Raw genomic sequence first — 130,286 nt, forward strand, 5'->3', positions numbered from 1 at the left:
TTTTGAAGGCCTCATATAACCAAGTAGTACGGTCATCATTTTAATGGATTACTGAAGGAAACTCAATTTCCCTTTCTGGTTTTTTTTTTTTTGTTTGTTTGTTTGGTTGGTTTGGTTTTTTGTGGGTTTTTTTTGGCCAGACTAACTCTAGTGAAGCCAGTCTGGGAAAACAAATGCATAACACAGTTACAAATAACTACTGTTATTTTTGTGCTTTCTCCAGCTCCAGACAGGGAAAAAAAAAATACACTTTTGTCTTAATCTATCCCAAAGTTATGTATGAAATCCTGTTTCTCATTTAGAACTATAGAGTGAGGGAACACAGATCCACTATCATCCACTTTTATTTCCTGTCATTTGAATATAGGAGGATTCATCTGGAAACTCAAGACGAACATGCAACATTTTGGCTATAATGACTGTCTACAGTCATTCCTAAAGTAGGAGTTAAGCCTTTTGCAGCATATGAATACAGAAGCAACATATAGATAGATGCATACCTGCCTTTGATTTTTACAAGAAAAATTCTTAAGATTGTTTTTGAAAACTTTGACAATTACAGCATGAAATACTGAAGAGTGATCTTGCAGGGGCACTTATTAAGAACAAAACCAACACAACACAACAGCAAGTCATGTTGTACAAACCCAAAAAAACACCTTTTGTTCTAAATGCACTTACTACAGATTCCTACCCACAAGAGCTGAAAAATTTAGCGTGACTCATCCATCAGAAATACAACAGAGACTGTTTAAGTGCCCTCAAAAAGCTTGAAGGAAAAAAAAGTAACTAACTGGGAATTTTAGTAGTAGTGATGCTCAAACCAATACTATTGAAAGCCAAAGGTCACAAAAACATTATCTTAAAGCTGTGCACACTATACTTCAGTTCAGAGATTTGTTGTTCGGAACTCGGCAAGCACAGCAGCACATCTCCACATTTCTGTAGGTTTGTTGAGTAGGTTCTTTAGTAGAAGCGCGTAACGCCAAGAGGACGTATGGCCTCTAGGTTAAGTACAGGGACTCTCTATCAGACCAACAGAGACATCCACTTTATGGGTGTTATTTACGAGCAAACACAAACCGCTGAGGGTGGCGTAATTCAGCGTGCTCTGATTTGTAGAAACCCAGTAATAAGTGTCAGTCTTGTTTTAAAAGAGCTTATTTTTTGTCATAAGTCACAGGACATCCTTCATCTTTATCACTACTAGTATAACAGGCCGTGCTGTAGTGAGGCACTTTCTAAGCCAGTACAAGAATTTCCCCACCAAAACTGGTAACTCAAAGCATGAAGGAACTAAATGTTTTTTGCCTGCTCTTGCATGCGGGACGCAGCTGTGCCCAGCATCCATCCTACAACCTGGAGGGAAGCTGCTGCTCTCAGGATTGACCTAACCACTGCCTCAGGCTCCCAGTAGTGTGACGAGTATTACTGCCCCAAAGGCTGGGTTTAGTCTGAAGCACTGACCCGGGAATTGGTCCTCTCTGGGATACACACTGTTACGTGATGCTTAACTGTGGAGAGGCAGAAACCAGAACAAATCTCCTGGTCCAAGTCCAGTTCTCAGACTTCATAAGCCCAGCACTGCATCACTTTTAAGAAAATTCTCTGACTGTTCATATACCATACACTGACACATTTCCTCAGCCATCAGACCAAGTCACAAGCTTTGAATTTGCTTTTGGGACTGTGAAGCAATAGGTTTTCATCTGGGCTACCTCTGGCTTTGTCTAGTGCTTGAAGTCCTACAGAGAAGCTCAGAGAGAAGCGCAGGTTATTAAAGCTATGCTTCTAACTGCTGACCAAGGCGGGAGCATCTGACACACTCATTACACTACAGACTGGTAACATGCTGTGGTTCCATAACATCAGTTTTGCCTCTTCTGCAGAAAGGAAATGCAAACCTGTGCCGCTTCTCTGCGGTCTAACCTGGACAGTGTCCAGATAAATAATGACACAAGAAAACAGTACTTTTGACTGGTTTCCTACCTCCAGCTGAGATGGCGACCAGTTTCTTCTCAAGAATTAAAAGCATTTAGACACCTCAAACCTAGCGCTATTTGCATAAGCTTTAATTGAAGAGAAATTGAAAAATGGTAACTTCATGGCAGCTGTGCTAAACTTGCTTCCATATCAATTGCAAGAAGCACTGGGTTAACAACTGACAGCTCTGGGTTTACCCATTTGACTCCTTTGGAAGTATTTTGAGCATATTCATGGTTATATGGAAACAAGAATCAATATCCATGTGCATGTTTCCCCTCACACATTCGATCCAAGATATAAATTTGACAATTTGCCTTGGAACAGAATAAGCACTGACCTTATTAATTTTTCTATAGATTGGGGGTCTTTGGACTGCAAAGGTTGAGATTTTAAATATCTACTATGTATAACTGCTCTTTAGAGGGGACTCTTCAATACACGTATTACTTAGGATGCTATGGATTCACAGAACAGTGAAACACTCCTAACCAGTACACGAAAGCTTTACTGTTCCCAGAAAGGGCCATTTAACGTTCCAGAAAACTGAACGGGTCTACCCTTACTGTCTAATCCGGGCAACGGGGCACCTGGCTGCCTTCTGGAGCTGCAGCACAACCAAGTAATTCACAGTAGTTGTAACAGCAGAGGCATTTTCTTTCTTGAGAAATCTCCTCCCCTCCCAGCTCGCTACAGAGCTCCAGGCCGGCTCAAGTGGAAGCCCCCTCACCCAGGGGGTTACAGAAGAAAATGGCACTAGCAGCAGCAACTGATTTCCCTGTGACCCTGCAGCCTTGACTCACCATGGACGACGTCCTTAGGACCCTCGCACAAAGGTGGTGGGAGCTGTGCTGATTGGCACCTTCTGCTGTCAAGCCAAAGGAAGAGCTCGGATCACGCTGGCACAACAGCCACCCTGCTTGCCACTGCTCAGTGCATGAGCTGCGCGGCAGCAGCAGCATTATGGACACTTAAAGCTCCAACTGTCTATAGCACTTCGGTTTGACAAAGCCTGAATATCAACCTTACTGCAGTCACACAAAGTATGCTTCCACTCATCCCTTCAGATTATGTAAACAAAGATGTTGCCCTTCCTAACAAGGGCCTCTTCCCAAAACATGATTTATAGCAGTCTAATGTGCTCCAAAACACACCAATAACTATATAATTAGAGAATGACTGTACGGAACTCATGGTCGTGTCAAGCAGTCTCAATTAGCGCTTTCAAAGAGAAGTCTCAAGTTACTTAAAAAACTCACGGACTGGAGCCTAAGCCTCTGTACTCTACTCATGTATTTATGTAGGCATTTGACATACTCTGACCATCCATTTCCTCCCCAGACCTATTCCCTTGTCAGCATGCCCCGCTCTAAGTAAGGGTGGCACAACAATGAAGTCAGATGGACGCAAAGTGCTCAAGCAGCCCGTTTGCTTTGGAGTCGGTCATTTCTCCCCTATTTCCTTTCAGGCACATCCGAACTCTCTTGCTACTGCAAGACTTGCTCCATTATGAAGTTACTCTTACAGATATTGTTAACAATAACATAGTTTACAGACAATGCAGCTTGACTGGGATTTCTGTGTAATGAGAAAGCAGTTCCAAGAAACGGGAACTATTATAGGGCCTTCCAGCATTCACTGAAAAGCTTCAGGAAATTAAAGACTAAGTTCTCCTTTGTTTAATGAGGAGGCCCTGAACTCAAGACACAAAACTGCCTTATTTGCAGGAAGAAAGAAACAATTCCCTTGCATAGCAGGATCCTGACTGCATGCTGTTGGATCAGTGGGCCGGACAGGTAGGTAAAAGATTCAGGTACCATTATATTTTGCTTCAGTTTTCCTTTCTCCCATCTGGCTGAGTATCTTTCACTTCAAACGTAAGATCTCTAGGACAGGAACTGCCTTACTCAAAGGTGACCTTCAGCACCTGCCCAGGGAGCTCTGATTTTAGGCAGAGCTGGTCGGATGATATCTTTATGACAACCCTGCACATAGGCATTCGAAAAAATTATAGTTCTTCATGAAATATGCTGTGCTTTAGGCATGCCTAATTAAGAATAGAACAGGAGAGAAAGGACCTTGTTAAATCAAACCACAGTCTCTCCAGAAGCTCTGATTTAAAGATAAACATACTACATTGAATTTCCACTCTAGCATCAAATTTGTAGCATCTCCTTTGAGAAAAGGTTTCAAAGGGTACACTTGTGAAAGAAAAATGGGGGTTTCAAAGGCTGACTGGTCTGAGCTATTAAAAAATCCAAACAATAAAAAGAAAATACATTGAAAAAAATAATTAAAAAACTGCTTTATCTGCTTCCATCACAATATTCCTCACTGAAAATCTATGGGTTTTGTCTGGTTTAATTATACTAGATAACAGAGCTTGTACTACTTCACTTGGAAAATCATTCAAGAAGGCAGATTTTCCTGCCAGTAAGTTATCCATGACAACATATTGACACTTCTAATCAGATTTTGCACAGAAACAACCATTTCATCTGACTACATGAAACAACCATTTTCCTCCTGCAGTGGAAGATGTAGAAGGCATCACATCTCTGAGTTAGTGAGATGCAAGTACTTCAAGAGCAGCAAAGAACCCTAGGCCAGAACTCGTAGCAGAACACATAATCGTTTGCTGGACTATCTGAGAATCGGCAGGTAACTAGCGAAACCTGAAGATCTCACAAGTCCATCCCTTTCACAGCAGACAGAATATCCTCGTTACTCTCCAGAACCTCCTGTGACCCATTTCTTGGCCCTAAATAATTTGCTGGCCCCCGCTTCAATTTCTTCTTGCAGACCAGTTTCCCCAAACAGCTTGCGATCTGAGTGTGCAGGCTCCCAGCGTCAGGTCCCGGCTGCCAGGGGAGTGCCAGTGCCGCAAGGTGAGGTGACAGTGGCAGGACTGGCCCACTGGCATGGCACGGAAGCTGCCCTGAGGCCACTATGCTCAAACACCCTTTTCTCCCAAGAGCTGCAGGAAAGAAACACCCTTAGAGCAAGAAAAGCTAGGAGAGACCACGTTACAATCCTATTCACCCTCAAGAAAGAGCACGCTGTGACAGTGTTTTTTCTTGTCCAGAGACTTGCTGTAACACGCTAGGAGAAATCGATCCCATACTAGGCTTGCTTTCTTAGATGTTAATGGAAGTTTTATGAAAGCATGTGTCACTAGACTGCTCTTTTAACAGTGACATCCCCAGGGTGACTCTCACTTCTGCCTTGAGGCCCTGAAGGTGAGAAAGGTTTCTTTATTGCCTGCGAGTACTTGAGCAAGGAGGGGAATGGGGGAAATCAGGAAGAACCAATTACTTTATTCTTGAACACTGAGATATCAGTGCAGCACCCAAATGGCATGAACCGCTTCATTCAAAAAACAACAGTTGTCTAGATATAAATATCCTGGATGCCATTAAAATTAATCAGAAGCTCTCTAAAAGCTGCACTGAATGGTTCAAGTATGACAACGTGCCCACAGGACATGAACAGTTAACTTTTAATGTATTATATTAGTCAGTTTGGGTTTGGGTTTTTTTTGTTATTTTCTTGGAATGTTCCAGTCTGGATACAAATGTGGGAGGTTCATAGTCACATTCTTTACAGAGGTCATTTATATTTATAGTGTCACATGTCACCAAATTACATTTCAAAAAATATATATTAATTTTCTAACCAACATCACTTAGCTTGCACTTGTAAAATACCGGCCCCAAATGTCTTTTCAATGCTTGTGTTAAATACAATTGCCACAAGAAACATTACCTCTTTTATGAATTTAATTAAATCAATGTCAGTCATGAAGCCATTTCAAACTTCTGACTAATGGCACCTAAATTTACTCTTGGGAAAACACTCCTAATATGCCCCTGGTGACAGAACTGCTCGCACACAACAGCTAGCAGACAAGGAGAGAGAGGGGAAAACTTCTTTCTTTAATAGAGACAGATCTCTTCTAATAAGGAACTGCAGTTCCTCACACCTTCTAGTGGAAGCAGAAAGGTGCGGACATAAAGGGATGCGCGCTTGACCCATTTACACTAAGGCCAAAAGATACCAGTGATTCAAAAGGCCTTAGTAAACAAGGTCCCTACACACTGTTGACACAGGACGAGAAGATCTAGCAATAAGAATTAAACCTCTAAGATCTAGAGATCTGCCACACAGTAGGAAAACCAGAACAGGAATATGGCCCGTGTGATGACAAGTGGGGAAACAAAGAAAGCACACTGCACGGCCTGCACGCCACACGAACAGTCACCTAACATCGGAGTTACCAAGAAGAGCTTTGGCCTGCTTTTCTTATATGAAATACTAACTACTGCTGCAGCAGCTCACAGTGGAGATCTGTACACACATTTCTCTGAGTACACAAGCAATTACCAGTTATTAGCAACTGGCAAAACCCAATGGTATTCCAGAAAAATACCACAAATGCTTGCTCGTAACTCAAGCTGTGTTCGAAACGTCAGTGTCACCAAAATCTATGCATTCAAATCATCTAGAAGTTAATCAAGAAATTAGACTTTATACTCTAGGCAGGTTTAAAGGTAGGACTTAACAGCAATGAAAAAACATTGCCTTTTAAAGCAAGGAGAATAGCTAGATGTAGCCTGCATCAGGAAAGAAATACCAGAACATTGCAACTTATAACTGGCTAAGATTTAGCCAAAGAAGGTGACAAGTCAGAGGCACTAACAAGCTCTGTTAGGCGAGATACGGAAGCCCTTTCACAATGGTGGTGTTAGATGTTCTCGCAGGGCCAAACAACAGATGGCAACCGAGTCGGGCTCCTACTACCTCATGAAGACAGGCTGAGGTAACTTGGCTTGTTGGGCCTGGCAAAGAGGCAGGTAAGAGATGATCTAAAACGTCTGTAACTTCCCTTCGAATAATTGCAAAGATAACAGAGCCAACTTCTTCTTGGTAGACCAATCTGTACCGTTATTGGGCAGTGGCCACAAATTAGGAAACTCAACCTAGATGGTAAGAAAATCGTTTTCCACCAGGAGTCCAGACACAGCTGACTTGATCCAGCGTTGGTAATAGACCTGCTTTAAGCAGAAGTTTGAACTACAGACCTCCAGAGAACTGTTTTCACCAACACTTCTCAAACTCTTTGAAATCCAACAGAGCGCAGAAGCATGTCCTGGCGGAGGAAAACAGCAGCAGCAGAGCACCACAAAGCTTGTGTAAGTCAGCAGGGGCTTGAGTCCACTTCTCAGGCATAGGCCAGTGACATCGCAGGGTGTCCACAGGGCTCCAGGTCCTGGCTCAGAAATACACTTGTCTCCTACCTGTCCCATGTCTTGTCTGCTACCTCCGTGGAGACATTTCAGGTCATCACCAATAGTGTATAGCACTGAAGACTTCTATGTTTAAGTAATTACATATCTCCACCAGTTAGAACTAGGTAAATGTCACATCACATGTACTGACTTTCCTGTTGGCCATTTCATCATAGAATAGATCCAGAGGATTGTTTAAAGCAGTGTGGGGTCATCAAACACTTTGTGACTGCAGATTCAATCCACCAGAAAAAAAAAAAAAAAAAAACAAACCACAAATAAACCAACCACCAAACCAGAAGACTTGACATTAAAAGTGTAAAAAAACATGTTTTGATTCCAGTACTTCGATGTAGACTACTTATCAAGAGTTACACAAGCCATCCTAGATGGGATGGGTGCAATCAAATTATTTGGTGAAGAATTTGTTCAATTTTGCCCCTCTTCCCACTTACAAAACATCAGTCTCCTGCTAACAGGATACAGACTGCTCACTATCCTATATGATTTCCTTGCTAAAATTAATTTTTTTGAAACAGATACTCTACTTGTCACACAAGTTCTGCATTCAGAGGCTTTCACTGTCCTTTACAAGGCAGTAGTGTAACTCTGCATCCACTCCGAGTCCTGACTCAAAGCCCTCTAAATATCACTTTAAAAATTAATAAAAAATATCCACAAACAGACTTTGGATCAAGCATACGTATTTCATTTCCAAGAAGCTCTTAGGTATATTTGTCAGGGAGCCAATTTTAAGCATAGTTTAATCTCCCACTTAAAAGAGAATTTTAAAAGGTATAAATGGGAGTTAGATTCCCCACTTTGCCTGTGTGGATTCTGAAGAAAAATCAAGTCTCCACCACATACTGTGAATTTAAAAACTAACGGACCTTTGGGTTTTCCCCCCCCTCTCAGAGTCACAAGTTTTGCCTTTGCTGTCATTTAGCCGGGTTTCACACAAAGCTGGGATAACTTGGAACCCAATTCATCAAAACACAAACTTTCAGCTAAGACTATCTCTTTAAAGCTTTGGGGTTTGGGTTGTTGTTGTTTTTTTTTTATTATTATTTTTATTAAGGCTTAAACAGGTCTCATCATGCAGATCATTTTACAAAGCTTAATACTGCATCCAGGTGTGGCTGCTTAGGAAAGTAGCAGGCAAGCTGCACGTAACATCACACATTGCTGTGTCTCAGTGCTGAATTAAGTTTTTTTACATTTGTAAATGCTTACTTAGCTCAAGCAACTGTAAGCCATTGCCTATTAACCTGCTAATGTTAAACCATTGGAGGGTTTGCCGGGAGAAAATGCAGGAAGGACACAACTCTGCAGCTTTACTCTATTCAAAATACAAATACCAATGAGATGGCCTCCTACTTTTCTCTCTTTCCATCCCCTACCCCTATAGCCTGATCATTTTAACAGTTGCTTGTATTTTATTTTGATATTTTTCAGGTAGAAATAATGTCATTTCTGTAGCATTACATAATCTGAAATACCTCTCTTATCTCTGAGTTAAAGAATCAACTTTTCTTGATAAAAACATCCTTTTGCAAATGACTCTGGATACAGCCTCCAGCCCACCTGAATTAAATTCATTCATGAGATACAGAGACCCACCGAAAATGCGAACATTGGCTGTCAGGGGAATACATCATGCAGGATTAATGAAAGAAAGATTACTGATAGCCTAAAAAGGGCACAGAAAGCTTTACTGAGGGAGCACACGTGGAACTGAGATGGCCAGTCTTTCCATGTGTCTTCTCCACTAGGAGGCTGAGGTGATGAATCCAATTATCAAAAACCTCTTTCCCAGAAATAGAATATGAGTGCTCTGGTTCAGAGGGAACAGAGCGTAGTAGGCTCAGCAAGTATTTGTGGCGCCGAGTATTTTATCTGTAGCAGTATTTCCCCTGAGCAGCAACTCACATTTCTCTGAGAACCCTGGTTCAGCACCCTTGGGTCTACCAGAAGAATTCCACATGGAATGAAACCAATGTCCTTCTTGATCCAAAACCAGATAGAGTGCTCCCCAGAAGGGGACTCAATTAAATAAACTCACTTCTCCACAATGAGTCCAGAAAGGTTCCAAGTTGGCAGAAACATATCAACTCACAAGAAACATTTTGCCTTTTCCTTTCCAGTTGCAGCTTTTTGCCCTACCCTTAGCAGCACGGGGCAGAGTCCTCAGCGCAATGCACCACAGATCCGTCGATGTCAGCAAAAAACACTCCTGTGGCATCTTAGTCCTGCTCTGGTCTGGCCTTCTGCACCCAGGCCAATCATAAACACAAGCAGCTTCAGAGATTTTTCTACCCAGGAGCTGCCTTTAGGTTGCATCGCAGCACCCACATCTTACAGGCGCATGTTCCTTCTCTCCCTCACCCAGTTCAACCCCCAGACACAGAGGCCAGGAGAAGCACAGTGGTTACTCACTGGCCAAGGGGGCTCCAGATAGAACACGGGCCCAGAATCAGCTCCTACAGAGCAGACTGGGGGAAAAAAAAAAAGCTTAAGGATCATTTTAGCATTAGAACCAGGGACAGGGAAGTTTACTGGAACAGCCTGTATTCAACAGAGAAGAAACGCTGGAGACCCCATATGTGACAAGAGGCTTCCCCCTGCCATTTTGCAAGGGCTCCTTGCAAGGCATTGCACACTTCAGTTCTTCCTGAAGTCTCTTTCAGCAGTTGGTGCTCACTGCTCCCCCATTCCTGACCCCACACTTCTTGAGAAATAAATGGAACATTTGCAAATTTGCCAAAGCCCTACAATATAGTTATTTACATTGGTTCTAGCCAGATGTCCTCTAACCCCCAAAAGTTCCTTTCACTTTTGTTAAAAAGTAACATTACTTACACAAAATACACTTTCACATGGATTGCTCATTGAGAAGAGGAAATAAAGCACCAGGAGAAAAGAACAGCGTTTGTTGTCATAGACACATTGTAAAATCACGGGTTAGGAAAGGAACGTGCTTCTCCATTTACATGGACTTGATGCACAGAAAGATATCAATTAAGAGGATATAGATACCTAACAGTGTTTCAAGCCAACTTTCCAGATGGTATAAACCAGTGTGGCCCCACTGACTTTAGCAAAGACAAGCCTGGTGCTACTGAAGCACAGTTGCTTCACGGAGAAAGGATTATGGTTCAAAGTACAAAGACAGAAGGGAGTGGCCAGTCAAAGTCTTGAAGCAAATGGGCTACTGCCCAGTTGGTATGGACTGGTGCAGCTGCACTGGCTTCAGTCAGCAGAGTGCTACATGATGTGGCCTATAGACCACACAGAGTTATGAAAAACGAATGGTTTCACTCTCCCTGTTGCTTCAAATAGCTAGTGTTAAAAAAGTTATGCCCAACACTGGTTAGTGGCCTGTTACCAGAGCCCCAGTGTTAAAGTTGTATGTTTTATGCATGCGAGAGGGTAGCTACAGCAGGAACAGTAAACACAGGCAGTGTTGTCGCTTGCAGAGTGGAGTGCAAGCTTTCCTCTCCGCGCTGCATGTACCAGGAGATGGCCCTTTCACCTTTCCCTCCACTTCCCTCCTAGCATGGCCCATTTCCCCAGTGTGTACAGAGGTTTGCAGCTGTTCCAAGGAGCTGGAAGTTAGTGGTTGCAGCTGAGAACCTCACAGAGAGAAAATACAACAATAATAGGCCAGATTATTACTTTTTTTCCTGAGGGAAGAAAACATAGCCAAGTGCCCTCTCCTCTTGGAGGGCATGCAGCCGTCCAAGACAGCTCTCCTTTACCTAAGGTTGTGTGACTTGAGCTGCAGTGAGCAGCTCAGCCCCGTTGCTGCAGTTAATGCCTTTACTGGCTTTCTTCTGGGGCTCTACTCTTCTCTGGGTCTCTGCTTCAATTCCCAGGAGAGCTGGACCTGCTGCAGTACAGGCTGAGCAAATAGCTCCAGTTGTGCCACACAGACTCCTGCTCTGGGGTGGAGGGACGTCCAGCAGCCAAGCACAAGCAAGCAAGATGCCTGTGGGCTGAGCCAGGTCTGGACAACTTCAACTCCAAGCTGGGGACTTGCTTTCTACCCTTGCGCCCCCCCCGCCCGCGCCGCAGCCGCACTGCTAGGAGAGGGGCAAGGGGAGAGCTGCAGCTTTGCCAAGCGCCCGGGCGGCCCCTGCGCACAGCTTCCCCCCGTCCGGAGGGGACACCGCTGCCGGGCTGGAGGGCCGGGGGGCGCAGGGAGAGGACAGGCGGGGCAGAGGAGCGGAGCAGGCTGCGGCAGGGGCAGCTCCGCCAAGGGAAGAAGGGAGCGCCGGCTGCCCGGCAGCGGCGGCCGGAGCCCCCGGGGGTGGGTGGGGGCTTCTCCCCGAGCCCTGACGTAAAAACGAAGCGGGGCTGCCCGCTCCGGCTTCTTAAGGAGCGCGGCGGCGGGCGCGGAGATCCCTGCCCTGCCCGGAGCGCCGAGGTGAGTAAGGGCTGCGGCGGGGGGGCCGGGGGCGCCGGGACCGGGCCGGACGGGGCGGGAGCGGGGTCGGTCGGGGAGCCCGGGGCTGGCGGAGCCCCCACGGACGCTCCTCTCGGGCAAACGCTTTGCTAAAACCGCTCGCCACCGAGGCGGGCACCCGCCCCTGCGCCCCGAGACCGGCTTTGGCATCTTTACGGTGTAGGGTCGAGTAACTAGTCGTAACCGATAGCTCCAACCAGGTAAAGCGGGGATAACGAGTGAGCTAATTAACTTTTAAATTATTGTTATTGTAAGGCACTATTCATGACAGGGAGTGGAAACTACGAGCAAGACAGGGAGGGGGGAAAAAAAAAACCCAAACAAAAAAATATTCAGAGCCAGGAGGAGTAAATAGCACAAACATACAAACTTAATTTTATGGACAGAAAAACCTAAAGATTGGAGGGCGAGGAGTGGGGGGGGAACTGCATGGAATCATTCACCACAAGCATAGGTAAGAAATTAATGAAAACTGACATTTCTTGAGCATCTCCCTCAACTCTCAGACATCTTAAAAAAAAAAAACCAAAACAATAATAATCCTGAACCTTGTAAAAGACTAATGTCAAAATGCTGCCCGCGTTTGACCAGACCATAGGACTAGTGCTCTTGGCTACTGGCCCTGGCCAACGCCATTCACACCACACCTTAAATGGCACTCACTCTCCTATTAATGTCCTGCCAGCTCCCTGCCCACCGCAGTCCCTTTGCTCACACCTCTGACAAATCCAGAACCCTTGTCCTTGTCTTACCCAGTTTTGTAACCTAGAAAGCTTCCAAAAGGGCAGGGGGGCAGAGAAAGCAAAGCAACCAATTCAGTTGTTAACCAGTGTAAACCAGACGGCTTCTGTCCAAGTGACAGAACCACCCTTAAAAGCCAATTTTAGTATTACTCCTTTGTTTGAACTATCTGTTGTTGGTGGGTTTTGTTTGGGTTGTTTCTTTTTTCCTCTCCCTATGGCCAAATCTGACATTGCTAAGTGTTTATCAAGTTTCTAGTTTTCAATAAAAAAAGTTAATTATGTCCCTTGAAAAAGTCTCAGTAAACAGATAAATATGTGCATATTGCACAGCATATATGCACAGGTGTCTGCTGCTCAGTGGAAAGGCTCTGATGCACAAACAAGAATTAAGTAGTGACTCACAGGATGTCTTCAGGTTTGCTTCTGAGAAAGCAATCAAAACCTGCAGTAGGGTACAGAAGAATGATGCTTCTGGAGATCTTTGGAGCAGCATGAGGACAACCCTATTACTACCACCACTGCCATAAGTGACATCCCACTGGGCAGAGCTGTGTGGGAAGAGCGTGCTGTTCCTCTTCTATTCCTTAAATGCAAGTTGCAGATTCAAGGCTGTCAAGCCAATTCTCATGAGATCCCAACTCAGATTAAAAAGTTGGAGAGTAAAGTCTGAATAGCACCAAAGTGTTCCAAAAACCTGACCAGACAGCCAGATAAGGGGCTAGGTAAGAATATGACCGCCAGGACTGAAATCTCTGAAGAGTCCTTTAGCTCTACAATGAGATGTGTTCCACACAGCAGCCCAACCTTCCCTGGGCTTTCACACTGGCTGTGGCTGGGCGACTTTTGACACACAATCTGTCTGCACATGCTTATCCTGCCTTTGACATTTTTCTTCACATAGCGGAGAAACATTGCTCATGCTCCAGATGAACACTGATGGAAGAGGCTTTCTACTAAAAATCCAGTTGATTATTAAGTTAAGCTTATTAACAGGGGTAGCTTCTCCCCCTCCAAAATAAAAGTATGAATACTCAACAGATCAGCACACACGTTTAACAGTATTGTTTGTCCTTTAGTCCTTTAGCTGATCTCAGATGTTGCAGATTTCTAAAATGGGAGGTTCCCAGGAGCTACACTAAAGACAACCCCCAAATCTGTTACACATTAGAAATGTGTATCAGGAATGGAATAGTAGAAATACTAGAAGCATGTTAGAAAATGCACAATAGAAACATGTACTAGAAATTAAATCTGATGGAGACAGCTGGGCCTTTCTGTCCCCCAAGGGTATATCATTCTCAGGATTTCTCCCACTATAGCTGCTACAGAACAAGTTATACAATTTTAACATAACAGACAATTGTTACAGTGATCTGCAATAAGCATCTGTACTTCCTGTATTGAGATATATATATTTTAGAAAAACATGGATCTGTTAGAGCAGGTCCAGAGGAGGGCCACAAAAATTATCAGAGAGCTGGAGCACCTCTCCTGTGAGGACCGGCTGAGAGAGTTGGGGTTGTTCAGCCTGGGGAAGAGAAGGCTCTGGGGAGACCTTATAGTGGCCTTCCAGTACCTAAAGGGGGCCTACAGGAAAGATGGGCACAGAATTTTTAGTAGGGCCTGTTGCAATACGACCAACAGTTATGGTTTTAAACTAAAAGAGGGTAGATTTAGGCTAGATATAAGGAAGAAATTTTTTACAATGAGGGTGGTGAAACACTGGCACAGGTTGCCCAGGGAGGTGGCAGATGCCCCATCCCTGGCAACATTCAAGGTCAGGTTGGACGGGGCTCTGAACAACCCGATCGAGTTGACGATGTCCCTAGTCATTGCAGGGGGTTTCGACTAGATGACCTTTAAAGGTGCCTTCCAACCCAGACTATTCTATGTTTCTATATGCATGTATACATGTTGTGCAATACAGCTGCTGTGCTGCGGCTTTGCTATACCCTCTTTTCAGAGCTGTTCTGCATTTTGGCAGATAAAACACTCCTGTTCAATGGATGATTTTGCAACATACCATTAATTCATTGGAACACACTTTCAACAAATAGTTTTCCACCTGCTGCCCACAGTTTCCTGTGAGTACAGACTATTTTAAAGGGCTCACAAAATTTTGAGAAGAATAAAATTTTGAGGAAAGCAATACTGCCTAAAGACTTTAAAAATCTGTAAAAAAGAATGGATTTTTACTGAAGAAGGTTAGGGATCTGTAAATCAAGAAAGGCCAAAGAATTTCAATATGAAGAAGTTCCAGACAAGAGATCATCATATGGATTTGAAGATTATTAACAAATTTTAACACACTTCTAACACTGCACAGAGTAATGCAACTCCACTAGTATTTATATTTACAGATCTTTAAAGAACAGCAAAACAATTATCAACATCTGAACTGCCTTCTACATAACGTAAGATATCAGAGCTTTGTTACTGCATCTAACAGTGAAAAGTTTTTCAGCTTCTTTTGGTTTTGTTATATTTCAGTGATACAATGGACCCTGGGAGCAGAGGAAGAATTCACTGCAACATGAGACTCACCTGCTCTCTGCTCATCATGGGAGCATTCTGTGTGACACCTTTCCTCTGCCATAGCCAAATTGATCCACTAGCTCTTGGGCGAGCAGACCCCCAGTGTTGGGAATCCTCCTCAGCTGTCTTACTGGAGATGAGGAAGCCTCGCATTTCTGACTCGGTCAGCGGCTTTTGGGACTTCATGATCTTCCTGAAATCATCAGAGAACTTGAAACATGGGGCTCTGTTTTGGGACCTGGCTCAGCTCTTCTGGGATATCTATGTGGACTGTGTGCTCTCCAGAACCCATGGTCTAGGGAGAAGGCAGCTAGCAGAAGCTGAACAGAAGATCTCTACTCTACGTTCTCAGTTCACAGGGAGAAACCAAGGTTACTACTCCTTTAATACACGTCTCACGGGCAATAGGCAATAACTAGAGTCTAGTAGGAAAGAAAAGAGATACAGGCTTATTGCACTATGTGGTAATAGTACAGAAACAGAGGACAGTGCTGCACAACTGCTCCCCACTCTCCCCAATCCAGTACAGAGATATGTTTATGTTAAAAATGATCTCAGTAAAAATTTGACCTCCACAAAAGCGCTGCCATTAGAGTTCAGGTTAAGTTTCAGTTTGGTGTGGGAGGAGGGACAGCAGAAAGTGAAACATAGGAGGATTCAAACAAACAAGGCAGCTCAGCAATTGAACATACAAATATATTCTTCCACACCAGCATTTTTACCACTATTGTACCATGGACAGGCTAGTTCCGAATTTCTCATTCCAAGAGGAGTGTCGCCCCAGGAATGCATCATACTGGTGCTGCTGGGGAGAGTGGCAGTCGTATCACAAGAGTAAGGATACGTTTACTTGCCATCCAGTTGTTAACCACTAGGTACTTCCTATTTCCATACTGGTAACTTTGCCCAACACACAATGGAAACAGACCTAGGGCTCAGATGCATGCAGGCTTTCAGACACAGCTACAGCTTCAGGAAGAAAAGCACTACCCTATAACACTAAATGATCCCATTCCCAATCTCCAGGTTCCCAGCCCCAGAGCAGATTCCCCAGGCTCAAAGTCTCCATAAGCAGCGAGAGCTAGCACCTCACAAGATCTGCAAAAGGTAGCATGTTGCTTAGCCTCCCCATTCCCAGCAGGAAGATACATCATAACTTTTCCTAAATCTCAGTCCCTTCCAAGGCTTCATTTCTGATCCTGCTACCAAGAGATGCATCCTTCCCTTGAGAATGTCCACTTTCAGAAAGGGGCAGGTGCCGTATTTTGATGGAGGGCTAGAAGTACTGTTGCCATCACCAACAGTGTAGCACATCGGGCCCACAGGGAGAAGGCAGAACTGCCTTTCCACTTGAATAGATTCAGACCCTTATCTTCACTTACTGCATCAGTGTCTTAGTTATTAAGATGTTTGTGGGGAGTGTCCATGGAACAATGAAGAACCTCGCTGCACAATGACCCATTAGAATGTCTTTAAAAGACGGACTTGAACTCAGAATTCTTCCACCCTAGGGCCACTATACCACTGGACAGTCCAGCTCTTGTTCACAAACCTTAAAACATTTTGTGTACTTAAAGATAGGATTTGAGATGGGAAGGATCAAGAGGTCTTTACCCCCATTACTTACAGAGTATCCTAGCCATTAAGACAGTTGTGTTTGAATTGATCCCCTCAGACTGAAGAACTCCTCAACCACACAGGGCCAGTTTCTATGCTCCGAGCCAAACAACCACTATCAGCATTTTAAAAGCAAGGATTGGATCCTACCCTGCTCTGCAAAGAATCTGAGCTATCATGTAGCTCTGAGATGATCTTTACTGTGTTAAGATACACTGATGGCAGGCAGCACAGAATTCCCTCTGTTTCCCAAGTGGCCTTAGACATCACAAAGGCAACGAGTTGCTCAGTCCTGACCGGACTGATGCACTTTTGGGTGCAAACAGAATGCAGCTTTAGACACATGAGGCATCAGTACTATCAAAAACTGAGATGAATTTTTGTTTTCAGGATTGCAGCTTTGAATATCACTCTCTGAATTTCCCCTTAGCCTTTTGTTTACATCTGGCTCTTTATGTCTATACCACACCGTGATTTTCTTAAGCAAAGAGCTTTTGTTCCAGTCAATATTAAGAGTAACAGTCTGATGTATTTTGAAGAATCAAATAATGGGTTCTGTGATTAATAGTGACTTTCATTTACTCCCATGCAGAGAGATTTTAAGCACTACTAAGCAGTCACACTTTAAGACAAACAAGGATTCCTCTCCTTCTCTATCCTTTTACCTCTTTGTTTTGTGAATTGTAAGCAGTTAATCTGGTTTCTCTGTACAATTGATTAGCATCAGTCAGTAGCGGGGAGCTTATAGCAGTAACAGCCTAAATTTTGTTTTTTGGAGGAGCTATCTAACCTCTCATCCAAGTATCCCAGTTTCCTAACAAAGCCAACTGTTTTAATCTTTGTAACCCTTGACCCTGCTGCCTTGTTTCGTCAGTGAAAGCAAAAATCAATTGTTAATAATTGCAGATAGAAATCACACCTTAGCAAATGATGAGGACTAGAATTACTGCTTCTTATGCGTAAAGAGATGTACAAGCCTGTTTTCTTAGCCCAAAGAGTAGCACCAACGGCATTTGAATGACCTTATGTACTTCACCCCACGTCTACATGGGCAGGTATGAATAGCTTTCAGTAGGCTTGTTCTAAGAGTCGAACAATAAAGATTTTTTTGCTTTATACTGTTACTTTTGTAACTGTTGATAATATCCTTTTTGCTCCATACTGAAGTTTTCCCATCTTATTCCTCTTAAATATTCACAATTTTAGTTTAGTTTTTTAATTGCAAACAGGATCATAAATCAGGAGCAATCTGTAAGCTGCATTCACTGAAGTTCCTTAAACATATAATTGAATTGGAGAAACAAGACAGAGATCCAGACTTGGCACAGAAATGCTGATGTTAAGGTGTTACTATTCTAGCGTCAGAGCTACTAGATTTCAGAACTAAAGGATAAATCCCATGAGGTCATTGTGAAAATTGAGTATCAGGAACTGAGCTTTTCTAAGAAAAAAAACAGAAAAGTCCTCCAAGCCAAAAAACCTAGTTAAGTCCTTGGTAAAAGCTTCTCAGTAGTACTGAGCAGAACTACCTTGTTACATCTAAGAAGCGCTTCCACAGTTCCACATGCCTTGCGCTCCTGGGAAACAAGTCTGTCCAAGTGTATACCAAGTCAGTGATAGAAGTAGCCCAGGTCCAAACTTACAGGTTCAAACACTGTTTTCTGAACTGATCTAGTCCTGCCAGGCTCCTGATTGTAGTTACTAACAAGTCTAAAAATACTCTTCAAACTCCATACAATGCATGAAAAACACAACAAAATCAGAACAGCTATATATGAGTTATCTAACAAACTGCCTCCATCCAGCTAACAACCTACTTAACCCAGCAGCATTTCAACTTCCCTAGATACCCTAGGGTTAGTTTGCTTTAAACTGAGACAAATAGGGAGAGTCCTTGAGAGCTACCTGGCCAAGGTATCTTCAGCAACTCCCCCTTTTCCCCTAACAAAACCCGAACACTATGAAAAAGGAGGTTTCATAAAAACATTTCCAATATATAACAACACTGAAGTTCGATGCAACAACTTTTAATTAGCCAAAATAAGACTTAAGAACCACAAGGAAAACACAGCTTTTGTACTTACAGCAAATCTTCCTGAAGAGCAGTCGTACAAAAAGACCCTCCTCAAGAAGCTACATAGCACATGCCCAGTATAAACTTTTGAAGAATACCACAACAAAAACCTCTCTACCTATTTTCTCCTCTTTCAGCAGTCCCCCTGATACCCGTCACTCAGAGTGGTCACAGCTGTGCCCACCTCCCTCACAGGTGCAGGTAATTGGGCTCAGATCAGCCCTTGCACCTGGCCCAAGACAGACACAACTTGCTGTCCCAACTCTGCCGGGCTGCAGGGTGCCAGGGAGGGCAGTGGGGCAAAGGCTGCTGTATTACGCATTTGAGATCTACTAACATAAACAGGTACTGTGTTAACCAGTTATTTTTTCAGAAGACAAATGTGTCTAAAAGAAATAAGGCCAATCTAATGGCTTTTGGATATCATTGCAAAGAAAATGCTCCATTAGTTCCTCAAGAAAATAAAAAACATACTACTAAACAGTGTGAGAGATCTCATCCACTGTGCAAGGAGGTTGATGACAAGCCAGTGAGTCAGTAAGACTGTGAGCAGACTCAAGTGCTTTCACTCTGCTAATTACAAGCGGAAGTGTTTTATAGGAAGACTGATCTTTTCCCCCAGCATGGACCTTTTTCTTCAAAGTAACTTGTCACTGAAAACGGAGGGATGTGACCATTGCCAAAACAAGAGGGTTGGGGGCAATGCAGATGAAATGGGGACCAGTAGCAGCTAAAGATGGAGCAAACATGGATGTGGGAAACTGAGTATTCAGCTCCTTTTTGCTGTTTGAAAATTGATTACTTATATGCATTTTCATATCACTTTTCAGGGATATTTTCTCATATTCAGAGGTTGCCAGAGAAGAAAGACTCATTTGAAGATTTAATAAGTATCCACATGCATAAGAGCAGATCTACATTACTTGGAAGAATCTTTGGAGAGCTCGGGAAAAAGAGGAAATGACACATTTAGTCCAAGATCTTGATTTGTAGATATTTTTTAACTACTTCTCTTTAATTTTTGCATTTTATTCCTCATTGATGTTAATTTACATTGTGGAAGAAGGCCTATAACTATGAGCACTGTATCTCTGATTAACTTGGGACTTGTGTTTTTTTTTTAATTACCTATGAATTCAAGTCTCCTTAATAAACTGCATGGTTTATAAGCAGTTGCCTACTTTAATCTGTATGTATGTGTCATGGTTTGGGCTGGGCTGGCAACTAAAACAAACGACAGATGCTCCCCTTCAGAGTAGGGAGTGCATCTCCCTTCAGAGGAGAGAAAATGAGAGAGAGACCCTCTGCAGTAGGGAATGGAAAACCTGGTCACCCAGGATATGGAGAAGGCTGAGGTGCTCGATGACTTTTTTGCCTTGGTCTTCACCAGTGAGTGTGCTAGCCATGCTGCCCAAGTTGCAGAAGGCAAAGGCAGGGACTGGGAGAATGAGGTATAGCCCACTGTAGGAGAAGATCAGGTTAGTGACCATCTGAGGAACCTGAAGGTGCACAAGTCCATGGGACCTGATGAGCTACATCCATACTTCCTGAGTGAATTGGCAGATGAAGTTGCTAAGCCACTAGCCATCATATTTGAGAAGTCGTGGCAGTCTGGTGAAGTTCCCCCTGACTGGAAAAAGGGAACCATAACACCCATTTTTAAAAAGGGAAAAAAGGAAGACCCAAGGAACTACAGGCCAGTCGGTCTCACCTCTGTGCCTGGCAAGATCATGGAGCAGATCTTCCTGGAAACTATACTAAGGCACATGGAAAATACAGAGGTGATCAATGACAGACAACATGGCTTCACTAAAGGCAAATCATGCCTGACAAATTTGGTGGCCTTCTATAATGAGGTTACAGCGTTGGTGGATAAGGGAAGAGCATCTGGCATCATCTAGCTGAACTTGTGCAAAGCATTTGATACTGTCCTGCACAACATCCTTGTCTCTAAACTGGAGAGACACGGATTTGATGGGCGGACCACTTGGTGGATAAGGAATTGGCTGGATGGTTGCCCTCAAAGAGTTATGGTCAATGGCTCAACGTCCAAGTAGAGACCAGTGATGAGCAGTGTTCCTCAGGGGTCAGTACTGGGACCAGTGCTGTTTAACATCTTTGTTGGTGACACGGACAGTGGGATTGAGTGCACCCTCAGCAAGTTTGCCAATGACATCAAGCTGTGTGGTGCAGTCGACACACTCAAGGGAATGGATGGCATCCAGAGGGACCTGGACAGGCTTGAGAGGTGTGCCCATGCAAACCTCATGAAGTTCAACAAGGCCAAGGGCAAGGTCCTGCACGTGGGTCGGGGGAATCCCAAACACAAATACAGGCTGGGCAGAGAATGGATTGAGAGCAGCCCTTGAGAAGAAGGACTTTGGGGTACTGGTGGGTGAAAAGCTGGACATAAGCAGACAATGTGTGCTTGCAGCCCTGAAAGCCAACTACATCCTGGGCTACATCAAGTGTGGCCAGCAAGTTGAGGGAGGTGATTCTGCCCCTCTAGTCCGCTCTTGTGAGAGCCCACCTGGAGTACTGCATCCAGCTCTGGAACCCTCAGCACAGGAAGGACATGGACCTGTTAGAGCTAATCCAGCGGAGGGCCATGAAGATGATGAGAGGGCTGGAGCACCTCTGCTATGAAGACAGGCTGAGAGAGTTGGGGTTGTTCAGCCTGGAGAAGAGAAGGCTCTGGAGAGATTTTTGTGGCCTTCCAGCACTTAAAGAGGGCCTAGAGGAAAGATGTGGAGAGACTCTTTATCAGGGAGTGTGGTGATAGGATGAGGGTAATGGTTTTAAACTGAAAGAGGGGAGATTTACATTACATATTAGAGAGAAATTCTTTACTGTCAGGGTGGTGAGACACTGGAATGGAACAGGTTGCCCAGAGAAGTTGTTAAGGGCTGGATGCCTCAGCCGAGTATGATTGGTACGGTAGTAGACTGGATGTTACCTGGTCCCATATGTTTTCAAGCTTTAGAAAATGTAAAACCAGACAGATTATCTGAATAGCTAATGCTCTTCCACAAGGCCCCTTGGGAAGATGCTATTGTTTCCACTGCAGATATGTCCAACCTATAACAATAGGATCCCCTAGGAAAGGGCTGCTGGCAACTTTCTTCCTCCCTTCAGATAGCAACAGAAATGGTGAAACACCACTATGGGCTGAGCTGCTGTTTAGCTTAAATAAATTGGCAATACTTCTCTGCTTCAGCAAGCTTCTTACTTAACAGGCCATAGCATTATTTAGCCCTTGAAGAAATGGGCAGGAAGGGATTAGTATGTGGAGGAAAGACTGAGAAAACAGACGAATCTCTAGAAGAGGTAACACTATGGAAAACATTTGAAAATTGCTGATGTAAAGGAGACAATCTCTGTTATTAATTGTGCTGAAATAAAACAGGGGATGCAATTAATTACATGTAAGCCTGCAAGTGATAAAGTTCCTGAAGAAACTCCTACTTCAGTCGATTTCTTCTCTCTGAAAGTGTCAGAATTTAGGTCTTGCTTGCTTTTATCTAGCTCTCAAAAATTTGGCATGAAAACATAATCAGATAATGCTGATGTTTGCTATTGATTCACTCACTATCAACTGGGGCCTTCTAGGGTGACTGTGTTAAGAAAAAGCAAGTGCTGTGAGTATGAGATGCGAGCAGATTAGCTGTACAGGAATAATTTAAAATGTTCCTGTGGTTAAAGACAGAATATTGCCTCCTACTACTCCACTCTATAAACTTCATGGTAGATCTTGGTGTGAGCTAGGATTGTTTTTGCAAATACTGTTCCTGGCTTACTGTTTCTCAGTCTGAGCATGTCAGAAGAAGTATGGGATGAACATGTCTGACTGAGGTTGCTTCGTTGTCAACTGAACTGACTAACAACAAAATAAAGGCCTTGGGATTTTGTCCCTTTCATCATGTAGGGACTTGGCAGCTAAACAACTGCTTAGTAGTATGGAAAAACACTCCATTGACTCTTTATGTGCTAACATGAAGTAAGAGTTCATGGTGGTTCAGGAATATCTATTTGTACAAATTTGTGCTCCAGACCTGTTCCATGTTGCGTCGGACCAAACCAGTATTTGTCAGCTGTCACTGTTTCCAATCAATTTTAATTCAGATCCACTCACTCTAAAGGAGACTGAAAGTCTCATCAGAAGCTGATAGGTATCTTCCCGTAATCAGCTTGTATGTTGGCACTGGTATATTGCAAAAGCTACTAAGCACCTATCTCACACTATATTCTGTTTATGTGATAATATGGCTGTATCCCCTTTCTAGTGACCCCATCGCTATTTGTTTTCTGGGGTCTTCTTCCTTCAATTAGTTTCTTTATTTTTCACCCTATTCACCTTCCTTTGCTAGAGACAAAATGCTTGTTGGCTTCCAGTTGAATACCAGTTTGTTGCTGTAATTCTTGAATGTTTGCAGTATGTGTAATTAAGGCCTCCAGTACAAAAACTAGCAGAAAGAACCAGGAACGTTCATTACTATGACTACCACAGTCTAAGGTCTTTCAAGAAAGTGGCTAAGGTGCTACCAACAGAAAATAAGATTTCTAGACATTTTAATGAGTCAGACAGTCCCTTTATCTTGGTGATTATAATTCATTCTGAAAAATACAAGAACAGGAAAATCTATATGGAAAATTAAGCGTTCTGCTGAGCAGCTTTTCTTAAGCACTACACTTTTCATTGGCCTTTTCAATCACATCAGCCTAAACTTCGTTTAATTATACATGAAACAAAGCTTCAGAATATGTAATTTACCTAACTTTTCTCCCAAAGCTTCCAAAAATACTTTGCTTTCACCCAAACCAAATTAATTTTCTTAATAATCACAGAAAAATTCCTGTAAATACTAGGAGTATTTCCTCTCTTGGAAAGCTGGTATAGTTCCAGTGATTCAACTAAAATTCTTAAAAGTATGCAAATTTACTTGAACCGTAACTGATTTTGAGCCTGCATGCACATACTCTTTCACTATTTTTTATGCACCTCCTTCAGAACAGTAATAGTGAGTCGTTGAATCTATAATCTTTATCGCTGAAGTGGTACTGAATAATTTCCATTTCTCAGATCTTTAAAATACTTCTGTGCATTATCAGAAAAAAATGTTTTCCTTTCTGCTGTCATCAACAAGAGATACAGCACAATTCCAAGGAGGTAAATTGACCATGGCATATAAACAGCTAAAGAGAAAGTATTGGGCAATCATTTGCACTGCTGAGGAATTGCACTTGGTATATTTGCCATTAGTTCACGTTGTCACTTAACAAATAGTTAACAATACAAAGCACAACATCTGATAATAACATGCAAATCACTAACATGCCATATCTTAACCCATTATCTCAACCTTCAGAACTGCTATCGCTAAAACAACACGCACTTGATGACACTATCACCACAGCCTATACTGATGTATCTCAGTGAGTTGCACTGCTGTAAGAAACATGTAGGAAACAAGAAGCAATCAAAGGAAAGCAGTGAGCAGCTATTATTTTTCTTCTAAGAATGATCTAAATTCTAAGGCCTTCACTTATTCATTATTCTAAGAAATGAAGCTAGACCGTAGTATGAATGGATCAAAGTAGTAGGCAATGTTTCCTTTGTGTGATATCTTCCTTTCTCTTAAAACCCCAGCCTCTTTCCCTGCTGATGCCTAATAGATGCTTTGTAATCAACTTCAGCAAGTACAACCCGCTACCTACAGCCAATCACCTATCTGTTTACAAACTTCTGTGCAGCTTATATGTTTACTTACATGCATATATATGCCTGTATGTGAGTGTGTACAGACTTGACAAATATTTTTAGTACTCTGGGAGTTTTAGATATGTTCCATCAAATACAAAGTACTAGCAACCAAGGAAAAAATTACTTTTCTCACATTTTAGATGCTGCAGGTAAAATTACATTCTTATTAACCATTCTATACTAATATATAGGTAATCAATAGAAATCTATAGAAAGGCTCTTCTAAAGCAATCAATCAAATTCCTTTAAATGTTCAAAGCATCTTTTCCTATAGATACGAATTCAGTAGTTTGGAAAAATACGAATATGTAAGTATCAAGTATTGATTAATCTGACAGTTATGAACTTATTCCTTCCTTTAGTCTAATAAACATACAATAATACAAACATACAGTAACAGAAAATACATCACTGAAACCTGTTGACTCAAGCCAATTCTCCTATTAACAATAAATGTTCCCAAAACACAAGCCATTACATATTACATAGCAGTGAGAAGGGAGGACAGGGCAGGACAGTTGTGAAAGCCAGTGTGACATTAATGAAGACATGCTGATTTTTATCAGCTGGGCCAACATCTACTGCACAAGAGCTGAAAACCACCAATAGAAAAGATACATTGCTCTTTAACACTATTTAAGGTTCCTGTTGAAATCAGTAAATGCAGAAATCTGGGTTATTACAATGCAACATCTGAGACACTTTAAAGAGTCTGACGTGTCATCAATTACCTTCAACAGTTCAGTGAAGCTGTAAGGTGAATAGTAGTTTCCATCATTTACAAGGTGGTGAAGTTACTTGGTTGATGAGGTCAGAAAAGGATCTGCAAACATGTTCAGCTGTAGAGAAGAACTCCTGCTGCAAAGCAGACTGTTGAGCTGAAAAGTAGAACAGATTTTGAGTCTTTCAGGACATTTGGATGCTGCCCTGAAAATCTCTTTATAAATCTCTAATTAAAGATAACTGTAGAAACAGCAGCTTTTTCCGTCACTCTCCTCATTACATCCTCATTATCAAAAGTGAGGCATCCTAAGTGTTGAACACAGCTCTGCTGTGTAAGAGCACTGATTACAAAGGGATTTTGTACTGCTGGAAGTCTGCCTGGGACTAGTCATAGTTACAGTGTGACATAAGTGGAAACAGAAAAGGCCTCCAGTGCCCTCACCAGTATAAGTTTGCTCCTTAATTGACTGCTGAGACTGATTTCCTCTTATGCGCTTTGACTCATCCTGTTTCAAATCAGTCCAACATTAGGGGTTATATTCCACATTACAGGAATATGCTCTACCTTACAGGACGGAGCTGGAGTACTTCTGCAATGGCAAAGGCAAGATTCTGAGTTTCCTTTGAGGGTTAAATGATTATGAACGATATTATAGAGTAAACTGGAGGAAGGCGAGAAGACAGCGTCAAGATAACTGGGAGAATTTATACCTGGTTGGGCTTGGAGAGACAACGCATCCTTCAGTTTCATCACTAGCTGCTGCAGTTCCACTTCCTCACTGACATCCTTCTCATCAGGTGGTATCTGCACTGCAGTGGGAGTAAGAACTGTATTCTTCACCATGCCACTGAGGGAGTTTTCTGTCAATTCAGGCAGATATGCTTGATTCTCCTTTGCTCTTTTATACTGTCCCATAAAGCGTTTGTCGCTCTGCAGGGACACAGACTCCAGAGGCTCTTCTGAGAATACAAAGTCCGCTGCAGTGGGAACCTCAGGTGTCTGTAAAAACTGCATTCTATTTGCAGAGTTGGGGGAATTCAAAGATTTCCAGTCTGCACATGTTCTGGAAGTAGGCCTTAATTGGGCAGGATTTAATCCACCGGGCATTCTCCTTTCCAGCAGTACATGTGGATTTCTTGCCATTATATTCTGACACTGTGCAAAAGGATACTCTGATGACTGTAACATTGCCTACAATAGACAAAACACATAAACTACATTTTGAGAACAACTGATATTTTGGTTTGCTAGTAGTACTAAAATAGGTAAGAAAATAATTTGGGGTCAGAATAATAATATTTTTTTAATTTCTGGTGAACTAAACCAATTCTTTTTGCAAATAAAAGATTTTCCTGCAATAAAATAAAACTGTGATTGAGTTTGGACAAATTTATGTCCACAATTACAATCTGAAGACATTATATGTTTTAATGTCATTGAAAAGTAGGAATAATAATGTTCCAAGAGTACATTTGCAGGAAAATTGTTCTAAAAGAATTAAACAAAGGGAAAAATAGATGTGTATATTAAACACATATCAAACACCTCACACTTGTTAACATTTGAAATTCCAAACTAGGTAAGTTGTCAGTGCCACAATTGTACTTGGAATATTCTAGACAGAACTATGATGGCAAATACCATTCACTGCATGAACGCCGAGTCTGATGTAACTGGGATGCACTGAGCTGACTGTGCATGCACTGAACACTTAACTGTATGTGTGCAGCCACTCCTGCATGTTGTGACAGGCTAGCATCACAGCATACACACAGGATGGTAGGACATGCCAGGTCTCACTGGTCTCCATGTGCAAGTGATACAAAGCTGACCAAGTGTGCACTGCAGATATGTCTGGCTTTTCTCTATGTTTGACCATGCCTGAAAAATAGTCTAAGAAGAGCAGCACTACAGAAAATGCTACCTGAATGCTGTAGGTGGCAAATATATATGCATTCCCTGTGAAACAAGGGCCTTTTTAGAACCTCAGAGATACTTTACATGAACAAGAGTCAATACAATTGAAAAGAGATAAAATACTTTCTGTAAGAGGTCTGTATTACATCTCACTTCAAGACAGCAACTAGGAATGACAAAAGATTATTTTATTTATGCAATACCAACACAGGATTCTTCTTTAAAGAAAAGACTGCAATGAAGTATCTATCACTTCTGTTTGTTGGAAACCATTTTCTCACTCTTATTGGAATACCCTCTCATTGTTTTCATTGCAGATATAAACATCCCAGACATGGACATCTGTGCCAGATGCTAAATGACAAGAAAATCTCTGCTGCAAAGAGCCTATCTGCTTTCTCTGAAGACAGCAACCTTAAATGACTAAGCAGACAAGCCAAAGGTGCACCAAATAGTATCAAGAGCACTGGTCTGTAGGAAAAGGAGTAGTTAGTATCCAGAAATTGCCCACAGCTGTGAAGATTCTTGGTATATTTATCACTATACCTTTACTTCTTGCTTCATTTGCTGCAGCTTCATTTGCAGGTTTTCATGGCTTGTTCTCAGGCTCTGGAGCTTTGCCTCTATTTTGCAGTTTTTGTCTTCCTGGCAGTTGTGAAGAAATTGCATTTTGTCCTTCCACTTGTTGAACTGCTTCTTCATGTACCTGCCAGGGAAACAGAAGAGTGGAAATTTTGCTACATCACACACACGCAAATATATGCAGTTATGGAAAAGAGCAAATACTGTAGCACAAACTTTCTCCTCTTTGTCAGTTCAGGAAATTCTTGGCAGCTTTGGGGTTAGAGGCCAGTATTTCAGGAACTGGGCAGTATACATGGAATTATCAAGAACAGGAGTGTTCTCGATGAGGAAAGAGGTGAGCTGAGTGGAACTGTGGCAAAGACTGAGCCTTACATTTTGGGGTTTTACCTTTCCTGCAAACATGGCTGCGACAGGAAAAACATTATAGCAGTCCCTCTGTCTAGAAGCAAACTACTTATGGCAACTCCCTGACCTGCAAAAGATTCCCATCATTCTCCCCTGGGCAACAAAGGAGTAAAAAAAGCCTCTCCCCTTTTGATTTAGTTCCTTCTTGCTCCTGGTATTCTATGCAGCTTGTTTGGTGACACCGGCAGTTTCTGCACAGGCTACTTGTCCTTGAAAAGATACTGTGATTTTTGCAATAAGTGCCACCCTCCCATGCAGACCAGAAAAAGTTTAGAAATTACCTACTCAGAGCACAGTATGACAAAAATACCACCCATATCTCTGTTCTAGAGTTGAGATTTCTCTAAGAAGTCAGGGTAGATATACAGTTTTGTCTTCCCCGCAGCTGAGGTGGAGACGGACAGAAAAACTTGTTAACACTACAGTAATAAATCAACTGCTGCTTATCACACATTAAATAGTTATCTGCCTTGCTTAGTTACATCCAGAAGTTCATCTGATTCACTTTCCTGTGGGTATGCATTGGTTCACAGACAAGAGCCCCATCAGTTTCACTGGAATTATGCAAGAATGGGACAGCAAGTCAGACTGTTAAATTAAAATTAATATTAATATTACAGTGGTCCCTTGTAACAACATTTAATGGGTGTTTACTGTAAAATGCTGTAAAAAACTAGCTCCAAGCCCAGTTCTGTGAACTGGCAGATAAATGCTGGAAGTTGGTCCACAAATAAGAACAAAGAGCTTCCCATGAGTAATATGATTCACTCACCCAGTTATATGATAAGCTTTGTGTCAGAGGGTGATGCAGTATTTCAGGAGCAGGCTTCGCAGATATCCTCTCAGCTATTGCTAATCTAAACGAAAGCTGAAGATCTTTGCCATATCTCTTTATTTTCCCATGTAAGAACAGAGAGTGAGGTAAGGACACAGACTTACAATAAAACTGCAATTGCTTTGCTCTAGTCTTGGAGTGCCCTTGTGTGAATTTGGAGCAGCAGTTATACGTTGACTTGTATGAATGAAACAAAACAGGAACAGAGGGAAATGAACATACTGAAGGAAATAAAGGGAGTAGATTCAGGATCAAATTCTACACTTAGCTGTAATTCCATTGGTTTCAGTGGTCATAAACATGATTATATCTACAGCACATTCATCCATAACTACAAAAATGAAGGAGGGAAAAGCAAAAGTGAAAGGAAGAAGTAAGCGTGTCTGCCCATACACCGATATTCCCTCCTCCAACAAACAAACCACCCAAGAAATTTGTAGTTTAGGAATTAATATTTTATTGTGTCAAAGATTTGAATATCAGAAAGGACTTCTGTGATAATCTAACTTGTGGAATTTTTATGAATAGTTACTGTATTAAGCTTGTAATCTCTATTTGACTTATAGCATATTTTTTAGCAAGATATCCTACTTTGATTTAAACACTTAATGTGAATGATGAAATTTGTTTTGATTAAGCCTTACTCAGAGAAAAATTTGAAAAAGTATGCTATTCTGACATTGTTATGTGAATGATCACTTTTTTCCCTTAAAAATGCCTTTTAGGAATGTAAACTAACAATTGCAAAAATGCTGATGAAAGCAAACCAAAATGTTTTGCTTTGCCAGAAATTGTTATTCCAGTGATCTCCATTTAGAATTTTTGTTGCTGAGTTTTTATCATTCATCACCATTTGATAGGATTTTTTTTAAAATCTCAAAATCTCTAAAGTATGGAAAAATCACTTTAGCTCTTCCCACCATTCAGTCCCATACAGTAATTATACCACTGCATTTACCAACCTGCTCTCATTGCGAATGCTTTTGATGGATTCGTGCATTTTTAACACATCTGCTTCAAAAGAGCCTATTGCCTATAATAAAAAAGAGAAAACTATCTGTTTATAATTTTATCAGCAATAACATTTCATTTTCTATGCAAATTTTGCTATAAGAGGGCATGATAAATTTGGGATTTAGTCTGTTTTACAGATTTACTAATTAAAGTTTTTATTTAACTGATTGCAAACAACTGATGCATTAAAGTATTTCTAATGGCTATTAGAATGGACTGGAAAATTTACTCTATAGAACAAATTCTTTGTCCTATATAAAATTGTAAGTGTATGAGAATTTCTTTTGTTTTAAATTAGAACAAAACCCTCATTCCCTGGAGTTTCTGCAAAATGGAATATTCTGATTTGGGAACAGTCTCTCCCAAGTCCCACAACTGGTTTGGGCCAAGGAGACGAAGGGAGAGACTGGATGTAGCAGAAAGAAGAGAAAGTCAAGTCTTTGGTCTTTGGATGGAAGTAGCAGTCTCTTGGGCCATGCAGGGGACAGTAGTCCAGAAGTCAGGGAGACAAACACTTTCCAGGTAAGCTGTTTTAGAGGCATGGTATAAGCTGGGCTGGAAACAGGGATGCCAAGAAATTATGAGACTAAGAGCTGGGTCCCTAGGACCTCCAAGCTCATGGACTCTATTAAGAACTTTCATTAGACTTACAGTCTGCGTGCTTTTAAGCAACACGGAAATAATCTGCACTATAGCATGTTGGAAATCAGTATAAAACTGCTCAAAAAGAATTCTCAGCCTAGAGAGAAAATGAACAAGAGACCAATGCATGTGACAGGATCCTACTACAGGGATGCAAGTTCTGTCTCAGTGTCTTCTAGAACAACAAATGCCAGCCAGCAAAATTACATGCTTAAGAAATGTCTGCCCACAACTTCTCCCGCAGGTATGTGCTGGCTGGCACTATATCTCAAGCTGGGCAGTAGTGTCCTAAAAGACAGATCTTCCAGAGGGCAGTACAGGAGTAGCAGCCAAAGGAGAGACCTGACACGCACAGACTAGTTCTCAGTTACTGAACCCTTGGCTTCCGGGAAGAACAAGATGAGTGGATGACACAAACTGGTTTGAACACTACCCAGTGTTCCCTATATTCCGAGTATGTGCAGGGCTACCAACCTCTCAAATAAATATAGAAAGAAAAAACTGTTATGTAATTATTTTTATCTACACCGTCCTACCCACTCCTCTAGCATCATTTCTATGAGGCAACCTGGAAATGGATTAGCAGAGAGCTTTTATGCATGAGCTATTTTAGTTGGAGTGGACACTACTCTGGGTTTATCCTTAAGAAGGGCCCATTCTGTCCTCTTGCTATTGCCATGGTGACAAAAATGGCCTGAGCCTAATAAGAATTAAGGCATCCTTCCTTGACATTTGCTTGCAGTAGGAGGACACGATGGCATTTTTTACTGTCAGAACACAGAGAGAGGAATCCAGTCTCAGTCAGTCTTTAACATGCTACTCTAAGACAACTTGAAAAGAAAAAGAGTAACAGAGAAAATATTCTTAGAAATACTTCTGAAGGTCATGGAAGTCAAGGAGTTAGTCCCTAATCTTGAGAAGGTATCAAATTCAAGCTTCACTAAGTTTTCAGTTTAGACATTTTTTTCCACAAGTGAGAAACTAACAAAAAGGTGAAGCTGCCCATTACATTTATTTTTCATTGGTAATTATTCAGAAGGCAATTAGATATTAACTTGGTAGGTCTTCCTCACAGCTTTAGCACTATTACAGCTTCATGTTTTGCTCACCTGAGCTTTTGTCTTGCCTTGCTCCAGTGTCTTGCTGTTATTCTCGCTCTTCTGTATTGCAGTTCTGTTTTCAGATACGAACTTGGGTGACTCCAGGACAGGTCTGTCCACTGGGAAAGACAGGTTTTCAGGCCCATGAAGTGGGGAAGCGCTGAGTTCTGCAGGGGGACTGTATACCAACAGCGAAATAATGAGTAGAGAAAGGATCAAGCCTTATATGGTTTCAGTACCCAAAAAGATAAAATTAATGCCCTATAAGTAGAGAGACAGCTGTGCTATTGGCTAAGCAAGAAGTACGGTTTAGCTATGCTTGCTGGTACATTTTGGCTAAAAGAATTAAATTCCTTAAAACAAATTCCATTCTTTCAACAGAACCTCAACAGGTTCTTCTTTCCACCCATTTAGTATCAGAGCAATTTGACACCTCTTGTTTTTGCTTCCTTTAGCCAAGAGCTAAACATCTTGGGAAATTCAACTACAACAAGACAGCTAAACATCTTGGGAAATTCAACTACAACAAGACAGCAAAGGGCCAGATATCCTGCTGTTCAGTCCATTCTATGCTAGGAAAAGCCCAGAAAACTATCAGCCCCACGGTGATGCCTGTAATGGCAACCTCAAATTCTTCTTTCTCTCATTGCTACCCAAGCATTAGGTAAGCAAATCCCCATAGAATTACAGAGAAACCGTGATTGCTCACAGAAGGATTAAATGACATTCAAAATGAAGAAAGACTTTTTGTTGCTGAATACAAGTGGGGAGAAATCAGCAATGGAAAATGTTTTGCATTTCACATTCTAAAAAACAAACACTGAAATAATATTTTCTGAGAGAATTACTGTAGCTATCATCCATTGGTCTTACTGTATATAAAAATTGGTTTCTAATAGCAGTGTACTTACCTAGCAGTGTAGCACAATCAAGTTTTATAAACAGATTTTTCTCCTCCTTTGCACAAGGATGAAATAAATTCTTTTAGAGAGGAGTGACCAATTTTTTCTATTTCAGCCTCACCGCAGCCTCATTTGAAGAACACACATGAGATGCAAGAGAGTTGCTAGGTCTTTGTACTACTAGGAAGGAATCTCACCCTTCATATGTTTGGAGTGCTTACCTTGTATAATCATTCCTTCAATTCCTACACCTAAATATCAACCAAAACCTCAGAGCAAGGAAGGAGCAACTATAGGGAAAACCACAACACAACCTCCAATGCCTATTATTCACAACTGTGATCAATGGAAACACAGTAATGAATTTTCTTGTTAACTAAAAGCACACAAAACTGAACTGATCTGAAAGAACTGGAATAGTGAGATCAGCTACTCACTATTGTGAGTAATCCCACAGAGCTGCAATTCAGTGGGACTTGAGTAGAATGACTATCAGTGAACACACTGTGGGTCACATGTGGAAAGCATTCACAGTTAATTTCCAGTGAATTTGTCACAGAGGAGGTGCTTAAAAATGCATGCAATTGTGACAAGTACTAAATATTGGCAATGCTTCACCCTAGACTAAGCATAAGAAATGGCATGGAAAGACATGACATAGGGAAGGAGGGAATGAAAACACAAGTACGCTATATTTTACCAGACAACTGGTCATTAGGTTGTCAGCATGGTAATCATGGTTAAGCTACACAACAATGAGCAGCAATTTTCCATTTATGCTTTCTCTTTTTAATGGAAAAATCATGACATGGTGTCTGTCATAACAAAATCACTTACTCAAAGGACACAATCAAGCAGCCTGACATATTATTCAGAGATTATGAACTCATCGGAAACAGAAACTCACAAAGTCTTTTTGTGAGTAGGGAAGGGCCTTTCCTCCATTATTTCCAGAGCCCTCCTTCTCTGAGCCTCCTTTCTTCTGCAGCGCTCTTGAAACACGTTGTTCCTGATGGTGCGGAGAAAGTGCTTTAAATTCGCCTTTGCTGACATCTATTAGAATGAGAGATAATAAAGAAGGCAGTGAATTTTCAAACAGGTGCTGCCCAGAAGTAGACACAGTCCAAGGCAAAGGCAAGACATAAGAAAGCAAAGGTACACCTGTTCAACAATTGAAGGGGTTAATGGCTCCTGTCAGCCCTAGAAGGGAAGCTGAGGTGGATGATGATGCAGGACCACAGGCAAGAGCGGCTCCAATTCTGCTAGGTAAGCAAAACACTGCCTGGGCCAAATTCAGGCAGCCTGGAAATGCTTAACGCAGGATTTTGGCAGTTACAATGATTAAATTCACAGTCACAATGATAATTCTGCCCAACTAGTGTCTAAGTTTCCTTTTGATCAATGGGAAGAAGTACTTCTATACCTGTATGAAGTATTAATCGATACAGCCTTCTGTGCCTCACATCCTCCTCTTGTACAATACATTAAAAACCACACTTCCATTTGTCACAGCAGTGTCAGGCTCAGGCACAACAACTAAGCTCAGTATTATTGGAGGACACAAATCAATTCTGCCCCAGGAAGTGATTGCTGCAGAACATGGGGTGAGCCCTGACTGACTGAACAGGAAAATAAAAAGAAAACATACAGCATGCCTCCCAGTCATTTCTCAACATGGTAATAAAATTACCACAAGGTGTCAGCACAGTAAGGAATAAAAAAAGTGCTGATATTTCAAATCCCCACTCAGCAGCCTATTTCTGATAAAGACAATGTGAATACTCACCCAGCCAAGGACAGCATCTGATAAGAGTGGAAGGTATAGGAAAATCCTTTTATGTCTCACACAAAGGATATAAAAATGGTATCTGTCACATTGAGTAGCTTATGTTTCTAATTTTGGTATAGATTTTAGCCACAAAAGTAATATTTACAGGGTTAGTGTTAGAGTAGGGCTTCATAAAGGAAACCTAAGTTCAGTGATCCAGTTGCAATATTGCAGCAACAATGTAGGAAAGCTCAATGTCAGACAATATAGGAGAGGAAGGGGACTTCATTTTAAAACAAAACTGATTTCACTCACTCATACTCACTCACTCACAATCTCTAACATACATGTGTCCAAGTAGCCTTGCCAGCATTCACACACCAAGGTGTATGTATACACATGGTAGGGCCATGATGACTTACAGTGACATGGAGAACAAGAGATGTCAGTTCTCCTTAAGCCTCCTGGGTTCCTCTTAGCATGACTGTGTGCTGGTTTTTGGCTGTGCCTTTAGCTCCTTTAGGAGCTAGCAGTGATTGTGATCTTTTTTCTCCTTATTTGGGTGTTTTATGTCTAGTTCTTTACTTTCACATCATCACCTCTTGTGATGGCATCTTCAAATGGCACTTTGTCCTTTGTTTCACGCTACCTTTTGTTTTCCTGATTTGATTGTCCTGAGAAGCTGTGCATGGAAGTGCTGTGATCCTGCTGACCAGCTAATCTAGATTGCATCATCTCCTACCTTGTTATATCCCTCTTGCCCTTCCTTCTGGTGCTTCCAAATCCACACACTCCCATTCACTCTCCATGCACACTGATTTTAATGTCTCTATTAGTAATCTCTACATGAGGAGATCAGTTGCCATTTGATTCTCCTACTTCCTCACACATGGAGGACGAGGAAGACTATTTGGAGGAATGAACATCTATCTGTTATTTTTAATGCAGATATTGAGCATTCAGATATAGTTCCTCACAGTGTTAGCAACAGGGTTTGGTTTACAGAAAGAGAGCAATGAAGTGGTGACAGTTTCATGTTCCTCCAGACAAAGGGTGACTGCAAGAGCAGTCTAACATTCTTTAGTTTTGGTGCAGACGCTGGCTACCCAGGTATCTTTCATGTTAAGTGCAGCGTTTCAGGAAGGAGACCATGAAGTACAGCTTACAAGGGAAACTTTCATGGGTGCTTTTTAGCTCATTTACCGGAACAGAAGAAAATATTGTTATATAGATCCATAAAAAAACCTGCCTGCCACTATGTGCAAGATCTGGAATCTCCTGCTCAAAGGAGAAGCTGATCTTTCATGCACAAATTCCCAGTGTTGAACTTTGCCATTAGTGTGATGAAAGCACAAGTTACACCTGTAATGGAGCTCAAGTAGGTGAGTTTAGTTGGGCCCATTCTGCCTCTTTGTGCTGCATCCCTAACTGACAGAGACAAATGAGTCCAAAAGGTTTACAATAAAGTGAAAAAGCTCTGAAATAAAAGAAATTTCATGCAGGAGTTTGTATAACTTTAGGATGAATTAATTTCTGAATAAGTTGGCATTGGGACTGGGAGGAAGGAGCACTGGGAGACACTGAGGGCCTTTTCCAGAGGTTTAAGGACAATCTGCAAATGGCAAACTTGCCATAAAACTCCTTGGGAGGAGGACTTGCACTATGACATTTGATGGCTCTAGTCAGTTATTTCAGAACAAAACACTCCTAAAGTTAGAAGCCCTCTTTTTCCTTTCACTGAGTCACTGTTCCCAGATTAATAATGCTAATATGTCATGACCATTATGGCTGACACACAATTTCATAATCAATGTCGTTCAAAAGCCTACTGCCTACTTGCCTACATGAAGAACCTGAACAGGGAAATGAATCAGTACAATGGGACTCTACCTGCACACAGTGTTCCATAACAGGATGTGACCTCTTATGTGGTTTGCTGAGACGGCCAGTGAAAAAGCAGGCTTGGCAAAGGTCAAAATTGAGGCACTTCAGACAGCGATATCTGTGAGAGAAAACAGAGGGATTAAGTTACTTCCCCACAAGTAAGAAATTGGCGAACATGAGCGTGATTACTGGAAATCCTGATCCCTGGGTTCTGAAATGCAGAGAAGCACTTTTGTCAGAATAACGACTTTCCTCAGCATTTTCTGAATGCAAGAGTTATTTTGTCCAAATGACGCTGGACTATTCTCCAGAACCCACTAATTATTTTGCTATTCTTTATTTGCAGCATCAAAATTCAGTCCAAGGAAGAAACAGTAGTTCTAGTACCATTTTTGAGAATGCAGTTCCATCTTCGTATTCTTCTTATGCACCAGGTTATCTCTATTTGCTGCTCTCATGGAACAAGTAGTATGACTATATTGTTGATATAGGATTTGCAACTTTGCAAAAAAGTAAACCTGCAAAAAAATAAACCTGAAAGCTTACTATTAGTGAGAAGAGAGTAACAGAAAATGCTTTTCTGAGCATTCTGGTCAGTAGGTAATGGATAGTGTTGTTTTTATACCGTTAAGCCATTTTATAATTCATTTACTTAAATGAATACGATGCTAAAATGGATAACTTAACTAGCCAGTTAATTGATTATGGGACAAAGAACTAAGAAATGAGATACATGGGTTTAATTGGCTTTACCACCGAACTTCCAGTTTACTTTCAGTAAGTGTCCATAATCATGTCTGTGCTAGTGAACTGAAGAGAAGCAGGATGCAGGCTTGAGCACTAGCCTGTGATGGTTCTCTCTTTCCCTATCTTACTTGTTAAACTGGATTATGTCCAAAGTTTGTTGCTTAACAGCAGTAAGAGCCTGTAAGGTATGCAAACAATGGTAATAACTATTTATGTGGATGCTATAGACTACAGTAATTATTGACGCACCTGAGGCCTGTAATGGGGAAAATTTTGCAGACTCTGCATCTAGCTCGGTGAGAAACCATTTCTGTGGCTGATAATCTGTAACACGTAGGGAGCCACAGGAGAACAGCAGGCTCCGATCTCAGCCAAGAGAGGAATTTTTCTTCAACAATTGCTGAATTCAGAACCTTGAAAAAATACATGTCTCAAGTTCAGTCGTTTACTTGAAAAGAACCGGTGTCTCATCTACAATTACTAATAAAAGCTCTGATGTCGGACTCTTCTAGCATAGATTTTCCATTCATGTAAAATGGTACAGGGTTACAAAGGTGTTGGAATAAATGCAGGAGTCTTCAGTAGTATCTTATTGAGCAGCTTTTCTATAGATATAAATTCTGCTATACTGTGAGACTGACAAACAGTCCCTCCTCTTAAAAGTAGATACTGGTGGGTGTTATATGGTGATACACTTTCAATTTTAATCGACCAGCAACATTCAAAATCATTTCCCAGGACATCATAATTTCACTCACCCCATGGAAACAGCTGTGAGTCGCCATCTCCACACAAGACAGAGTGCAGCTTTCTCCCACAATGGCTGGGATCTGCATCAAGAACATAGGCTTAGAAACACCTCAATAAAAAACAGATGTTCCCATCATACTCTGCTGATATGGTGACAGCACACAGATGGTGAAGCATCTATAGAAATGCCATTGTACATACTGTTCTGAAGAGAACCTGTTCATATTCATACCATCACTATGCAATTTCGTAGTTCAGTATGTGTCAGAATTATTTGCTTCCAGCTCACTTATTGAAACAGATCAACATACTATGTTGCCATACTAGAATTCTGAAAGACACTGGGTTTGAACCTCAGGGGTCATTTTCAGATAGCATTTTCAGTGCCAGTTCAGCTGGAAATACCTGTATGCTAAGCCATTTTTCCACAATTGCAAGCTATTCTAGTGAGTACAGACATCCGAAGTTTGGAGTTTCTTTAGGAAGAGCTGTATGCAGCTGTTCTCAGGACCTGTAAGCTCAGGCAAAATGAATGCACACAGGCACTGATGAGAAGGCTTAGTTTGACTGAGAAAAGCTACAGAATTTGATTCCTTTGCCTATTTTGCATGGTAGCTCCCTATATCCACTGAGTGCCCTACTGACTACAGTCCCACAATGTAATAAAACATAAAATATATCAACTGTGTATTTTTTTCTCCTAGATTAGGATAGTCCTACAAGATCTGTTGTGTAACAGCACTGCAGTGGTATTACCTGATTTAAGTCTGTTAGTAGGCTTCTCAGGGCACTACGGGTAATCAAGGCCGCATTCCCATCAGGGACAGCATAAAACTGGAAGAAAGCTGAAAACAACCAGAGGAAAGAAACTGGAATCCTGGGCAGAGCCTGAAGTGTCTTCTAACTACTTATTCTCAAACTGTCTGCATGATGATTGCAGCTTACCAAATAAACCCCTCAAGAAAGTTCCCCTTAATTGTCTACCTGACAGGCACTCAGTGACTGCTGTGACAATACTTTCTTCCTACAGGCAGGGGAAAGAGAAAAACAAAGAAATTATGGCAATTCCTTATTCCTGGCAGTTAAGACAGGTAAGGATGAAGGAAACAATGAGCTCATTTTCATGTCTGTAAGAAAAATATTTAAATATGTTTACACAAGATATGACCTATTTAAATTGTGAATTGTTAATTCCAAATTGTAATTTGGAAGGAAATACACAATATGCAGTGGGAAAGTATGAGGCCAACTGCCACTTGTGGTCCATTTGTTCTCCATTTTGAGCATTTAATTCAGGCAGAAATCTTTGTGCTGCACATTGCACTGGGGTACCTTTATCTGTCATACTTAGTTTTTTAAGCATTTTTGCCTAATGTTAAAAGGTTCTAAAAGTTTACTGGACCAAATATATAAAATTGCTTTCTAACTTGAACTAGGGTTTTCTGTTCTTTTCTGCTAGGCAAATAGAACTTGGCCTTCACTTTTAAGGTCTACTTATCTTAAACTTTACTATGACTTGTTCTGAGACTCTTTAGGCAAAGATGGCTACGGACATTGATGGAAAAATTCTTCCACATCAGCCTTTCTCTACAACTAAGCAGTCAACATAATTTACTTTTTCCATAGCAGAACTGTATTTTCTTTTCAACTAAAAAAATTACAATGGAGATTTTTCTCAACGTCCAGTATTTCAGGCAGTGTATAAAATCATATATTTCCCACCTCTGTATTTAGCCAGTAGAGTGTCTCCTGAAAGGGCAATTAGGGCAGCTGCAGCAGATCTAGTTTTGATATAACCTGTTCCAGATCTAGAAAAATAAAATAAGTTACACCATATTCACTGAGAATATAAAAACTGAAATCTCTAAAGAAAAATATATTGCTCTGTTGGAAGACAACTTCAAAACTGATATTCTTTCATATGTATATAGCTGATGTTGCATTTTAGTGGTATTTTGTATTTAGGACCCTTTGTCACTGAACAGAGTTAACTGTTAAAGATAGCATGCAATATAAAACAAAAAGACAGCATCTCCTTCAAAGACCTCACATTCCAAATAAAATATAATTTTACATTTACAGTATGTGCCCTAAACAAATTCTGCTCTTCATTTGTGGAAAGCCTTCCCAAACATGAAAGAGAAAGCAGGATTACAAACTGATTTTTGTATTATATCATCAGGCATCTTCACTGTGGCCCCAGATCTGCAGTAAGCTTCTCTTGTAGGGAAGGAAGTAAAGGAACTTTATTTCCTTTACTTCCTCTTGTAAAGGAAGTAAAGCTTCCTTTAATTTCACTGCAACTCAAATTAATGAAAAGGGTATCTGCAGGAGCAGGACTTTAGTTTTGATCATTAGATCATAAAGAATGTAGCCTAATTTAGAACTCAAGTTTGCGACATAGGCACCTAATGAAAAAACTTTTCTCTATGTGAAGCCAAAGCAAACATGAATTGGAAACCATAAATCAGGAAATCCTGGAATATATTTAAGATACCACTTTTGCAAAGCAGTGCTGCACTTCAGAATATCACTACATAAAGTTGCCTTCAAGAATCTTTAGATAAATGGCATTTTTACAGAGCATACTGCATAAAGCTACAATATAGTCTCTAAAGTATGAGCTGCATGGGAAATTGTTGGTCAAAAGTTTCTAGAATGTATATATGTAGTTTTTCCAGAACTTTCAGAGAAAAAGTCTAAAATTAAAGCTAAGGTATACAATCAAAACCCCTTATGATGGTTTATGTAAGCTTATTAAGTAAGCTGCCACACAAAAATGCTCTTGCCATTAAATACTTTCCAGTGTTGATAGTGGAGAACAGCACCCTATAGAGAAAACAGGATTGGAAGAAAATTGTAAGAAGCTTTTTATATACTACATACATGGCAAGAAACTTGTGAAAATTTTTTTCAGATGCAATTACAGCAAAACCAACATGATACACTGTCCTAAGAAAACAGAAAAAAAAGGTCAAGATAGTCCTGTTAAGAATCATTCTTCTAAATGATTTCCACACAGTGCACACAAATTACAAAATATTCTTGATGTTTCTAGTTTTGTTTCATATTACAACATTTTATTCTTAGCCTTAATTGATTTTTTGAAGTACAAAAAAATTCATAACATGGGACCTTAAGCAGCAGTGATCATATTATTAATAGTGATTCAAGAAAAAGTCCTGCAGACCATTTACATCTCACTTTCAGTAAAAAACTTTGCTCTGATGTAGAAGGGAATACATTTCACCTGTAGTGAATAAATTATACAATGAACTTAGCCTTTTTCTTTTAAATCTGATACAATCACAAACCAATCCTGCATTTACTGAATGAATTTATTATTCCCAAACAATACATGAGAAAAATATGCTCTGTGAGCTCCTTCCTTATTATTCCCAGAAACTATTTGCTATTCACAGGAGCTAGCTGATCAGCTTAGTTTAAGACAGTAGTTTTGTTTCATAATTGGTTGATGAACTTTCTAAGCTGGAGAAAAATTAATAATGAAAAGTGACTGGCCAATTCTTGACCTGTGCATGGGTACTGTCATTCAAAGGCAAATACAAGTTCTTTTCCAGGAGCGTATCAAGATATCTTGGCAGTTAAAAGAAAAGCTACTCTCTGTAAAGCTGTTCACAGAAAAAGTTAGCATGGACTAGCAGACATCTGGACTTCCAGATAATTTTGGAAACATTTAACCACCGTTTCTCTGATAAAGCTTTGCGCCACATATTCCTACAGCTGAACTACTCCCATTGTGTATACCAAACAAAATACCATCAAAATGGGAGAGTTTCATATAGAAATGGTTTAAGAGTGGTAGAAACAGACTTAGTCTAGCAGTACGTCATGATGGATTTACATTTGTGCTTCCTCTCACCTGTCATACATGGCAACTAGCAGGCTCAATGTGAATTCAGCGGCTCTTGGATCTACCTGGCCTGGTTTTTCTAATCTCACCCTCTGGAACAGTTTCATCAGCATTCCAGAGATCTGCTGCACTTTCAGAGAAATCTGCTTTTCCCTCTGGCTCCGTTCACTTGGTAGGATGTGCTGAATCAGAGAAACATCAATCAAATGCACTGTGGGAAAATTAAAGGAGAAATGAATGAGAATCCCCTTTCCTTCCATGAATGGAAGCTTGACATTTTTTTATTACAAGTGCCTAGCCAAGACAAGTCTGTAAAATGAAGTCTAAAACAGTATGCAACATAAGGAAATAATCTGGGAAAGGTCTTGCTAGGTTTATGTATGTAGTAAAACTTTTGAGGCTACAAAGACAGAACAGCTCCACTGAACTTCCCTGGATGCGATTTTGGGATAAATAAGAAGGGAAAAAAGTAGCAGAACTAACTGCATTCAAATTATACAGGAAAATAGCATTATTAACTGCATACAAATTATAGACCTAACTTTAATTCCACTTACAGATAGCATAAAACTATGCATCATTCACTAGTTCAGAAAAAAGCTCGCCTGGGACTGTGAAAACAACTTGTGCTTTGATGTAAGCTTTCTCCTCAGGCACAAATACGAAGAGAGGGGGGCACTATGGCCAAGAAAGGGGCAAACAGGTTGTATTATAAATGTGCCATGGAATAACTAATATCCAGTGGGAAGAGAGAGCTAGGGCTTCTTAAAAGTCACATTCAGTACTGCAGAAGCATGATCAATTAGAATTAACATTGGAAGAGAAAGATTGTAGTAGACTGAAAGGTTGTAGATTGCTGAAGAAGCAGAGAACCTACAATATGTCATCTATGGTCTTTCCAGCACAGATGGGAAAATATCAGCATGAGACACTGGTGAATCTCAATCTGGAAACCCATGTGCAATTCGTATCACCAGTGTTCAAGGAGGAGTAGTGTAACTGGGATAGACACTATGAGTGCCTAGAGGAGACATGGAGGATTAGGCAACAGAGCTAATATCTGTCTGAGTTGGTATGTCCATGTTGTGACACATAACACCAGGCAGATCTGCCAAATCAGGGCTGAGATCAGACTAAATACATTCATAGAAGAGCGTGCCCAAATGAAAAAACATGGCCAAGGCCAACAAACTTGTCATCTTTTCTGTGCTACCATGAAGACTTCACTTGCAATGTTGTGCATTTTCGGCAACAGACTGTTTCAGGTGGAAAATTCAAGATTTCCATGCATTTTAGCTCAATATGGAATTTACATGCAGTAAATAGCCAGGGGTTTTCTCGTCTATCATATTTTATTTTGTTCTCATTAATACTTATAGTATCAATTATAATGCCTGTCAATGCATTTTTGATGATCCACGATTATTTGCAATAAATCAACTCCTAATAAACATGAGAATTCGACATTTAACGAAAATAATATACAGATAAAGATGCATAATTGCCAGTGATATCTACATAGCAGTGTTGCAGATTGTAATAATAATTTGATTCTCCCATGCCTTTAGAATTTTACTAATGTATTTCCACTGACATTCAAAAAGGGAAAAAAAATCAATTTGTATATGATGTACTATCTAGCTCTTAAGCGTTCGTAATGCATTCTGAGATTCTCAGGTGGAAAATAAGAGAGGAAAGCAGCATAATAACTCATTGTGACAGCAACACAAATTTTTTACAGATTCTTCTCCCTGTTAAAGCAGAGGGTTCTCTTCAGCTACTAACACTGGCACAGACTTTGTACAGAGCGTAGTTTTAGGGCTGTTCTGTAGACAGAGCTCTGAACATCATTGAAGGCCTCTGTGAAAGAAAACAAACACACGTTACAATAGAGTGGTTCATTTAAAAAAAAGGAAAGAAAGAAAAACAAATCGTTTAACCAAAACTAAAACTAACCACATTTGGACTTGATCAAACCCGACAATATTCTGAAGGAAAATTTTGAAAAAATGAAAAAAAATTAAAACATTTTCTTTTTTTCCCAATAGCTTTGTGGCGAAAATGGTCTTTCTATGACCAGTGACATCACAAGTCATAAAAACATTATTCAACATAGACAGCACTCCAGTTTCTTTGGGAATCAAGTCTATCCACAGACCAGAAAAAAGGATATGCATATTTTTAGCCAAGATCATAATAAAATAATATTTCTTCAGGCAAAACAGTTTCTTGATCAGAGATGCTCTTCGACAAGGAACAGTTTGTCAGTCTGCACAGCAGGGTTATTGTTTTGGATACATATTGTTTCAAGTATTAAACAAATTTTCTGTCAAGATGTACATCTGGGACTCTCACAGAAGAAGATAAGCAATTTACCAGAGCAACTGGCTTTTGACATGTCTACTTAGTAATTCCACCCAAGCTGCTTGACTAAATCCTATACCCTTACATGATTTCAGCTCGTTCCTTTCACATCACTGAAGGATGGGTGGGAATTAAAGGCTTCTGAACATGACCCATACCTGATACTTTGCACACATACCTAGAACTTCAAGAGAAAAAAAGGTTTGTTAACAAAGCTTTAGAAACTAGAAAGGGATTTATCAGTTATCCTACTGTTCTCAGAGACTCTTTTGCCCTGTACTTCAGAGAGGAAGAGTTATTCACAGCTGATAAAGGTCACAGATAAGCAACAAATATGCGTAACTGAGAAAAAATAACTCACAAAACTCTCTACCTGTTTAGTCTGGCAATCAACTGTGTGCAACGGTTTCCCACAAATGTACCAGACCAACATGAACAGTCAGCAAATTACGGGCTCTGCTGGTTCCCAGATGCTGCCTATGATATAGAAATAAGCCAATATCTGCTATACCATCTGTTTAGTCCTGCTCTTGTCATACTATGTTTTGTGATATTACTTGAAGATGTATTGTAGCATGTCATACAATGTGAAAAATGAGTTTTGATTTCCATGCATCATCAGTTCTTTTTCTTCAGTAAACTGATCCAAAGCTCTTCTGAAAGTAACAGAAAGGCTCACACAGTTTTCAGTAGGCTACGGATTAAATTCCAAATGCTTATTTTCAAATACAAATGCTAGAAACGTACACATGATCCAACTCAAACACCTTCCATGTGCAAGATGACTTTCTAAGTGGAGGCAATCTGTTTTAGTAGCCATCTGCTACTCACTTCAAGTCCATCCTTACAGACAAAATGTGACCTCAAAGTAGGGCATTCTGTGCCTGTCAAGCAACAGTTCCAGAATTAACATGCAAGAGCACACGAGTAAAACAGCAGGCAAAGGAAAAAAAGCCCCCCCAAAATACAAAATATTTTAGGATTATTATTTATGAGAGGCTATTTAGGGGCACGAAACTCTTTCATTTCTCATAGGAATGGAGCTTCCCCTTTGGACAGAAAACCAGCATGTAATCATTCTGCACAGGGTCAAATTTCACCTCAACTCATAAATGTCCTTTCTTGAGAAGCTGACAAAGGAATTCCTACACATATAGAAAAGAGTGCATTGTTTCCTGACATCTCTAGCTGGTTACCTGCTAGGCCTGCATTTTGCGCTACTTGTTATGTAGCAGATGAAGTATCCACTAAGATTTTGCACTCAGAAAGGCAGCGTATGGCCATCCTTCATGCCTATTCTAGAATACGTCAAAAAAACTTTATTCTATATTATAAATTAGGGAACACGGCCCTGTGCACCTGACCATTCCATGCGCCAAGGTGATAATGGTCAGGGAAGGTGCCAGGACAGATCCAAAAATAAAGGTAGAACAGCACAGCTGTGTAATTTGTCATTTATGTGTTTCAGCACGGAGATTCTGAAAGTGGCGTGACTTCACTACAATTCATTAGTTTCTGTCCAAACAGACACAGAAATGCCTCTTGAGAAAAGTTGGAAAAAAATTAGAAAAATCCTTACCCTGCAAGTCTGGATCCATTTAAAATGAACAGATGGCATTAGGCGTTCTATAATGAAACAAACCAAAGTGTAAACCCACATTTTTTAGACAGAGACATATCGAACCACTCATATCAAACCTTTTAATCTGAACAATTTACTGGATGCATTTCAGAGATGAAATTAAACAGAATTACACAAACCAACATAATAGTTTTGGTGCCACATATAGAGAAACTCCAGAAAATTGCATGCTCTGTATGCTCTCTGCTCAGGATAAAGTAGGAGTAATTCTAGTAACTGCAAAATTGTATCAGGGTGAAAACAGTCCCCAAAACAATTTTAAGTACAGGAAATGGTATCTTTCAGTATTGGAAGAGTCCAGTGTTTACATACACGATTATACAGTCCATAGTGTATAATTTCAGGTCAGAGAGGGCTTACTTCTATACCAGACTCTTCCCAAGATTCACTGATTGCAATGGCTCATGAGTCCATTTTCTAAAATTTTCAAACTGAACTAAAGTTTTCAGCTAAGCTGACCATATATCTTTTGAGCTGAGAAGGAAGGGAAAAAGGAAGCATAACCATGAATCTACTTCTTTATACAACCCTGAAAGCAAAAGTTAATTATGTCCCCGACAATAATAGAAACTGAATGTCTCTCCTGAGGATTTATTTAATGAATCATAGAATGGTTTGGGTTGGACGGGACCTTAAAGATCATCTAGTTCCAATCCCCCTGCCCTGGGCAGGGACACCTCCCACTAGACCAGGCTGCTCAAAGCCCCATCCAGCCTGGCCTTGAACACTTCCAGGGATGGGGCATCCACAACAACTCTGTGCAACCTGTTCCAGTGCCTCACCACACTCACAGTAAAGAATTTCTTCCTAATATCTAATCTAAATCTACCCTCTTTTGGTTTAAAACTGTTACCCTCCTTGTCCTATCACTACACCCCCTGATAGAGTCCCTCCCCATCTTTTCTGTAGGCCCCCTTTAAGTGCTGGAAGGTCGCTATAAGGTCTCCCCAGAGCCTTCTCTTCTGAAGGCTGAAGAGCCCCAAGTCTCTCAGCCTGTCTTCACAGGAGAGGTGCTCCTGCCCTCTGATCATCCATCAAATCCATGTCTCCAATTTAGAGACAAGGATGTTGTGCAGCACAGTGTCAAATGCCTAGCAAAAGGCCAGCTAGATTATGTCAGATGCTCTTCCCTTATCCACCAATGCTGTAACCCCATTATAGAAGGCCACCAAATTTGTCAGGCGCGATTTGCTTTTAGTGAAGCCACATTGTCTGTCATTGATTTTTTTGTTTGTGTTCTTATTTTCCATGTGCCTTAGTATAGTTTCCAGGAAGATCTGCTCCATGATCTTGCCAGGCACAGAGGTGAGACCGACTGGCCTATAGTTCACCAGGTCTTCCTTTTTTCCCTTTTTAAAATGGGCGTTATGGTTCCCTTTTTCCAGTCAGGGGGAACTTCACCAGGCTGCCATGACTTCTCAAATATGATGGCTAGTGGCTTAGCAACTTCATCTGCCAGTTCCCTCAGGACCTGCAGATGTATCCCATCAGGTACTATGGATTTGTGCACCTTCAGGTTCCTCAGATGGTCTCTAACCTGATCTTCTCCTATGGTGGGCTGTACCTCATTCTCCCAGTCCCTGCCTTTGCCTTCTGCAACTTGGGCAGTGTGGCTGGAGCACTCACTGGTGAAGACCAAGGCAAAAAAGTCATCGAGCACCTCAGCCTTCTCCATATCCTGGGTGAGCAGTTCTCCTGTTTCCTTCTGGAGAGGGTCCACATTTTCCCTAGTCTTCCTTTTATCACTGATATACCTGTAGAAGCTTTTCTTGTTGCCCTTGATGTCCCTGGCAGATTTAACTTTACCTGGGCTTTAGCTTTCCTAACCTGATCCCTGGCTGCTCGAACAATTTCTCTGTATTCCTTCTAGGTTAGCTGACTGTGCTTCCACCCTCTGGAGGCTTCCTTTTTCTGTTTGAGTTTGTCCAGCAGCTCCTTGTTCATCCATACAGGCCTCTTGGCATTTTTGCCCAACTTCCTCTTTGTTGGGATGCCTTGTTCCTGAGCTTGGAGGAGGTGATCCTTGATTATTAACCAGCTTTCTTGGGCCCTTCTTCCCTCCAAGGTTTTATCCCATGGCTCTCTGCCAAGCCGATCTCTGAACAGGCCAAAGTCTGCTCTCCTGAAGTCCAGGGCAGTGAGCTTGCTGTGCACCCTCCTCACTGCCCTGAGGGTCTTGAACTCCACCATTTCATGGTCACTGCAGCCAAGGCTGCCCTTGAGCTTCACATTCCCTACCAGTCCCTCCCTGTTAGTGAGAACAAGGTCCAGCATAGCACCTCTCCTCGTTGGCTCTAAACTACATTATATTTTTAAACATAAAAATATAAATATTAATTCAGTATAGTAACTATCTTTCAGTTAACATTACAGTTGAAAAACACCAGATATAACCGACCTAAGTTACATGAGTCTCCAAAGGCCACATATATGGCTTTTAGTGGGGACAAAAAGGAAACAAAAAGGAATAAATAAAAATTAAATAGTCCAAAACTATTTAGAACTTAAACAATAAATTTGGTATTAAATCTGAACTCACCCAACCTTTCCATTTATTACTTTTTTCCAGTGAGAGTCACTGATCATTTGTTATACATGTGACAGAATATTAGCCAATTATGAAGCATAAATATTCAATGATCTATAATTATTGAGTCTACCATAAATGTGGTGGTGAAAGCTGCAACTTCGTGTTCCACTCAATAACCTATAAATATTTAAAATGATGGGAAATAGATTTGCTTTAATAACTTCTTCATTAAAGACTACAATGCCACAGTTGTTACTGAAGTCCTTCTTTGAAAGAAATACCACTATGTTTCTTTTTCACTCTTCTGTTTTCTTCCCTACTAAGGTTCAGAGCTTGGACTCAACTCTGGGTTCTGCAAGACTGCAGTTCTATCCAACAATTACATAGGCATGTAAATTTGCTTATACAATTACTCCTAAAACGAGTGCAGCAGTATATGGCTCTGCATGGCTTGACAGAAATGTCAATGTAGGGAAATCAATGAAATCAGAAGATTCTAAGCAATGAATTAAACATAAGTGTTTAGTGAAAGCTACACGTAGCAACCTAAAAGACAGAGTTTCAAACACACAGCTTGCCTCATGTTTTCCTCCTTTTTTTCTCTCCACCACAGGTACATAAAATAAAGCAAGATGATGAATATAAAAATACACAGGTTAAACTCAGATTAGAACTCATTAGAATTTGCTCCCTCAAATAAGAGCAGATCCACTGACGTCACTGAGTTATACAGCATGCATAATCTATTAGCACTTGATACTTACTGTAAGATGACAAGCTCTCTATCCAGTACAGAGCAACATCTAACCTTTAAATTACCCATATGGATAAGCACGCTATACTCTTTTACTAGGGTATTCATGGTCCTGAAGTTAAGTATGTGTTTATGTGTTTTACCAAACTGGCTGTCATTGTGCAATATCATAACATCATACCCATGAACCCTGCCTCCAAACAGTTATGAAAGGCATTATTAACATATGTACAGTCTACATTTTGACGTACAAAACTCTACGAAGAGTCCAGATCTTGATTGCTGTAGGAGTGCTTGGGTTAAATGAACAGAATCTACTTCAGTGTTAGCACATCTACTTTATAATGAACATTATGAAGGCAGAAGCAGCATCTGCCTGCCAAAACATCAGATCTGAACTAACGCTGTTAGTTGATACACTATTTAAGTCAGTGTGTCGTATTTCAGCTACATGTGCCCCTTATTAATAATTAAAAACACTTCCACAAAACAAAAAAAAGAATTTTAAAATTAATTACAAATGTACAGGCAATAAATTTTTACAATTATTAACTCCGATCCCATTAACACAAATACTGTTATGTGCAGACAAGAGTAACCTTATTCTTGAATCCTACTGGAACGTGCAAGAAAAGTAACATGTTTGATTACTTATACATATTTTGTTTGCCTATAGAGGCTGTCAGAATACATACTTTAGCAAATAAAATGCATTTTTAAACATGTTACATAATTAAGTTAAAGTGCAGAGAAAGACAAACCAGATCAAGTAAGGCAGACATCTCCCAAAAGACATGATGACAGAAGCCTTCCTTCTTCTGAAATCAGACAACATATGATCAACATTTGAAATATGCATAAAATAAACAACAATTACTTTTGTTTCCTGTGAAGGGTGAAAACATTCTATGTTGTGTTCAAAGGTCAAAATTATTTTCTCTTAAATACAGTAATGGCGCTTACCTTTCTCTCAGTTACTTACTAACGGCCCAGAAGTCAGACAACACCGCCAGAGAAGTCCAGTAGTTTTATAGCACTTAAAAGTTGACTTCAAGACAGAGTGCTAAAGGTTTTGCTTTTGAATGAATGCTGTTCACAACAAATGCCTGGCAAAGGCCCAGATCAAAGTATCAGGTAATTGTCTAAGCAGTCAAAACAGAGAACACTAATTAATTAGTAATAAATATCCTGAATTATTAAAGATAAAACTTCTTTGATCTTTGTTTCAAAGCAATTTTTTCTTATGGTTGGAGTGCAATATTTCTAAATTGAGGGGCCTTTACTAAGCGCCTCTGAGTTGCTGAGAAATAGTGTTGCTATAGAGACTGAAAATGAGGTGGAAGCTGGCACAATAATGCAGAAAGCACAGTATGCTGTAACAGACAGTTGGTGCAACTACACAAAGAGGAAAAATAATAACTCCTAGTAGTAATGTCCTAGAATAAGAATTGTTCAGAGCAACCAGAAAGCTTACACAATCTTCAGTACACCCAAATGCTAGGGTTTATGCAGAATATATATAACATTTGTAAGACACATACATGTATCTTAAAGACCATTTTCATATTTTTTTCCACAGTTACTCTAAGACCCAGGTAGCAGGATTCATCAATGCTATGAATATCCTGCATACACAGCATTACTCAGTAATATATGAGAAAGTGTGTACTAGAAATTACTCATTACTTATAGAAAACCCAAACTTAGTGATGACTATCACTGTGTTACAACTGTATGAATATGTTATCATATTTTAGCTTTCCTATAATTTTTATTCTTTCTTTCTCTTCGAAGCAAAAGCTAGGAAAAGAAACTTTAGTTTCTATTCTTTTATGCTTCCAGGAGGAGAGACCTAAATTTCCCTGCAGACCACTAGGCAAATGTAATTAGAATAATTTAGGATACAAGAGACATCCAAGACATTTGCTTTGTCTTTCTCCTCCCAACCTCTGAGAAGAAATTATTTGCCTGTGGTTTTCAGGTAGTGCCTCAGAAGTCTGGTAAGCCTGCAGAAACAACTCATTTCCTTCTCATTAACAGCTGGCAGTGTTGGTGCTTGAATTGCAGTCTGTTGGAACTACTATCTCTCCACAGGTGGAATAAAAAAAAAAAAATCAAAGAGTAAAAGACCGCCAAATCATATTTCATATAGAAAAAACCAAATGTAAATACACATTAGAGAAGACAACTTTTCCTCTCCTGTCTTGGACAAGGAGCTATGGAACAAACCAGGTAGTTTATAAAGACTACTGGTAGCATCCTTACCTGCTATGGTCTCCTGAGACATCTGCCTCCAGGCGCTCCTCAGAGACTCGGCCAATTTTCTGCGCATATGCTACTGGAAACTAATTCCCTGGAGACCACTTCCTCATTAAATGAATGATTACCAACCACTTTCTTCAAGACGATTTACAACACCTGACTCTACAGCTCCCATGTGAACTCTTCCATGAAGATACTTGTAACAATATCTCAGGTCCAGTAAATGTTGCTTCTCCCATATACGTTTCACATAAGAAACTACACTCTTCCAACTCCCTTGTGATACCCCAGCTTTCTGAGCTCCTCTAAGACCAGTGAGACACCCCTCCTCATTCTGTCCACATCAGCTGATAAATAACAAATAAACTCCTCTTGTTTTCCTCATGTAAGAAGTTGTCTACTCCTGTTCAGAGTTTGAACCTCCACTTGAACAGAAATAATGAATTTATTCCAACTATATGTATCTGATTCAAAGAACAGGAAACTTTTTATTTCGCTTTAAATGCTCACATCTGATAAAAAATTAGCAAGTACAATAATACTTCATTTAACACAGCCTCCATCTTTTAAGACACCAAAGACATGCAAGTGAAAATGGTACTTCAACAACCCTGTTTAGACAATAATTTAATTAATTGCATGTTTGACTTAAAACATATGAGTAGTCCCTACGAAACTCAGGAAATAAATAAAAAACACAGAGAGAAAAATGATCTTGTCACTAACGAAATGCATGCAGTTAAATTTTTGTGTTAAAAATCCATTTTGCCTAAGAATACACATTCTTACTGTGTTTCATTACATCTGAAACAAGAACCTGGAGTTATAAAACTGTTACCTTATTTGTGACATTCCTGCTCAAAATTGTCTTAATATGAATGCTTTTGACATTAAAAGATGTTTTTGAAACAGTTTATCGGCCTGAAGAAATAAGTGGTTGGATGTAAATGAAATCTCAGACTCATTAAAGTTAACAGGAATTTTGCTTTAGTCTCCAGATTAAGAATGTTACATTCACACTGTTTTTGAAATATTTTTCTGCCTACAGATTTCCAGGTTTTTGATGAGGAAGATGATACTGTAAAAGCTATGACAATGTTTAGCCTTTGTAGTTTGTTTTTTTGAGCAATGGAAACTATGTTTTAGTATAGGAATTTTCAGCATTTTCTCCTCCAGAAATCTCTGGCTAAGATGAGCCAGTAGGCAAGGTTTCCACCTCTGTAAAAAAAAGCAAAAACAGTACATATTTCTGCCAACATCCTAAAATACTTATGCATGCAAGTAGATAAGTGGGGCACTTTAGGTAATCCTTGAATAGTTCTGCACTCGATACTAATGTCACAAGAGAAGGCCACAATTAAGCATTTAGCTGCTTGCAGTAGAAAGGCCCTCTGCTTAGTGTTCAAAGCAGCCACAAGAGGAATGGGACAGCTCTACAGAAAAGCAGTGCCATACGAGTAGAGAGAAGACAGGGAAGGACACTCCTATCTAATGGGAATCTCCTGTCTGGGTTAATCAAGGTCATGATTAGTGGAATAATTAAACTCTGCATTTATCAAGAAAATCTTATTGTAGTCCTTTCCAGAGAAAGAAGCATGGATAACCAAAAGGCTTATGTGCTCACAAAAGGCCCTGGACATCAAGCTGCAAATAGTTTCCCCATTCTTCAGCCTGCCCCCAATGCAGAAGGACAGCTCATAGTATGGTAAGTGCTTATATAAAAGTACTGGCAATAATCTGAAGGAAGGGGGAAAGAAAACTAACTGGGGAAAAGGCCTGTAGGACCTAAAAGTAGAAGAAATGGCTAGAACATTGGGAAAGTGCAGGGATTTCAGAAGCTGAGTGTAGAGAAAAAGTGAAAAAAACAAAAACAAAGCACACTTTAAAGTTCATCTGTTCTTATTTTGATGAATGATTCTTCTTGCCTTTATATAATCTAAGATGATAGAGCACTTGAAAAGCAAAATAGGTAGGAAAAGCAGCACAGAAAGATTTGTGAGAAGATGTGGGGGGTTTATTTGGCATGGGAAAAGTACATTGTGGATTCGGGGGAAGTTTTGCCATTGTAGAATCATGTAGCCTACAGCCTTCCCACATGCTCCTTAATATTAGGAAGGGATATTGGAGTTGTTCTATAGATTATTAGTTGAAATTTCTCTTATCATTGTGCATTGAAAAAAATCAAGTCATGATAAACTTTGTGGGTCATTAAAAATCAAAGCAAAATGGCTTAATAATTTAAAATGTAGGGATCTCTAAAAGATCTGTCATCTACTGTAACTGGAAGAAGTGGCAGATGTGGCTGCCACTTACTGAGATTACTTTCTCTACAGAAAGTAGGAATATCTCCTTTTTTTAGCCTGCTGTCTTTGGGTGTCTCAACCTTTTCTTCTTCTGACTGGCTTATAGACTAAAGATACTGAAGGAACTGTTTGGTACTGTAACAAATGGAAAAATGAGAAGTTTGAGCTCCAATTTACAATATTTTTTTCTCTGTTAGAAACTCAACTCATTATTTCTAGAAAGTAAAGAATAGTAAAGTATAGTAAAGAATAGCTTCAAAAACATATAGTAGGACATAGGGTGAAAATGCTTTTCTAATAATAGTTACTCGGGTTAAAAAGATTTTATATTTACTAATACCCTAAGATAAAATTTGTCATGATAAATGTATTATTTATGCTCAGCTTTTATATTCATGATCTGTGAATGACACAATAGAAACTTATCAAAACAAGGGTGCTACCATGTAGGCTTGCTCTTCCTATCACCATGCCCCAGGCACAGTCAGGATACATTGGACAAGCACTTGTTATTTATATTCCTTCCTGAAGGATTTTATATCCGTTTTAAACAAAAGGGACATAAAATAAGAACCCATTCCTCAAATTCTCACTTAAAACTTGATCTCATCTTTTGTGGGGAGAAAAACCCACCTTCACGCAAATAATTTTTACTGGTGATTTCATCAGCTCCATAAGGATGCATTTCTTTAATTTCCCTTAGTGCAATGAGCTTTTCCTGAATGGGAAAAAAAAAAGAAGGCAGTTTTAATATCACCCGTTCTTTTCATCCACTAATCCTAGTAAAATCTGGCCTTCATTCATGCAGACTCACAGCCATAAGGATCCCAAAAGATACGTCTCCTGGCATAGAACTACTTTGAATACCACACAAGCAAAATCAACATCAGCAGCATAGAGTGTAAAAACATTAAATTAAAGCTAATATTTCTGTTTTGCTCAAAGCCTGCACAACTTAGGGGTGCAAATTCTACACTTTCATAGGTAAACTTATTTTTTTATTTCACCTCCTTTTTGAGCAACAGAACAGTCATGTGTTCATTTTAATATATAAATACTACCTAACACTTATAAAACACGTGGTATTTGTCACGCATAAGTGCACGTGTGCAGTTTGTATGTCTAACATTTGGAGTAAAGGTCTCAGTATTCACAGTTATATTGCAAGCCACCCATAGGTGGCAGAATGGGTATACTATTAGATACAAGAAAGCATCACCTGAATCAGCTCATGGGCTAAACGTCCCAGAGCTTCTTGGGTTGTTTCACTAATTTCTAATTCTGTGATGACTTTCCAGTTACCATTCTGGAACCTCACTGGCATAGAGAAGACAATTCCATCAGGAACACAAAATTGACCTGAAGAAGAGAGAAAAAATGATCCAAACGTATCATTTCTGATTAAAAAACACATCCTCACCAGTATCAAGGTTAAGTCCTACAGGCTTGCAAAAGTCTGCAACTGTAAGATCTTAGTATAAACAGAGACTGCCTTTTTCAATGTACAGTTCAAAGACTAAAGAGTTCCCCTCTTACTGTAACTTTGTATTTTAGTTAGATGTACATGAATCATAAAATCATAGAACAGTCTGGGTTGGAAAGGACCTTTAAAGGTCATCTAGTCCAACCGTCCTGCAATGACTAGGGACATCGTCAACTAGATTGGGTTGTTCAGAGCCCCATCCAACCTGACCTTGAATGTTGCCAGGGATGGAGCATCTTACCACCTCTCTGGGAAACCTGTGCTGGTGTTTTACCACCCTCATTGTAAAAAATTTCTTCCTTATATCTAGCCTAAATCTACCCTCTTTTAGCTTAAAACCATTACCCCTTGTCCTATTGCAACAGGCCTGCTAAAAAGTTTGTCCCCATCTTTCTTATAAGCCCCCTTTAAGTACTGAAAGGCCGCAATAAGGTCTCCTTGGAGCCTTCTCTTCTCCAGGCTGAACAACCCTCAACTCTCTCAGCCTGTCCTCGCAGGAGACATGTTCCATCCCTCTGATCATGCTTCTAGCCCTCCTCTGGACCTGCTCCAACAGGTCCATGTCTTTCCTGTGCTGTAATACAATTGCTGTAACAATTTTACATCTTAAAAAGGGGAAAAGCTCAATTTTTTTTCTTTCATGCAAGGGTTAAATGGCTGTTGTGAAACATTACGTTTATTGGTCCACATAACTACACAAGGAGAACATGCTTTTATAGCTTATGCTCTAAGAACTATAAAGAGTCCTTGCACAAAACACATACAGCAGAAAATCATTTAGACTAAAAGACTAAGAGACAATCTGCAACAAGACTATATAAACCTAAGAGATGCTTACGAGATGTGATTATCAAATCACAAGCTCTGGAGATCAAAATTGCTTAGATTTGGAGGTTCTTATGCCGAAACAAACTCTCAGCCTCTCATCATGTCATGATTTGTTTTACAAGTTTTTATTAAATTAAAAAGCTTGATTAAAAAATATCATTATACATAGTGGGGAAAGCTACAAGAGAATATGTGAAGCAAAAGTAGATTTACCTTCAGTAAATACTCCCACAGAAACGATCTCCCCAGGAGGAGAGCCATGATACCAGTATCTCAGTACAGTGGCTACTGCATGAGCAGGTAACATTCCTACACAATGACTGACCCGGGAATTCAGTGAATTCTGTGCAGATAGAAATTCTGAATGTATCCATTCACTATCAATAAAAAAAAAGGGAAGAAAAAAAAAAGAAGGAATCAAAAACTAAGATGACTGCAGGAAGAGTATTTTTCTAAAGCAAAAAAGAACTAAACCTGAGGGAAGAAAATAGTTGAAACTTATTCAAACTTCACTGCTGAAGGCAAGGCACTTAAAGACAGAAAAAATAGCATTGAACAAAAAGTGGCTCAAAAGGTAACAACGAGCACTACTTAACCTATCAAAGTTAGGTCATTTACTCAAGTCATAACCTCTATGATGATGATGATTATTATTATTTATATGTATTGACGTCTTATGTAAGAACCCAGCCATGAACTAAACCCCCCTGTGCTAGGCACAGTACAAGTACAGAACAAACGAAATGTCTGCTGTCCAGTAAATGCTAGGTTTAGACCAGAGTGGGAGCTCCATATAGCCAGGCCTGAGTGTATGCCGTATCTGCTGCCCTCTCCCTGCACCCATCCTTTCTCTGCTACTTCTCTTTCCACAAGAAGCTATCTAGCTGCCAGGTAGCCTTCTTACATATGTTAGCAAATTGTCTCTTCTGAGAAACTGACATTTGTGTGCTCAGGCCGTATGTTCAGTGGAATTCAGGTACTTCAAGATGAATATATACGTTTGGTATTATTTCAAAGTTTCTTCATGCATACTAGACATCTAAGTCACTATCTGGACTTCTGTTACTTTATATAGGCTGCTCATGATACGATAGAAGAGAAAGACACTTAATATGTAGGAAAATACAGTTATAAACAAAGCTGTCAGGAGACCCAGAACTATGTATAGCACTAGGAATTACTCAACTTCTTTTGCAGACTACTTCAACTTGAGTTTTCCTTTATGCACAGCGCTAGTCAGTAAAGACAAACCCTAAAAACAAAACCTTCCTTGATGTTTATTAAACAGTTCAGATAAACATGGATTGAAAACAGTTATTTAGTTTTACTTTAAAAAAATAAATCTGTACTGTACCTATCATAAATCATATTCAACACAGGACGTGGAAAATTAGCTGGGCCCCAAATAGCACAGTTATACCCATAAAGTTTTGCATGTGACAAATCAATGTAGTTACAGCCAGTAATATTGCCCCAAACAATCACATCTTTAACTCCTGTAACAGAGGAAAATACATAGATTAATGAAGAGATAGACAAATACTTTCACAGTGTAGGCTGGACTAGATGACTTTCAGAAGTCCCTTTCAAGATGAATTATTCTTCAACTCAGTGTCCTGCCTTGACAGCAGAAATGATTTGATCTGAAAAATGCAACAAGATTCTCCATAACATATGAAACTTCATCACAAGCTGAAAAAGGAATTTTAATTTATATCATTTTATTGTGCATAATAGACAAAACCTAGTAAATACTTATGTGTTAAAAACAACAAAAAATCATATTGCAAACATACAGCAATGTTCCTTTTAAAATCCTGTACATGCAAATATAGAATGCCTAACAGTAAAAAAACATTTTAAAAAACCCTAACTGCTTTGGTGCAAAAAGAATTTCCAAATAATCTGGTGAGAGACTGTTTGGCCTATTAACTTATTTTATTTTATTAGGCTCCAAAATGTCTAGACTTGTTATTGATGACCAGTTCCTGCCCCTGCAACACTGAAAGAATCCTGATGCTGAGCAGGCTGTTGGAGCACGCCTTTGCTATGCAGTGCAGAACCGTGCAATGACCTGAGAAAGTAAGCTAATTAACCCGGAAATAATACTACAGCACAGTTCTACTATACGCTCATTACCTGCACAGCAGTATGTTGTCATGTTTATTCACAGCTAGTTGGTGTGTCTCCAAAATAACAATGCGCTGCAGAGTGCAAATGCAATCTTGAAGTCCTAGTTCCTGATCCGCAACACAGCTCCATCCTTCTTAGTGTATTTCCAGCATGAAATACACATCAGAATAGCAGGGCTGCGTCCAAGAGTTAGCAAAAGAATTGACATTCATGGCATCAGGCACAGATCCTGATGGTGGTAAGCACAGAGAAGAGTAGTACCTGCTAGTCACACCCTGGCATTCTGTACAGCCATGCAGTTCAGTGGGTGCACTGCTGTGCTTGCACTTCTGCATGCTCATCAACTGTGTTCTGCAATGTAGTATGTACTCTTAAAGGTGTCCATCCACTGAATTCCCCAAATGCTACCAGAACACAAATAAATATTCACCTGCTGCATTCGTATTCAGCTTCCTGGCCAGTGTGGCTTTAGCTGCGCTTTCCCAGGATGTCGCAATGGCAATGACATTTTCAGTCTTAATGGATGGGCCATATGTCATAATCATCATCGCCTTAAGGTTTACGAAGGTTTTTCCTGATGAAATTACTCTGACCTCACTCTTGGCATTCTTCTCAATCAGGGGAGCGTACACTTGACAAACGTCACTCACTTCTCTGATGTAGTTCCCAACGGACTGGACTTCACAGTTTAAGAGGACATCATCAAGAACAATGATAATATCAGCTTGAATAAAAGCCTCATCTATTTCAGTGTGCGCTGAAATACTGTGGAGGAGTGGGAATGCCATGTCTTCAGCTTCCATTACAATACCACAAAGAACTTCCTTAAACTGGTCAGAGTCAAGCAAATGGATACTTATATCTGTGGTCATCCCAAACACTTCTCCATTTGCCAACAGAGGGATCAGCTGATAACAGATTGGAGCTGATGCACTGATAAAAGAAGGGTATAGAAAAATTACAGTTCACTACTAACCACTGCTTGTTTGGAAATATTACATAAATAAACACAAAGATCTTTCTTTTGTATTTGATTATATTTAAATAGACCATTAGCTTAGGTCCTTTATTACTCTTTCTGTCATTTTAACAAGTTAAAAATTAAAACAGTTGGGTCCTCCTTTCATTTGAAAGTTTTTCCATCCTATACTTTTCAGTTGATACTGTCACTTAAAAGTTGGTGTCTTTAAAGAACCACAATTTTTTTTAAGGTGCTCTGTTAATACTACCACAAATAAAGAAATTTCTAGAGCTAGAACTGCAAGAAACTCTTTACTTATTTAAATATTTCCAAAAACATTTAATGCAAGATAGTTGCACTAAAAAATGCCTAGCTTATTTTGTAAATACTTGCTTTTCCCTAGGGTGACTGGGGTCTAAATGTTGCCTGTTCGCATCCCTCACTTAAACTGGTGCAAAATGTAACAAAACTAGAAATAATTTCTAAATTATATACTGAATGCTCATAGTGAGGGGTGCAAGAACCTAGTTCAAATCATCAAATTACAGGGATTCATGTATAGCTTCAGATGGTTACACCTGTTATATGTGATAGGAAAAGGTGCATTCCTCTGAATCACAGATATTCTTTTTACTCTCACCTGGTGATCCAGATCTGCAAAGGCTTGATAAGACTTTTAATCTCTTCCTCCTCTTTTTCAATTTCAATATATGCCTGCAGGTTTTCCTCAGCAATGTCTAACATTTCCTCACTCAACATCATTGAGGTGATGCCGTAATAGTGCTAAGAACAAAAAGGACGATCTCTAATCAAATGACAACCCAAATACAGCAAGGTAATACCAGAAAGGATAGCTTTACTTTACATTTGAAGGAGGTATAAAGAACAACAATGTCATAAGAAAACGTAAAATATGGGTTTACAGATTAGAGGCAACTCATTACCTGAGCATATTCCAGGAAATCATTAACTCCTCCCAGAAGCAGGCCCTTCCCTCCACGGTCCAAAAGTTCTCTCCAAATTATAGGAGATTGTCTGTGTTCCCATCCATTTGTTTCACAAATGTCATGAAGCCACTGCTAATGTAAACAATCCCACCAAAAGGTTTTAATACTTCTTCCCATTTGATAACACTTAAATGTTACAACTATAAACATTCTTATTATTTCCTCTCAATACATACTTACAAGGTGATTCACAACTAAGGTATCAGTGTGCGCAAAATGGGGGAATAACACAAAGCAAGGCATGGTGATATACTGTGATACTTCAGCGAAAGCGCAAGTCTTACTTCTGCTTGATTTTATTGCTGTAATTTTGCTCAATTTTCTTAGTGATGCTGAAGACAGCAATGTTGTGAAGCAGCAAGTAATCTGAGGATTCCTATTTATCTGCAGAAGGTAAGCAAGCTGCAGAGGTTAATTGCTGTTGGTTTAACTCTTTGAGTTACTTGGTTGAGGTTTCAAGCAAAATATGAGGTAATAAACATCATAGTACTGTCTATCTCATGAAGTAATATTGCAGTTTTTCATCAGTTCCTTATAGGGACTACAGTGTAGACACGGCAACATGTCTACAGCTAAAGCATTCAGAAAGGCCCATCCACATTGTAAACAAATATGTGACATTTAATTTCATACTTCCATTGTAATTCAAACGCCCTAATGCCAGAAATGTTCTCGACAAGTAACAACTCTAAAGGCATATGCAATCACAGTGTGCAAAAGCTTTACAGGCTGAGCAGCCATTTATACATAATAAAAAAATAATAAACTTGAACTTGTTACTGACAAAATACAGCTTTAGGCTGGCTCACATTTTGTGCCCATCTTCTGCGGTAAGACTCACGAGAATGCCAGTCTCTCACAACATTCAAACCTTTTCTCTGGCTGGCTCTCCTAGCCAAAGCTGCTTCTGCAGCACCTTTACCCACATACCAAAACTGAAATACAGGAGGAGGAGAGACATACTAGAGATAAGCACATTTGTAGCTTTCTAGAGCACTGGGGCATCTACCAACAACTTGATTTACGATCCCTTACCTCCCATTTGTCAGGATGCTGAGTGATCTTGTGAACCCTGAAGTCTGGCAAGTTAGCCTGGAGGTAGTCAGCCAGCAGTTCAGCTTTGGCATAGTAAGGGCAGTTCGCCTTACCTGTGAACACAGCGACACCACCACAAATGGAAGATTTCATGACATTGATTGATAAGGGCTTAACAGGCCAAACGCTTTTTAATTGTTCCAACTAACTGTTCCAAGAGTTCTCTCCAAGTGATAGGAGATCATCTGTGTTCCCATCCATCCATTTCACAAATGTCACGAAGCCCCTGCTAACATAAACATCCCTGACAAAAGGTTTTAATATTTTTTTCACATTTGATAACACTTAAACGTTACTCTTTCCTCTCAATACATAATTAAAAGGTGCTTCACAACTCACGCATCAGTGTGTGCAAAATGAGGGAATTACACAAAGCAACCGTTCCAGTTAAAAACCGAGTCTTATGTAACCAGCATCCCGGGAGTTCCCAGAAAGTAACAGGACAAGCATATGAGCCAGCAAAGAAAGGATAATTTCTGAGGTGAAACGGTCTCTTCAACCAGGGCTTAAGGGGCTGAGAAGGCCACCCGCGAGGGCGGAACACCCCAGCAGAGAGCAGCAGGAGCCTCACCGCCGGGGTAAGAAGGGGAGCGGGCTGACTCGGAACCGGCTGAGGCAGGTTGCCGTACAGACACCGCTCTCCAGCGAGGCGACAAGAACGGCAAGTTTCGAAGCCCGCGGAGACGAGCGGCCGCCGCCGCGCCTCACCCGCCACCACCAGCTTGGCCATGCGCGCGGCACCCTCCAACGGTCGCTCCGGCGTTGCGCAGCAACGCGCCGCGGTGGCGGTTTGTCCCTCGGCCCGTCCCGTCCCGTCCCGTCCCTCTCGCGAGGCCCGCCGAGAGCGCGCGGAGAAGGCGGCGAGGGGGAACGACCCGCGGTGTCATGGCGCCGCCGCGTGAGAGGTAACGGCTACCGGGCGGCGGCGGGGCCGGTGCGCCGTCCGCCTGTCCCATCCCGGCCCGGCGGGATCCCCCACCGTTGCGCTCAGGTGTATCGAGCCGGTGCGGAGCCGCTGAAAGGCCCGTGTCCTCTTGGCGCCGGGCCGCGGGCCTGCGCCGCCGGTACCGCGCCCCACCCCGGGCAGCGCTCCCAGCGCCTGCAGAAACGGAGAGGCCTTGCTCCGCCGGGTGCCCCCGCCCCGGGGGGTGGCGGCAGGGAGGCCGGGAGAGGCTAGATGTGGCCGGGCAGGGTTCTGTTAACCGGAGCCGGCGGTTGGCAGTGACCCACCGGAGCCCTGCCAGGAGACGGGTCTGCTCAGAGAAACGCCCGTGAGAAAAAGGCTCTCCCTCCCGGCATAGGTTTTGGTTAAAATAGCAAAGAGGAAAAGAGTTGACAACCCAGGATGAGTTAGCCTTGTGTTGAGAGCTTTGACTAAAACGTAGGAGACCCAATAAAAGTCCCTCTGCAAATAATTTTCCAGCGGTTGTTTTCCTTTTTTTTTTTTTTCTCCCTCCTGTATAAGATGTGTATAGATATGGAAATTGAAACTTCGGGAACTGAAAGGCTGGTAACTGATCCATCATTTTCAATTGTTTTTACAGATAAGTGATCATAAGCAGTTTATCCGTCACTGTTTCCACTGTAGAATTTCATTGGATCCCTTACTTTGATTTGGCATTTCAAATCTGCTCATGAGACATTAGCAAAAATGAAAAATAAAATAAGTTATTTGTTATATACTGTTAGATGCATTCATAGGTGCAATTCTGTGCTCACTCCCAAATCTTCAGCCACAACAAGAAAACACATTTTATGGACTGGCAGATACAGGGATCCCCTGGAAAATGTGAACTTCAGGAAATTATTTTTAAATATTTCTCCTTCTCCGCATGGATCATCTCTTCGATTTCTGTCTCAAAAGATAGACGTTTTTAGCACAGGTGCTAAAATGCAACCAGAGAAGAGTACAGAGGCTTTGGTGAGTGAGCAGGTTCCCCACAGCTCCTTGGAACTTGAAAAGTTGGATGATTCTGGGAGTTTCAAAGAGAAGCGTGTAATGGATCATAGTGGACCGTTCTTTGATAGTCTCCAGAAATGTACCTGTCCTTGCGATGTGCTCGACTTGGCTGCAGAGTCTGCTGTTTCCATTAAACACTTCACAAACTCTTTAACTATGATATGGAAGCTCTTCAAACACCTGTCCGAAGACCAGCAGCGTTATGAGAAGCAGCTAATCTTTGAGCACCCAACTTTTGTCAAGCTTTGTCAGCAGCTGCTGCGGGATGCCAGAAGGATGACACGAGGTGACCTGGTATTCAGTCTGCATGCTGTGGTGAACCTAGGTGTTCCTCAGAACACTCTCCTGGTCCAGACTTTGGTGAGGGTGTGCCAAGTAAGTATCAAAATCCCTCTTTTCCTGACTTTGGGCTGAAACCTTGGGGCTAGTTCTGGGAGTCTGTGCAACATCAGAGAGAGTTGGGTTACTTTCCTGTTTTTGTCTGATGTTCTATGGAAAGAGGGCTCCCATGGTTAATTTGCGTGTACTTCCAATTTCCTTCATTTTTGAAACTACTGCCTGATTTCAGACAGATTTAGCAGAGAGGAGAAATCTCAAAAGTCATTACCCTTTTCAAATCAACTAAATTTGACTGATGTGAGACCTTGTAGGCCGCTGCAGAATTAAAGTTTATGAATTGACTTCTGGGGAAAAGAGAAGATGGCACGTACAGGTTAAGAGTGGTCAGTTTTTCTTTTCTGAAACTGTTACTGGTCTGAAGTAATCTGACGTTGTGAAAACTCTTTAACAGGAGAAACTCAATCAACTTGATAACCGATGTATCTCAGTTTTGGCAACTACTTTAGCAGGGCTGGATAAAGACAAGAATGTGAGCGCTCTTCAAGCTGGATTACAGTGAGAAAAATAAATCTTTCACATGTTCTTCATATTTAAATGTTGTTTGAATATATGTCTTTTAGAAATCATGGAGGAAGTGTTTGGGCATAAAATACATACTGTGGTTTTAGGACTTAAATGATAACGTGAGATAACAGCTGTACAAGACAGTGATTTTTGGCATTGTCTTTGCAGTTTCAAGCAGAAAGGCTTCCAATGGCAGAGGGTGCTAAGACTGCTCTGTAGGGGATTCATATTCTGACCACAGCGCCACCACTGTGGGTTTTTTTTGATGTTGATAAGTCACTCGCTTTGCATATCTATGCCTCTGTTTTATCCATGTGTAGAAAAGAGTTAATGAGACTAGCTTAACTTGTGAAGTAGTTTGATTTGTCATGATGAAAAATGGTGTTTAACAGCCAGGAAATATTTTCTTTTAATTTAGTAAGTAAAAATTAAAATTAAGACAAGTTTAGACTTTATGTGTGCATCCAGGAAGGCCGCCTGTGTAGTGCTATATCAGAATAACTTCTTTGGCTGTAGCGATTCTTTTCTGGGCCAATGAGATTTATGTGGGTAACCAATCTGCTCACTCCCATGACATTGTTTTTACTGAGGCTGTCACAAAACTTGCCATGGATTAGGGCTTTTGATCCTGTGTCACGTCCTGCTTTGAGAAGGTGGATGTGTTAGTGATACACAAAAACCAGGTTCTCCTGGAAGCACAGTTACACAGTTCATGTAAGTTGGTAGAAAGCAGGAGATCCATCTACAGTTCTTTCTCTCTCTGGATGTCTGGAGCTCTTGCCCGTTTGCAGGAAGCTGCATCTGCAGGGTTGAATTTCAGAAGGGTGCCTTAGAAAGTGACACTTCATATTTTTGTAGCTGTGCACGTATATTTAAGGGTGATTCAGACATAACAATTACAATACTCCCTCTGAGCCAGAAAAGGAGGTGCTGGGAATGCAGAACTCCTTCATCTTGTGCTTGTGCTCCCTCTGTGTTATGATATCCCTTTCCATTCCTGCAGCCCAAAGCACTGCTTGTTTGATTTTTCCCTCACTTGCACCAAGTTGTTGTCAGGATCTGTCCCCAGGTTTCTTGGCTGTTTCAGAAATTGCCTGCACATACATGATTCTATGATAAAAATGTGCAAATTTTTTTTTTTCTGCAGAAGGGTGTTAATTCCTTGAGGCTTAACAGCACTCACGTCTACAGTCACATGTGCCGTCTGGTCAGGTGCCCCTGCTGTTAGTGTATCAGCAACAACACTCATCTATCAGGATAACATTGAGAAAGTATATATAACTATTTACACGTGCAAAATATCTGTGCTGCAGCTACATCATGTAGACTTATGCCCGCCTTTCAAAAAAGAGGTGGGAGAGGAGAAGGGAATTACAACTTTAAGTCGGGTGTACATCAGTGAGGGAGAATGGGGGTACCGACCTGTTTCTGCTGAAATGAGGAAAGCTCTAGTAAACAGTTCCTCTCTTTAGCTCAAGGCTTTGTGTGTGTTTCTTCATCAGGTTACTAGTGGAGCAGCGCATTCCAAGTATCAGAGACATCTTTATACTGCAAAATCTGATGAAATGCTTGGGAAAAGATGTTCCAGTCTTTCTGAAAAAGAAATTAGAGGTAAATTTAGTTGGAGGCTTATTTTTATTTCCACAAAGCCTGTGCTCTTGCATTGTTTCTAAATTGTGTATAGTTCTTTCCAGGCACTCAAAGAGAAAATATAATAGAAAGGTTAACTGCGTTTGCTACATGAATCATAGTCCAGCTATATCTGTAGGAAAAACTTAAATTAGAGGGCTGGGAATATCCCACCATGAAAGGGGGCAGAAAGCAATGGAGATGGTACAAAAGGAATTGAGGCAGGAAAATAGCAGTGCCGTCACCGCTTGTTTGGGTTGGTCGCAGTTGCAGGCTGGTCCCTGATTCCCTTGCCCAGCTTGTGGCTGGAGGATGAGAAGACAGAAGTAGTCTGTGACGGGGCTGTGTCCAATAATAGCATGGGGCTAGAGGACCGATGGGAGTGAGATGCCAGGAGAACTCACCTACCTCATGGCCTTATCTTTCTGTGTATCTGAAAGGTCCCCTGGGAAATACAGTGGTAGGGAGCAGGCTGCAGATTTTATGGCACGACGTACTGGGTTTTGTCCCCTGGTTTAAAGACGCTTTTTGAAACCTTTCAAACAGGGCCTGCTAGTGTTTTCATCACATAGCTGAAGGGCTCTGAGTTTGTAATAGCATTAATGAGGAAGTGAAGGAAGATACCACTGATGGGAAATTGGGCAAGAATAGAACAGTGCAGGGGGCTCGTGTGTTAGATATAAGTAAATCATAAAACCTTGGACAAGGTAACACTTTTTACAAGATGGTGGGAAACTGGCTGAAAATATGGTGGAATATGAAACTGAGAGGAAAGTAACATTTCCACTTGTTAACTGAAGGGAGCTCTTAATTTTCTAAGCCTACAGGGTGCTATTTTTAATACTGTGTAATTTCTATTGTAGACGTATTTTGTATTTAACCTTTGATATGCATGCAATAAGGATATTATATTTTAATAGCCAATATACTTTGTAGTCTCATTTTTACTGTCATTTATACCAATCTAATTACTGCCTTGATAAATGAAGTCTCTCTTGCGGCATCAGAGCTGACCTTCTGTTCCTCAGTCCACATTTGCAGCTGTACGCCACTCGGCGTGCTGTTGGATCACTTTGAAGGCTTACAGCTTTCACACACATACAAAACAGTAATTGGAGTACTATTAAGTAAGTCAGCTGTGCCAATTAAATTTCTGCTGCTTTTTAAAGAGTTGATAGAAGATACATATTCACAGTAGTTGAAAATGAGCTTTACTGAGAATTCTTTTTTTAAAAAAAACCATATAAAGGCAAATTGCTGGGAACTTGCATAGTGACACAGCTCTAGAACACTTGATCTGTTATAATTGTGTGTTAAGAAATTGAGAGTGGTTACTTTATGCTTTTGCTATTTGTTGCTCCTGTTTCTTTCATATAAGTTTGAACAGGCTAAGGAATTTGGGTAAGTTTTGGTGAAAATGCCGTTACCAGAAAGCAGTGATCATATACCTGAAGAATGAAGGATTTAATAAACTCTAATTCACTTTAGATGGCAGTTTTGAAAGAGATAGACCATCTGACTTTCCCGAATGCTCTGCGCATGTTTTTGGCTCTTGTTGCAATGAATTATTGTTCCATTCCAATCCTGAATGCCTGCAGTAAAAAGATCCAGGGTAAGAAAAATATGTTTATTATATTTCCCTTCCTTATACCAAATTCTTCCTAACTATTGTCCCATCTCCCTTTTCTGATTTCCTTTAAAACTTGGGAAACATCTTCGTTTTACAGGATATTGTAGTAATGTGGAGCCATTTGACAATCAGCAAGACAGAAAATTACTGATCGATAATGAAAGCAAATAGCTCTTGGCATCTCTGCCCTTCTTAACATTTACCTGAATTAGATATTTTTCTTTACATTTTTGTGTATGCAGAATTTAGGAAAAAGAATTGAATTCTAGCAAGAAAAAATAGATTTCAGATAAACTTTTAAAACAAATCTGAATTCGAAGTGGACAGGTTTGTGGTTCGGTGGCTTAGTGTGACTTACTGTGATTTGTTGATAAACTAAAGGGAACATAGTGTTTCTCTGATTAACTGGATTTAATTATTGAGTGCTGCTTAATAACTCATGCTGCAGTCCAGAAAAGAATTTAATGAAAGCTAATGCTTTCACCTATCTCCATACCTTTACAATACATATCTTAAGTACATGTGGTCCGTATGTATTCATTCACAGTTAAAATACGTGTGAATTTGTGTCTAAAAAAAGATTAAGATAACAAAATAGCGTTCTTAACATAAATGAACCAGGAGTGTTTGGGCTGCTTGTACAGCCTTTATTTGTCGTGGTTGTTCATATGTGTTTGGACACGGTCTTTAATTACACATACCGGCTTCTCCCATAGGACTTTCACCGCACTCAGGACACAGGCTAGATGGCGCACACAGAATGAGCAGCTACTCAGTACATTTTCTGCATTTTTTAGTGCATGTTCTCAGGACTTACATGCTGCACATCATGCAAATGATGCTCTGGGGGCAGAGTGATTAGTTTCTGGACAGATATGAACCTCCCTACCAGAGGCTGGAGATAGAATAGGAAGAGGAGGGAGGGGCACGCTTTGGGGCCCATGGGGCAAAGGAATTCTCCAGCAGGTTTTCCAGGTCTTGTGCTGTTGCTCTCATATCTCCTCTCCCATATCTGGGGACCTGACCAGAATTGTAATAACTGTGTACTTCATAGGTACTTATTGAGTTAATTTTTGTAGCAGCGAGAGAATGACTCACTGGTGATATTAATTTTCTAATTGGGCAGAAGAGAGAGATTAAGGTCAAAGTGTCCAGTAATACGAGATTTTGTTAGCCTATTTTCTTTAAGAATACCTAGCATTACAAACCACTTTATTTGATGCACAGCTCTCATTGGCTTCCATTGCAGTTGTCAGCACTCAGCACTTCAAGAAATGAGGTGACAGTGTTTTATGCTGAGCCTGGAAAATTACTGATCACAACTCAGAGGAGTTAAATTCAGTTGTTTTCCTGCTATCCTCTTGAGTCCACTGGAAGACGAAAAGATAAAGTCTAGTTTCGGTGGGTGCTGATCTTACTACAGTAACTATGCTCTTTTCTCTTGCAGTCACCGTCTTATGACGTGTATGCCCCTCGTTGCATCAAACAAAGTGGGATGTTCAAGAGGGAGCATTGTTCTTCATCTTTGATCTCAGGAGTAGGTCCATCTTGTGTAGCAAATGAAGCAGCAGTCCTGTGCAGAAGTCTTTTGTCATCTGGCACTCAATCTGTGTCGTCACGCTGATAATGCCAGGAGGTTATGTTATGGTTCCATGTTTTCCAGTATGGTGTACACTAATGCTTTAGTGCTTGACAGCCTTTAGTGCTTTCTAGACATAGATTCATATATGTGGTTTCTTGCCATTTTGTAAAACCAAATGGTGAAAAAAATGTAAATTTAATCGTGTGCTAATATCTGATTAATCAGCAGCTTTAGATCCACGTCTTTGTTACTCCCTCAACTGGCATGGTGAAGTGGACAGCCCAAAAGCTCAATCAATACTAAAGAGGCTAGCCCTGAGGGTTTCTGTGCTGAGTGCAGGGAGGTGCTGAAAATCAAGAATCCTGGAACAGATGATGTTCTGGGAACACAACCTTCTTCCTTCTTTTGTTAATTTGTCCCTTTTTGCTGACTTATCCCTTCTAGCCTGATCCTGACTCAGTTTGGTTTCTTCTGCCTCTCAGTTTCTTCATGTGTTTTAGCTGAGTTGACTTTGCCTAGCTAGTCTCAGTGTGTTCCACAGTTCCTTATCTGATTTCCCCCCCCCCTCCTCTAAACTTAGCCAAACCGATCCCACAGAGTCTCCAACCTACAGTTGCTTTGTATCATTTGTCCTTTTTTGCTCTTCTGTTATAGAGAATGTCCATGATGTTTCATTTCGGCACTTAATTCTCATTCTGGAAGCTTGCTACAGTCTCCAGTACCGTAATGTAAAATTATTTTCAGCAGTAGCAGACTATGTTAATTCCACTGCCTGCCTTTGGGACAAAAGACAGGTGAGTTTGAGATCCCATAATTGATAGTGGCACTAGTAGAGTATCTGGTGCTTTCCATCTTACGTTTCTTTGTGTTTGATCTTTGGAGAACAGATTTATTAGGAATACCAATCTGATGAAGTTGATACAGTTAAATTTTTTTAAATGCTCTTCTATTTATTGATGAATAAAGAAATAAAAAATAAAAGGGGTGTTATGGTTTGAAAAATGTGCTTTCATTAAAAATGCTTTTTATGAAATCAACAGGTAGGATTCACTTTACTGGCTTTCTTGGCCTTATAAAACTATCTTTTCTTTTAGATTATGCTGTTTCTTTCTGCCTTCGAGACACTTGGCTTTCAGCCTAGTGAGCTGATGGATGTTTTTGCTGAGAAGGTGACAGAAGACCCTGAATTCCTCAACTTGAAAAACCTTTTGATTGTTCTCCGAGTATATTCACGACTCAACTATATTCCCAGAGGCCAAAAGCATCTGTAGGTTTTCATTTAAAATGCCTGATAATATGTTATGTAGTCGTTATAGAGTAATGTACAGCAACTAGTGTTTGATTTAAGTTGTGAAAGAGTTCATAACCCTGTTTTATTAATCTGTAAGATAAATTTGCTGTGTCTTTTCACATTTTTTCTACATAGGAATTTTTCTCTGTAATTGAAAACGGACTGACCAGGCTACTAAATCTGTTGATAGGTAGCTGTATCCTCAAAGAGGAATCAAAAGCTAATGCTAGATTACACAACATATGATTATACAAGATAATAGAGATTTTAACTTGTATTTTTGTTTGGAATCTGGGTTTTATATAGCCTTATTTGTGTACTTAGATACTTTTCTTCTGCTTTTGGAAAAGGTTTTTTGAGACTCTTCATAACTGCTTGAATGAGTACCTCCCTCAGATTTCCAACACAGAACTGCTGAAGGCAGTGTATTCACTTTGCATGTTAGGATATCTTCCTCGCCGTGCACTTGATGAGCTGCTGCAAAAGGACAGCAGGGATGAACTTCTACTGTCAGGTCAGGCCTTACTTTGTCATGTTCTTGTTTTAAAAGGGATAGTCTGTGTCTGTACATAATTTGTTGTAGTTGTGTTAGAAGTTCAGAAATCAAAGAATGGAAACTTGATTAATACTAAATTTGAAGTCCTCAAGACAAAGCTAATGTAGTCATGGTGATCTGAGTGATCTGTTTCTGCACTAGGGCATCAGGATTATTGTATTGTATACAGTTGAGTAGTATGTGTGCATGTGGAGAGACGTGAATATGAGATTTGTGGAAGTGGTAGAAATGTGTGAGAGCCAGGGGTTCTATCTTCGACAGATGCTCAAGCATTTTTAAAAACTCAGGAAGTCTTAAGCTTTGTACACCAACTTTAGTACCTGGAATCATGAGTAAAAGGTTTTTTGACTGCTCTGAGTTATAATGAGGACCTTGGCATGGTTTATAGTAGAATTTGGTTTCCACATTACAATTCGCTACAGCCAGTAGAGTGGTTCAGCGGAGTAGAAATTCAGTGTAGAGTAAAACACGGTGTCTTGCTGTTGAGACTGCTGTAACTGGACCTGAAAGCTGTAAAGCTGTAACTACTTAGAGTTTGTGCAGCTTTAGTACTCTTAAAGTACAGTTTCAAAATTATGGCCAAGTCTGATATCCCTTCTTTGTTTTATAAATAGCCTTCTAGTTGTCCGAATTTTGCATTATGCATGCTTTCTCATTCCATGTTCTCCTTAAGTCACCTGTAATAACTGGTAGCATGCACAGAGCTGTGTACAGTAGAGGGGAAAGACTGGATAAATAGGCGGACCCAGCTGTAGACTTTATAATTAGTGAATCAATAGTGTATATTTAACAATATATTGAAGATACTCAATAATATTCAGTGAAAAAACAATTGGGTTTTGATTTCTGTATTGAAATTCATTTGCTCTGACAGAACAGGCTATAAATGATAATAAAATGAGAAATTCTGTGAGATGATACATTGGATGAAATATTTTTTGTATCCTTTTTCAGATGATCTTTACAAAGAACAAAAGGAAGTAATGATTCGTGCTGTGAAAGCATGTATGGAACTTGATAGCCCTTCCTTCACAAAGCCTGCATTTGTGCTGACTGAGAATTCCTCCTCATTAGTATCTCTTAATCTCAGAAAGGCTCAGGAGGCACTGATAGAACTTCTGGGAGATGAGAACATGTTTCAGCAAAATGTTCAGCTGCCATATAAATATCATATTGGTATGAAGCCAAATTACTGTCATAGTCTTTTTAATGTAGATTTATAATCCCCAAGATAATAAGGTGGTAACAAATTTGTGGAGGGTGCAAGTGATTAAAAGTGTAATACTTTGAAGACACGATCTTTTAACAACAGATGATTTTATCGGTGAATCTGCTTTCTGGGATGCTTCTGTTAAAGTACTTAAGTCAATTTACTAAAACTTTATGATTGCTCTTATTTACAAAACTACTTTGGACTTTTTGTTAAGCATTAGCGAGCAGATATTAATTGTACATAAATCCAACATGGCCAATTGTTTTAGAGAGTTGACATGTTAGTGCAGAATCACATTAGTGATTCAGCCTTCTTTTGTTCTCTGACTTGTTTTTTTTCTGAAGCTATGTTGAAGGTTTGGATTCTACTTTAATTTGTGAAAGTGGATATGACCTTCTTTATAGAATCATAGAATGGTTCGGGTTGGAAGGAACCCTAAAAATCGTCTAGTTCCAACCGCCCTGCCACGGGCAGGGTGATCTTTTGATAACATTTGTTTTCTTTTACATTTTGATATTTTTTTTACTTTTTTGCCAGCCACCCAGGTTACCAGTTTTTCTGCATTTGTAATAATTTTGTTCCTAAATATTTCTAGTGAGGAATCGGATTACAGGAAAATCTGAGTAGCTATGATGGACTGTGATCAAGATTATTTTCTTTAAACTATGATTTCACTCCCATAAAGTTATAACTACAGTTTCCAAAAATAAATGTGGGTTTTTTTCTGGAGATGTGCAAGCTATAGCTGTTTATATGGGTTGCAGGGAGGAAAAAGCCATCAGTAATATGTAAGTTATTAGAGAACAGCAATACGAAACAGAGCAGTGGCACTGTCTGTTAACTTTTTCGAATTAACTGTGAATTTGAAAACAATTAGGACAATTAGTGTTTAAATAACGTCAGTTGTAACCTCTTGTGGTGTTAAATGTTTTGGTTTTTTGTTTTCAGATTTTGAAATCAGAATGGATTCAGACAGAAGGAAAGTGCTCCCAATATCTGCAACAGATGATCATACTGACTCAAGTGTTCAAAGGTGTCTTTTTTGACTGCATGTTTTTCTAGCAGGCTAGTTTTATTTGTATGTATTCCATCCAGTTACTTCTTTGGTTCACTGATTTGAAGAAGCAAAGTAGATAACTAACTTGTTATTTGTGCTCACTGAGATATACAAAAATTGCCATGCTGGTTCAGAGCAACAATTAATCCATCTCACTACCTTCTTCTAACAGAGGCTAAAATTTAACATTTCAGAGAAAGAGGCAGGAAGCATCACTGTGATCTGATACTGTTGTAATGGATACAGGTTTTGAAGTATGACTGCAATCCCTTCAAAAAAATTGCTACATTGTGGTTTTAAAATTCCAAGTATTTGTGTGTCCAATTAAATGTTCAGTTATTCTCTTAAGTTTCTAAAATGTGCATCTCAATGGTACGTTATGGTAATTAATTCAGCTGCTGAAATATAATTTGAATAAAAAGGATCATCATATCCACATTTTCGGTGATTAATTTAGTCTTGTGTAGAAGAGTGACCTCTCAGTAACTGAAGTGGGACATATTTCATTTAAGTAATGCTTAAGTAGAATTGGGTAGTACTTCACATTTGTGTGCTGGATCACTGCACAGCAATGTATTTTGTGTAGTTTGCTTTTTGGGAAAAGGAGAACTAGTGAATTGTGTAACAGAAACTAACTGTCAGGCTTCAAGGCATTCAGCTTTCTCACCCTTCCAAGTAGGTGTTTATGGCAGGAAGTAACTGATTCTGAATATTAGCAAAGGATCAAAGTAAATGGAGAAGCTGTCAAAATAATGTATAATTCTGAATGATCTATTTCCTTCTCATTGCGGGAGAACTGGACATCTAAGGACTTAATTCTGCTGTAGGTATTTGGGTAGATGCTGGAACTTGTGTGAAGCTCACAGAAGAGAGGTTCTAAATTACTTAGGTGTGGAGAAGGAAAGGGATAACGAAGTTTGTGCAGTCCTGATATTTTTGCCTGCCAGAAAGACAGCTATATAATCTGCAGTGTTAAAGAACATAATTGAATCATTGTCTTAAAAATGCTCATTCTGCATTTGTACAATGGAGTCTTCCCTACTCTTCTTGGTTGTAGATTGGCTTTTCTCTTTGTTCCTCTGTCTGCCTTCTGTGTGGGTACAACACATCCCCAAGGGAAGCTGGCAATGAAGAAGCGGCATCTAAATAAACTGGGCTATCATGTGATTCTGGTAAGAAGAGTCCTGTTATTCTCTCTGTTTCAGCCCTGCTATCAGCACAGTGATGAGTATGTTTGTTTGGTAGAACAGGCCTTGTTGGGAATAGTGAGCCTTCTCCAGAGTGGTAGTTGTATATACAGTGAAATAAATATCAATGTAGTTCAGCCAAAAAAAAAATAATCAAGCCACCTAATTGCTTTGTACCTAAAAAACCTATGTGACTTTGGCTTATTTCCCTGTTTTTTATAGAACAAATGATAGAAGTCAACTTGTTTTCACAATACAGTGACTCCCTATGGCCTTCCCGTCACTGACCGCTTGGTTTGTGGGACAGGGTAGTTTGCTAAAGACAGTAGAAGTAATGTACCCTTCACTTTTCCTTTCTTCCAGGTCCTGAACAGGAAGTTTCAGGAAATGACAAATGAAGATGCAGTTGAATTTTTGAGAGAAAAAATTTATTCGGAAAATGCTTTCCCTTTTTCTGAAGGGACTGTGCAGGATAGTAATTAAAATAAACTAACAGTTTTGGTTCTCCTGATCTGTCATTTTCCTGTGTAATTAATGTAAGGTTTTAAGGGAAGAGATAAGCAGTTTTATACACAACTGCCTACTCCAGAGTATTACAGGTTGAGAAAAGTTTGTAAAGTGTACAATGTCTGCTGATAGTGGGGGTTTTCTTTGGTGAAGTGGGAGTGGGTTTTCTTTAGCGGAAGGAACTACTTAATTAATCCAAAAAGCATTCTGGCATGAATTGCTTTTCAAATGTATTCATTTTATCTTCACTTTGCTTCTCCTCCCCTATGCCCCAAGTCAAATTTGTTTCTTGAGCTGGGTCAGGGAAGGGAAGTGACTATTTCAAGTGCTATTGGAACCTGGCCTACAAATATGCACTAGAAGGATTCCCCCCCACCATCCACTGTGTTCTTTATGCAAAACTACAGATGGTAAAGCAGTAAATAACTCAGCCTAAGACGTATATTAAAAGATACAAAGTTATGTGAAAAGTTTCTGAAGAAATCAATCTCACAGAGTTTTCAGAAGTTCAGGCCAATAATGATTCTGTTAGCTCTATGCTTTTTCTTTTGAACCTTTTGCTTCACTGCTACTGTAATAGATTTTGAGTTTTCTCACTACAAGAACACAGGTCTGTCATATCTATAAACTGACTCTTGCTCTCTGTTTCTGATACTAATTTCTTCACAGCCATTTCAAGAGGTGTTGCAATACTCAAATTTGTTCATTACATACAGTGATGCATCTCTACTGGCCTATTATGTAGGGGTGGAATTGATTATGTTGTCAGAGTCCTAGGAGTTCAAAGCAGCTTTGCGCTGAAGGAGCAGAGAAAACTGGTACATCTTTTCCGTTCCCGGTAACGTTTACTTGTAGAATCCATTTCTTGTGCTGGAGTTGCTGAAGTGCTTAGTAAGAGCATTTGACCGCTCAAAATGCATACATTTGCCAACAGCAGCTTGCTTGTTTCTGTGGTGTCACAATTTTGCTGTGTCGTAGCCACAGCCCAGTCGACATGAAGGGAAACGGCAATACTTTCTACAGTGACTGTGTGCTACCTAACGGTGGTGCACTTGCTTCACTTGATAAGCTACAACCACTACGTTCTTTGTCTTTCTGAAGTAGCGTGGACACATGGTTCAGGTATTACAATGATGAGATAAAAAAGGCATTACAATGATGAGATAATGTGAAAAGAAACAATGTGCTTAAAAAAAAATTCACTGCAGAACTTTTTGCAGAACATGCAGAAAGGATATGGTGCACATTTATGAAGGAAAATTGCAACCAAAGAAGTGTCCCAGCAGTCTGGCATAAAAAGCAGAGCGAGCTGTTCAGCATTTCAGCCTCTGAAATGCAGCACATGCAGAAAAACAGATTTGATGCAACTGTAAAACTTAACAAACAGAAAAGAGTTCGTCTGTTTGACGTGATAGAAGTTTGTGTACCTTTTTTTGGATCTGCTACTTTAAGAAAGCATTGTCTGTGCAAATTCGTCTGTGAAGCAGACTGGTCAGAGCCATTCTGATGTTCTGAGCTGGCCGACTGATTCGTGGTCCTGGCCTGCGCTGGAGGAGGTCTGAAATACTCTGTGCTGGAGAGCCGGGTGGTGCTCAGAGCGGTCGTTTGGGAAAGCATTTGGTGCTGTTCAAAGCTGAAGCCCTATAAACCAAGCTACTGCAGTGTCAGCTGTGGCTCTCACCTGAGCTGTGGAACTGCTTCCTCTGCTTTGAGCTTTTCAGTCAGGTCCCCAGTAGCAGGTAGGTAGCTCCCATCTCTTCAGGGACAAAACACCAGGTGGGGAAGAATACTGTCTTCTTGGGTGCCAGCAGCCTGGACAGAATAAGCCACCAGTGGACACAAAATGGCATTGCATGTTATGTTAAATTAGCTGATCACCATCTTTCTTTTTTTAAACACCTTACAAATAGGTGGAAACTTAAACAAGCAGGATGGAAGTGTAGTAGTCTGCCATAGCGACCACCTTGCTTATTAAAATACCTTGCTTTGTGCTACCCCTAATCTAAGTCGTTACTATCACCTACGCTGATTCATAGTTCCAAGCAGTATGTAGCTGCTGCCAGAGGGACTTCAGAGCTGTGGGTTTCTTGAATATTAACATCTGCTAAAAAGCTTCTCTGCTGCAATGTCTGAAATAAATCCAGGTTTCTCACGTGTCCAATTCACACATTAAAGGAGATCTAATCCCCTGTTTTGTGCATTACAATCTGTATTTAGAATACCATTCTCCTCTTTCTCCTAAATCATGCTCATTAAAATTAGTGGGAGACTCACAATGAAGATCAGCAATAATAATTTTGCTCCTGTAACTGTGGGCTTTGTCACTGCATGGATTGCTTGGTGCAAAAGGTGGAAAATCCCCTTTTTTAAGCAAAACAGATACTAAACATGTTTTTAGCTGACCTGCCAGTGAAGCTAACGGGAGATGCAAGCTGCACCTTTTTCTACCATTTTCTCATTCTGCCTGCAGACTCAGGAACGTGTGTTTCTAATCTTTATTCACACTGGGAACGCTTTGCAAGTGCAGTGGCTGGAATTTTTTTCTGAACAAGGGGTGAGGAACCAGGAAGCTGAATATGGCTTTATTTCATACAGCCCATGGGTGTATCTTATCAATGGATGGAACCCAGGCATTTGCTGTGGTGTTTGACTCACTAAAGGTATTTCAAGGGTGTGTATCCAATCTGTAGCAAGGCCAAGGTTCTTAATGCCGTGTAAAGTGAAAATAGGTAATTTATTAAGTAAAATAAATTGCTGAGAGAGGGGAGGATCTTCGATGAATTGAAGGCTTGTTAAAGAAGATAAAGCAAGCATAGGGCTTAGAGTAATTATGTAGCTATAACTTAGAGACAGTGGACTCAGCTGCACAGAGCAACCTTGTATTTGACCAGATTCTTGTATTAAGGCAACATATTTTATTCCCGGGCCATAAAGAATTCTGAAAAGTAGATCCATGCAAATCTTTCCTTCATTCTGAGCTATGAAATACTGGACTAAAGCATTTGTCCTGCTAATCTCAAAGAAACAGATACTGCCTTTTATGATTCTTGTTTCCTACATGGTGCTTGCTGTTAGATACTTTTTTCGCTCATAAATCTTATTACAAAACAGTAAAATGCCAAGATAAAGCTGGCTTATCTGGTAAATATTTCCTTGAGAATAATGCAGATACTGTCCATCCTTTGAATTCTTCAGGTCACCTGAGGGATATCCACATACGAAAGGGTGACAAGCTCAGATCATTGTCATGTATCACACAATCAATAAGAAAACATTTTGAGAAGGATTTGCAAATATAAGTTAAATAGCAAACTTCACTGGCCCAAGGATGATGTTAAGCATTGCAGGATGTGTGAAAAGATCTAAAATGAGAGCAAGAAACAGGAAGGCAGAAAATGTGGGCTGCAAGGGTGAGAAAGGCTCTTGCGTGAATAGAAAATAAACTAGTACCATCTGAGCAAAAATGAAACAAAGTTTGTGAAGTAATGCAGAATGAGAACAGTGAGTGTTGGGGAAAAAAAAATTGTTTCCATAAGCAGCTGGATTTGTAGACCCTGATGACTTGTAGTTCTCTCCTGCTTGGATTTGCTTATGTCCAAAACCACATTTGAGCCCTAACTCCAGCCTTCTCAGGGTATGAAATATTCCAGCCACTCATTTACAAGAAACATCCAGGAACTCTCTTTAAAAGTTCTACCTTGCTCTCAAATTGGCTGAGACGTCCAGAAGTGACTGGGAAAGAGGGACTGTAAGTGCATTGCAAGAGTTTGATTTTTGTTAAGAAATCAGACTCTAAATAAACTGGAGCTTGGAATAGAGAATGGAAGTCTGTTTCTCAGGTATTGCAACTGTTTCTGCATAGGTAAGAGGTTGAATAGTGCTTTGTATGCAGAGACCTAGAGATGTAGCTCTGGTTAATCGCTAAAATGAAGAAAATATAAGGACTCCCCTCTAATGCTTTCTTTGTGCCCCTCTGCCATTCAGTAGGTGTTATTTTATATTGCTATTTGTTAATGTTAAGGTATTCTCTTTGCACACAAATCTCAGAGCACGTAGGTTTGCATGAATGAGGTTCCAGTTTCAATACCTCCTGACTGACACTAGAATATCTGAAATAAAAGAGAATTGCAAGTGTTTTGTAGATCTCAAAAAAAGGTGGAGCATTCAGTCCTAGGCAAAATGTGCTGAGATTTGTTATTTCAGAACAAAAGCTGAGCCATGGTTATCTGTTTTTCTCTACAAGCATACTTTTAAAGCAATTATGGTACTTAAGCATAGGTTTTACTGAACATGTAATCCTGTGGGTTTGTTGTTTGCTAGTAACCACAGTGCATTCAGTAGTTCTGCATTGTTCTTCTCTTACAAGTGCTGCAAATATAATGGAACTCCAAACTGTGTTTAAGATCTGTCCTTCTAGTTGCAGCAGGTTTTTCCCTTTTTTCATTATTTCTGGACAACCGCAGTATAAAGTGAAAGCATAAATGTAGTGGCAACCGTAAACAGCCACCTGGGAACAAGAAGAAGGAGAATCTGTCTCTGAGTCTGCAGCAGAAGATGTGTCCACATATAACCAGTGAGCTTCTTGTTCATCCCTTCCCCTCTCTCTGAAAATGCTCTATACTCCAGTAACATTGTTGCCATGGCACCCATCAAAACCCAGATATGCTCTTGCTTTATGTAGCAAGATGCAAAATTTTATAAACAGAATTTCTTTTCACTGCTATAGGTGAGGGACTCTATCCATGCCTCCAGACAGAGACAATTTACTGAACGCTCTTTGTCACTCCTGAGTATGTGCCGTAGTTTACTCTTATCAGTTCAATCCACAAAGGGCACTTGCTAAGTTTTCTTTATTTGCCTGTTTGATTTTCAACATACAGATTCTGCTGCACATAAGGTGTCACCTGTACCCAACCACCCTTTAGAAAGGTGGGGAAGTGTGTGGGGAGTGTGGGAAAAGGGGGAGTCGCCCATCAGCTGGTTTAAATTAAAGTTGGGGCACCGCAGCAACATCCACCAGCTGAGGCTGTGGCTCTATGACTTCAAAGGAGAAAACTTGAACTGTTACGTGAGCCCAGTTTTCCCCTTCTGCAGCAGGGAACAGCTGGTGAAGCAGACTCTGACTGCATGGAGGCTGGTGTAAATGGTGACAATTGTCACTGAAGACGATGTATACTGACACGGATGAGATTCAGGAAATAGAGTGGCTTGTCGTGAAGGAGATTATATATCTGTATGTTAAGAGGTTTTTGCATGTAATAGCTAGTGAGGGAGGAGAAACCAAGCACGAAGCCCACATTTGAAATGTCAATCACATAATAAAAGACTATTTAATCTTTTTAAATATACATATCGAAGGCCAATACTGGGTTGTTACTTGCCCTTTGTGCTGGCTCAGCAGTTAGATATCAGCTTTTGCAGAACAACAGACGGTTCATTGGCACAGGGAATTCTCTGGAAAACACAAAGGCAACCTAAACCTTTTATGCACTGTGGTGTATAAGGCAAGAAGAGGGTAAAGACTGCTTTTTTTTAAATGTGTGTTTGGAGATTTACTCTGTATCAGTCTATGCTCAAGGAACAGTACAAAATGATGAATGCTTCACCGATGTCAGCAAGCAGATTTCCTTCTCAGTAGGCAGTACTTCCCCCAAAAGGTAGTACTGAGGAGGATGAAGGTTGGTTTGATTTCTGCTGATGCAGAATAAAAAGAGAACTTTCCAAACCTTCCACTGCTGGTGGTAGGTTTGATATTCATTTGCTGAATCTAATAACTCAGTATTTGAAGGGGTGAAAAGAATAACAATGAAGGTATCCAAACCACTCTCTCTGAACAGAGGATGAGATGATCTGACACTAAGGCATTAGAGAGAGAGATGGGGAATCTGAGTTCAGCTCCCTGCTTGCCACCACTTATCTGTTTGCTCATTGGCAAGTCTCTCAGGAGGTCCCCATGACACACCCAGAGTCCCGGTGTCCGCACCCATCTCAGTAGTGCCGTGACTCAAAGGAATGCTCTGCTTGGTAGCAGGGGCACAGTCCCAGCACAGCCATGTATCGATGTTCCCTGTCTGTATAATGGGGATGTCCCCATGTTGAGTTGCTTGGATTTGTAAATTCTCCCAGGCAGAGCTGGATGATGTTTCAGATCCACTCCTTGTACAGAGAGTAGTAACAGTTCAGCCATGAGAGTGGAGAAAGTCTTGGCTAATTGTAAAAGAAACATCCTCCTTTGCTGAAGAACCCCAAAACTTGTGACCAATGCAAGCCATGTCAGTAGCCTTACTGCAAACCTACCCAGCCCTGTCACAAGCAGTGCAAAGTTACACTGCCCCATCCCTTCCCCAGATACTATTAGCAGCAATGTTTTTTTACAAAATCAGACCCCAAAATACAAGCTGTTTCTACTGCATGTCACACCCATACGTACACAGCATACTTCAAACCCAGCTTATAAATTCTTTAAGGCTCCTTTGCAAAAATACACTGGAAATTCTACTGAGTCTAAGTTACATAGAATGGACTTGTTTCACTCAGACGAGATCCACTTTGACATCTTTTGTCAGGTGCTATTGGTTTCATTAATAATCACTGCGATTCCTCAGGGACATCATAACCATTTTTAACAGATCCTCATGCTAGTTGAGAGGTTTGGAGTATTACCTACCTTGCATGGACGTACACACATAACTGCATGCATGCAAGCAATACTGTTATGCTCAGCGGTGCTGGTATTAAACAGGAAGCTAAGTATGTGTATCGTTGATAGAACAGAGGCCAAAGGTTAATATGAACACGTTTTATGCTTGCAAAAGCTAATTACTTAAGTTAAAGGGAATACAGTGTATATTGTTTGGGTCTAAGAAATCGTGTGCAAGCATATTCACATCTAATCATAAAGTATTTTAGTGCTTGTAATAGAACGCATTAAAAGTAATGTTGGTTATTCTAGAATACAGTGCAGTAAGCTTGTTTTTTAACCATTAAGCAATAATAGACATGTGCTGTCCTGTAGAGTTCTGCTGGTAGCAATGAAATAATGCTACTTCATTTACTTACGAAGGTAATTATTTTATTTAAAAATACAAGATAGGCTTTTAATCTTATTTGACATCTTCTTTTAAACAACAATACATTGCTTTGACAGCTAAAGGTTTACAAGAAGTTTTGTTTCTTCACAAAGTCACGCATTCTTGCCTAATTCTTGCCCACTCAGAACAACAATGGTACATGATCTAGTAATTTCAAGAAATACACATTTACAGCATAGCTTCTGGTATATTCCCACTTATGCTAGGATTGTTGATGGAGCTAATGAGGCTTGTGAACAGTTAGCGCTGTCAAATCACAATAGAATCCAGAGAATTTCAGAAAAAACTTTCTCTAAAAAAGCTGTGAAAGCTGAAGACTTGGCATATTGAGAGAAAAAATGATTCACGTTGCAGACCACACAACATACTGTTGAATATTCATATGCTACAGAATTAAGACCATGTACTTAATATTGTAGAATGAATTGGAGTATTTTGAACATTGCTCAGAAAGACAGAATATCTTCTAATACTCACAGAAAAAGACAATACCTATAGAATAAACTATGTCCTATGATAAGTCAATGGGAAACAGCTGTCGATTCATTGTGTGCTTCCTCCAAGTAAAGCTACAGTGATAACCAGAGGATAGTTTAGTAAAACAGCTGAATTATCCACCCCCCTTCTTCAGTGTAACAGAAGACTAGGATTTAAGGCACATTAGTCAGCATGCTACTGTACTGACCCTCCTGAGTGATGATTCTGTCTCGAACACATACTGTGAGTGTTTTGCAGCAATGAGAGAAGGAGATTTACTGGTTTTCTCAGAATCAAGGCGATGATTTAAAAAAATGTTGATCATGTTGAATTCCATCTCATTCTAGTTTGGTTTAGTTCAGATGGACTCAGTGCAGGATTTAGCTGTGGGACTGTGAGAGATTAATGTGATGAACTGACGTTTGTGGAGACGCACAAGTGTGTAAGTTTTTTGCCTTTTTAATAAGCTCTTTGTCCTTGAAAATTACATGCAGCTCAGTAGGAAATCTGGGTGCAAGCAGCTACCAGGATCAAACTCACTGCTATATGATAGTTGTTTAAAACATGTGGTATGCTTCAGTATGGAATCTTTAAACAAAACAGTTCTAGCTTGAGGCTGTTGCTACACAGACTGTATGCAGATAAGTCACAAATAGCTGAGCATATGTGTGGTGCAAGGTTAAAACAATAACAAGCAGGTCGAATCATTCAAACACTGGAAATCACTTTGACTCCAGGCCAAAAGCTTAGCTTGAGATGATATCAGTATGGGATAAAAAGAGGATAAACTAACAGGCTTAGCAGCCAGCTTGTTGGAGTCAGCATATAGTATCTATACTTCCAGCAGGAGAGCAGATGGTCATATATTTAAGGAAGCACCAGACAGGGAGTCAGGAGATCTAAATTCTATTCCTGGCTCTGCAGCAGTATTCCTATGTCACCTTGGGGAGTCACTTTTTTCCCTGTTTTTCTTAATCTTTTAAGTAGTGGAAATAATATTTGCTTGTCTCACAGGGCAGTTGAGAGGCTAAACTGATGCTGAAAAAAATGCTCTCAAGCTCTAAGAAGAATGTATGGAAGAACTGCAAAGTAAACTTGTTTGGAAGAAAGGACACCGTATGGTTTCATATAGCATGTTTGTGCCATATGTTTACAACCTTTCCTCTCCCCAGAATGTCCCATGTCTTTTTGCACACAGTTTTCAAGGAGGGAATAAATGGATTAAACTGCCTTCCACATTTGCTAGAAAGATAAGCAGCTGCCAGTAAGAACCTGACCAAAGAACAGACTTTATTACTGAGATAGACATTATTTATGCCCGAGAGGGCAATAGGCTTGTTGAAGTTAACTGTTCGTCCCAAGATATTTTTGCATTAGTGGCAGAATAAAGTCTCTAATGGCTTGTATTCTGAATTCAGCGGTGCTGCTTGCAAGCTGAACATTAAGTACATACTTAAGTATTGTCTTTTATGAACAAATCTTCTGCTGAAGTCCCAAAACAAGTCCATTTTTTAAATCAGTGAGAAATGTCCATGATTATTTCCACAGGACTTTAATCTAAAGCCCATTAAAATCAACTAGACTTCAAAGGAATTTGAATCAAAGACTTAGCAAGCAACTGCCATTTCTTCCGAGTCCTATGCCCATCAAGCAAAATGACCCTATCTGTCTTCATAACTATTTAGCATCATAGGAGTAATGTTTTCACCACAGAATAAACACTTTCTGCTTTCAGTGTGGAGGTGTAAACTTTGGGTTGGAGTTGAATTTTAGCATATTGTGATTTGCTCCATTTGTGTACATCTTTTTTGGAAAAAAAAAAAAAGAGGACAAAGCCTCTTGTTTTTTTCCTCTATATCTCCATTTTTCTTATTTCTAGATTCTGAGTCCCTGTCAAGGGATTGAACACCAATACAAAGCCAGCTTTGGTTAAAGGGCACAGACAACACAACAGAGGTCTTCAAAACATTAGTCCATCTCATAGCAGTGGAGACAAAGGAAGAAAAGCAAAAGTTATCTGAGCAGATGTCCTGAGTGTCAATATGGAATATGGTCTTCCAACATGAGTTTGTTTTTCTGATTCCTCACAAACAGAGCTGCCTCTAATCCTGTAAAGAGGACTTCCTTCAGCTCTTTTGGAAGTCACTGTGGGCTAGATATCTACATGGAGTATCTACAATATCTGTCATTTTCAGCTTCAGGCTGTTGAGCAAATTATAGAGTGTGGCAATAAAATGGAAAGGGTCTCGTGTGATTTATGAAGGAGAACATATTCTTCTCTTACATACAGCCTGGTTTCGTGAGAATACACTTTTGAGTTAAGCTGGTCCTCTTTTATACTGGGACCGTTCTGCTGCCTGTTTCCTTGGTGACAGTCTTGGTAGTAATGTAAGACGACTTCATACTTTGCTGATAAAGATTTACAAAGATATCATAATTACAGTTAATGTCCATTGCATGTGTACACAAACAAACTGACTGACTGGATTCTCTTCACCCCAAATCCATGCAGTTTTCTGCATTAAATCACCATGGGATAGCTTTAATCCAAGAGAGAATCTGAGTGAAAAAATTTCTTTCTGAAGAACTGTGCTATATGTCTAGTTGTAGTCTATTAAGCAAGGAATTCAACTGTTTAGTCTTGATATATGAACTAAGCAAGAAATCAAATATTTCAGACAGTAACCAGCCCACTGTTTTGAGTATATAACAAAAAACACTCTTTATGACAGTGTAAAGTTGATAAGTTGATAGTCTGTGGCCAGAGACTGATCTGGTCCAATTTAAAGTGATTTAGATGAAACTCTGATTTCCCCATCTTTCCCTTTCACAGGAATGTCAGTTGTTTCTTTCGTGTCCTCTTTTTGGCTAGGCAAGTGACAGAATTGCAGTTAAGAGGTCAAAGAAGAGCTCCACAAACACAGGAAGGAAGAGAGCAAGGATGGAGCTTGTTTTACCAGCGTTCTCTTGATCCTTATAAGCTAATCTTCACTAGTTGACATGGACCTTGCAAGTAACATTTTCTCCAATGACTATCAACTTTTTCACATAACTTTTTCAAAGATTTGAAGGTGTCATACAGAAAAATCTTCGTAGAAGTGCTTCAGTGAGAATGTTGCTATTTGTATGTGTTTGTGTTTTGGAGTGTGGAACAGAGAGCTTGGAGAATTAAGAAAAAGTAGAACTATTTAAAAGTGAAGTTAATGATTCAACAAGGGCAGGTTCCCTTCTAGGATAAGTCTGGTTATATATTATAATTGTACAAATAAAGCGTTCATTCCAGGTCTATCCTCCTCCTCTCTAGTCCTGCACTGTCAGGGCTGTGTTCTTTGCACAAAGATGTGGCTTTTTCTTGGGATCATCTTTTCTCTGGGGATGCTGATTCCTGGAAACCTCAGCTTGAAATTGCAATATGATGGGTGAGTGTGAATGGAGTATCATGAAGAATTGTGCATGCAGTGAAATTCCCAGGAACTGTGTAAGAATAATAATAACAATTATGAACCGAAAACCTGGAGATAGGGTTACTAAGCTGTAAGCTTTGTAAGATTTGGAAAGAAAATTTAAAGACGGGAAATGAAGAAAGAGTGAACCAAATCCGAGCCAGCAAAGATATGGCTGCAGCCATAGGAGACACAGAATGCCCCTCAAACGGACCTCAGGATGCTCTGCTTCCATTAGCTGAAATTCGTTTGTCTTAGCCTCTTTCATAATGAACTTTGAAATCAGATGCTGTAGGAATAAAATGCCTTTCCTGAGTATAAAGCAGGGGGATGACTGTGCAAAATTATATCCATTAATAAAAGACAGCTGAGGTTATGTGGAAAAGATGGTGTCTCAAAAAGCAACTTGGATACTGAACCCCTGTTGGAAATCAGTAGAAATAACAAAAAAAAAGCTAGTGAAGTTGGTCCAGAAAATCCTCACCCCAAAGTGTTCAGAGAATGAGATTATCACATTTTTTCTTACTGTTTTTGAAAAGTATGAAATGTCTAGTTTTGCTGTTTTCTCCATTCTCAGTTCTGCTTCATAAGAAACTGAGTGATATAAAATTATGCTGTTTGCCTATCTAAATTATTTTGTTTCCTTCAATCTCAACTTTACAAGGAATGGTAAGTCATTCTGCCTTTACAGCAGCTGCGATTTGCAGGAGGGGCACAAATATAGTGTGGAGGCCAGCCATCCACATATAACTTTATATATGGAATTTTCTAAAGTAAACAAAGAAAGTAGCCCAGTGCTGAATGCCTCTGAACTAATTATATCCCCAGAATATAGTTTTAAAACAGAGAGAAGACAAAGCAATACCTACCGCAAGCAAGTTCCTTCATAGTATACCTGTTCAACAACTCTCCTGGCAAAGCCCCTGGAAGAGCATACAGAGTCACCACTTCTCTCTTTAAAATGTGTTATTTCACTTGGGTAATACTTAGTCTTTAGATTTGTATCCGGGACTCAGTCAGAGCCTGTCAGTTTCACTGGATAGAATTCAACAGGCCCTTGGAAATGTAGCGTTCGTTTTTCTTTCTAATTGCTGTCCAGGACTGAACCTGTCGAGTACGCGCACGGGATTTAAAAACACACTGAATAGAATGGTCAGTGTGACTTTGGGTGGGCAGCACCTGCACAAAGATGAAATGACTAGTAAAGCCCATGATCATTGTTATTTGCTCTGTTCAACAACTTAGATGAAATTTCCGATCTATGAGCATTCAAAGAAACACAGCTTGTGCTGAGAAAAGTCCTTTAATTTGGTAAGAAAGCTTAACTGTAGCATTTTAAAAACTGTTGTTCTCACATGGTTACATGGGCTGACTTTGCACTTCTCTACTGAGAATCCTAGTCCATAATCATAAAGGAGCGTGTGCTTTCTAATCTTAGTTTACTATTAAAAATGATTTGTCTCCACACTGGCTATTGTAAAAGGTTTATCAGTAAATAAGAGCTGGCCATCTGGCAGCAATCTGACTGTCTGGCATTTCTTTCATTTGGTGTAATTAAGACATAATGTCAATGAGGATAGAAAGATATTACAGGATATTGTTTCCCTTCCTGATAGACAAAGAGCAAAGCAAGCCCAGGCATTTAGAGAGAATAAACTCTGAACTGCAGCTGAGATGTTTATTCTCCCAGCAAAGATGTTTATCCTGCATCTACAAGGTTCTATTACAAAGATATCATGGCTGTTGCAGCAAATTGTTAGCAATGCAAATGTAATCATTTTGCCCCATAGATAACGGTGCTATATGCTAACAGCATCTCCTGAACTAGTAGTAAACAGCCCATTTTAACTATCAAGTTCTACATTTCTCTATCAGCAAAGGTGATACTTTCAAGAGAGATGTAAAAAGCCCCAAATCCCCCTATTTTTCACTGCATAATATGAATGAACAGTGAATTCTATTTGCATGTATATTAAGTTGATAATTGTACATTTGTGTATGGAAGCACAAATGATAGCAGTTACAATTCAGATGATGAGAGCATATTATATTGATGACCATAATGATTCACCATACAAGACTTTTGCGACAAGAATTTCTGTTACAAAAGCGTTAAAATGTAAAATGTTCTTTTTTTGTACTTATCCTGTAAAGGCTCCAAGGCTCATTGAAGTCATTAAAGGAGATTGTAAAGCAGTGGTTATTGGTTACTAACAAATACGAGTATTTCTCAGGTTCCCCCTTCTATCACATGAGTAGTGGATAACTGCTATCTCACCTCTGAGTAATGTAATGTAGTCATCAAAATCCACTCCTCTTTATGAAACCCTTTCATTAGAGATGTCACACTTGCTATGAATTCTGGAAAATTGATTTGAACGAACACCGAAAAAGAATTAGAAAAATAATTACAGACAGGTTTTTTAATAGAACATACAGATTTGCTTTTTCTGCATTTCCAAACATTCTAATTTGTTCTTTGTAAACTTTCAATATTTTTTTTCAGATTAAGTCTGCTGTAGATGAAAGTGTCATGGGTCCTCATGAAAATATATACTCAGACACTGGATCTGTGTGTATTTTCTAGAAATAAAAAAAATCATAGATCCTGTAGTAGAAATTTTTGTTTCCTACAAATTGATTAAGAATATGCAGTTCTGGAGACCACGCTATTCATATTTGTGGAATAAATTGGCTCTTCTCGTGGCAAGTAGTTTGTGGACATCTCAAGCTCTTAGCAATGTTCATTTATCATGACTATCTAATGTTTTTGCATGCTCAAGTAGATCAGCGAAGCAACAAGTCTATCTAGAATAACTGAATAATTCCCGAACAGGAGGAAAAGAAAGTGACATCTTATCAAATAAATAGTTTATTATATATTACTGATGATCTTGTTTTGGCCCTGGTCCCGCAAAGGCAGAAACGCACACCAGGGCTCATGCAAGCAGTTGAGTTCAGTGAAGCCAGTATGGGGAATAAAGAAGGGCCACCGGCAAGGAAGCAAAGTTAACCTAATGTTCTAGCAACAGAAAACCCACATCACTTACTTCTACATGCAGCTAAACCATTCCAGAAATTCATCACTCAGATATGCTTTTGTTTGAACAGCACTCAGTTACATGCTGTGTCTTCCTTTTACATAACAAAATATCTCCTTTTGACTTTAACAGACATTAAAACTGATCCTGTTTCTCTGCTGAATTTCCAGGGATCAGGTTTTTCATATTGTGCCAGAAACATTTCAGCAAGTCCAGCATCTTCAGCAGCTTTGCAGCACTTTACTGGTGAGTAAGGATAACCATGTGTGCCCAAAAAGCGGAGCGGGGTCTTGAGCTGTAAAACAGATTTGCATGCAAATTTGGACAGGAATGAAGGTTAAAGTAAACTTGAAAAAGCTTTACCTAACTTTTTTTTTCTTAGTGTAAGGTGGAATTGCCCTTCCATTACCTGAAGGAATTTATGGGAAGAAGTTAGTTTCCTTGCATGGCTCTGTGAGGGTGCTGCTCCTTACCAGTGGTGCCCGAGTCAATGGAAACACTAAGCCTGTGTTGCATGCTCTATGAACAGATGGCCGGAGAATAGTTATAGAGAGAATTTGAAGGAAAACTTCTTTCAGTTATTGATATGCAGCTACTTTTTCTTAAATATATTTTCTCATTCTGAAAACAGAGCTTGATTTGTGCATTTCTTTCTTCTCCTCTGCACAGCTGGATTTGTGGAAGCCCCAGCTGCCTGAAGACATCAGGACTGGAGAAGACCTGCACATAAGGGTCCCAGCCCCTCTGGTGCAGGCAGTGAAAGACAGCTTAGATCATCATATGATCTCTTACAAGTATGACCTCTGATTTCCTGATGGGAAAGACTGGTTCTAACAATTTTTGCAATCACAAAAGGACCTAGCCGTTTCCAATGAACAGTCAGCAAGTACTGACGATAGGTCCCAATCTTTGTCCCAAGTGCCTCCAACTTACCTTGACCTGTCCAATGCACAGATACTATATATACCTTTGAGTTTTAAAGGCACTTCCCCCTGTGCCCTGTTTATTCACCTTCCAGCTATCCTGGACTGTGAATTTGGAGCTGGGATCTGAGACAGCCCAATTTCTCTTGTTTCTTGCCATTGCCTTCTCAGCAGTAGAGGACGGTACTCAGAATTATGACACAGTTTTTTATTTTAATGTCAGGAAGCCAAGCTTGGTATAACCACTACTTATAGGAACATGCTTTGCTCTTGGAAAGTATGGATACTTCAACACAGGGTCCTCCCTATTTTGGAAAGCCCAAAGGTTTAACCAGTATCACTGCAGAGAAGCAGTTTCTGTAGCTCTCCTTTTCCCTTCCTGTCTTTTGTTGCTCCTCTGTTTTGGAGAAGAGCCCTTTCAAAGTGAGTATCCAGACAGCTTCTTCAGAGCTGCAGTTTCCTACCCCAGTCCCAGCCCCTGCCAGGCTGGTGAGAATTTCCTGGCACCATCCATTCAGAGACATCCCAGCCTGGGACAAAGGGCCCGGTGGCAGGAGCACCCAATTGGGAGCCACGAGCTGCAAATGGCCCATGATGCTTTTACACACCTACCCAGCCACACATCTTCACTAACTGCCATGCTTCTACTTCCAACCAGAAGATCTAATCCAAATAATGTTTATAAAGACAAATGGGATTAAATAAAATTCCCACAGTCCCACTCCCATTTGGAACTGACTCTTTCATGTAACCAGTAGCCAGCTGTATTTCATATAAACAATCCTGTAGTCATTCAGGGCTGGCAACAAACAGCCAATGGACACACACTGACATTTACCAATCAAAGATAAGTTAAAGGATAATGGGTGCCACTTCAAAACCGTTTAGAATTAAAGCTGATCTTGACTTCCTGCATCTTACCTGACAAATTCTTTTTAGTAAGCATGATGCCCTGACAACCAGAGATGGAGAGAGACAAGGTAGGAGCCAGTATGAACGATCTAGCATCAGGTTCAGGTATTCACAACTTAGACCACATTCCAGAAGATATTTAACCTCTTATTTATATCAAGGCTCTTCATTTTCTAATGGTTTCAACTGATTCTATTGGACATTTAAAGACTAAACTGAAGGTAGCTTAATCTTTTTTTCCTTTCTTTCTTTTTTCTCCTTGGATTGGGGCCAGAACTGTATCCACCTTGTGTAGGGTCCTAAAGAAAGAGGTGGGTAATTTAATAGTCAAGCTGAAATTTTGGCTTTGTATCGCAAAAGGGTTGAGATGTGTACGGCAATGTTAGAGTTAAATTTCCTATAACAGATTCAAAGCAGGAACCACCTTTTAGAAGGCAGTTGACATGCAAGGAAGGTAACATGACAGTTAGGTATATAATGATAGAGACATAAATGACAAATTATAATCAGGACATCAATATTCTGACTGTGTCAGACTCCAGGATTTCAATTCTCCAGAGCTCTGATAAGGCATTTTGAATGTGCAGCTTCAGTTCATGGGAATTTGCACCGCCTAAATTTTAGTTTGAAGTTCAGATGTGAATAAACATCAAAGTTCAGAGTGAAAGTCAGCTGTAACTACTCTTGAAAGTTTCTTATGTGCAGTTTCCAGAAATGCCTATCAGTGCTACTGTCAGCAGAATAGTCTATTAGCCCTTACAGTGTTTGAAATAAACAATGTTTAATCTACCTTTGCAATTGTATTACCACAAGCATTTACAAGAAGCACAGATTTGTAACAGTGTTAGAAGGGCTGATTGCAGTGTGAAAGCACAGTGTATAATCCAAAATCCTCTGAAGCCATGGAAAAGGTCTTATTGACTCCCTTGATTGTGGAATCACACTTGTGCTATACTAATTTATGAACTAATTTGTAACTAAAAAGCAAGAAGAGCATTATGAAGGAAAGAAGCACTTTTGTTCTGACTTTTGAAAATTGCAACGAATACTTCTGTGAAGTCTTTGCAAATGAAAAATGTCTCCATAAAACACAATGAAACACTAATCTTATTTTTTTTCTCTCTTCCCAAAAGGTGATATTTTACAGTTTTGCCCAGAAGTAGAAGCGGTGAAAAAAAGAAAGCTATTGAACATTTTTTGGTAGAAAATTGTCAATCTGTAAAAAAAAAATAAATCTGGTAAAATCATTACTTTATTGTAAAAACCCAGTGAAAATCTCAGTATTTTGAAATTTCTCTTACATGAAAGTAACCACTATGCTGATGGTGATGAATTTGCCAGGCAGTTCACAACAGAAGGGGCTAAATCCTTTAATTTGTTGATGTAAGCAATGTACCCGCCATGATAGTTCTGCAGTAATTTTTATGGATTCTTTTCTTTTCTATCTCCCTCTTTCCTTGCCCCTCAGAGTCCTCGTACCTGACCTGCAGAAACTTGTGGATCAGAGCATGCCGAAGGAGAGGAGCAGCCACAGGCAGGTGCCAGAAGGTTATATCTACACCCAATATCATCCCATGGAAGAGGTAGAGGAACACAAGTCTGCTTGCTTTCTTTGTTGCTGCTATTTTGTAAATACCACAGCAAGCAATGCTGTGCTTGCAGAAAGCTCCGCAGAAAGCTCTTTCTGGCTTTCTTCTTTGCAGAGTCAGTCCTTACTATTTGACTAGAATCTTGGCCTGGTTGAGTTGGACATGAATTTGCCGTTGGTTTTGATTAAATCCTCAATTCCTCCCTGACCAAAATCTAAATGCTCTGCATGAAGCAGCCATATTGTTTTGCAAATAACATTCTGGGGTTCAGTTGCTTGGTTTACTACCTTTCTACCCTGTTATGCTTTATCATTATCTCTAGCATTTATTCATTTAAGCCCCAATACATTTGATGCTGAGCCAAATGTGAAGTGCAATGACTATTGCAGTATCTGGAATCTCAGTGAGGAAGAAGAGGTGAACAGTGGGAGATCTGTAGAAAGAAGTAATTTAAGGAGAAGTTTTTGACACTTTAGGAGAGAATAATGTCACGACGGCGGGTAGCGGAGACTTCTTGGTGCTATATTTCACAGACCAATGGGTAAGCGAGCATGGTGGTATTTTTCCTCCTAGCCACATAGTAAGAGTGAGAGAGCAGAGTCAATCCTCGCATAAACGTTGTTTGAGCTACCCATTGGGGATGACTGCTGCTAAACTCAGGTGTGAAAAATCAGTACTGATAGGGAAGAGACTCTATTGCTGTTTTGAAGATTTGATGGTGTGGTTCCACATCTGGTGAAGTCAACAGAAAGATGCCCAAAAGGACAGGCATGTTGAATGAGATCCAGGACAGAGTACCAGTGTTGTATTGCAGTGATGTTATATTTTAATACCCAGTGAGATATGACCATCCATTTGCTCAGAGGCAAGTGAAAGGCCTTCCGTGAGTGTTAAGTGATATCACAAATTGAAATGAGCTCTGAGGAAAACGTTGCTTGTCTAAGCAAAAGAAAATGCTTTAATCTGGAAATGGAGGTGGGAAAGAGAAGGAAAGTCCCACTTTGGACCAAGAATTCTCTGTGACTATTTCAGATTTATCAATGGATGACTCAGATCCAGAAGAACAACAGTGAGCTGGTGACTCAGCACTACCTGGGGAAGACAATTGAGAATCGAGAAATGTATTATCTGCAGGTATGGGAGGAACTTTCTTAAAATGAATAAAAGCTATCTTCACAAAAAAGTACACAGGAGAAGACAGGGTTCAGATCCTTCCTAAGACAGTGCTCATCCCAATTCACTGAAATAACAGGAGATGGTTTTCTCCTCTACACAACAGTAAGATTTGTCAACTTTCATATACACTATCACCATAACCTTGCTATTATGCAGTGAAAACAACAAATTTAACTGAAGTCTTGTTTAGAAATACTAATCAAGCTGAAACTAACTTGGCAACAGCTGTGTGCGAGGATAAAGAGTTTTGTTTTGTTGGTTTTATTACTTTTTACAGCATATAGCCTTTCTGCTAGGAGAATTCCATGACATTTTTTATCAGACACTCTAGTAAAAACCATAGCTTTATTAATTGGTTTAGTTATTGTCTAATTTGTTCCTATCACCGAGTAAAATTAGATTCCCTGCCGTTTTGTGCTTCCCCATCAAAAAAAAAAAAGAATCCCAAAGTAAGAACAACCTGTCCTGTGAATGACTAATATAAATGAAAAATAAAGCGGTTTATTGACAGTCCTGCTCAACAAACACTTTAAAACTTGTGCCCTGAAATACTACAGAGATGGGTTTATTAGGAAGGAGAGCTTGTCGTAATGATGTCTGTAATAATGATAATCTCAGATGGCTCAATGGCATATCAAGGCACATCCTTTTCTTTCTGTGTTACACTAGGCTGTTTTATCGTAATGTAAGTTTTCCAAATGATCATTCTTACACTCTCTCAGATCAGTCAACCATCAGATAAAACCAAGAAGATCATTTGGATGGACTGTGGGATTCATGCCAGAGAATGGATCTCTCCAGCCTTCTGCCAGTGGTTTGTGAAAGAAGTGAGTCCTCACTTTTCCACTTAGATAATTAAAAAAACATATCACTTTGGATACTTCTCTGTCATTGTACCAAGAATTATGCTTTTTCTGTTAAAAATGTTTCTGTTATGATTTTCAAAACTAGTACATAGTACAAATACCCGTGGAAACCTAAGTGCAAATCACAGTTTGAGGTGAATATTTGTTAGCTCATTGTTTCCTCCACCTGAACTAATTCCAAAGACACCGAACTTGACAGCAATCTCTCCATTTCCCATGGTGGCTTTTGGATCAAGCCTCTCTGCATCACAAACCCACAGTCCCCCTGGAATAAAGCAACCCTAAGATATGGTATAGCAACATTCCACATGTACTGAAAGTACCTGGCGCACAGTTACGCTATCACGCAGCTTTCATGCCTGCAAGACCATATCCATATGACTATACAATGTCACCTTGTAAATGGCAAAAGGTAGATATCTCCACATATCTGGGGATTGCATAGATCTTGGATAACATGGTGATACTCAGTAGTGATTCCCTGATGATAGTTCTAAACTAGCTCTTTCCAGTGATTACAACTAGATTCTCTGCTCGGTCCTCTGTATTTTTTCTTTTCAGATTCTTCAAAATTACAAATCTGACCCAAAGATAAGCAGATTTCTACAGAATTTGGACCTCTACGTCTTGCCAGTCCTTAATATTGATGGCTACATCTATTCTTGGGAAAAAGTAAGCAGTGAAAATCCAGGAATTATATTGAAAGTTCGATGTGCACAGTATGTTTTGTTAATTTTAGATACAATCACAGAAATTATATTTAAACAGAGAACAGTGACAGAATCATTACTCACACAAATCCTCTCATGGCAGAGCAGTTCTGTTTCTTCTGGTAAATCAGCAGTCACTTGAGATTACAGGGCTAAAAATTCCTAGTAACGTCATGAGCCTGGGGAAGAGAGGACAAAACCACAGTATCAATTGGTTTTGTATTTCTGGGGATGGATTTACTTTCCTCCTAACAGCTCAAGGCTTGGTTGATGGAGTTAAGTATGTCTGGAGGAGACAGTCATTCTTCGCAAGAGATGTCAACTAGTAGATGGGTGTAAGCACCTTTGCAGCATGGGACAGAAGGGGAATTGATCAAATATTGGGCAATTTGGTTTTGCAATAGGTGTGCCCTCCCAAATAATCTTCCTTTTCTGATATGGAGGATAATGCAAAATGTTGGTCTTCAGCTACTCTCATCATGCTTCCAGCCCAGACAAAACACCCTTTAATGCAGGACCTCAGCATGGCCCAAGAGGCTCAGCCTACCACCATGTGGATCCTGCTGTCTCACAGCTTGCTCCCTGGCAGGTTTGGGGCATACCACACATTGCACTTGGATGCATGTGTAATTCAGCCAGGAAGCTCATACAGGCAGTGCGGTGAGGTCTGCAGAGAACCAAGTGTAGCAATAAGAATAGTAGGGAACCAAGGAGCAGCAGCAAGATTAACTAACAAAAAAACCATTAATCTTCTTTAATTTGAAACAAACATAAGTTCAGGTGTTGTCTCTTGGACACAGAGGTACCCCTCACAATGCCAAGTCTTTCTTAGGAGTGCAGCACTGCATGGGAGCAGTTGAGTGCTACGGAAAAAGCAAACTTTTTTTTTTAAAGCTCAGTAGGCTCATTTCAAGGTGCATGGAGGCTTGTGTAATACGACAGCCTGGCTGTAGTAGATAAAATGTTCTGTCACTAGGCTTTATCACCCTTGCACACAGAGTTGCACTCTTACAATGCAAGAGTTACTCAGAATGCAGAGGTCTAAAGTAAAGGAGTCTTTACACCATATTATTATGAGGCCCTATGGATCATTGAGTTGTTATTATGTAACTGCAGTTACTTTTGCTTAGGATCGTCTGTGGAGGAAAAACCGTTCTCCACATATGAATGGCACCTGCTACGGGACAGATCTCAACCGAAACTTCAATTCCTCCTGGGGCAGTAAGTTCCAAGTATTTCAGATCAGCAACGCAAATGTAAAGCAAGAGTAGTAACTAGTCTCTGAAGTAAGATGAGGTCTTATAAGAAAGGAATACTCATCTTGTTGTCATCAAGACATAAGTAAAAATAAAAACCTGGTTTGTAAAAATATTAAGTCATTGGCTCTCAACTGGCATTTAATTTTGTGAGCAGAAAATTGCTGCTTATATAACTATACCTCTAATTCACTGCCGGAGCAAGCATCAGTTCTAGGCAGCAATGTTAGGAGTTAGTCACTTAACAGCCAGCAGTTGGGTATGCCATGAATTTCAAGGACCCTCTATAGCTTCCCTGGCAGGTGGTACATTGTGGTGGTGTCAGAGTGTTTTCATTGCAGCCAGCCTTTAAATATGCATTAAATATTTCAGTGTTGTAGCAAATTTTAGTTTCTACCAATAGAGTGAAATGTTAAAGTCGCACTGAGCTGTCTAGTCTTCCTGTCCACATAAACACACACCTTTACACTCCCAGGTAAACTTCCCTGTTCCCTCTGAAGTGGCATTTATATGTATCTCCTTTGATTCACTTTTTGTATTCCTTTCCAGGTGTTGGTGTTTCTTATAACTGCAGCAGTGAAATCTTCTGTGGATCTGGACCAGAATCAGAGCCTGAGACAAGGGCCGTGGCTCAGTTTATCGAAAGGAAGAAGAGTGACATTTTGTGCTATTTAACAATTCACTCCTACGGACAGTACATCCTCACTCCGTATGGTTCCACAACTAAACCTCCAAGTAACAGTGAAGAACTGGTAGGGCAAAACATTCATCTTCTACACTTGTAGAGAACAAGTACAGGCAGTATACTGCATGTGGCACAACTCTATTTGCCCTCTTGCCTTTCCTTCAGAGGAGCTGGGCTTATTCAGGGACTTGCCTTGGAGTTACTGCCGCTCCTCACATTTCCCACACAGTGAGGACAGGCTATGGGCTGACATTGGTTCCCCTCCCCGGCTTAGTCACAAAAATTAGAACCATGCTGTGCAGAGTTTAATATCTGCATTAGCTCTGTGTACTCTCTGGGTTTACAACTCCTCTCATGTCTATCTAATAATATATCAGAACTCTTGGCTTCTATCTAACACTGCTTTCCTCTCCTCTAAACAGAACCTCTGGTGACAGTGATTTAGTGTTTCTATGGAGGAAAGGGGAAGTAACAAGGAAAAGAAGTAGAAAGGAACTTTTCTTTAAAGAAAGCTTTCTCTGAGGCAGGTCTCCAGGGCTTCAGCTGCTCATTTCCCTAATGTAGGGCTGTGGTCTCTTCATCTTTCTTGGTTGCCTGTTATATGTGCAGTATCAGCAAGATCTCCTTGCCGCAGAATTAATCCTAATCCTTCGTTTTAAATCAGGAAAATTGAATTATTACAGATAGGGTTACTGCAACGCAAGGTAAGTGGAGAAGAGCGCCAAGTTCTTGCTGCATACAAGAATGCATTTGCATTTTAGGATGCCAGCACACTATACACACATGGCTGTCACGATTGTATCCAGAAAGGGTATTCCAAATGCCTTCACTAGGAGAATGGGAGAAAAGTAGGCATCTGCTTCTTGGTTACTTATTCCCTCAGCTTCTCAGTTCTCTAATTTGAGTTCATTAACATATGCACTTATGAACATTTCAGTAGCTGGAGCACTAGTCAAGAGCATGAGGGACTTGGGTTTGAACTTCATATGAGTCATTTAGTCTGTCTATGGCTCAGTTTCTAAAGATGGTGGGATACAGAGTCTATGGCAATATAACAAATTTAAGGGATCAGTCACTGCTGTAGTCAGCACCAGTGTGCTATACGGCATAGACTCTAACTCTCCAAAACACAGCCCTCTAGCTTTACAACAAAGTAAACACTTTCGCTAGCTAATAGCAGAGTTATTTTCAAAATTTTAATATAATTTTCATTAAAAAATCAAGAACAGTTTGCTCACATGTTTGTAATGGGTTTCGCTAAGTCCTGAATTTATAATATCAAAACTTAAAGCTGATCATATGTAAATGTAAAGCTGAAAGAGACAAAAATTTTGGCCCACTCAAAATAATTGCCAAATGTACTGGTACTGACGACAATGCTGTTCCTATTTTGGACTTACAGATGCATGTTGCAGAGAAAGCAGCTGCTGCCCTGATGGGAAAGTATGGGACCAGTTATAAAGTAGGATCAACCTCTTTAATTTTATGTAAGTTTCTTTACATTTCCCTTTGATTGCGCTGTATTTCAAAGAAGAGAGTCGTTGTGTCACAGGCATCAGTGAGTACTGTTTTGATGAGTTTCCTCTTTGAGTACTATTAAATGGACTGGTTCAGTGGAACATCTAAGCAGCAGTCATTTGAATACAAGATAACACTGTACTTTATAAAGCTGACTGCAGGAAGGAAGGAAGCATTGATCAGAAGCTAGTTCCTACATGAATTCCTCACAGATACATCACAGGGGACAGGAGATTGGTGATACATCATCCTGACCCTGCTGAAGTCAGCAGCAAAACTCCTATTTGTCTTCACTGGAGTCAAGCAAAAATTAAAACCCCAATCAGGTCTATAGTTACTATATCAGACATTATCACATGGCAGCTGCTTGCAGTTCTGCGTGAAATATGTCGTTTTCAGCCTTGTTCCTAATGGACTGGATACCCACATCATGAACACACCATCACAGCCGATACTAGTTGATGGCCTTTACATATAGGACTAGAGGGCCCTAGAGACTTCCTGGTAAACCCAATCTTTTCCCAGTAAGCAATAAGTCATGCTAGTCACTGAGAAGAGTAAGTAGTTGGCTCTAGTACCCATGCGGTTTTGCATATTCACAGCATCTGTGCCAGTCCCTGAGTCACACAAGTCACCTACTGTGTGAGCAACATGGTGTAAGTATACGGTAACTTGCCTACGTCTAGCAGTGCATTTTGCCAAGGTTTGTACTTATACTGAATAGGTAATAAAAAAGATGCATGAGGCAGATGAACAGGCAGTAGCCAGAAAACTTTCAGACTTGACCAAATTATGCTTAAAAACAAATATACAAAGAAATTTCAGGCAGTGTCAATGTAGGTAATGACGTACCAAAACAGACAAATGGCCAATCCATCTTGTACTCCAAACTAATCACAGTAAAATGTTAAAAACACAGAATCCCTGGAACTCATATCCTGTTATTGTACAATACCACCTTATGGAGGATTGTTTCACTCAGGAAACTCCATGGAAGACTTTTAGTATAATTAAGAATTGTAGCACCTAGAAACTCTGCTTTCCATGTCACAGTGATATACGGTTACTGCTTAGTTCAGGGATTCGGGTATAATCTTGCATTAACTATAGCAAGAAGTATTTTCAAAGAACTGTGCTTAATACATATGTCTTCCCTCTATTTTTAAATTCACAGACAGTAACTCAGGCTCCTCACGGGACTGGGCTCACATGATTGGCATTCCTTTCTCCTACACATTTGAACTGCGAGACAATGGTACTCACGGATTTGTTCTACCTGTTGACCAGATCCAGCCCACATGTGAGGAGACTATGCTGGCTGTGACAACTATCATAGACTATGTTGATCAGAAGTACTTCCCTGGTGGGGCTGTGATGCTGACCTCTGGCAGCTTGGGCCTGAGCCTTTGCCTGAGTGTTGTACTTACATGGACTGTTTCTTAAAAACGGCTTAGAGAACCCAGCAAGAGACTCCCATGCAAAGTATAATGTCGCTTTGAAAAGACAAAATTCCATGAACAGAGGAACTAAATGTCAAGTATTTCAATAAAGGCTCATCCCGCAAAATCCAAGCACCCACTTGTGTTTTTGATAGCTGTGTTTTAGGGAAGGAGAAAAGGATGAAGAGCTGTGGCAATTTCCCAAGCTTCCCTTGCTGTACTCAAGAAGCCAGCTTGAGTACACACGGGGACAGAATACTGTTACTCCCTGGTTCTTGAGCACATTTTCAGTGCTCACCTGGGCCTACGCAGCCCTTCTGTCGGCCACAGTCCTGCCTTGTCACAATTCTCCCCACTGCCTGACCCCACCGACTGCTGGGTCTTGCTGGCATTAGCAGGATGCCTGTGAGACTTAAATATTCCCGGTTCCCACTACAGGACATTGGACAGCTTCGTTGAGATCCACCCTCCTTCCCTAAACTAGCACATTGGGATTTACCAGAAAACACAGGGCCGCAAAAGCTGGTGAAAGGTCATAATCCGGCAACCATGAACAGCAGCCTGAAGCAAGAGTTGAGCTGGTGCAAGCATGTGGGGACAGACAAGAGGTTTGGCCCTGCCACTTAGGTGCAGTCAGATCAGTGATGATAGAAACTGCCCAAATCCTTAAAAAATACAGAAGGTAAAGGGAAAAGGAAGATGAGGATGGGGTGCTAGTCCCACCTCACAGAGCAGAGCAGAGAGTGATTTCATTGCATCCTCAATTGCCAAAACTGTGTGACTGGTGGATACAAATATTCTCCTAAAGTCAGACTCCTAAGGCATTTCATTGCAGATTGTACATAAAAAAGTCTATTTACAGAGGTGTGTCTTTCTTACAAACCACCTTAATCCTTTGGGGTCGACTCTGCAGAAGGACTGGGGCCCATTTGTTGGCTTTCCATCACTTTGGAGAGCCTGCAGCTTGCAGGGTTCTGCCTGGGATCCCCATGCGAAGCTAGGAGCTCACTGGAGTGCCAGAGGAAAGGAGATGTTTCAGCCCATTGAGCAGGGCCCCTCTGTCTGAGCTGCTCGGAAGGCAACACCAAGAGCTTCTGTGTTGTTACAGCCAACACCAGAGGGTGCAGGGCATTCACTGAAATAGAGACAACCTATTTTAACCTGTACTCTGTCTGCTTTTGAATCCAGGAGTCCCACTTCCCAGAAATATGTCCACCAGGCTTGGCTATACAGATAATAGGACAGATTTTTTTTTTTCTTTCTGATAGAAAATGAAGAGTCCAGGGGGAAAAAAAAAAATAAAAATTTTGTATTAAATGTCTGATTTTCTTAGCAAGTTTCAAGATTCTGCTTGAAAATTGAAGGTGTTCTAACCAGAGATTTTCAACTAAATATTTCCAACTTTGGGGAAGAGAATGTTTGTTTTTTTCCCCTTGATCGCTTGAAGGCCAGTGATGGCAAATGCAGATCAAAAGCTTCTGCCAGAAAACTCACAGATAAAGGACATTGGAAGAACTGTAATATTACTGTCTTCAAGTTATAAAGTACAGCGAGACTCAGTGACTTGACCAAGATCTTAAAGAGGGTCTGTGGCAGAACCTGGAAAATTCCTTTGTCCGATTCTCTTACAATGCTGACAAGAGAATCATGCATATCACATGGTACTGTTTAAAAAAAAAAAAAAAGACAAAATCTTGCAGACATTTTTTCAAAACACATCTTATTGTCATTTTATCTGTACTGTTAGTCGACAAATATTAGCTCCTGTGTTCATTGTCCACAGATTATTACCAATTGGTGTAGCTAAATCTGTCTGACTCCTGCAGGTTCCCCAGAGCATAGTCCTTCCAGACCAGCCACTCATTTACAGTAAGACACGTCTGTCGCTGGGCTCTGCAGCAGAAGGTGTCGCTAATTAGCACTTCTCCCCACTGGAGCATCACTCCCCAAACTTATGTTTAGTTTAGGATGTGACTTGTAAGTCTTTAAATTTTTATTTGTATATTGTGTCTTTGGAACCATAAGAAACAAGACAAGTCCATCTGGCCCATCACTGTGAGCTGTCTTTAAGCTTTTGCCAAGAAAGGTTGGACCAGATGATCCTTGAGGTCCCTTCCAACCCGGTATTCTATGATTCTACGATTCTGAGTGGGGTTTGACCACAAGCGTTTCGTAGCCATTTGCTGGCATGCAGCAGTGAAGCTCCCAGTGCCACCAGCAGCAGATGGTAGTGTCCTCTGGGGACCAGTGTCCACACGGTCACCTTGCCAAAGCCAACCCAGGCTTGGGCTGCCACCAATCACTTTCCAAAACTAACCTATGACTACACCGGTACAAAAATGCTGCTGGCCAGGGATTCTTTGCTGGATTCAGAGATATTGCACAGCCTGGATGCCTAGAGCCAGGGAGGAATGGAGATGGTTTTGCTGATCTTGGGTATCTTTTGATAAAATTGTTTATCATTACAAGATGCAACAAGGTGTGTCCCAAAGCTAATTAGTAGGTTTCTGTGGACTGTCTCAGTCTGTCACTACCTCCCCTTGTTGCAATAACCACCACCAGGCAGGGGAAGATGCCCTGCACATGGCACCTAGGCAGAGGGATGAGAGGAGATTTTGCTTCCAGCATTCCCAGCATTCAAGAATCATAGAAGCGGAGAGGAAGACTTCTCCAGGGAAAAAAAAAAAAAAAAAAAAAAAAGAGAGATTTGGCAATAATCATTATTTAGAAGAATGTCTGCTGCTCTCAGCACACTGATCACACTTGGGCTTACAGCTCCTTGGATCTGTCAGCAATGACTCACTGACTTTGCATAGTGAAACCACAAATGAAGGTTGTGTGGAAGCAGCACCTTGCCCCCATTGCCATTGCAGAACAGATGTCCTGCAATGAGTGCTTACAGCTGCTTTTAGGAACTATCATTGCACAAACAAGCCACAACCACTAAAAGGCCAATGCTGCAGCAAATTGATCTTTACAAACATTACATGGGCTCTATATTTCACACACCCTCCCAGTGTGCTGACTTCTCTGTGTACCTTTTGTGCTTGTGGAAAAGTGATATGTATGGCTGACAAAAATCACTGCAGAGAGAGTGTATTTTATAAATCATGTTTTGCAAAGGAAAATTTTAAAGAAAAAGATGGTATGGGTGCATCTATTGAATAAACTCCACTTACTTTATGAATCCATTGCATAGTTTTATCTCTCCTGCATTCCATTGTTGCTTTTTCTGACCCTTGCCAGGTTTTGCTTTTTTAAGTATGGAAAGAGCAGCTTTACGATTTCTTGCATGTTAGTAGAAGCACAGCATTATCCTACTGAGACAACAGTGTGACTTTCAATTTACTTGTGTAAACACATGCAAAACTAAAAGTTATCATGCAAAACTAAAAGATTCTTTTATTCATTGTTGTTTCTCCCCAATTATTTTACCAAGACCCATTACCCTTCCCTTTTTTTCTCACAGTTAAACACCCAGATTATGCTTGCTTTATTATATAATTAATATTGCAAAGGATTAATTACTTTTGGTCATTCAGGTTATTGAATAAAAACAAGGGCATCCCAGTTCTGAGTAACAGTGTTCTATATTATCCTTGTTAACATTTTGTTAACATTTTGTCTGTAACGCAAAAATAAAGATTGAAGAATGGGCTGTCAGTGATCTCATTCCATTTCATGCAAGGAGCTCCTCTCTCTGTTAATTTCTCCTCCATGCTATGTTAATTTGATACAGTCCTCAGGCTCCTAACAAGTTAGCAACACTGCCCTCATTAAGAAAAGTGAAGATATCACGAGGGAACTATAATATTAAATGAATGTGTGTAACCTCATTTCTTAGAGCATCACATGATGAAAGAGCAAACACCTACAGTTTTGAGGGGAGTGCAGAAAACGCTTCTGTCAGTTGACCTTTCTGGGGAAGCACTTGCAACACAAGTTGTTACCTCCTGATAAACTGCTTATGCTCCAGAAATGCACTCAAACATTATTCTTTTTGTGCAGGTTCTAACCCAAGTGAAAAACTCTCTGACTTGAAGATCTTAGACTGTGTATGAAAATTGGAAGTAATTTTAACTGGAACAAACCAGCTCAGAAACACAGAAAGATGTTCTCAGTATGTTCTACACACTATTGTAGATGGATATGTATTGATTTATGACAGCTGAAGACCTAGCCATTTGTGTCCCAAATCCTTCTAGTCAGAACTCCCCTTTTTCCAAAGTAGCCTGGGAACTGCTTCAGACAGAACGGTCAGGCTCTGAATGGAAAAGAAAAAAAAAAGTATCATGAGCTTTTCTTGGGTTCCCTCAGCCTAAAACCTGTAGGTATTCATGGTCCTGGTAAACTTTGTCTCATTTCCTGCGTTTTCTTTTGGCTTCATCCAGAGCTGGGTTTTCTTGACTAGATGGGATATCCAGTTATACCATACACAAAAAACACAGCAGAGCCCATTGCTTTGATGACACACACTGTGCTCACAATTTCCTTCTACATAAATGGCTGGCCAAGGCTCCTTTGTTTTCATTACCACTAAGCTGAGAGGGGATCAATAATAAGAAAAAATAAACAGAGGTTATGATTGGGCATTAGAATTAGCAAACTTGGGTACTCTTAATGAAAGTCTTGTCTAAAATGCATTTTATATTTCCTGCATCCTACTTCCAATGAATCTGGATGATCCTTGTTGGTATAAAGGGATAATTTGCTGACAACCTGTCATCACTTGCTCTTGTCTGCCAAATCTCAGGGTATCTGTTTATGTGCATGGTAGGCATTCATAAAACCAGCTTATTTTCTGCAAGTTGGCAAACAGTATGAGTTTGCTATTCACAAGGCAGCCAGGGGCAAGCAAGAGCAAATGCAGTGTCATGCTCACACCTTTTAATTCACCTCAGTATATTGACCCAAGGTACATCCCATCACAGCTGCACTCTGTTGTGTGGGAATGCATCAAATGAAAGCAATGTAATTTAGGGAGGGGTGATTAGGACTGCACAGTACCAACCGCAACGGAAAATCTCTAGAGGAGGGAGAGCATTTGCAAAAATTATGGAAATTTATTGTGCTGACAAAGATGTAAGTAACACTGGCTTTAGCAGTGGGAAAGGGGAAATGGGTAGGTCACAGATGGACTAATGATGCCTTTTTTTCTAGCTTTAGCTTCTTCTGCATGAGTATCTAAAAGAGACAGCCCTTGTTTTGAAAATACAAAGCCTTCCTGTTCTCAAACACCCATACAGCTTTACCTGGGAGAGGGCTGAGAAGGAAAAGGATTACCGATGATTAGTGAGGCACAGGGCGGAAGAAGGACTAAAACTAATGAGGGAGATACTGAGCACAAGGATAACCAGGTAGCAAGGAACACACAAGTAGGCATCACACTCTGTGATAATTAGGTGTAAAATTCTATTTGACAGAGTCACCCATCAGAAGTTTCCGTCGTGAGACTGCAGTACGGGCTTTTATGTCATTTACTGCTAGTACCAGGGCAGGTCAATTAACTGATTGTAGCAAGGATTCCCCATCCACTGCCACCATCTAACACACAAAAAGTAAGTCTGTATTTAGTGTCTGTGTTCCTAGTTTCTAAAAAAACAGAAACACATTCATCTATGATAAAGGCTGCTTTACACCAAATTATCTCTTCTCATTTCAGTCATTGTTTCTGCATATTCTTTAGATTTGCATGGTGTGACTTTTTTTTTCCCCAAGCTACCTGGTTAGAAACAAGTAAGTGAGGGTGTTTTGTTTGATTTGGGGGGGTTTCTGCTTTAGCTTCTACTTGAAAAATGAATCTTCCTTGGGATAAGCAATATCGCTTGTGGCAATATCACACTTGTGATAGTGATACTGGAACTGTCTCTGAATTCACTGCTGTTTGCTTCACCAGTTACCTGTAACATTGACCTGAACCAATTAGGGTGTGATTTTGAAAACACTTGAAGGGATCATTACTGAGAGGTAGAAATCTGGGAAAGCCAGCTCTGTGTCAAACAGTTGACCAAGAAATATTATAAAAGGGTCATGCTGAGGGATGACAAACCATCCCACACCAGGAGAATGTAATTCTATAGGGGAAATGATTACACAAGAATTTCACAGCCCAAATGCATTACTTGGCACAGCTCCCATGTCAGAGGCAGGTATCAAGCTACTCATGCATGGAGAAACCTATCCAACTGTCTTTTATCTGCTACCTACAAAATCCCATTACTTCCACAAACTTGTTAGTGCCTTAAATCCCCAAAACATTATCCAAGGATATTCTTAGCATCTGAGCAACTGGGAATCAATAATAGTCTTGGGAAGGGGCAAGAAGGGGAATAAGCGTTAATAGCAATTATTCATGGAAAGCAATCTAAACCATTTTTTAATTTAATTTGGAGTGCCAAATTTAAAGGATTCTTGAATGCTAAGGTCATTTTCATCATGCTGATCCTGTGTCTTATTGAGTAGGACCAGAGTATTACTCATTTTTTGTGACCCTGAGTTATCAAGGACATGCTGGGCAAACAGCCAAGGTAATACAAGCTCAATAATAATAATCTATACTTAAAGTTAACATGATGGCTATTACATGATGGTTGTGCTGATTGGAGGAAGGTTAGATCTTCCAGCTCTGGTAACTGCTTGACTTAGCACTTTTTTTAGTGCATGAGAAACGTTATAAAATAAAGCATATATCTTACAAGTGGGAGAAAAGTCACGCAATATAAGCAGCAAAGAAATGGGAAGAGGTAGCAGAATGATGGGGGTGGAGAACCAGAGAATCCAAAAGCAGTTTGGACATGTTTTTTAGAAAAAAGAGGCAGTAAAACTCCCCTGGCTCCATCTGCACATAGGACTGTCATTGTGTGTGCCAGGATAACAGATCAAGAGATTGATAGCAGCCCTGTTCTATTTAAAGGACATGGAAATGTGTGGAATCAAAGAAGTTAGAAATGACAAAAAGGGCCAATGAAAGTCTATGTCTCTCCTAGGATTGCCCTCTGGGGTACATTTCTGGGGGTGGTTGTCTAGTTGAGTCATTAAAGTCTCAAACTCTCCTCTTCCATGTCCCACTTCAAGCTGTGGAGTTGTACTTTTACCTTCAGTTTTCAACCTTCTCCAGTACGTATGACTCTGTTCAGCACAGGAAACATATATTTTAAATATATATGTATTTTTTATATATATACATGTTTTGTTTAGCAAGTCTTACTTGTCTTAGTTACTTCTGTGGATCCAGAGACAGCCACTGCCTTCACCCATTAATTATCCATCTTATGACCCACAGTGTCCCAGTGCCTGAAAAAGAGTAAGTTCTAGAAATTGTCACTTCCTTTATGCTATATGGATAAGATGGCCATGAAGCTTTTTTTCAGCTGTAACATGTTAAGACAAAGCTTATTCTAACCCTACATGTACTCCATGCTCAGGATCACTCAAATTAGGCAGTCCGATCAGTCCCACTAATCTAGCTATGTTATTCTTCAGTCATCTGCCAGGTGAAAGTCCTCTCAGAGCGCCTATGTTGATGCAAAAGTGACCAGGAAAGAATAAGCTATTTCTTTTCTGAATAGGCTAAAATGGCACTTTCCCATACTGTAAACTTTCAGTGCAGAACTATTTTGGAGGTTTTTTTTTTAACAGCAAAAATATTACCTTTTATGTGACTATAGTACCTCCAGTGAGGTGAACACAGCGAGGCCCACGTGGCTATTGAAAGTCTTACTCTTGGCAGCAAGAGAAACTACTCAACAAAGCACACGTGAACTGAGGGGAAAGAAAACCAGCTTGCGTAAGGGTACCTAGCAAGATGGACTGCAGAACACAGCATGGGCCCGGGTCTTTGGAGTCTCAATCAGTGACCTGCTCGCTACCCTGTAGCATTCAAACTGAGCCACAGAGCTTTAAAATGGGAAATGTATTCAAAGGAAAAGAAATTGCTTCTAAGCACAGCTCTACTTTAAAAACACATAGCATCCTAGAGCTAATCAGTATTTTTTGCCTATCACATTTCTCTTACATAGTATTTTTAGTAATGTAGTGCAAATTTCTCATTTTGCTTTTCTACAGAAAAACCATGAAAAACATTTCCTAGTATGTTTAACAGGTATTGTAATGAAATACACCCTGCTTAAAGGTCACTTTTTTTGAGAGAGAGAACTTAGATTTCTATATGAAATGCAGCAGGTTTTACTTAGAGGACTAAACACAAATGTTACATGGTGCTATAGTATTTTGTGAAATTACTGGCTCCACCTCTTCCTCAGCTTCAAAACACACAGCCATTTTAGAGAAACCCACCAGGAACCTTAATACAATGATGTGTCAGGAGCAGACTGCAGCTAGCGGATGAGGAGTTCTGACCTCACAGAAAGCTGAGTGTCTCAGAGGGCTCTTCACTAAAGAACAGCAGCATTTTCCAAACACAAGAGTGGAAACAGAAGCTGCTTAAAGGGAAATCAATGTCTTTGTTGAACAGTCATTTTTTCTAGATGAAAAGAAAGAGGATCTGCAAAACCACGATGTACCTCGAAGATGTAAATATGTATATTATTGAATACATTTTATGAGAAAAGATAGCTGACTATAATTTAAATGGCAATGTTAAACTTGCTGTACAGACTATTACAAATTTAAGCTTGAAATTAGTCCAGCACACCAGCAATGTCTCAGAAATTTCCAAGGTTTCTGTCACCATGGTAGCTAAATGGCAATGGGCTTAATCCTGCACTCACTGAGTCTGTAGTCAAACTTCTCCTGGCCTTAGCAATGGTGGATCTGACCCTGTAAATCCTAACATGCTTGAGACCAGAGCTTGATTTCTAAAACCTTTTTACCCAGTTTCCCACGGCAACTTGGGTTGGGAATTCTGTGGAGACCATTCACTTGAAAGATGTCTGGGGGAGATGTCTTTCATTCAGCAACAAATCCCTGACTGATTAAAAGAACTATGTTGACAGCCCGACAGGAAGCCATGCCATCCACTCCTTGGGCAGCAGGCGCTTTTGGCAACATGTGCCAATTTAGAAGACAGGGAACAGTAAGGGAGGGGAATCAGGAGTCAGACAAGGTCCCTGGAAACTTCCAAGCTGTTTAAAAAAGAAGGGAATTGTTGCTTTGGTTAAAAGCAGTTCCCAGTCTCTCACAGCCAACTAGACAAATTAACCATTATACTAAAACATTTCTATTGTCCTCAGTGGATGATGGTAAAATGTAATGATTAGATAATATGCAGGACTATACACAATAACTCCTCAAGAAAAACACAAGCTCTGTGGGATAAAGATGCCTCTAAAAACCCAGGTCCATAGACATAAAGACTTGGGCTCTAATTACCTTGTGGTTTTATCCTCTTTTCCTGAAGAAATAAAGCTTGAGAGATCATACTATCTATCTCTCAGCCTCTCCTTAATAACTTGTGAACCAGCTGGCTGCCTTCAGCCAAACTGGCAATGTGAAAGAGGTCACATAAGTAAGAAGTCCCTACAAGCTCTGTAAAAAAAACGTGGCTGCATGGAGTACAGACCACATGTTAGTGCCTTTAAGAGGAAAAGGGGTGTGTGAGCTCAGTAATTAGGTCTTCTTTGAAGAGAGTGGAGGGGGGGGGGCTCTCCAAGAAGAGGGCGGAGGAAATTGAGGGTGTTTTTTCGGTACACTTATGATGGAAATTGAGGAGAAGTGGGTTACAGACTGTGTGTGGGTGGGGACACAATTTCAGAGGAAACTAGACTTCGTTAATTCTGCTGCTTGGTTCTATTATTGTTTTCTGTTAAAATGATGAGGATTATTAGATGTAGCCAACTCAACTGCATTACCAACATGAAAAGGCCTGAACCAAACCACAAGAGGATGATGAGAAAAGACGCTCAAATGCTGAGAAGCCATGTAATATGTAGTCATACACAACAGGAGCCAATATCAACATATAACCTACACTGCATGTTAATTAAAGTAATGTATGTGCTGGAAGCCCTTGAAAATATGAAAGAACCTGCAAGGCATTTAGAGCAAGGGTGGCACCTACACAAATCAGTGTGTATTTTTGGATGTACCTGAGTTCAGCCAAAGGTTGTTCTGAGAGTTCTTTGATCCTTCTGGAAATTGGACAACCCAAACCACGTGATTATTGAGCTGCAGCTTCCCGTGGAAGTGTTAACTCTGAAAACTGACCACTGTAGTCTCTAGAAACACATTTGAACAACTTTCTGTTTTGTAGGAATATACTTAAAACATCAGCATAAATGCTTAGAAGTAAAGCAAGTGTCAGCCCCCCAAAACCCACATCCTTCAGATAGAAGGGATCTCAGACGAGGCCTCTGTAGAGAAATGAGGAAGCTATAAGCTATACAGGAGCTGCCCCTATAGAAGTGACTAAAAGAGTCAGATTCTGCTCTCATTTGTGACTTGAAAAGCAAGAGCAAGCCTGTAGAAATGCCAGGCTTTTTTCCCCATTTAAAGCCAATCTGGGAACAAAATCTGTTTGCTGTGTGAATTTAGCTCCTGCTGAAATGAGGATTGTCTCGCTCTTCAATTGTTAAAATATTGCTTTATTAAAAACAAGCAGAAGGCAAGGCAAGGAGGGAGTTTTGCTCTACAATTAGGAAGACCATTAAGAGCATACCCCCTATCTTCATCAGGTGACAGGATGATAATCTTGAACAACTTTTTCTGTTGAATAAGTGTCACAAGGCTCAAGGGGACTGCTAATTCCCTTTCCTAAAATGACTCAGGCTGGGATTTCCCCTAGTTTTGTTATTAGCCTAGTTGCTATTTTTCCTCCTACCCATTTTGTTGCTTAGGAGACTGCTAGTCATAGAAAAAAAACACACAAACAAAACAAAATAAAAAACCCCAAGGCCCAGTCCTGCCACTGAGATCCCAAGTTATGAAATGCTGAATGCTCTTGCCTCCTGGGATCTTCCTGCACAGGAGGAACATGCTTTGTTAGTATAAAGATTTTCCAGGAAAATAATTTTCCAGGTACAGCCACTGTTTGCTCTCCAAAAGCCCGGTAGAATAGATTCATTTGTTATGTTTTCGGGGCAGCGACAGAAGTTTCTCCAGCAGAACAACTGGGCAATGATTTATGGGGCAGAGGGTTGGTTATATGACAGAGTTATAGGACAGTGCAGCAATTTCCCTGTCATTATATCAAGACTGTGCAGTCCTATAATAATTATACTTACATCCCTGTGTAAATATAGGAAAAAAATCAGGGACCCCTTTTCCTGGGGAGGCTCTGCCAAGCCTATTTGTACACATTCTAGTCCAGCACGCATATGGTGCCCCATAATAACTGCTGGCTCTTCTGTTCCGTTTTCATCTGGAGATCTCAATCTGCTTCATGAATCTGATCACCATAACTTCTTCTTTTCCCCTTACATTTTTATCCTCCCTCCACACCTTTAATTTTATAGAAAGTGAAGCTGCAACTGAGAGAACAGGTCAACAATAAGAGGTGAGGAAAATTCCTGGACCCTGGTCCAGTCCTGTAATGGATGCATATCACTCTAAAGAGAAACCGGTCCAAAACGCTGTTAAACAGTTCACACAGGGTAGAAAATGAGTCCTGAACTACAAGCCCTGTCTCTTGTTATTTTCTGGCTTTTCAAAAGGACCAAATACATCATTTCTTGCTGTGGGGTTAAAGCTATTTAGATTTCATCCCTCTTGAAAATTCTGGTGCTTATTTTTAGGATCTCAGCCACAGGTTTAAGAACTTAATGTCAAGCTCCTGTGCTTAACATGCTGAATGTGTGGGTTTCTGGCACATGTATTTAAAAAGACATGTGTTATAAATTGGCTTCCTAGGGCCTGAGGACTTTGGGAAAAGACTTATTAAAAGATATGCAGCGCTAGAAAGCAGAACACCTTCAAAAACTGCTGCTGTACAAGATGACTCATAAGGTGATACCACTGATTTTGCTAGTAACACCAGAGGAAAATTATGTCCCAGATCAAAAACACTCAGATGTTGCGGACTTGTTCCTGGGGAAGACGTATGACACGTTTTACTAAGCTTATTTCCTCAGCTGAATAAAGTGACTGAGAAAGTAGATAATACCAGCATATTCAATCCAAGTGGTAGGCAATGAGGGGATAGGTTCTCACGTCTTGGTCTTGCTCTTATTTGTAGATGCTGACACATGTCCCTTGGACTTTAAGGAAAGTAGGACTGACACCAATATAGCTGTCCTTAATTTCCTGCTTTCTCTTGCAATCCGTTTTTCCTATCTCTTGCTCACTGTAGCTGGTCTTTTTAGATTCCCTCTCCAGGAAGCTTGTTCATATCTTATCTGTTTGCCTAAGCCAGTGGAGCAGTCGATGTAGCTCTTCACTTTACATAACATTTGCTTAGTGTTTAGCAATGCCTTCGGAAGAGCTGGCACTTTCATTGATCTATCAGAAGCACGTACGAAATGATAGACCATTAATGTCCTTTCAAAATTACTGCCCTCCCACTGGCAGAGGCGAGGACATAAGATGGGTTGTATGTGAACCAAGATATACGATCAGGAAAGAGCAAAGAGACAGAGGCACTTTCCCACAAGGAGAAAGCCGATGAGGTTACACTCAAAAGATGGTAATATGTGTTCCATCACGGAGTGACAACCACAACCTAGGATTGAAGACTCCTAGGAAGGGTGGGAATATGCCTCATGGGGTCATGACCAGCCCACCCTTCCTTTATTGTTAAGGTGGGAGGATTTATGTATTAATTACTATTTCTGTAGCTCTTAAGACCAATACCAAGAGGTCAGTGCCATGCTGGACAAGGTATGACAGTGACATTTAAAATAAAGACAGTGCCTCTTCCACAGTGCACATACCTTGCTACCTAGACAGTATGCAGCATAAGGAGAGAGTAACACATAATGGCGAGACAAATGGGGGGCAAAGCAAGAGCCAAGCCAGGGGCACTAGAGCAGACTTGCTATTCAGCCACAGGCAGAAGCAAATATCCTGATTGATGTCTGCTGCAAGCTAACTGGGTCATGCTGGCCGAGGGTGTGAAGAGGATTTCATTTTCAGTACCATCCTGCTTCTGCTACAAACAGCAGTAATAGCACAATTCAGCCTATGTGAGCTCAGGAAACAGATAACTTCATGGAGCTCCCAGAACAATCCCCTTGCCTCCATCAAGGGGAGGGCACCTCCATCAAGTATGGGTGCTTTAATCCGCCATCATTTCAACATGAGTGAGAACAACTGAGTCAGATTTGACAGTCAGGACTTCTGGCTCCAGCTCCTGGACTCTGAGCTCTCCTCTATCACCTCCCTCAATTGGGAACTGCGCAGCTCAGCTGGGAACACTTCACATTCATTTTCTCCACTGATTTCCTTTGTAAACCCGTTGTGCTTCATCTATTTAGACAAAAACTCTTCAGTATCCTCATTATAGCCTGTACATACAGTGCCAAGCATGACATGGCACCAAATCCCTGCTTGGAGTGACCATACTTTACTAAAATCCAAATGGAGCCATAGGAAGGGCAGAGCAAAGAGAAATAACTCTAAGAGGTTATAGGGAGCATAAAAAGACAAATTTACTAGTGTCCCATTAGCTTCTGCCATGAGGAAAGGGGCAAGAGCATCTGTGGCAGTAGATATCAGGTATGTCCTTGGTGAGGGAGGGGAGATGGTAACTGTGGTTGTTGGTAAACTACAGGCACCAGTATATCTCACAGCAACGTTCCTTTTCCATTCACTTTAGCTTCTCTTTTGACAGGTCCTAGCTTTTTTCTTTTTATTTTAATCAAATAGAAGCAGTTGGAAGCCCAACGCTTTGTTTTGGAAAGCTAGGGAAATACAGTGTCACCTCCATCTTGTCTGAAAGGGATAAAAGGCATCACAGACCTTACACAGGCTCCCGCATCCTTGTGGACTGTTATTGCAGGGTTAAGCCCTGTGTTTCAAAAATGGAGGAAAACTTGTATTAAAAGTGCCTGGGGCTTTTGAACTGGTTTATAAAAATAGCTGCCTGAAGAAGAAAAAGAAGAGAAAAAGAAATCTGAAAAACAAATTCAACACCAAATAGTTTCTAGTGTGCCCATCTATTTCAACTAGTATGATATTAATAGAACACACAACAGCAGGGAGTGGGAAAATAAATGTATTTTCACTCACATAAAGGGACTGCCTAAATGACTCACAAATGCAAAAATAAATAAATGGCTCCCCATGATAATCTGAAACTATATTATATCCATTGAAACAACTCAGCTTCTTAACTGTAACCTAACGTGTTAAATTCACTCAGTTTTATTTGAGGCCATGGACAGATTGAGTGATCAATCTCTATTACCCTGAGCTTTTTTTTTATCCCATCCTTACAGTGCCATTTTTCTTCTCACTAGACATTTCAGTTCATTTCCCTGAGCCTTCTTCAGCTTAATAGCCGAACTTCAGACTTGCCGGGGAAAAGAAAAAAAAGGCATTCAAACTTCCAGGGGGAAATGAGCAAGTAAGTGCATGTTGTGCATGGGAGGGGGAAATATAGCAAAAAAAAAAAGAAGAAAAAAAAAGGCATTTGTTAGCACTGCATATGCTGCACTTAGTGGATAAAAGTTATGTATTCTAGTTTCATAATGGAGATGTTCAGGGTCAAACAGGTGCTGCCTTTAGATGCTGTAAAATCAAGAGGTGGTTGGTTGGGGTTTTTTTGTCTTGTAGAATCGGCAAACAGGTATTCCCCTAGAGAAATGGAATGAGGACATAGCAATTAACTCTCCTGTTCCTGCAATTGGAGTGCTAATCACATCCTTAGCAACTGCTTGGTCACTATGGTACCAACACCATCTTTTGCTCAAATCCTTTCTGATTCATTCTCCTGGTAACTTTGGTGATGGTCAGAGCAGAGGTTACGTACACTTGCTGACACTGTGCTGAATGGTTCCATCAATCTCCATTCTGCAATATTGGTCTCTGTTGCAAATGAAAATCAGCTGGGAGGCTAGAAAGGAAGCCAGTAAGTGTCCGGAGAATCTATGCTGTTTGCTTTTCAGAAACGCTGTGCAAATGACAAACACAATGCTTCACTACAGCCTCTCTGCTCTAATAGTCTTAAATGTGAGGCTAATGAACTTTAGCTTTCAACGCCATTGAACCTCATTATACTGTAAATACTCTTTGTGTAACATCTTCTTGTGACTCAGCTGCCAAAAACAATAATGAAGCTATCAGAAAAAAAAAAAGGAAAAGAAAAAGCTACAGTCTTAAAAACAAGCCAATCAGATTCATCTCTCCACAGCAAATATTTGTCCTGGGAGAAGCAGTGACAAGTTATAGAGACTGTAATGGAAAAATGCTAGATGTTGAGACATTTGTAAATGCTACCAGAATCAGAAAATAACATACAGGAAACACACTAACGATCTGTCCCTGATGGAATAGCTTAGAGTGTTCGCTGAATCTCTCCTGTAAGAAGTTCTGTCCCATGCATTGCAGGCAGAAACAACTGGATCCAACTTCTGTTCACTGAAAGTTTAGGGTTCAAGTCACTAATCTCCTCTAACTGCTTTGAGTGCTCCAGTGACACAGAAGAGCTGGAGCTCCAGGCCTCAGAGTGTGAAGAGGGGCTGCTGACTCCCTTGCCTCTGGTGGTATAAAGCGGTGAAAGGGAACTTACTAAAGATCCCAATCCGTTATTTTAAAATGTCAGTGTTTTGGTACACAGGAAGGCTAACTTCAGCATCAGTCAAGCTGAGAAAAGGAAACAAGTGTTTGCAGGAAGAAGACGGATGTCATGTATTTGTCCTGGGAGACAAAGTATGTCCTGAGAGTATGTCCTGGAGTATGTCCAAAGTATGTCCTGGGAGACAAAGTAATCAAAGTATGTGAAGACTATGTCAGGACACCACGCAGTTAATGGGAATAGGAGGAACCTTCCCTGGGAGCGTATTTTCAGTAACTTCTCAGCTGAAGGATTATGTCCTCTGATAAACCCAGTACTGATCATTTTTGGAGGCAGAGCAGGTGAATGCTGTGTGGATCTAGGGCAACAAACATCTCTTTTCACATGTGGGAGATATCGTTAAAATGAAAGATATGGATACTGGGAGGTAGTTAACTGGAGGGAGTTTCAAGTGGTGCCAACTGAGAAGCTAATAAATGCATAGCTTCAGAAAGATTCGCAGAGTGGACATTTTCAATAATGTCAGCATTTATTATACACTTCTAATTGGAGGACTCAATTCTCCATTTTCCTAATTGATTCCTGTAAAAAAGATGCCCTGAGTGCTGTATACCGCTCACTGATTGCTGGGCAAACATTATTGGAGTGTCAATATTTGCTTTTTCCTAGAGCTATCATTGTTTGAGAGGGTATAAGTCATTTGGGATAATGTTCTACTAGTGCTGTATTAAACACACATGAAAAACATCTGGTACGCTCACTCTATGTGGTTTTTTTCACTTTTTGTTTTACTTTGCAGTGAAAACAACTGCTAGTCAGTTGATAAAGCCAGAAGACAAAACAAGGTATTTCAAAGGAACACTATTTTACCTATGCTATTGGAATCCCATTGCTGGGGCCTTAGGTTCAGAAAGGACAAGAATTCAAATTCTTTACCAATTTTACATTCTGAAAGCTGGTCTCTATAACCATGCTTTCCCCTAACTCCCCAACTCCTTCTACCCTGGGTGCTGATGCTTTGTCTTAAACTAGAAGTTAACATCTTCATGACAGATAGTTTCCTTCAGAAGTTCGTACCTAGCGTAATAGGTACCCTGCCCCTAATTAGTTCTCCTTGGTGCTGCTGTGACACAAAACCACATTTTCATGTTAGAGGTAAAGGTTTTATTCTTGAATGGGTAAAATAAAGCCTGACTGTGAACCTGGAAAGAATAAGAAGAAAAGTAGATGGTGGTTTCTTGTTAAAGAAGAAGGAGGAACTATTTTGCAGTCTAGCCAATATATAATGAGGCTTTCTAGTTTTTCCAGGGACTCATCTTTTCAAATACCGCATAGATTTTCTTGGTAGCCCAAGAACTTGGGCAATAATCAGTGTAGTGGAGCTGGAGATAACCCCGTAATTGCAAGTTTGGACAGCTTACCCAAAGCCTTCACCAGCAGTATTTATGAAAAATACTGCTCATTTATGTGAAAGTTGCAGTACACAGAGTAAGGTATTTTTGACAGGCTGACTGAGCTGCATAGCTGTGGAGTAAAACTTCAGATGATCCTATTGGTCCTTTGGTCATTCAATACACAAGTAACTGCATTTCATATAAAACCATCCCAAGGCAGAAAATCACTATGATTTCTGGTAATGAGATGCCTGGGGAGTCTCCTGCTATGCTTGGAAAGAAGACAGAAGAAAAGTGTATTGCAAAATCCAAATGCTATGGTCTTGGCTCCCCGACATGGCTGAAGAAGAGGTTGGTTGGGGAGGTTGACTGCATATTTCAGATCTAGAAATCCACACCACAGGACCAAAAATTTTGAAAAGACAGCTTTGTTACACATGGTTGTTTTGCGAACTTCAATGTTAACTTCATCCTGCCCTATAATCAGGATAGAATATGACCTCGTATATAAAAAATGTGCCTTTCAGTGGGTGTTTAAATTAGGTGATTATTCTTGTGCAAGTCAGTTGGAAACGTGCCTAAATCCACTACACATGTCTTTTTACATGTGCAGAAATTTGGTTTCATGAATAGGAACTCCAGGCATCTGGAGTAGATAAAAATCTACAGTAAGAAGAAACTTTTGCTTGTTCTACACTAGAGCTTAACATTTATATGAAACATTACCAATATCCTGCTGAATAGAAATTTGTCTTATCATTAAACTGACTGTTTGGTAACTGCTGGTCAGTGTAAGTCACGTTTTTCCTTTCTGCAACATCTGAAGAGAGTAAGAGCCTCTCACAGCTCCACTTGCAGAGGATAAGTTCAAATATAAAGGCTCAAGTTTTCAGCTCTCTATACTTTCTTGGGACATTCCCCAATGGATCAGCTATTTCAATGGCCATCACAACACCACAAAGCTCCTTGCTTCCTCTTTTTTCACTTCTGATAAAACTTCCTCTATCACAGGGCAGAGCTAATGGTCCAGATTTAATCAACAAAAGCATTTACATTTCAAAATAATGAGACCCACTCAGCTGGCAACTTGTTAATTAGTTCTCAAGCATTCTCTCTTTATCCTCTTGTGCTGCAGCTCCAGATAGATGTGGCTGCAGCCCACAATCCTTCCAATAATAAGGGAGGTAACTTGAGCAAATGTTATCTCAGAGTCCTGTCCTGCTCCAGGCTCAATTTACACCAGTATGTCGATTTCAGAAGATTTACCTAGGGATAAATGCCTTAATGTGTCACACTGTCTTACTTTTCCTAACAAGTTTTTGCCTGCTATTTTTGCATGATGCATGTCTGCAAAGCAATTACATGCCTGAATTTAAGCCTCTTTGCCCCTTTATTTTTTAACAATGCTATTCTTTCACTCCAGAGCTTCTAATACTTGAGGTCAGATTCACATTTACAGAAAAGCTATTTATACCACTTCACAGTTCAGTGCAATTTTTTTCTTGATTCTAACATGAAAGCCCTTCTACCCAGCTATACAAAGGTAGGAGAATATAAATAAGAATCTACCCATTAATTTTTTTTTCTAGCACCCAGATACTTGCAGGTGAGGATGAATGCAAAGAATGAGGATCTCTTCCCCATTTCTGTCCCTGTACTAATAAAACTGGAAATACATATGCTGTCTTTCCCAGCAGATTCCTTAACAACTAGAGAACCCCACCAATTAGTCCCCAGCACAAGATATGCTTCAGCTGACCTGCTGGTAATCAATTGCTGCAGAGCCTAGATCGATTTTGTCCTGTGATTATCAATACTCCAGTCAGGCAGAACAGACAAGATCTTAAAGACAAGAAGACATTTTAGGAAATAAAATCAGGATGTTCTACTCAGCACACAATTTCCTCCTATACCCAAATTTTGCAAGGCACTTAAGTATGTGTTAAACTTCAAGCACATGATTAATCACCTCTTTGGGAATAAGAAGTCTCTCCTGAACTTCCCTGAACATAGGAGACTATGTCTTTTGCAGCCCTGTAGATGAATGCCTTCTTTTTTTCTGTGTTTTTTTCTTCCTTTTTTTTCTTTCTTCTTTTCCTCCCCTTTTCCCATTTCCTCTTTTTCTTTCTTTACCTTTCCCCTTTTCTTTCACCTTCTCATATATAATGCGTCTGTGCAAAGTTCCTCTCTTTCCTAAATACGGTGAATGGGTGAGGGACTGTAGGAGGCAATTATTTAAATAATAAGGTGGGGAAATAGGTTATAAAAATAGCAGCATATTCACAACTTTTAAACTGGAATTTGTACTTCTGCATCATTTAAATTGATCTGGAAGCCTGAGGACTAAGTACACGTAAGACTAAACCTCGATTTTTTATTGATGTTTGTTTTCTATAAATGAACTACTTAACTATGTTTTTGAAAACCATAAATTAGCACCAAGGAGCCTTGCAAATAGCACGTAAACCATAACGAAACAAAAGAAGAAGAAATAAAACTGCCACACAAAACTTTATCCTTCCTAAGTCTCCAGGACATCTTTTGAACACCCGTCTAATTTTATGTGTTTGTGACCATGGCAAAAAATGTTCTCACCTGTTGCAAATGTGCAAAAATGTTGCCAATACTTTAAAAAAAATTTTAATAAAGAGGTCTCATGTTTTAATCAGACATTTAGAGCCTGCATGTGTTGCCTGTAAAGCCAATGCAATGATTCTGAATGTCACAGAAATATGACCCAACCCTAGGGCTGGCAGCAGTCATGATTTTGGATCGGAACTCCACGGAACAAAATTCTAGAAATATGATTCATGAATTGGAGGATCTCAGGTCGGGTGTATTTCACTTGAAATACTTGAAAGGAGTCTAATCACTTCCTTAAGGATAATCTCAAGTGCCTGTAAGGGTTACTCATGAAGGTTCATTCTATCACAAGGTTTCCAGCTTGATAATCCATAGGAGGCATAAAACCTGCAGAGTATCTATCACCTGATAGCCAAACTTGTGACAGCCAAACTTGTGACAGCCAGTGTACTAATTGCCTGTATCAGAAAAAAAAAACATTAATCTGATTAAATAGATGGTTCCCTAGAACAAAGAAAAGAAGTAAGAACTGGGGAGGAAGGAGGTAATTAATTAAATAAATAAATTTTTATTTTTAAAAAATTAAATATTTTTAATTTTAATTAACTATTTTTTGTGCTACTACCATTTATTTTTTTCCTGACTCCTTTTTCTGTACTTTTTAAAAATATTCATCCTCCTAGAATCAATAGCACAAGCATTCACAACAGATTAGCCCAGAGGAGACTCTGATCCACTTTCACTGCTAAGACAAAACTTCCATTGATACCAGTGAGTTTGACCCTGGTATATGCATTTGTAGTTGACTTGTCAGAGCCCAGCTTTGCTGCCCACTTGGTGTGATGCACATGATGTACCCATTTACTTAGGACTAAGAACGAGAAGTGAGAGTTACAGAAAATCAGTTCTGAACTAGTTTAATTTGCATATTGGTGGGATTCAGTAGAGAGATAGCAAGACTAACCTAGTTATGGAATAAGAATATTAGCCATTGCAAGTCAGGCTCTGGCCAAATTATTTTTCAAATACAAACAATCTTTGTTGTAACTATGAATTTACAGGTTTGGGATTTTGTTGTGGTGGTTTTTTTGGTTTTTTTTTCACTTTTGCATGAAATTTGGAGGCTCTGTCCATACAAAGACTTGTGCACATGTTTGACCTAAACCTCTGTGGAGTAGCCCACCCCCTCCCTCCCATGGCAGATTCCTTGATTTCAGCATGTGCAAGGTACAAAGTTAAGCAGCTCAGGGATGCTTTGCGGCATTCTGGCCTATCATCCGTACAATAGTGTAGGAGTCTTCTGCATATATTCACAGCAGCAAGAAAACAGCTGGACTATTGCTATAACAGTTTTGTGGGAGGGAGCTATAAAGGGGAACAGCAGAAGGAAGAATATCTTGGAAAATATTTCAGTGTAATGTTAGGGTGTGAGGTAGGGAGGTAGAGAAGCAGCCATTACATAATCTAGTCCTTAAAATCTACTGTATGTAGTTTGAAATAATTGTTAGTTACTCAGAAAAAACCTCCTTGCTCAGCCTAAGGCTCTGACCATCCTTACTCGCAGTTCTATGGCTTATTCACTAGCTTCTCTATTTGATTTTGTATTTTTTATAAGAAAACTCCTCCTTCCCAAATTTTAATATTGGCAAGCTACTCTTTGGTATGATTCTTACCCAGAGGAAGTTCCTCAGAGTTATACTGTAGTCCGTTTTATTTACTTCCAATATAGAGTTGCTTCTTGTCAACCATTAATAGATAAATATTTTACTATCTGGTTTTCTTCCCCTACTAAAATCTCATCTATATAGACCCAATGGTCTCCTCTTGCAGCTGCAGAGTCCCTTCCTCCCCCTCGCTCTGTGACCTAATGTGTCCTTGCTCTAGAGATTATAGTAAGTATTACAATAACCCATTGATTTTTGACACTCCCTCATTCTTCAGAAATTCCCATTACGTCAAATTCTCCTTCCACTGTCATACACTCTGCTTTCACCTGATATTATTTTTAAGCTTGTGGTATATAGACATTGATAGCATTTATTTTTGGCCATCTACCTATTTTTAAACAACTCCTCTGCCTAGCTCCCTATTTCAGAATATACCATTGTGATTTCAATTTAGTTATCCTCAAGGTCATCCGTGTTCCCATCTTTTAGAACTGAATACACAGTCAGCATGTTAATAGGGAAAAATAAGGTATGCGGAAATGCAGGCACTCTTTCACCCAAAGACTTGACTACCTACATCCTACCCAGTGCAGACAATGCACTGCCTGATGCTATATGGTGTGATGGGGTCAGAGCTGTGGGGCTGCAAACCCCTTTCCATAATTAGATCAGGGCTGCATTTTCCCTTGGAAATGCTTCCTCTTTATCATCAAGACATTTGAAAGCTCACTTCTATTTTTTTCTTTTCTTTTCTTTTTTAAAGCAGTGGGGCAGCTGATTTTTCCTAGCAATTTTTTCCCTGTCACGAGAATGATAATGAAAAACAATTTCTACTTTGAATTTTTTTCAGCTGTTCCATTACTGATCTTTCCATTGGCTCATTGGAAACTGTGAGAGAGGGTTTGAATCTTTTCTGTGGAAAGAACATGGGAAAACCTTGTTAGATTTTTTGTAGAAAAAGAACAATTTTTCTTTCATCCAGCATTTTGCTTTCAATTTTGTATAGCATTTCTTTGAAAATACATGTCCCAGTTTCCTTTTAAATTTCTTTATTCTGTTCTGCTACTGAAAAGGCTGCAGATGGGAGGGGGGAACTAGGAACTCCCTGTGTCAATCAGCTCTATTCATTCACTGTCTGTATTTATTAGTTTCATTAAAAACATATTGAGCAGCCCTGGTTCCTCAGTTCTGCACGCCTACACAATCCCGACTGCCTTGCCATCCCCCTGTCAGTTAGTGCTCTATCCTGAGGCCTCTCTCAGCTTGAGATTCCACATGAAACATGAATCCAAGAGGATATCACATGTTTTTAGGTCTTTCTGGAAAGATTTCACACAGCTTGATGGGTGGGGACACACTGGGGGCGGTTAGATGAGAAAAAAGGAAAGCTCGAGGTGGACTGATAATTAACTTTTTTTTTAAAAAAAAAAAAGAGGAATGGAAGGAAAAAGTCTGTGTAAAGCTTGGAAAATATCTCCATTGTTACTGCCATTTGGTAATCTTTGACATGAATGTACATGTAACATCTGACCAGCATATTAGTCATAAACTATGGGTTTGTAGGAAATATGGCACACTGGGCTGTCGTCATACAAAGGAGCAGTTCTTAGGGAAGACTGTTAATTTGCTACATTATTAATGCTGAGGCACGGACTGGCCCCCTGCTGAAAATGTTACACTTTCTATATGCCTCCTCCTGCTCTTATTAAAATCAGAGCTATGTGGAAGAGCAGAACCATGGCAGGAGCCTGCTCCTTCTGGGGCCAAAAGAACCGGTGCCGACAGAAATATTATAACTAGATTGGCTGTCTTTTAGCACTTTTGTTGGTGTTTTTAAAAAAATATCTATTTTACTGCATAAGAAAATTAAAAAATTTTGGCATGAAACAAAAAATCTCCATACTCAGGACTGAGAATTAAGATTGCGGTCTAAACTCTATTTAAGTTGCAAACCTGCCCAGTAGCTTTAATGGTCTTTAGCTCAGACACCAGGCAAGGGTTAACTTTGCAGAAAAAGGAATTTTTTTCTGTATTCAGCCCTGAAGAGTGATCCATAAAAATCTATCTGCTCAGACACATTGGAAATTAACGTCTCCCTCTCCTCGGAGATAATCTCTCTTTCAAAAAACATCAGACTGAATAACTGCTACCTAAATACCCTAATTTCCTTTTTCCTCCCCTATATATCTATGGACCATGAACTTTTAATGCCCGCACCCTACAATTGTCCAAGAAAGGAAGACACTGGAGTATGCACTGATGCTCTCAAGCACTGCCAAGAATATATAGCACACGACCTCTTCCATATGTATCTTCTTTTTCCTAAGTGGGTCACAGTGTGTTAGCACTGGTCTCAGAATTTCTTACAGAACCATGGTACATTTTTGTCTTTGATGGCAATAGAGATTCAGGGATACAGAAAAAAACCCTGCTTACTACCAAACAAGTAATGTTCTTAGCAGTTACTCCCCCCAAAAAAAAACATTTGATCCTCGCAGTCACCCTTGACAAGGAATTCTTAGCATTGCTTCCAGTTTCCACATCAGAGCGCAAAGGTGCACTGGCATCATAGAATAGGGATCGGTATCACACAGCATACATCTGTATGGACCCAACCAAGACTCAAATACATATGGTCCCTTAAATTTACACGTCTTTGTGTGAAAAGAAACAAGTCCTACTGAGATGGAGAACTCACGCAGTTCACAAGCGCATGCTTGGCCATTCCCAGAATACACACAGCCATTGTGTGCTGCATCACACAAATAGAATAAAGAATACAATAGAGAACAGAAGGCAGGGAAGGAGGAGAACCATGGTAATGCAGTACTTTCACCTACTGTATGTAATATCACGGTGTTGTCACTGAAGCTATCACTTCATGGTTTGGCAGTCAACTAAGGAGAGGCTGGTGCTTAACAGGATATAACTTGATTGAAGGTGGTATTAACCAGGAATAACATGGTGTTATAAACAGATTAGCAGACAGGTGATTCCAGGGAAGTCAGTCTGGGACCTCTGTATCTTTGGAATCTGATAATCTCATTAATACAGGTACTCCTGTCTGGTAGAGGAATGCTATCATTCCTGGTTTAAGGAGTTGTTGGGAAGCCACAGCCTCCCAATACCCATAAAGATATTTAGGCATTGAATACTACCTGTGAATTTGGACTGAAGTGACAGGTTTACAGTGTCACAGGAGATTCTGGTTTGTCAGACAAGGCTACTTAACACCATACTAGTATTACACTCAGAAGAGCTTTGTTCCTCTCCTCCTCTCACACCGGTTAAGTATAGGGGTGGGGGTAGGAGAATGTTCTTAAAGGATTGTGTTATAGTATCACCAGGAAGGTCAGGAGGGAACATAAGGACGTGAATATCCCTAAATACATATGTGTATACACATGTATAAATACATACTGATGTTTGGAGGACAATACATGAAGCAGTAATCTTGCTGATGGTGATAACCTGTTCACTCTGACAGTTGCCAGCACACAAAATAGATGTTAGTCTGGTTCTTAACAGATGTGTATCCACCTCCACAGCTGGCAATGGCTGGCACAGCTAAAGGCAGTTAGAATCAATAAGCCTTCAATTTAAGAGGTGCAGAGACTGTTTTAGTCTTCCACTTCAAATAGTTCTTCTGGGTCAGGTGTGAGGCACATGGCATGTGAAGCAGAATCATAAACCTCCTTCATTTACCAAGTATTTTCACCAGCCATAATTTTTCCCCAAACAAAGCAAAACCAAAACCATCATGAGCAGAGGCTGCTTTTGGCATCAGACTCTTGTTTACAGGCCCATTACACCGTAAGATAATTGGCACCATAATCAGACAAATAAAAATGACAGAGCTGTCTAAGGGTCATATCCTTCTATTGGAATCATGGATTTTTCTGAAAATATTTACAAATTCTTTTCAGAAAAGTCAACACACAGAGTAATGAAGTCACTCCCTGCCTTAGAGAAAACTGGTTGCTGTACTTATAACAAAGGGCATTGTGGCTACTGTTTGGTTTTCATCAAGGAGAGATGCCTTTCACAACTTGGTGTCAAAGTCAACTCAATTTACAGCAGACTAGGCTGTAAATTCCTTGAATCTGGATTTAGCACAGAATTCAGTAATAACAAATGATAGTTCAAACCATCCTCCTTGGGCTTGGCTACTGTCAGTAAAAACCTTCTCCCCACTGCCTATTGCTAATGTTTGAACTTCTATTAAGTGGACCATATCTACTCTGCTTATGGAAAGAGGAAACCAGCATTAGCCTTTCACAACAGAATCACCCAGGCAAAATGTCTTACGCAGACATTAACACCTTGCGGTGTGTCTGCCAGAGCCATGGAGCAAGTGAATTCCATGGGCATACTATACTTGTGCTACACAGGAGCATACAGAGGAAAAAGGGGTGCACATCACTAAAACTGAGCCAAGATGATGACATTTAGTTAAATTTACCTAAAATGTCTGCTGTGGCATAGGTACAATCTGGCACTTCCAAATCCTGGTACAGTTCCTTGCCATACAACTCCACTAATATTTTGCTCTATTTAAAACCAAATGAGTTAAGATTTTCTTTGCATGGTTTGTCTTCAGTGTCCTCTTCATCCTTTTCTCTTCTGTAAAATAAAGTAAATCAAGCAGGCATTTAAATTTGAGCGTACATTTCTCTTTTGAATTGACACAAACATATAGGCAATATTCTCAGAGCTGTTGACTATTTTCCATCTGTTCAAGCAGCTTCCAATCAAGACCTTCCCTGTGTGGGAGTGGGGCCCCTCTGAAGAGTGAGGGACTAGTGTCCAAAAAACCCTTCTGACACAGTGACTCACTGCCGGTGATTTCCGATTAATCAGGGGCACATTCTTCCCTTGGTGTGTGTACAACATAATTCACACTATCAAAGGGAAAACTGCCCTCCTTAAATTTGTCAGGCAGCAACTACCCAGGGGCTGGTCTTTTGTTCAGGGGCTGAACAAAATTCCTCAGCCTGTGGATGGTTTTTTTTGCCTGCCCACTGTGGTGAGCCAGCTTCCTTCTGGAGCATGCGCTTACCTCCTCCTGCTGCCCGGTACCACCAAGCACATGCAGCGGCAGGGGAAGGAGGAGGCCTGCTCAGCCTGGCGGCCATCCCGGCTACTGCTGGCACAGCCGCCATCTTGAAGCTTCTGTGCCGTGGCGGACATCTGAGGCACTGAGCCCGAGTGGCATGGCTGCCAGGGGCTGTGCTTAGAGAGCAGCACAGCTACCTTCTCACCCCACAAATAAGTTCATTTCAGGCAACACCTGATCACAGTGACACAGCTCCCATGAGCCCGTCGTGCTCTCCTCACAGACAGCTGTGGTCATTGCAAGAGCCCAACAGCAGCTGCTGAAGAAAATGGCGCTGTGTGGGAGTGCTGTTGGCACTCATACGGACAAGTAAACCCTCCCAGGACCTGCTCTGGCCCTGAGGCTGACTGGCTCGGCATGGCTTACGTCTCACACCACTGAAATCTCTTACCTTTCCCCACACGATCTCCCGAAACAGTGCCCATGTCTGGGCTGCCTTTGGGCACCTGCTAGTCCTCAGCCATACCCAGGTGGTGTTGCAGGGGCTGTCTGATGGGGCCATACCAGCAATTTAACAGGACGGACAACTGGGCTATGGCCCTGTTGAGTTTACTAATGAAAATGTGACCCGTGGATGCCCAGGTAGCTCGTTTTTATCAGAGCCACAGCTCAGGAGGGCAGGCATACAGCATCAAAAATGCTGAGAGAAAAGCAGACAAGGGATTAATTGCAATCCCCACCATGAAGAACATGGCAGCATTTTATAATTCTTTGGTTACCAGCACTGTGTAAAGAAAACCCTCAAGGCTAAGCAGAAAGCCTGGCCTGACCCCGAAACAGTGAAGTATGTGTAAGGGACAGAAAGGTGACAGAATTGCTGTACAGGGAGAGGGCAGCATGGCTTCCATGTGCCGGGAAATGACCCACCTGATGGGAGGAGAACATTTCCTCCTGTGCTTCCCTTCAACCTTAAAGCTCCTGCTGTCGCTGCCACCATTTCCAGTTGCTCAGACACTGAGCAGGGCTGGCGCTTGCCGTCTATTCCAAAAGGTGCCTAAGGGAATAGGCCGGCTGCTGCTGGGAGACCTGAGGAGGGAGAGGCGCCATTTTGAGGGGCCCTGTGCCTCAGTGTGGTGGTTGGAGGCCCCTGCCCCTCCGAGAGGCAGCAGACTGGCCTCCATTTCACCCCCTCTCCCCTAGCTAAGGCTCTGCTGTGCTGGGGCCCGGGCGCAGCACCTAATTAATTTCTTAGGAATGGGGTCTCTGCCTCTGGCAACCTCCTCCGTTGGAGTCAGCTGCCCACCAGCCAGCCGTACGCTGCAGAGTCAAGCCCAGACAGGGCTGAGCTCGCTCAGCCTCCTGCAGCCTGAGAAAGGGGTAAGGGCTCCTCAGCCCTTCTCCACTTCAGCTGAGACGCATTTGAAAGAGAGGAGCTATGTCTGAAAAGTCATGCAAAGTTTGCACGTGATAAGTTTGCATCAGATGAGCTTAACAGGATGGTGATACTCAGTCTAACCCTAAAAGTGAATAAATTTGTCTTTTCTTTCCTTAAGAGAACTCCACATCCCGGCAATGGGAGTCGGCCAAGGTGCATGACTTTGTCCCACCTGAACAATTTCAGAGGGAAGGAGTTCTTTCACAGTATCTCTTTTCCCTGGCCTCCAGCCCGGGGAAGCGTCTGACAGCCATTCCTGCAGACCAATAACCTACCTGCTTCTAAGAGGAAGCGTATGATAGCATTGTATTTTCTGAAAGTTCCTGGAAAACAAACTGGTTGTATGTTTATGTGTAATTGATAATCCTCCCTCCAATCAATTCCAGTTGAACACCGGCCAAAAACCCAGCTGTGCCACCCCAAGGTTTCCTTCAGAAAGGTTGTTGCAGAGCTCTCTGGAAGTCCCTCTCACAGGTGGAGAGCAGAATACTAATTTACACTAGACATATCTTTGTCTAGACAAATAGACATATAACAGCTTCCAGAGGTTTTCAAGGAACAGAGAAAGTGAAGAACCTGGACCTTGTCTTTACAAGTCAAAATTCTATTTGCAGAAAGAATTCTGTGTCATACATAACTCCGTTCATACCTACATCACACAAATACTTTAATCTATAGCAAAGAGACCATTTTTTTAAGACTTGTATTTTCATGGTAGGATGCCAAAAACTTGGATGACTGACTGACTGCCTCACTTACCACTTCGTTTCAGTAGCCAGTCCGGCCCAGACCACGGTAGCTTTGTAAGAGTGACACAAAGGTAACACTGCCACAATGAAGCAACCAGAGCACTGTGCAGTTTTGACCATTTGGAACACAAACCCAAAATTTTGACCTCTGCTGAGCCCTTTTCCAGTGCTCAAGAGCTGTTCATTAACACACACCCAAACACTACAAATTATGTCCATCATCAAACATCCGGTACAACCTGAGAGACCAGAACAGCCATGGGCATCACTGGAACTTTTGTCTTCCAACTTACCATGTGGTTTTCCAGAAATGCTTGACATCACCTCAGCTCCTTTTGCATTCAACTCATCCCCTGGAGTGAGTCACTTCTGGATATGTCTCTCTTCATTAGCTACAGAGGGAGTATAAATGAGTAGGTTAGAATGGTCATCTGGCTTCTAGACGCAGATGTCAGGAGGGGAATCCTACCTTCTGTCTGTCTGACATAAACAGTCCTAGCAGGTCTCCCAACAGGGGTGTTGTCCCAGAAATAAATGCAACTTTGCATCAGATGAGCCCTACGGGATGTTCATATGCAGTGCCCACTGAGGTTGCTGCAGTGTGTGAGCACAAGACAGCAAAAACCTAAAAGGATACCGGCCTGACTTGAAGAAGTAATTTCATTTTATGCCACGACACTGCAAAGTAATTGTGCTCAGAATGACTGTTTTTACTGCCTAAATACATTTTTAGTACTTGAACATCCAGGTAGATTCAATTGTGCTTGCAAATTTGCAGACATTAAAGAGGGAGACTAAATGATGACTGAGGCAGGGGAAAGAGAAAATACTGCACTCCTGCAAGACAGCCTGATGCACGGACTAGAGCATTGCACTAGTGCTCAGGAGCCTCAAAGTCTAGTCCTATTTTGACCACTGACTGAAATGTTTTAAAGCTAGGCATGGAAAATGCAATGCAAGTGTTCTCTGTGTCTTTTACAAAAATAATACTGGCTGAAATCTTCAACCAGTGTAAAATGTCAAATAACAGAAGTCACTGACTCCAACAGAAGGAGTATTACAAGCCAGATGGCAATCTGGTCAGCTTTTAAGAATAAGAATTTCCTTCTTGAGCATCTTTTCCAAAAGCAACATGTGATACAGCATGAATATAAGCAACAGTTGAACTGTTATAAAATACATTAAAAAAAAGAAAAGAAATTATTTAAATCCAAAAATGTGATTCTGATAAGCTAAAGCATACTTGGAAGTTACATATTTTATGTCAATAACTGTTTACAGAACCATAGTGTTAACTGATATTCAAAAGCCATTTCACTGTTCACAAAAGCTTTCATGAAGAAATAATATACAAGGCACACTAAACACTGTCGGGCCAAACACATTCTACTGTTTATTACACATATTACATTCTTAAATAAAAATGCGTCACATAACATTTTTGCATAGATATCTTACAATATACCAATTTAAAAAAGAATTATGAAACAGACCAGTAACAAAAATAAATTTTTTCTTCATTAATAATTTTGTAACATTAACATACCACCATCATATAATACAAATAATATTTTTAAATCTTAAGACTTTTTGTACAGCAAAAAAACTGACAAAGTAATATATTTATATATATATATATATAAAAAGCTTAAAAAAAATAAAATGTCAAAAAAAGGCAGAACTGAGGGCTACAAGACTGGGTACTTCTGTGATATATTAGAAATACCAGAGTAGGCCTGAGAGAATGTGACCGAGGGCATCTCCAAAATGCACTTGTCAGACACATCTGGTAAAAGAAAAATTATAGTGCAAAATGAAAGTCCTTCAAGCAATGTTGTTTGTTGTTGTTTTTTTTTTTTCTTAAATAGGGAGCATTCATACTTTTTGTTGTTGTTGCTAAAAAAAAATCCCCCAAACAAAAATCTAATGTGTAGTAGAGAGCAAGAAAGGTTTCAAAGGACAAGAAAGAAAACAGACCGTTTTGCAAATCAAGAAAAAAAAAACAACTCAGCCTGCATTATTATTTTTTCAACTAGATGAGTAGACACGCTAAACTAAGGCCTTGTTTCTAAGAGAAAAGCTGTCATGGTTTATACGCAGTGATTTCAAAACCAGGTACTTAAGTTGGTGCAAGAACCTTCCTGTAGAGGTATCTTAG

The 130,286-nt window shown here is 40.4% G+C and overlaps 5 protein-coding genes across 6 annotated transcripts; 3 read left to right on the top strand and 2 right to left on the bottom strand.

Moving 5' to 3' along the window:
- The first annotated feature begins 11,574 nt into the window (after positions 1–11,574).
- FAM237A (family with sequence similarity 237 member A) lies at positions 11,575–19,669 on the top strand. The gene is made up of 3 exons (XM_063342333.1): positions 11,575–11,697; positions 14,970–15,385; positions 19,536–19,669. The coding sequence occupies exons 2-3, from the start codon at positions 14,977–14,979 to the stop codon at positions 19,667–19,669; spliced, it is 543 nt and encodes a 180-aa protein (XP_063198403.1). The 5' UTR covers positions 11,575–11,697; positions 14,970–14,976.
- Positions 19,670–25,240: 5,571 nt separating this feature from the next.
- On the bottom strand, positions 25,241–49,921 carry DYTN (dystrotelin). Its single transcript, XM_063341049.1, has 15 exons — positions 49,867–49,921; positions 45,557–45,603; positions 43,399–43,473; positions 41,623–41,824; positions 39,462–39,547; positions 38,496–38,584; positions 37,748–37,819; positions 37,239–37,402; positions 36,249–36,360; positions 33,498–33,643; positions 31,698–31,866; positions 29,895–29,965; positions 27,654–27,813; positions 25,901–26,381; positions 25,241–25,344 (listed from the first exon to the last, which is right to left on the bottom strand). The coding sequence occupies exons 2-15, from the start codon at positions 45,573–45,575 to the stop codon at positions 25,241–25,243; spliced, it is 1,950 nt and encodes a 649-aa protein (XP_063197119.1). The 5' UTR covers positions 45,576–45,603; positions 49,867–49,921.
- A 1,791-nt stretch (positions 49,922–51,712) lies between these two features.
- On the bottom strand, positions 51,713–61,742 carry MDH1B (malate dehydrogenase 1B). 2 transcript variants are annotated; one of them, XM_063341052.1, is made up of 10 exons: positions 61,684–61,742; positions 60,916–61,028; positions 59,818–59,952; positions 59,514–59,656; positions 58,343–58,845; positions 57,134–57,275; positions 55,993–56,156; positions 54,688–54,827; positions 54,102–54,186; positions 51,713–52,383 (listed from the first exon to the last, which is right to left on the bottom strand). In XM_063341052.1, exons 1-10 carry the CDS (start codon positions 61,703–61,705, stop codon positions 52,352–52,354), a joined length of 1,479 nt encoding a protein of 492 aa, XP_063197122.1. In that variant the 5' UTR covers positions 61,706–61,742; the 3' UTR covers positions 51,713–52,351. The 2 variants fall into 2 exon arrangements, with proteins under 2 accessions (XP_063197122.1, XP_063197121.1); XM_063341051.1 differs by having other exon boundaries at positions 60,916–61,729.
- A 31-nt stretch (positions 61,743–61,773) lies between these two features.
- On the top strand, positions 61,774–74,494 carry FASTKD2 (FAST kinase domains 2). The gene is made up of 12 exons (XM_063341050.1): positions 61,774–61,880; positions 62,520–63,310; positions 63,726–63,829; positions 65,341–65,449; positions 66,956–67,079; positions 69,334–69,473; positions 69,774–69,946; positions 70,321–70,484; positions 71,481–71,702; positions 72,688–72,772; positions 73,854–73,968; positions 74,347–74,494. Exons 2-12 carry the CDS (start codon positions 62,627–62,629, stop codon positions 74,464–74,466), a joined length of 2,040 nt encoding a protein of 679 aa, XP_063197120.1. The 5' UTR covers positions 61,774–61,880; positions 62,520–62,626; the 3' UTR covers positions 74,467–74,494.
- A 10,862-nt stretch (positions 74,495–85,356) lies between these two features.
- Positions 85,357–99,620, top strand: CPO (carboxypeptidase O). Its single transcript, XM_063342162.1, has 11 exons — positions 85,357–85,477; positions 88,713–88,788; positions 89,212–89,336; positions 91,846–91,960; positions 92,999–93,100; positions 93,865–93,969; positions 94,570–94,680; positions 95,849–95,939; positions 96,524–96,726; positions 98,062–98,146; positions 99,352–99,620. Exons 1-11 carry the CDS (start codon positions 85,398–85,400, stop codon positions 99,618–99,620), a joined length of 1,362 nt encoding a protein of 453 aa, XP_063198232.1. The 5' UTR covers positions 85,357–85,397.
- Positions 99,621–130,286: the final 30,666 nt, after the last annotated feature.

The sequence above is a fragment of the Chroicocephalus ridibundus genome, chromosome 7 (genome assembly GCF_963924245.1).
Source record: "Chroicocephalus ridibundus chromosome 7, bChrRid1.1, whole genome shotgun sequence".
NCBI lineage: Eukaryota > Metazoa > Chordata > Aves > Charadriiformes > Laridae > Chroicocephalus > Chroicocephalus ridibundus.

Excerpts from the sequence above, each read along its gene's own strand:
- FASTKD2 (XM_063341050.1), top strand. The coding sequence starts at position 62,627 with ATGAAAAATAAAATAAGTTATTTGTTATATACTGTTAGATGCATTCAT. Across the intron at positions 65,450-66,955 it reads TTCTGAAAAAGAAATTAGAG|ATGGCAGTTTTGAAAGAGAT; the intron begins GTAAATTTAGTT and ends AATTCACTTTAG. Across the intron at positions 72,773-73,853 it reads ACTGACTCAAGTGTTCAAAG|ATTGGCTTTTCTCTTTGTTC; the intron begins GTGTCTTTTTTG and ends TCTTGGTTGTAG.
- FAM237A (XM_063342333.1), top strand. The coding sequence starts at position 14,977 with ATGGACCCTGGGAGCAGAGGAAGAATTCACTGCAACATGAGACTCACC. Across the intron at positions 15,386-19,535 it reads GTTCACAGGGAGAAACCAAG|GGATATTTTCTCATATTCAG; the intron begins GTTACTACTCCT and ends ATCACTTTTCAG.
- CPO (XM_063342162.1), top strand. The coding sequence starts at position 85,398 with ATGTGGCTTTTTCTTGGGATCATCTTTTCTCTGGGGATGCTGATTCCT. Across the intron at positions 88,789-89,211 it reads AGCTTTGCAGCACTTTACTG|CTGGATTTGTGGAAGCCCCA; the intron begins GTGAGTAAGGAT and ends TCCTCTGCACAG. Across the intron at positions 95,940-96,523 it reads CTTCAATTCCTCCTGGGGCA|GTGTTGGTGTTTCTTATAAC; the intron begins GTAAGTTCCAAG and ends ATTCCTTTCCAG.
- DYTN (XM_063341049.1), bottom strand. Across the intron at positions 41,825-43,398 it reads TGTACAAAGTCTGTGCCAGT|TGCATTTGATTGATGTTTCT; the intron begins GTTAGTAGCTGA and ends ATTTTCCCACAG. Across the intron at positions 29,966-31,697 it reads AAGGCAAGACAAAAGCTCAG|GCAATAGGCTCTTTTGAAGC; the intron begins GTGAGCAAAACA and ends TTTTTATTATAG.
- MDH1B (XM_063341051.1), bottom strand. The coding sequence starts at position 61,068 with ATGAAATCTTCCATTTGTGGTGGTGTCGCTGTGTTCACAGGTAAGGCG. Across the intron at positions 59,953-60,915 it reads AGCATCCTGACAAATGGGAG|CAGTGGCTTCATGACATTTG; the intron begins GTAAGGGATCGT and ends TGTTTACATTAG. Across the intron at positions 58,846-59,513 it reads TTGCAGATCTGGATCACCAG|TGCATCAGCTCCAATCTGTT; the intron begins GTGAGAGTAAAA and ends TTCTTTTATCAG.